Here is a 130236-nt window from a genome sequence, read left to right as displayed (position 1 = left end):
CTGCTTTTGGTTGGCCAGAACAGGTATTTACTAACACTTGATGCTCTTCGCTTTGTGCTATTCCAGGTTTTACCAAAGGTCCCATAGGAACATTATTTTCAAATAGTGAGCGAAACCTGTGTGTGGAAATGCAGCACTTCTAAAAGAGAAAAATCAAAACCAGAATCATTGACTGTTTAGAAACTAATATCAAAAAGAATATATCTAAAGTATCTGAAATGTGGCCAAAGGTATATTGAGAAGGAAATTCATGAGAAGAATGCTTAGACAAAAATATATAGAATGGGAGTAATAGATTTTTTTAATTCTAAGAAAATACGTACTTTGTACCATAAATTAGAAAAGTAAAACATGACTTTCCAGAAAGATTTCTAAAACATGCAAGAAATGGTGAATAGCTCATAAAGACAAATGGTTTGCCAAAGGTTTGCCCCCAGGTGGGCGCTGGGACTAGACGGCCTACAGTGAGAGCAGGCTCCCACAATCCCTGTGAAGCGATAAGCGGCCTCGGAAACCAGGCAACCAGGCTGCAGGCACCGCGGGACCCGGCCGCGGGCGTTTATTCACCACCGTGCCCCGCCCGACACAGCACCTGGCCGTGGTGGAAGCTAGGTCTGTTCAGTGACAGGAAGGGTACGTTTCATTATTTTGTGTGTCTAATTTTCAAAGAAGGTAAGGTATTTTAATTATATAGGCATACATATATAATTATTTTTGGTGGAGTATTCATGTTTACAGAATACAGAAGTGAAATTTACTTAAGGCTTTTATTTTATAAAACTATTTCCAAAATGGGAATTACCCCTTATTAAACAACTAATAAAATATGTAATAACATAATCATGCATTTAAAACATAGGAAGACAACCAAAATTTCATGTGCAAGAGGACATACTTCAGGACACAAACTGAAATGTTCAACATAACTAAAAGGAGCTGGACTTCACTTACAATCACTGAATTGGAAAAGGAATTAGTGTTGAAGAACGTTTTCACTGATGAAAAAATAAATCTAAGAAAACCAGTGGATAAAAACATGATTTACGAAGCAAAAATATTTCTTAGTTTCAATTTTTACATCTACTAAATGAGGTTCATATTAATCAAAATAAAATAAACATCACAGTATATAAAAAAGGGATTCAACTGCTCAAGTACTAGATAACAACTTCATATTCTTTAAATCTATTCCCAGAATCGTGAATTGACTTTTTAAAAAAATAATTTATCAACTACTACCGAAGGTTCTCAACAGAAAAAAGTAGTGTTACTGGACATAGTATGTCTTTATTTCTCCTATTGCTTTTATCACTATAGTACAATATAAAACTTCCAGTATTTTATGGCCCTATATTCAAGCTAATTAGTACATTAGAAATATAAAGTTCTAGATAAGAATGTGGTTTAAGGATCGTAAACAGCAACCAAATGTCTTACAACAAGTCTTCCTCATAAACAGAAAAAGATAGCCAAAGGTTTTTTTCTTTTGTGAGCTTGCTTCATACTATTCTGTTTTGTCCCATTTTTTTCCCAATAAAAAACACTCCAAAGAGACACAAGGATGGTAAATGGCCTCCACCCATTATGGGTTTGTTTCTGTTTAAGCCAAAAATCTTTGAAAGTAGTTCTTTAGTTCTGGCAGAATAAATTCTCAAAAATTCACATTTTCTTCAAAAAATTTCAACTGGCGAGCTTTCACACTGTAAGTCGTATACTTTTCACCCATATGCTCACGCAAACGTACCTATTTGGGAAACAAAAAGAATATCTGTATGTAGTAGAAACAATACTTTTGTAATCTTAAAAGAAGGGCTTTTCTAAGCAAGGTCCTAGAGGTGGAAACCATATGGAAAATATGAATCATTCTATTTACATAAAATGAAAAACTTTAACACCAAAAAATAAAGTTATAAGAAAGAGCAAACAATAGGGAAAATATTTGCATCATACATGCCTAAGAATACATATCACTAACAAGGAGTTCTTAGAATCAATAAAACATTAGAATATTAGAATTGATCAAATCAAGCCAATAGATAATTCAGGAAAGGCATTTACAAAAAATAAATGACCAATTATATGGAAAATTAAATCTGACTAGGAATCAAACAAATGTACTATGTGACACTCAATGTATGTCTGTTGAAAGAAATGTTTGAAATTAAAAATAACACCTAATAAGGTGTTAACAGGTGTCATGCACCTCCTGGTACAATGCAGTGAGAAGGACACACACACATAATCTGCCAAATGCATAATCTGAATCTATTCATGAGGAAATACCACACAAATCCAAACCAAGGGGCGTTCTAAAAACAGATGGCCTACAACACTTCAAAAATGTCAAGGCCATGAAAAACAGGCTGAGTAGCAGTTCCAGATTAAGGGAGACAGAACAAATATGAAATGTAACCCTAACTGAGGAGCTTTGCAGGCCCCTCAGTGAAACTAGTGAAAACCACCCTAAAAACCAACCATTTCAAGTCTCTGGAAATGGTCCTAATGGCATGGAGCAAATAAAGACACTTTTTTTTCCCAAGAAAATCTACTAAAACTCAGAAGAGTGTCTGTCAGTCAGTGGTATTTGAACTAAGACCAACTGCCTCCCTCCTCATGCCCAGTTCAGTGAGACAAAAACTCTACACCAGGCTGGCGAAACCAACAGCACGGGGCCCCCTGTTGCCCAGTTCCTAGTCCAAAGGTATCCGTTACCTCATCCTGCCCCGCAACCTGGTGTCAAGGATACGTTTTGGGAGAGTGCAGCCAAGAGGCAGAGGCTTCCTTCCTCAGACTCAGCTTGGCCTCAGGACGGAGGCGTTACCTTGGGTGCAGGGCCACTGAAAATCCCGGAGCCCCAGTCACCTTTGCCCAGACAATAAATGAAGATTCCATCCTGAGCAAAATATGCTGAGAAGACCAGAGGCTACCGCCCCTCCCCCTCACTGAGCTTCTGCGGGGAGGCGGGTATCACTCAGAGACAAGCAAGCTATTGTCCTCATTCCCAGTTCCAGAGCTGGGCCCAGAAATTTTGCCTGGGGGGAGAAGCAAGACATAAAATAACAGCAAATGTCCTCAATGAACGGACTTCATGTGTCTGCAACTTTCTCACAAGTAGATTTTTAAAAATTGTACATATGGAGAAAGAATGATAAAGCAAAAGTGGCAGAACGAGAAACATTAGGGAATATAGGTGAGGAATATTCAGGGATTCTTTGTACTACTTTTGCAACTTTGTTAGTCTGAAAGTATTTCAAAATTAAAAATCAAAACAGCATTTAGAAATCATTATTAAATTGGTAGAGAATCAACTATGTTTTGAGGAATTTAAGGCTTTATTTTTGGTTTTATTATTATTCCTACCAAAGCACTTGAACCACAAATATACAAAAAGAGCAACTACTCCAAAAATGTTTGTTCAGCCACTTCTTCTCTGAAAATTTTCATAAGGCAGGTGTGCTATAATGCAGCTGACTCACTGGAGAATAATGTGCAGGCCCTGAACTGTGATGGTCATCATAACCAGGAGTGAGCCCTCCGAGAGGAGCAGCGGCCCCGCCGCACAGGAGCGCTCTGGTCAGGGGTGCTTGTTACTACGAGGGGCTGGCTGCTTTTTAAGCTCGGTTGTACTGTTAAGTGAAAAATACAAAACTGTATGTAGTATAATCTGTTTTTGCTAAAAAAATAATAAAGGCTGTGATATATATATGGATGGATGTGATGGATGTGTGTACATACACAGTAAACTACAGACGTATATGCAGGAGAATGAAAGGCAGTATAGAACAGTGGTTAGAAGCATAGATTCTGAAATCAGACTATACTGAAAGCCAATTGTCCGGGCAACTGTTAGCGGTGTGACCTTGTGCAACTCTCTCTCTCTGTGCTTCAGAGTCCTTGTCTGTAAAATGGGGATACTAGTACCAACTTCACTGGATTGCTGCAGATTTTAATGAGTTAATACATGTAAAATGCTTAGAACACTGTGTGGTACTTTTTAACTACTGCTACTGCTATGATTGTTTACAGAATGGTAGACAACAAAATGTGCAATCACGGAATGCTAAGATTACACTGATTTTTTAAGAATTTATGTAGATCTAAATGTTCTCTGGCAACCATGTATTTACTACCTTTGTATTCAGCCAAGGAAAGACAACATAGCTTTTAAAAATTAGTATAGAATTATTTGTTATAGAATATAAGTATGCCTTATTTTTTACTTTCAAGTCTGTGAACAGTATAATAAATTTCTCAAGAAAAAGATATAAGTATAATAACAGTGACTTTAAGCAGAAAAGTCAGGTGAGTCAAACTAAAATGTATTTAAAGCAAAATTCTATAGAATCCTAATCAAAATCTCAGCTGGTATCATACAGAAATTAACAAGCTGACCCTAAAATTCACATGGAAATGCAAATAAAAGCCAAAATAGTCTAGAAAAAGAAGAACAAAGTTGGAGGATGCACACTGCTTGATTTCAAAACTTCTCTAAGACTATAGTAATCAAGACATAAGCAGAGACATAAATGAATGGCACATAACTGAGAGTCTAAAAGAAACCCGTACGTTGTGGTCAACTGATTTTCAACAAGGGCGCCAAGACAATTCAGTAGGAAAAGAACAGTCTTGTCAACAAATGGTGCTAAGACAACTGGATAGGTACACGCAAAAGAATGAAGTGGGAGTCCTTCCTTACACAACACAAAAAATGAACTCAAAATGGATTAGAGACCGAATTGTAAGAGATGATATGATCAAACTCTTAGAAGAGAACAGAGGAATTAATCTTCAGGATCTGAGGTAAGGCAAAGCTTTCTTAGGTGTGACATCAAAAGCACAGATGACAAAAAACAAAATGATGAATTTTCAACAGAATGAAAACCTTTTGTGCTGAAAACAACGCCATCAAGAAAATGAACTAACAACCATAGGAAAGGAAAAACTTTGGCACAGCATGCATCTGATGAAGGACTTGTATATTCCAGAATATACAGCAACTCTTCCTATAATGCAACAGTAAAAAGATAAACAATTTTAAGATGTGTAAAAGAACAGCAATAGGCATGTCTCCAAAAAAGACATATGAATGGTCAGTGGACACACAAGAGATGTTCACCATCCTTACCCATTAGGGAAAAGAGAGTCAGAGCCATGAGCTAGTACTTCCCACCCACTGGGATGGCTGCCATCAAAAGGCTGGCATGAACAAGTGCTAGCAAAGACAGGGAGGAATCAGAACCTCTGTACAGTACTGGGGGGATGTAAAATGGGGCAGCCCCTTTGGGAGAGACTCTGGCGGTGCTTCACAGCGTTCAACGTGGACTCTGTATGATTTAGCACTTTCCACTCCTAGGAATATACCCAAGAAAAATGAAAACATGTCCACACTAAAACTTGTGCATGAATGTTCACAGCAGCATTATTCATAATAGCCAAAAAGTAGAAACAACCTAAATGACCATAGTTGATGAAAACATAAACAAAAACATGGTATAGCCATACAATATATATTATTTGGCCACATAAAGGAATGAAGTACATGGTATGTGCTACAATATGGATGAATCTTGACAACATTACATTAAGTAAAAGAAGCCAGTCACAAAAGACCACAGATTTCATCTGATCCCATTTAAATGAAATGTCCAGAACAGAAGAATCTACAGACAGAAACATCAGTGGTTGCTTAGGGGTGGGGGCGTATGGGGGACAATGAGGAGTAACTGCCGACGGGTACAGGTTTCTGTTAGTGTAATTAAATGTCCTAATATCAATTGTGGTGATGGTTGTACAACTCTGTGAACATACTAAAAACCGCTGAGTTGTACACTTTAAGTAGATAAAATGTACAGTATGTTAGTTATATTTCAAAAAGTTGTTTACAAAGATTCCATGACATAAGCAGCTGACACAGCTAATGGGACACCCACCTCTCTCTCCAACTCATCCTCCTCTTCCAAAAGATCATACACCTGCTCTAAAAGTTGGATCCCCAGGCCTTGGATTACATCCGCTCTCAAGACTTCAACTATTCTTCTGATCTTCTCAGAACCTGGCACGATAGCTAAAAAGCAGTAACACAGGCATGGGGAGAAAAATACTTTCACCAAACAAGAAGAATGCAATGTTTTTTTAAAAATCTTGTCAGGTTAAGATTCTTTTCACTTTGACAATAGTTTGGTTTAATGACTTCACATATTTTTAATGACTAACAGTATATATATAAACTTCACATCTCATTGTCATCTCCTAAACCTAAAAACCACAACTATCCAATCTGAAGAAAATCCACTTGAAAATCCAAACATGTATTTATTTACATGTATTGTTCAAAACAGATTTTCATGTAACTTTTCAGGAACACAACTGTTGCATAAGAGAAGATATACTTTTCATGGAGATATCCAAATGAAGTAGCAGAAAAGCAGAGAGAAAAAAAAATTCCAAGCACTCCTTGGTTTGACACATTTCTCCAATAAACACATGCTCTCCAGTTTTCCGTAGAAGAATAAACTCATCACCTGAAGGTAGCTCTCTAAAATGGAGTTCCCCTGCCTCCTCTGCAACCTTCCCATGAAGTATCAGCGTGTCCCGGTACTTCCGATGAAGTTTAAATTCTGACACCGAACCTGGTACTGGGAGATCGTCACAGCTCTCTTTAGAGTCCAGTTTTAGGGTCTGAGTCATCAATTGCACCAAGTCACTCATTTCATTTGAATGACCTTTCCTAGAAAAAAAAAATTCTCCTTGTTACTTAGTTGGATTCATGGAAATTTTTTGTTAAAAAAGTAGATACCAAACAACCTTTAGGAAGTTCTGCTTCTAAATAGCCAAGCAAATTCCTACAGACAGACCCTTCCATAAGTAACAAGCATGAACTCTGAACAAAATACTAAAATCAACTATGTGAAGGCAATGGAGAATGTACAAAATCTGCAGGCAGATTCCGGAGGGCAGTCAACAACTTTTACCCCAAGGGCAGGCCACAGGGAGCTAAAGTACAACAGAAAACCCACAGTCTTTCTGGCCTGCAGAACCAGAGGACAGAGTTCAAGACAACCACTGCCACCAGAAACTGAGAGAGGAATCTAAAGAAATGAGAAAGCCAGAGAGAGGAAGCCCCTGATTCTGTGTATAAATTCTGCCCAGCAATTTTTAAGTGGTTTAACTACATCCAAACACAAACCTCAAGAGTATTTACAGAAATATAAAAATACCAGCCCTAATTAGATAAAATTGATAATGCCTGGCATTCACTCAAGAATACCAGACATGCAAAGAAGCAGGAAAACATCACACAGTTGTGACAAGAAAAAAATCAGTTAATAGCAACAGACTCAGAAGTGACACGTGATCAAATTAATAGGTAAAGACATTAAAGTGGTTATTACAAATACATTCCACATGTCCTAGGTAAAGGAATTAACATAATAAGGAGAGGCATGGAAGATGTAAAAAGACCCAAACTAAATTCAAATAAATGAAAATACAGTATATTAAATGCCTGGGATGAGATTAACAGATTAGATACTAAAGGAGAAAAGACTAGGGAACTTAAAGATATAGCAATAGAATCTATGAAAAATGAAACAGAGAACAAAAGCCTAAAAAGAAAACACCAACAGTGAGCTATGGAACAACTTTAAAACAATCTAGTATGTATGTAAGTAGAATCTTCAAGAGGGCAAGAAGGGGTCTAAAAAATATTTGAAGGAATAAGCCAAAATTTTTCCAAATCTGATGAAAACTATAAACGCACAGAACTAAGAGGACATTCTAGAATTATTATGAATGAAAATCAGATGTGTTCAATAGAACATATTTTTAGCTCTAGCAGAAACCAAAATACCACTTACAATGTTATCAATGACAGCACTAAAAGTCTGAATACAACTATAAATGTACATTTAGGAGTAATTCAAACAGAAATAGTTTATGAAGGAAGACAGAAAAGTAAGAACTTACCCTTCCCTGGAATCCCCATCTGATTTATCAGTTGAACTTGTAGAAGAAGTTAACTCATCTTCAGAGAGACAGTGGGTGAGTTTCCTTTCCTATTAATGTTTGGAAAACAAAATTCCACATGACAACACAACCAGAATGTACTATGTGAGAATCTTAGATGCAATGTCCAGTTGCAATATACACTGAGGTCCAATTTAATAGGAGAAATAGATATAAAAGTTGAAGTTACTTTACCCCAGTGATGTCCCAGTTCACCCATTGAGTTCACAAGTGAAGCCGAGGAACATCAAAGTGAAGTTTTACAAGGCCCTAAAAGTCTCAGCTAGGAAGAAATTTCCTTTCCAGAGGAATGAACAGTTCTAGTGTTCCAACTACTAAGCAGAGACCTGGTGCGCTAAGGACTATTGGCACTTTCAACTAGATACAATGTCACCTATAAAAGCAACCTCAGTTTGTTCATATGTGAGAGTCTTCGTTAAAATGCTTTACACACACAAACTTTAAAACTTTGGAAAATGGAGAGGATCATCTTAATACTAAAGCCAACTAAATCACAGAAAGAAATTCAAAGAAAGAAATCTTCACTACTTTCAAGGGCAAGATATTTCTATGTTTTTTTAAAATAATATGCTTCTAGGAATGATGTCAGGAACTGGAATATAGAAAATGGATATTATTACACAGGAAAGTAAACGTGTTGGAAACCTTGCAATTACCCATGTAGCCACTAGATGCTGCCACTGTATCATCCCTGGGCGAGAAGGAAGTTATTTTTTTCTTCACACAAACACAGTAACAGGAAAGATTAGCAAGTGAGACTAACATCTGGCAGGAAGGTGGGTATATATTGGTTATACAGCAGAATTTGCAGAGTGTTGTCCAGTGGAAGCCCTTTGAAGTCTTGTTTTAAAGAAAACTTAAGAAAGATATTAACTAGACTACTATTGCTTACGAAGAATGCCTGAAAAATTCATTCCATTAATGAAGCAAACAATCCTTTTAATTATTATTGACCAGTTCTCTTCCTTATCAAGACCAAAAAGGGGTGGTTGAAGCCAGTGCTGTCCCAGAAAAAAGTGGAGCTGGATTTATGAGGTTTTCCTTACTGGGCTTGCCAGAGGTAGCCGTGCCCACCTTTTCCCCAGGACTATGTGATGTACCTGAGCAGCACAGCAGTCCGAAGACAACCTTCGGGCAGGGGCGGGCTGGCCTTCCTCTTGGGGTTTTCCTGGCGCTCCTGCACTCAGAGAAGCTCTCCTCGCTGAAGGGCCTGAAAAAGTGACCAGCTCCAGTGGCTGTTTGTGATGGACCCGCCTCAACGGAAGAGGGCTCTGCGCCAGGTACAGAAGGTCCCCCAGCACATGCCGGCCCAGAGCTAACTCGGCACACTCATCCTCACTCTGGTATGTGACACCTCAGCTCAGCCTCAGCTCTGCGTCTACCAGCTCTGTGGCCTTGCATAGGTTACTTAACCCCTCTGAACCTCAGTTTCCTCAGCTGCAAAATAGGAATAATGCACCCTACTTGTGACAGTTCCTGTAAATATGGAACTAAATAATTCCCTTAAAGTGCTTACCATAATGCTCTGAGACACAGTCAGCATTCAGTAAATGGAAAGCGCTAGTCTTATCTCTATATACTAGTATAGGGATGATTGGAGCTCCCAGCTCAGGGCAGCACCATTCACCGGGCTTCCTCTCTTTTCCTGAGAAGAGAACATTTCTTGGACCCACAGACTCTGAACATGGAAAGAAACTGCACTGTTCAGTCTCCCAGGAATACTGCCACTCAGACTCCTCCTGCTCTTCTGAATACCCTCTTCCCCTGATAATACAAGTTCCAGATCCAACAGCCTGTGCTCAAGTTTTAGAAAGTTGACAAAGAAACTAAAAATTCTTCCAATCAGTTTCCCAAATGGACTACTAATGCTGAAAATTCTTAGCACCTCACAATCAAAACCAACTCTATGTTCATGAGCCACATGACACCTCCACCAGATGAAGGCAAGCGGACAGGTGTACCTGAGGGGCGCGTCTCTTCCTGCGACTGCTTTAGTCGCCTCCTCTCTCTTGCCGATAATGGTCGATCCTTTTAAAGAGAGTCAGAGTTACTTACATTCCACTCACCATTCCTCTAACACCAACACATAGCATATTATCCAGCACCATGGGCAAAGGCCTTGCACCCCTAAGGGCTTTAGGGGAGTGTCTGTTTGAACCTGGCCCTGTCAGGGCCTCGAAGGCACTAGCCAGGAATGAAAACAGCCCTCGTTTCTGAAGGACTCATTTTTGGAAGGACAAATGGGGAATTCTGCATTTCCTACATTCGGGATCTACTTGGTCTCCTTAATTAACTGTTAGTGACCGTCCCTGGAACTATGGAATCTGTTCAGTTCAATCAAAGCTTCTAATGAAAACTCACAAATTTGTCTTTTCCATTGTTTGGCAAAAAGCAGGGCTAAGATGTTTTAATACAAAACTTCACAATATCTGCAGGATTTTACAACCAAAAAGCTTTATAAGAAGATTTTTAAAAATCCAACTCATACTCCCACAAACCTTTGATGATGACATCTCACTGCTCCTTGAACTGCTCACGGACCCAGTGGCTACTCTGCTTTGGTTTCCAGCATCCTTTTGTGTTGATGTGACATCCATTCTTCCAACAGTGGGAAGAGAAGGCAAAAGGCAAGGAGAGGCCTCTTGGAACTTAAATAATTACAAAAGAGGGGACATTATCACTTTCACATACAGCCACCTCTGAAGCTGCCCACCTTTGGTAAGTCTCCTGTGTATTGTCAGTGATTTGCTTCTCAAAAACTTCAAGACATGGCATTTGGGGGCAAAGAAACTCTATCAAGAGTGAAGGACCATCTAAGAATCCTACAGAGTGGGTGCACGGGCAAGATGCAAGTTACGTCCAGAAATAAGCATCACCGTGACTGTGCGGAAGACGAGGGAGATGGTGTCCACGGTGTGAGACAGCAGGGCCAGGGGGCCCTCGTCCGCCTGCTCCTTTGACTCTCCAAACGGTCTGCCCTGCCTCTCCAGGGAAAGCAAGAGCCTTACCCTGCTTCCCACCCACTAACGTTTGAAAATGAATCTCAGCAATGCGCCATTGCCAGCCTTCTCCAGAGGCGCCCTGCACTTCTTACGGGCCCCTCTGGCCAATGTTCACCACTCTAAACAGAATTCCTGAAGTCGGCTTCCCAAGCAGCGGCACTGCGACTTCCTCCAGCGCCCCCGCAGCCCGCTGACCTGTCTCTGCTCCCCGCTGCACTCAGTCTGTTCTCTTTTCTTGTGTCGCCGCTGCCGGGACAGGGAGGGTTCAGACCCAGAGCTGTGTGGCTGGAAACCTGGGTGGATTCCGTCCTGTCTGTCTGTAACACATTCACCAGCAACTTCATCCTACAAAATAACGGAATGAAACGGAAAATAAAACAGAATAATGAAATAGTCTTTTGAACTTCTAAGTGGCCAAACCCTCCACACCTCCTTTTAAAATCACAAATGAAAATGAGAAGGAAGAGTTTCTCTCTCAAAATGAATGCTGATTTGCTGTGTTGACAGGCTGAGAGAAACTGCTACCATCAGTCATTCACATCTTCTGGCTTTTTTTCCTCTTTAATCAAATAAAAATTATTATTTTGATTAAACTACTCAGCTGATTATTAATCTGAAATTATTCGTGTTCAAATTGGCTTTTTTAAAAACATCTTTTCGTAACTTTCAATAGGTTTTCTATTCAGAAAATTAACAAATGTTGTAAGTAAACTCCACTTTAACACACACTCCCTAGCAAACGGTTATTCGGATGCACCCTGAAGAGAGCACTGAGTCTGGGTCACATGGGTCATATCCGAGAAACTTCAGCTCCCTGACCCTCAGTTTCCTCATCTATAAATGGGCATAATGCCTCACACACACTGCGGGATGCTGCAGGACCAGAGCGGGGGGCGCGCGAAGTACTCAGGACTATGCCTAGCACATAGTCTAGCATATAGTCTAGCACATAGTCTAACATATGCCTAGCACATGTTAGACGCTCAACGACAGGAGCTAATACTACAGTAGTAATGATAAATTACCTTTTAAGTTAGAAAGATCACCAAGGACTTAGTATTTTATTTGGATACCTGATTTTAGAAACTAATGCATATCAAACATTAAAATAAAACAGATGTTCACCTTTATTTTTTTAAACAATTTTTAAATATCAGAATATCTAGGTTTTCAAGTAGATGGACATTGTTAATTGAACATCAATCAATCAAGACTTCTTATCAAGAGCCTACTATGTGGTACATTTTAGAAAAGCAATGTGATATGAATAAAAGGTGAAACTGCTTTCTAAGAGTCATTATCATTAAAACATTATTATCTATCATTTAAATCCTCTAGCAAACACAAAATAATGACTCCTATAGGTAAAATAATTTGTAAATTTATTCTTCAAGAGTACACCTAACATTATGAATAAAATATAATAAACGATTAAATTTTACAATATTATTACAAGGAGACCAGAATAATAAACAATGATTGATAACAATTCTGAAGAGTGAAATAAATGTTTCTCTGCTGATAAGTTTATACATGTACAGAGTGACAGAAAAAATGACTTAAGTAGTTTCTCCATAAAATCCAATTGGTCCTGAAATGGAAGCAACCTAAGTGTCCATCAGTAGATGAATGGATAAAGAAGATGTGGTACATATACACAGTGGAATATTATTCAGCCACAGGAAGAAAACAAATCCTACCATTTGCAACAACATGGATGGAGTTGGAGGGTATTATGCTCAGTGAAATAAGCCAGGCAGAGAAAGACAAGTACTAATGATTTCACTCATCTGTGGAGCATAAGAACAAAGCAAAAACTGAAGGAACAAAACAGCAGCAGACTCACAGAACCCAAGAATGGACTAACAGTTACCAAAGGGAAAGGGACTGGGGAGGATGGGTGGGAAGGGAGGGATAAGGAGCATTACGATTAGCACACATAATGTACAACACAGGCAGTACAACACAGGGAAGACAAGTAGTGACTCTATAGCATCTTCCTACGCTGATGGACAATTACTGTAATGGGGTATGTGGTGGGGACTTGATAATGGGGGGATCCTAGTAACCACAATTTTGCTCATGTGATTGTATATTAATGATACCAAAATAAAATAAAATAAAAAATAAAAAGTAGCAAAAGGAATAAAATACTTAGAAATAAATTTAACAAAAGAAGTGCAAAACTTGGACACTAAGAACAACAAAACATCATTGTAAGAAATTACAGACCTAATAGAGAAAGACTTCTCTATGTTCATGGGTCAGAAGACATGTATAGAGACAGCCATGATCCAGAAATGACCTGCAGAGGCCACGCAATCTCTATCATAATCTCAGCCCTTTCTGAACAATTTGACAAGCTGATCTTACATCATATGAAAATGCAAGGGACCCCAAATGGCCAAAACAATATTGAAAAATAAGAATAAAGTTTGGGAAACTCAAAATTCCCAATTTCAAAAACACTACAAAGCTCCAGTAATTAAGACAGTATGTTACTGACATATAGATCAGTGTAACAGAATTGAGAGTTTAGAAATAAACTATTACATTTATGGTCTGTTGATTTTCAATGAAAGTACCAAGAAAATTCAATAAGGAAAGAAAAATCTCTTAATGAATGGTGCTGAGACAACTGGATATTCACATACAAAGAATGAAGTTGGACCTCTTCTTTACACTGTACACAAAATTTAACTCAGAACAAATCAGAGGCCTAAATATAAGAGCTAAACTATAAACTCTTAGAAGAAAACATAAGAGTAAATCTTCATGACACCAAAACACAAGTGACAAAAGAAAAAAATTGACAAAACTGGATTTCATAAAAATTAAAACCTTTTGTGCTTCAAAGGACACCATTGTGAAAATAAAAAGACAGCCCACAGAATGAGTGACCATATTGTCAGATTTTACCTCGGATAAGGGACTGACATAGACTAAAGAATTCTTACAGCTCAGCAGTAAATAAATAAACCAATTAAAAAATGGGCAAAGGATCTTAATAGGTATTTCTCCAAAGAAGATAAACAAAAGGCCAATAAGCACGTGGGAAGATGCTCAGCACTAGCTGACACTAGGGAAATGCCAATCAAAATCACTATGACTTACCAGTTAATACCCACTACAATAGCTAGAACCAAAAAAATAGGAAATAGCAAGTGTTGGTGAGGATGTGGAGAAACTGAGACTCTCAGATATTGCTGGTGGGAAGTAAAATGATGTAGTTGCTTTGGAAAAGTTTTACAGTTCCCCCAAAAAGTTAAACACAGAGTTACCATATGACTCAGCAATTCCATTCCTAGGTATATACAACAAGAGAACTGAAAATATGTGTCCATACAAAAACTTACACAAGAATGTTCCTATTATCCATAGTAGACAAAAAGTGGAAACAATCCAGATGACTCATCAACTGATGAATGGAAAAATAAAACACGGTATATACACACAGGTGGAATTTGTCAATAAAAAGGAATGAAATACTGATATGTGCTACAACGTGGGTAAACCTTGGAGACACTATGCTAAGTAGAAGAAGCCAGACACAAAAGGCCTTACAGTGTACGACTCTATTCATATCAGTGCTCAGAACAGGCGACCCATGAAAACAGCAGGTGCCAGGGGCAAGGCAGAACGGAGAGCTACTGTCGCTGAGCGAAGGGTCTCTGAGGTGATGAGAATGTTCTGACATTAGACAGTAGTGATGACTGCACGACTTTGTGAATATACTAAAAACCACTGAATTGGTACTTTAAAAATTAGAAAAATAAATAGAAAAAAAAAAGTGAACTTAAATGTAATTTGACAGCCAAGTAGGACACATACAATTTTATCTATAAAGTCCTAAGTATCCAGTGTCCAGAGAAAGCTTAAGACTATACAGCCAAACCTTGAACAATGGGGGGCTACGGGCGCCAACTCCCCCCACCTTCAAAAACCTGCATGTAACTTTGAGTTCCCAAAAACTCACCTACTAATGGCCTACTGCTGGCCAGAAACCTTACTGATAACATAGTTCATTAACACATATGGTGTATGTTATATGTATATTGTACACTGTTTACAATAAAGTAACCTAGAGAAATGTTTTTTCAAATTGTCCAAAATCTCCAAAAAATTTTCCAACATATTTATTGAAAAAAAATCAATATAAGTGAACTCATATGGCTCAAACCCGTGTTGTTCAAGAGCCGACTGTACTTGGGTTTTAAGCCAATGACCTTAAATGACAAGGGCATCATACTTGTACTTTTCCATAAAAACAAAACTTTATTAAAAACATTTAAAATGTGTAAAAGTTTTATATATAAATATGTATAAAAGATGTCAAATATAAAAATATATCAAATTTAAATATATTTAGCATGAATTATAAAAATATAGCAAACACATACATTAAATATATTTTTTAAGAACCTTACATATGAAAACATAAAGTTAATCAAATGTTCTGGCTTTCTCCCTAATCCTCAGCTATTACTGTGCTTCACCTAACTTAGGTTTCTTTCCAAGTTCAAGGAGATCATAAACTTTAAATTTACTCAAAATAGTCTCAGTATCAAAATCCTTTTGTTCTTTCCCTTTTCTTCCTTCCCATTTAGTCCAACACATAAGATGTTTTTTTATTCCTTACAAAATCAGATCAATCACCATCTTTTCAAAAGCAAGAAGGAATGTGATATTATCTAATTGTTAGAACTACTCATCCACTTGGAGGGGTAAGGGAGGGATGCAGAAAAGGGGAAAACATATGCAGAAAAAAAAAGCATGCTTCCACCAAGCACCCTGTGCCAGAGTGCAGGGGCATCTACCATCCCTCAGTCCTATCCTTTGGTGCCTGTAATGTTCAAATGGGTAGAATAACTAATTTTCCTAAAATGACAGACCGAACAGCACAGCCATGCCTGTGAAACCGCACCCTCCAGCCTATTCTCTGAAACAGCACCTCAGGCATCTCACTCACCCGGTCCTTCGGCTTCTGGTCTTTGTTTAGGGGCTGCAGAGGTTTCACTGCGTCAGTCCTTTCTCTGGTGATATCATCAGAGGACCACGTGGGAATTAGGTTTCCAGGCTGAGTGCTGGACTTAGACTTATCCTGCAGGTTCTCCTTCTCTTGAGAAATAGTGCATGTACCTTCTAGCTCAGTAGAGGCAACTAAGTGTCTTGGCTGACTCTCCCGAACTCGGCCACCATGGATGGAGTCCCTCCCTTCTGCAGGTAAGATGTCGATATTCACTCTACTAACTGTGGCCAGTGATTCTGCGGGATTGCTTGTGTCTGGTCCATGGGTGTGGCCTTCCAGACTTGTAGGTGTCTTCAAGGGGCCAAGGACTACGGGTTCCTCCTGGGACAAACATTTGTCTTCATCCTGAGTGAAAACAAGCTTCTAAATATCACAGCACCCTTTGCAATATTAAAAAATTAACTCAAAATGGAACAACAGGTTCCTTAGAAAGTTAAACACAGAATTACATTGACCCAGCTATCCTACTTCTAGGTTCAAACCCCAAAGAACTTAGTAGGAACTCAAACTGTTCACCAATGTTCACAGCAGCATTATTCACAATAGCCAAAAGATGGAAACAGCCCAAATGTCCATTAGCAGATGAATGGATAAACAAAATATGGTATATACAAACAAGGAATATTATAAAGCCATAGAATGGAAGTTCTGATACATGCTACAACATGGATAAACCCTGAAAACATGCTAAGTGAAATAAGCCAGACACAAAAAGGCAGATATTGTATGATTCCACTCACATGATGTTAAGCAGACTCATACAGATGGAAAGTAGATTAGAGGTTGCCAGGGGGTGAGAGGAACGAGAGTCATTGCTCAGTGAGCACAGAGTTTCTGTTTGGAATGATGAAAGAGTTTTAGAACATAGTGGTGATGGTTGCACAACACCGTGAGTGTAATTAAGGTCACTAAATTGTACACTTAAAAATGGTTCAAAATGGCAAATTTTATGTTATATATATTTAACACAATAAAAAAATTTTGTAATGGGTCAATAACCTAAATAGAAGAGCTAAAATTATAAAACTAGAAAAAAACATAAGCATACAACTTCATGACCTTGGATTTGGCAAGAGATTCTTAGCTAAGCCACCAAAAGCACAACCAACAAAAGAAGAAACAGCTAAACTGGGCTTCACCAAAATTATAAACATTTGTGCATAAAAGGACATTATAAAGAAAGTGAAAAGACAACCTACAGAATGGGTGGGAATACTTATAAATCATGTATCTGATAAGCATCTAGTGTCCAGAATATATAAGGAACTCTTGAGACTTCAACTAAAAAAATAAAAATAAAAATAAAATGGGCAAAGACAAAAGTCACAGGATCATCTCCATAAATGCCAAAAAAGGATTTGGCAAAATTCAACATCCATTCATGATAAAAACTCTCAACAAAGTGGGCATAGAGGGCAAGTACCACAGCATAATAAAGGCCATATATGACAAACCCACAGCCAACATCATACTTAACAGTCAGAAGCTGAAAGCCTTTCCTTTAAGATCAGGAAAAGACAAGGATGCCCACTCTCTCCACTGCTATTCAACATAGTTCTGGAGGTTCTTGCCAGAGCAATTAGACAACACAAAGAAATAAATGGCATCCAGATTGGTAAGGAAGAAGTCAAACTGTCACTGCTTGCAGATGACATGATACTGTACATTAAAAACCCTAAAGAATCCACTCCAAAACTACTAGAATATCTGAATTCATCAAAGTTGCAGGATACAAAATTAATACACAGAAATCTGTTTCATTCCTATAAGCTAATGATGAACTAGCAGAAAGAGAAATCAGAAAAACAATTCCATTCACAATTGCATCAAAAAGAAAAAATATGTAGCAATAAGAAGACAAGTAGTGACTCTATAGCATCTTACTATGCTGATGGACAGAGACTGTAATGGGGTATGTGGGGGGGACTTGGTGATGGGGGGAGTCTAGTAAACATAATGTTCCTCATGTAATTGTAGATTAATGATACCAAAAAAAAAAAAATACCTAGGAATAAACCTAACCAAGGAAGTGAAAGACCTATACTTTGAAAACTACAAGACACTCATGAGAGAAATTAAAGAAGATACCAATAAATGGAAACACATCCCGAGCTCATGGATAGGAAGAATTAATATTGTTAAAATGGCCATCCTGCCTAAAGCAATCTACAGATTCAGTGCAATCCCTATCAAAATACCAACAGCATTCTTCAACGAACTAGAGCAAATCATTCTAAAATTCATATGGAACCCCAAAGACCCTGAATAGCCAGAGCAATCCTGAGAAGGAAGAATAAAGCTGGGGGGATTACGCTTCCTAACTTCAAGCTCTACTACAAAGCCACAGTAATCAAGACAATTTGGTACTGGCACAAGAACAGAACAATAGACCAATGGAACAGACTAGAGAGCCCAGATATAAACCCAACCATATATGGTCAATTAATATATGATAAAGGAGCCAGGGACATACAATGGGGAAATGACAGCCTCTTCAACAACTGGTGTTGGCAAAACTGGACAGCTACATGTAAGAGAATGAAACTGGATTATTGTTTAACCCCATACACAAAAGTAAACTCGAAATGGATCAAAGACCTGAATGTAAGTCATGAAACCATGAAACTCTAAGAAGAAAACATAGGCAAAAATCTCCTGAACATGAGCAACTTCTTCCTGAACGCATCTCCTCGAGTAAGGGAAACAAAAGCAAAAATGAACACATGAGACTACATCAAACTGAAAAGCTTCTGTACGACAAAAGACACCATCAATAGAACAAAAAAGCATCCTACAGTATGGGAGAATATATTTGTAAATGACATATCCAACAAGGGGTTAACAGCCAAAATATATAAAGAATTCACACGCCTCAACACCCAAAAAGCAAATAACCCAATTTAAAAAATGGGTGGAGGATATGAACAGACACTTCTCCAAAGAAGAAATTCAGATGGCCAACAGGCACATGAAAAGATGCTCCACATCACTAATCATCAGGGAAATGCAAATTAAAACCACAATGAGATATCACCTCACATCAGTTAGGATGGCCAGCGTTGAAAAGACTAGGAACAACAAATGCTGGCAAGGATGCAGAGAAAGGGGAACCCTCCTACACTGCTGGTGGGAATGTCAGCTAGTTCAACCATTATGGAAAGTGGTATGGAGGTTCCTCAAAAAAATAAACGTAGAAATACTATTTGACCCGGGAATCCCACTCCTTAGAATTTACCCAAAGAATACAAGTTCTCAGATTCAAAAAGACATATACACCCCTATGTTTATCGCAGCACTATTTACAATAGCCAAGGTATAGAAGCAACCTAAGTGTCCATCAGTAGATGAATGGATAAAGAAGATGTGGCACATATACACAATGGCATACTATTCAGTCATAATAAATAAATAAATCCTACCATTTGCAACAACATGGATGGAGCTGGAGGATATTATACTCAGTGAAATAAGCCAAGCGGAGAAAGACAAGTGCCAAATGATTTCCCTCATTTGTGGAGTATAACAACAAAGCAAAACTGAAATAACAAAACAGCAGCAGACTCACAGACTCCAAGAAGGGACTAGCGGTTACCAAAGGGGAGGGGTGAGGGAGGGTGGGTGGGGAGGGAGGGAGAAGGGGATTGAGGCATACTATGTTTAGTACACATGGTGTGAGGGGTCACGGGGAAGACAGTGTAGCACAGAGAAGGCAAATAATGGATCTGTGGCATCTTACTACACTGATGGACAGTGACTGCATTGGGGTATGTGGGGGGACTTGATAATATGGGTAAATGTAGTAACCACATTGTTTTTTCATGTGAAACCTTCATAAGAGTGTATATCAATAACACCTTAATAAAAAAAAAATGGGCAAAGGACTTAAAGCATTTCTCCAAAGAAGCTAAACAAATAGCTAACAAGTTTGTGAAAAAATGCTCTATATCATTACTCACTAGGGAAATGCAAATCAAAACTGCAATGAGGTGCCACTTCACATCCACTAAGATGGCTAAAATCAGAAAAAAAGAAAATAACGAGTTGACAAGGTTGTGGAGATACTGGAACTCTCGCGGATGGCTCATAGGAAAGTAACATGGGTGCAACCACTATGGAAAACAGCATGATAGTTCCTCAAAAAGTTAAATATAGAATCACCATATGACTCAGCAATTCTACCACTAGATATATACCCAAAATAACTGAAAACAGATACTCAAATACTTGTACACAGAGGTTCATAGCAACAATCAAAAGGGCAAAACAACCCAATATCCACCAGTGAATGAATGGATAAACAAACTGTGGTGAGTAAAAGAAGCCAGACACAAAAGGTGACATATTATATGACTCCATTTATATGAAATATCCAGAATAGGCAAATCCCAAGAGGCAGAAAACACATTGGTGGTTTGGATGGAGGATAGAGTGAGGAGGACTACTTACTGGGTATGGGATTTCCTTCTGGGGTGCTATGAAAACGTTTTGGAACTAGATAGAAGTGATGGTTGCAGAACATTGTGAATGTACTGAATGCAATTAACTGTTCATTTTTAAATGGTTACCCCTATGATATGCAAATCTCACCTCAAAAAATAGATTATTAAAGTTATTACGGCATTGACCCCATGAACAGTTTGGCAGGCCACTGTGGATAAAGGTGGCTAAATGAGTCACATTCACCAGTATTCCTTCTTTACAATGCAGAACTAAGTACCCAACAGAATCTCTAGTAAAGCCTAATCATCTCACATAAAGTAATTGCTTGGATAACTTATCATTTTAATACACTTTCTAAAACACATGGCCTTTAAAAAGAAACATACCGTCACATACGTCTTGGAGCCCTGAGAAGAGTGTGGCTGCGGAGAGACTATTTTATGATTTGATTCAGCCTTTCCAGAAACCACTGTAGCGACACATTTGGATTTAGAGTCACCATTTTTAATATTATTTTTGGAGGTTTTTCTTTATGAGGAAGAAAAGAAGAAAAAGTTATTACCAATAGAGTGAAGATCAAAGGTTTTTATGTCTATCAGGAAATGTGTGTATACATTATACTCCCTACTGGAACTCCTCCATTTACAGAGAGCAGTCTTCTAAAATCCAGGGAGACTTCTATAAAACACTTGACCAGCACTCTTCAAAAAGTCAAGGTCGGGAAAAACAAAGAAAATGAGAAACTGCCAGAGACCCAAGCTGACTAAGGGGACCTGAGGACTAAATGTAACATGGGGTCTGGCAACAGGAAAATCACATTAGTGGGTAAATGCTGAGAGCCAAATGGAGCCTGGGGTTTGGTCAACAGCAAGCTTCTGGCAAAGGCACCACGGGAAGGTAAAATTTTAATGACAGAAACTATGAGGTGGACACAGAAACCTCTGTACTCTCTCCGCAGTTTTTCTCAAAATTTAAAATTATTCTAAAATTTAAAATCTGAGAAATTACTTCACATACAGAACTACCAGGATAACTTTCACCTTGAACTTTCACTTGTTTGTAATAATACCACAACTGCTTTGAGACAAAAATGATTGGTATATATAGGAATAGTCCCCAACTGTTAGACTATGACGTTTCTACAACTAGGCTTCCTCGCTGGAGAATTCAAAGGGAGCACAAACACCAGCACCACGGATGCCAAAGGTCTTTTTCGTGGGACATTATAGGTGATATAAACAAAGAGATGGCCCCTCTCTGTCCTCTGGGGCCTGACACTCCTTCCCAAATTTACCATGTCACAACGCATTAATCATGAAGGTCTTGTCCAATCCTGTTTTAGATCCTAGAACAGCTATTTAATGAAGACAAGACCTATAAGTCAAAGAAAGGAGTTCTGTTTCCCTGGAGAAGTTATCTGAAGAGGGAACCTTATGAAGCCTCTCAGAAATTTGAACACTATTTTTTAAATGTCTATTACCTTACATAGTTTATAATAGGTGAAAGGTTTCTCAGATAACCCCTCATCTTACTATGGTTTCTAAAACACAGATTGTGCTCAGTACCTCTTGGAATCCTCTGAGGAATGTAAAGGGATCCTCGAAATGGTTCTCTAGATTTCTGATTTTAGCAAGTGTGCAAATCTCAATATGTGCTCTAATCATGCAATTTTACTTGGTATTTTTTAAAACCTCACCATAAATTCTTGCATATGAAAATTACAGAAGCTACTCTCCGATGCCACCTATCGAGCCTGCCTATACGCAAGGGAAGTTTCTTACGCTTTCGTGGCCTCCAGAAACAAGGCGATTTGGCTCTTAATGTACGGCTGCCGCAGGATGCTCCTCACAGACGGCCGCTCTTCGGGCCTCTTGCTCAGCATGGTTCTCATCAGTTCTGCCAGCTCCGGGCTATAATCTTTCGGCATTGGTGGGAGCTACAGCGAAAAACACAACAATTACAACTAGTGGCCTTGTGAAGTAGAAGAGGGTAGAGGTCTCCCAATATTCATTTCAAGTCATTATCCACGTAAGGTTATCTGCATGCAGTCGTCCACAGGAAGCTGGCTGGTGTCCTGGTTCTAACAGCAAGTTGTAAGATTGTAAAAGCATATCCTTCAAACTGGCAGTCCCGTTCGAGGCCTCTCGCTTTTGGAACTAAAGCCTGACTTCCTGAAGATGTGTGTACCAGGTTATTCACTACAGTATTGTTTCTGAAGTACAGGTTTCGCAACTGGAAACAACCTCGCATCCACACAGGATTTGGGCAATAGATTATGGTATATCCTTTTAATGAAATGCCAGGCAGCCTTCTAAAAAATAAAAGACTTACAGGTACCAACCTGGAAAAGATGTCCCTCATTGATTAAGTGCACAGCCTGATTTCACTTCAGTTATTTTTTAAAGTATCTGTGTATATATGTGCATACAGACACCCAGAGTTATGTCTGTGTAAAGACAAGAAGAAACTGGGAAGCCTGTGACTAAATTGTTAGCAATGGTAATCTCCAGGGGATGGAAATGGATAGAAAGAGGGGGGATTTCACTCCCTTCTTGTTTGACCCTTTAAGTAGTAGAATTATGGGCAAATTTTACCTTTTCTTGTGTCTTTCAATATTTTCAAATTAAAAAATTAAATGAGTGTTGGTATGATATTAAAATCGGTAGGTGATTGACAGCCTTAAAACTTAATGGTGCGCGATGCCTACAAGGCCAAGAGCAGTAGCCCCAGGGAACTGACATGTACAGGTGGCCACTCTGGAGCCTCTATCACACGTGTTCGGCAATTCTCAACCGGTCACGAGTGATTGTGAGGACTGTCAAAGGAGCAACACGTTCAAACAGAGTGGGCTCATTCCAGCGGGGTTCACTGCACCCTAAGCCCCTTAGGAGAGACTCCCAACAGCCTCGCAGGGCTGTGGCTACAAGGTAGTGGTTTTCAAAGAGCCAATGCTTCGGAGCCGTTAAGCCACCTTTACAAGTCAATGCTGAGAAATAAAAAATCCCTTCTCCAGTTCAACCTTCCTCACAGAAGGGACCCAACCATCAACTATCCACCCAACATCAATGATTACTCACTTTTGCCAGGAGATACTTAGAAAGCTGCAATAAATTCACCTTGCTCCAATCATTAAAAACAGCTAGTTCCAGAATATCCTTTACCTTTCCTTCAATTATCCGATAAACTAAAGAATTCATGTCTTTTGCATTGAAAGCATGCTTCAGGGTGGCCATTTCGTAAACACAGCATCCCAGAGCCCAGACATCAGACTAGAAAAGAAAAATAGCCAATGGTTAATGTTGGCATGCCTGACATTTTCCTCTTAAAAAAAAAAAAAGACATTCTCTTAAGCCAGTTCATAGAGAATTCTTCTGACTTACTATTCTGATGGATTCTGAAATTATGAGAACAACGCAGACAGCAGGTGAGCTGGTATGCACAGACCAGTCCTACCTTATAGTTGTAGGGCTTGTTCGAGAACAGTTCGGGGCTCATGTAGTAGGGGGTGCCGATGAGGGTGCTGGCCATGTCGCAGTGGCTCTCCAGCACTCGGGCAATCCCCAGGTCACCCACTTTGATGATATTTGTTCTTGTTAGGAAAACATTTTGAGTTTTCAGATCTCGGTGAAGGATGTGCTTTTCATGTAAATACTGAGGATAGAAATAAAACTTCATTAGATGTAAACAGGCTTGTCTACTTATTCCTGACTCCTTATTCACCATTCATGATTGCATGAGTTAAACAGCCTTACTTACCCACATATCAAGACACTACTGTTTTATAACCTCTAAATAAAAAGTCTAATTTACAACTTTCTGAAGTAGGAAATTAAGTTTCATGCATTAATTTGCCCAAGATCCTTCCCAATTGTTCCCTGGTGCCTTGACAATTATACTATTTAGTGTTATGCAGATCCAGTTAGAAACATGCTTACAAACTCCCACTGACGGTACAAGGACAACTTATACAAGGTCAGATGCACATCCCCCTCAGACTCATGAAACCTTCAGCTTAATGATATTTTCAACTATAACAAGATCACTTTTACTTAGAGAGGGTACCTTAGAATTTAAACATAGTCAATTAATTCTGGATAAATCTGCCCAGTTCCAGAATGGTATTTCATAGTCTCACTTTTGAATACATGTATATTAAAACACAAACATGTTTTGCCTTTCCACTCACTGCCACGGCAGGTTAAAGTGCAAAGCCCTACAGTTCAGGCATGTTAATTAGCCCAACCACCTTTCAGTACAACACAGCTGACCAGCTGATAACAAACATGGTCATTCTTTGCCCTTAGTGGACTCGGGGTCCTTAAAATTGCCTGCTATAACATTAAATGAATAAGAGAATTGTCATCCCCTGCCACGAGACATGAAATCCATGTCTACTTCAATACAGACATCCGTCATTCAGAAACACTCCAATGCGACATTCAGCAAGAAGTCCTGGGTCCACTTCCTAAGTGGATTTTTAAAAAAATACATTTTGTCCATGTAAGCATCTGAGAAAGCATTTTCCTACGCTCCACCTGCCATCCCGTCACCTTGAAGCGCGTGGGATGCTGTGAGTCTGGGCAGTACCTGCAGAGCCATGGCGATCTGAACAAACCACTCCACCACCCGACTCTCAGGCAGAAGCCGCCCCTGTTGCTCTTTGAGCTTTCGGTACAGATCACCTCCTTCGCAGAAGCCCATGACGATGTACAGCAGACCGTCCCCTCCCTCCCAGGACTCCTTGTAGGTGACAATATTAGGGTGCTTCAGCTGAGACAACAGCTGAGCTTCCTGTTCAGCGGCCCGCCGCTCTCGGCTGGAGGCGTTTCGGAGGTTCAGCTTTTTGATGACATACTACAAAGGAAACATACGTTTTTACCAAGCGCAAATAAGTACACAGTTTTATAGGTTCAGAATGTATTTGAGGGTTCTCCTGAACGTCCTCTAAACCAGCCCCCTGGAACTTCTCAGATAACCTATTCATTTTGTTATTCACAAAGCACAAAATTGGGAAAAAGATTTGCTACCATGAATTATACAGGTTAGACTTACAGTGGGGCATGGTATGGGGAGGTCACACACACACAAAAACCTGTACCTTCCGTTTGCATTTTATAATTTCATTAATGGCTAAAAAATGAGTCCATATTAATATATCACTGGATCAATCATAAAATCTGCTAGAAATTCCTTAACCTAGAAGTTGCCCCTAAAAAGGTGCATTAAATACGGCTTGAATATACATCTGCAGCCATGAGTCCATAGCTTACATTAGAATGCTCAGAGGGATCAGGTTAAAAATCACTGATCCTGAACATACAAAATTATTCCCACTTAAAAAAAAATCAATATCCTCTAACACCTGATGCATTGCCCTCAATCAACTGAAAGACCATACAATTTATAATTCAACAAACACATACATAAACGTACTTTGTAAAATGTCAACTGCTGCTCAAATGTGAGGTGCTATTATTATTGCCAGTTCCCCTATTCTCCGCTCAAAATATCCAATGACACCCCAACCACTGCCTACTGAATAAATCTCTGATGCTTGACCTTATGTTCCAGGCAGAGAGCCACCAGCACTTGACACAAGGTGGAAAAGGGTAGGTAAGAGGGCCTTATACTTAGGGGGATGTCTTCTCTCAGCTTGTCTGGGGCAGTCCCATTGTCCTGGTGTAATTATTAGTAGCGCCGCCTTTCAGTTTCAAAATTATCCCATTTGGTACATTATATGGTTACCCTACTTACAAACCCTATTAAAGAGCTGTCTCATAACCTGAGGGTAATGGGATAAAGTGCTTTAACAAAGTTTTGATAACATTAAGTATGCTTCAAACCACAGCAGACCGATTGGAGAAGAGCAAGTCAGGTGGCAGGGAGGCCCAGCGGGAGGCCTGGGCCGTCGCCCCGGAAAGGTGTCCCGGGTCGGGTGGCACCAGTGAGTTGGGGCAGAAGCCTGCTGGCCAGCGGACAGATGAATATGGGTGTGGCAGGAGTCAGGAATGACCCCCAGGGGTGTCCAGCTTGGGCGGCTGGCTGGTTGGTAGCGGTGGTCACTGAAATGCGGACTGTGAGGGACGCTTTGGCGGGAAGGTGATGCATTTCAAGTGAGTCCAGGCCAGACGTATGGGGCCTTTCATCAAGGGGCGACACTTGCCCGGCGCTGTTAGGTACGGGGAAAGCCCGCTCTCGCGGAAGCGTCAGGCGGAGGGTAGACCGAGCAAGCAAGTAGCGCTACTAGGCCTACCGGCAGTTGGGGCCAATCGCAGCAAGGCCTGGCCTACGCGGGGGTCTGCGACGGCTTCCCTGATTAAGTGCCCTCCAGGCGGGTCCTTTCGGACCCCCCGGGCCTGGCCTCTGGACGGCGGCCTCGGCCTGCCCCCGCCCCTGCGGCGCCCCAACCCCGCCGACCTGCCTGCCGTCCCGCCGGTGCCTCACGAGCGTCACCTCCCCGTAGCTGCCCCTGCCCACGACCCGCAGGTAGCAGTAGGCGGCCAGGGGCATGTTCCCGGCGAGGGGCCGGCAGTCGGGATGCGGCGGCAGCGGCGGGAGGCCCCGCTCATGCCCGAGAGGCTGAGGCGCCAACCACTGCTGCGACAGCCGGGCCCCGGCGCGAGCGCGGGGGCCTGACCCACGGCGACGCCGCTGCCATAGCAATCCGGGCCCGAGCAGCCCCGCGCATGCGCCGGCGGCCCGGGAGGACCGGCCACCGAGCCAGGCGGCCAGAGAGACTCCCCCGGGCCCTGCGCGCGCGCGGTCTCGGCTCGCGGGACTTCCGGGGTGCTGGCCGCGGCAACGTGGTGCAAGCTTACCCTCTTTGGGCGTTTATTTACTCGTTGTAAGTCCCTTGCAAATGTTATTCACTCATCCAACTAATATTGATTGGCCACCTACCATGTGCCGGGCCGACAAAGTCCCTCCCCTCCTGAAGTTCGCACTTAATAGGGGTGACAGACTAGATTCTACAAGTAACATTTGTCGTATTTGCTTTATCACGCGATGATTAGCGTATGTATCCAGCGATCCATCTTATTTATGATGCTTTTCAAAATAAATTGAAGCTATCAGTACACTTTGGTGAACCCTGAATGCTTGAGCTTGCCTACTGAGAACTGCCAAAAAGCCTCATCAGAACTCCACCAAACCCCCTGCACTGAGTGACCACATTCTGGCATGGTTTCTGACAGCTGGCAGTGTCCTTGGGAGAAGCCCCGCACCCCTTAAAAGGCCTGCCTATGAAAGCACAAGCTGCCAAAAGAATTTACCATTTGTTCCAGCCAGTCCCTTGGCTCCTACCTGACCCCAAGACAGCTTTTCCAAAAATGACTCATCCCCCTGGTGCTTTTCTTAGTCTTCATCCACCCCTCTTTCCCTCAGCCACCTTTGCCCTTCTAGTGAATCCCCTCCTTTCTTGGTCTCTAGAAGTTTCCTAGTTCTCCTGCCCCCTTGTCTACTCCTGTTCTCTTGACTTCCCTGCTTCCCTCGGGTTTGAGGTTTCCCAGGGTTCTGGGTTCTGCCCTCTGCTTTTCGCCATCTCCAGATTGCTCTTCACCAACTCTACAATTCCCTCTACAGACCTAGGGTGGGCCTGCATGGTGCAGGCACAAAGTGAACAAGTCAGACAAAGTCTTGCCCCTGTGGGCGTCCACTTGAAGAGGGAGATGGCCATTTGCCAATGAAGTGTACTAACAAGTTATCCTTGCCAATTGGGCTCAGTGTTGGGCAGAACGGTATTCAGGCCCAGCCTGAGCTCCCAGAGTGTTGCCCCGAGCAAGCATTGCTTGAGTGGAAGTCTGAAAGAAAACTTTTTCAGCAGAGGGAGCACCCACCGTGTGCTAAGACCCAGTAGAATTGTTTTGTCCTGCCCGCTTCACAGCGCAGTGTGAACTCCCTGAGGACTGGGCCAGGCCTGCCTGCTTTGGCACCCAGACCCAGCACTTGGCATGGGGCTGGCACTCAGCAGGCGTGAATGGATGAACTGGGGGCTGACGACTGAATGGATGAGAAAGCACCCACCTACACAATTGGGAAAAAGTCTCTTATGGTGGATGCTGGGAGAACCTGAGGAGCCATGGGCTTGGTGACATGGGTGTCCAGGGCCAGATCACTCAGGACCTGGAAGTGGGTCAGACAGGGAAAGGCCTAGAGCAAATCAACCTTCTTAAGTGATGACTTCGGCTGCTGCCACAGAGTGGACTGTAGGAGCATAACGAAGCAAGGGGAGCAGCCATTGGGTGGGAGATGAGGGTGACGTGGACATGATAGTGATGGGAATTTGGAAAAAAAAGATAGCTGGGCATAGGGAGGCTGGGGAGGGGGTCCAGGATGCCGCCCAGCTTTCTGGCTTGGGTGCCTGGGTGGATGCTGGGGGCCTTCACTGGGGGGAACAACTAGGAGGAAACGAGGCCTGGTGGTGGGCACAGGAGTGGGAGAGAAAGGCCATGAGTGCCATTTGGACATAACAGGTGGAGGGGCTCCGAGCAAATGAAGCAGGCAGTTGGCGGTGTGGGCACAGCTCAGAGAGGTCTGGGCCTGTGTGCTGCCCCCTCCCCCAGCAGCACAAACAGCCTCTCAGGCCTCCAGGCTCAATCCTCAGTGGCCTCAGCTGCTTTCTCTGCACCCCACCCCCCACCCCCCACCTCCTCAGGTGAGTCCTCTGCAACACGGGGACAGTGACAGTATCTGTCTCTTGGGGGTACCCGTGAGCCATACGAGGATGAGGACACAAAAGGCACGGAGAAGCAGGGCAGGCATGAGTCGCTGGTAGCTCACCCCGTACGCTCCCTCCTCCTCTGAGGCATCACATGCATTTCTAGCATCTTGTATGGACCAGGCTAAGGGTAGCCATCTCCCCACAGCCCAGGATTGATCTTGCCACAAGCCTGCTCAAAGTATCTTCAGGGTTCCCCACCCAAAAGCCTGGCCACTTTCACAGTGCTGTGCCAGCCGGTCCCACACAACTTGCCAGTCTCCTTCCCCACCCTCCTCATCATGTTCTGCTGCCACCAGACAGACACCTCCCTCGCCCACTGCACACCGACTTCTCTGCTTTCCTCCCCTCCCCCACCCACCTCCCCTCGCAAGCCCTGCTCCAGCTCCCAGGCACCGGTCCAGGTGACGGCTCCTGCGTCCTGTGGAGACGAGCCCCACCTCCCAGGTCAGTCAGCAACTCCAAGCTCCTCTCTAGCTTCTGACCACTCCTGGGGCTCTCTGGAACGTGTCTGACACCTCTTCCCAAGGCATCGGCTCACTAAAGGCAAAGAGACACTCAAGGTTCAGCACTGTGGTGTCCCCTTGCCCGGCACTGTACCCAACCCACCACCAGGCTGGGCTGATACTGGGGCAGGAAATCACAGAACCTCATGTACAGGTTCCTGCTGATGCATCTCATCTGCCACAAAGGCCAGAAGGTCACTCAGGCCTGGGGACAATCAACTCTTTCCTGGAAGCTGCTCTGTGAGACAAAGTCCAGGACCAGCAAACAGAGATCAAAAGAAGCCTGTGGGCCCCTCTCCCCTGTCAGGGTCACAGAGTGGGCTGACCCGGGCTCTGTCTGCCCCATGTGCTGTGGCTGTGGGGGACAGAGAGGTCTTGGGCATAACAATTAAGAAACTGCTTCTACAAGAGGGATCTCTGGGGTCTTTGACTCCACTTCTCCCGTGTTCCTAGTAATGTAGGGCACACTCAGCCATGACATAATAGGCCTGGGCTTTGGGGTCTACAAGATCTGGGTTTGAATACCTGTTCTGTCACTTGCCATGGGACCTGTGTCCCAGGAACACCGTGAGGATAAAATGAGACCATAACAGGGCTTAGAGCAATGGCGACACAGCCAGCTCTCCATTAGGAAGACATGGTGTCCATCTTTGTCTCACCTTCACCTGCCAGGCATTCCTGCCCAGGTGGAGGAGCAGGAGGCCAGCTTCTGATCCTCTTTCCAAATGTGGGCGAGATGGTCCCGAGAGACGAGGCTACGGGGATCACCCATTGCGCATCCCCGGACCATGCAGACCACACTGGTGCAACCCCTCCAGCGCTGTTCCATCAGAGACATGGCTGTCTTTCCAGCACGCAGTGTCAGCCTCCCTGGCTGAAGGGTCACTGCCAGAAACATGTGTTTATATCTGAAGAATTTTGAAACTAGAACCTAATGAGGTTTAGAAATCCATTTTAAGTGTGGCTTCTTGGCACACGTCACCATATCAGGGTGTTGCCCTGTGCCTGGCCCAGGATGGGTGAGCTGTCAGGGTCTGCACAATTCACACTGGCCGGTGCAGGTCTGTGCAGTGAGGCACAACCAGTGTCTCGTCGGGAGTTTACACAGCCGGGCATCCCCCCAAGGAGAAAGTTTTCACGGCCAATTTTTGATCCTCCAAACTGTAATATTTGCCTTCACCTTGTCTAATGTTTAATCCATGTTTATCCAGCACTTTACTGATTAATGATCTGAATGGGGTGACAAGGCAGCAGGAGCCTTGAGCCCACGGACGGCACCATGGGGCCACGGGTGCTGCTGTTCGTGCACCTGGCATCCCTCCTGGCCCTGCAGGCTATGCCTGCCCAGGGTTCACCCACAGACAGACCCAAAAGCAACAAGGTATGTGGGTAAACCCTCAGACCTGGAACAGGCAGCTAGGTGCGGGGGGGGCCCCCGAGGGATACAGACCCTCAGCCCAGGGGTCTGGGCCGGGGCCTCCCCTCACCCCCCCGACCATGTCTGAGTGGAGAGGCGACCTCCAGCATCACCGGGAGGTGAGGCCAAGGGTGAAGGACACAGGCTCCATCCCGCGCCCATCCCTTGACAATAGGCTGTGGTCCCCTGAGCATTCCCATGCTCACTGGCCCTGCTTTTGTTTTACAGAAGCGACAGACTGTGGACACAGTGAGTGAGACTCTCAGCAAAGGGGCCTGGGAGGGGCCATCACTGCAGCCTGCTTCCCCCTGGCTTCGGGGGTGTGCCCGCCATCAGTGCCCTGGGCAGAAGCACCCCCGTCCTCCAGAAGTGGGCTGCTCTCCCATGCATGTCAGGCCCCGATGCACGGTCTCAGGCAGAGAGAGAGGGGTGGGCCCTCCTTCCCAGGAGCTCTGCTATGCTCTCTGAGGACCCGGCACCCGAGCTGGGTGTGGAGCCCCAGCACCTCGCTGTAGGACACCCCCATCCCAGACTCAATTCCTTCACATCTCGCTTTAGACTGTCGATGGCGTGGTCATCCGGAGTTTGAAAGTCAACTGCAAAGTCACCTCTCGCTTCGCCCACTATGTCATCACCAGCCAAGTGGTCAACAGCGCCGATGAAGCCAAGGAAGTGGCCTTTGACGTGGAAATCCCCAAGACGGCCTTCATCAGCGACTTCGCCATGTACGTGCCCGCCTGACTCCCACACGCAGAGCTGCCCGCTTGCCAGGCCCAGCCTGAAACCACGGCCCGGAGTGGCCAGGCAGTGGGGACCAGCTCACTGCCCAAAGGGCCATGAGTCTGCTCCAGCACTGAGGGGATGAGCAAGCCTTGTAGTCGTCCTGGGCTCCCATCTGGGAGAGTAGCTGGGGACTCTGATAGTACGTTTCCAGCCTGGGGCCCAAGGCTTCTCGCTGGGCTCTGTGGCATGGCTGCCCACCTCACTGCCACAGGGCCCCTGAGCAACTCTGCAGGTGGTGGTGGGCAGTCAGGAATGGCTTGCCACGAGCCACCTGGACAGGGCCTCCTCGGGGTCTGGGCTGGGCGCACCTCCAGGGAAGGTCCCGGGTGCCCGAGCAGGGGCGCCTCCTCGAGACCTTCTCCTCCCTGCAGCACAGCAGACGGAAGCGCCTTCATCGGAGACATAAAGGACAAAGCCACTGCGTGGAAGCAGTACCGGAAAGCAGCCATCTCAGGAGAGAATGCTGGCCTTGTCCGGTGAGCCCTGGACCCTGAGGCCCGGTCTCTGGTGCTCCCGAGTAAGGACAGCTCTGAGGGCTGCAAGGTGGCCGTGTGGAGAGCAGCCTCAGGCTAATGGGAAGCGAGCAAACTGCCCACACCCACATGCTGGCACTGGTGTGCTGGACGGGGCTGGTGTTGACCTGCCTGTCCCCAAACCAGCCTCCAGGGGAAGTGGGCCCTGACCCTTACCAGCCAGCTAAGGCGCGGTGGGTGGGGGAGGGTCAAGGAAACCTGGTAGCACTAAAATACAAGACACTGATTCTGAGGTCCATGCTTTAGGTGACAGGGACCCACAGGTCACTTGCCATTTGCTTGATTTTGCCCCTGGTGGCATGTCCAGGGCATCAGGGAGAACGATGGAGCGGTTCACCATCCATATCACCGTGGGGCCCCGCAGCAAGGCCACCTTCCGGCTGACCTATGAGGAGGTGCTGAAGCGCAAACTTGCCCAGTACACCATCGACGTCAAGGTCAAGCCCAAGCAGCTCGTGCATCACTTTGAGGTAGCTTGCAGGGGACCCCACGCCAGGGAGCAATCTCGGGACAGGGCTCCTGCCCCTCACTGTGGCTCTGAGCGCCAGCCCAGCTCCCAGCGTGGGCCCTCCTGGGCCTGCCCACACAGGGAGGGGACTGCCTCTGATGAGGAGCTCCCGGAACCAGCCAGCCTCCTCCTCTCCGAGCCTCAGCTTGTTCATCTGTGGGCTGGGGATTCCTGCGGATCAGGAACAGCCGCAAGGATCATGAGCACTGCTGAACGTCTAGCAGTTCGTAAATCAGCAAGTCCTGGGCAGCCTGAGGGGCTGTGCTGGTCGCTGGCCTCGCGGCGGCCGCTGAGCTGAGGCATGCGGGCATGCACTTTCATCTGGCCAATATGTTTGAGTGCCTATGCCAGACAGGCCAGGCCCTGTGCAGAGGGCTGGGTGGGGGCTGACACAGTAGGCGGCCAGGACACGTGCTGACTCTCGGCTGAGCCTTGGCGAGGGCCCCCATGGGAGCCTCAGTGCAGGCACTGCCTCACCGATGCAGATCGACGTGGACATCTTTGAGCCCCAGGGGATCAGCAAGCTGGATGCCCATGCCTCCTTCCTCCCTAAGGAACTGGAGGCCCAACTCATCAAGAAGTCCTTCTCAGGGAAGAAGGTGCGTGGGTGGCTGTGGGTGACACTCCGGACGTCTCAGCCTGGCCTGACCCCTTGTGGAGTGTCCAGGCTTGGCCAGGAAGCAGGCAGGGGCTGCAGGTCGCCTGGCACAGGGGTGAGAGGTTTTGTGGTGGGCATCCCAGGGGAACTCAGCACTCCTGATTCTCAGAGCAACTTAGAAAAGCGTCCAAGCTGAGGCTGGGGAGGTGCCCACACAGCTGGTCTGGGCCAGCTGCTGGCTTGCTTGAGCCTCAGTTTCTTCTCTGCCTGTCTCACATCCACGGGGAGGCATTCAGGGAAATAGAGAGCACACAGGCAAACCCCAGATGCTCTTGTGGTTGGAATTCCAAGCTCCACTGTTCTTGGAAACATAATTAGGTTTGGAAAGGCCTTTGGCTCATGCAGCCGCTTGCCACCCATTTGCAGGAGCCCCTTCCCCAGATCTTGGAGGATTGTGGCCTGTGGGTGGGTGACACTCAGCTATGACCCTACTTCTAACTTGCCCTCAGCTGGAGCCAGGAGCAAACCGTTTACTTCCGTCTCCCTTTGGTTGGGACTCCATAACAATTCACCAAAAAGAAATGTGTCTTAGAGCTCAGGAGGGGTTCTGTTTAAACAAAACATGATACCTGGAGTGTTAGCAAATATGCTTGCTTTCAGATGGGGGCCAAGGGAATGGGTCTTTGTCTTCCTAACAATTATTTTCAAGTTTTTTTTATGAGCATATCTTGCTTTTATAACAAACAAAAAGTAAAAATAAGTCTTTCAAGAAAATGTGGGATGTACAGAGGTTTAGAAAGTGTCAGGCGCAAACCATCCCTAGCATCCCCCAGCACCAGCACCAAGTCACAGCAGACCTCAGCTCCCACGCTGGGTCCTTCCTTCCAGCCTCTGCCCTATGTCTGTCCAGGCAGGTTCTATTTTCCAGCACACCGTTTGCTTTTTTTATGGGCCAGTTTTGAGTTGGCTGATGTCTCTCGTGCTCTCACACTGCTATTATTTTTTTGTTTTGTACCCGAAGTGTGAGGCTTGTTGTAGAAAATCCCAGTGCTTCAGAAACATATAAGCAAAGAAACAGGTCTTCTCTCCTGTCACTAATAGGTGTATACTCTCAGCAGCTCGGTGAGGGGCCCACCACACTCATGTCCATGCCCATGCAACACACACACACACACACACACACACCCCTACCTTATGTTGTCTTTGCAAACATCTGGATTGTGGCTGCAAACCAGTAAACGTCTCACACCCTCGCTGGTTCCAGGGTCATGTGCTTTTCCGCCCCACTGTGGGCCAGCAGCAATCCTGCCCCACGTGCTCCACATCCTTGCTGAATGGGGACTTCAAGGTGACCTATGATGTCAATCGAGACAAGCCCTGTGACCTCCTGGTAAGCCTGAAGTTTCTGGTCCAAGACTCTGAGGGCAGGCAGGGTGCTGGTGAGCAACGCCTCACCCCTTCCTCTCTGTTTCAGGTCGCCAGCAATCACTTTGCTCACTTCTTTGCCCCCCAAAACCTGACAAACCTGAACAAGAACGTGGTTTTTGTGATTGATATCAGCACCTCCATGGAAGGCCAGAAATTGAAGCAGGTAAACTGTGGCTTTAAACAGGTCACCAGCAGAAACCGCCTCGGCCCATCACCCACCCCACCCCACCCTGGTTTTGTTGCCAGAGTCTGGGTGTGGGATTTCTGCTCCCGGTCAGAGGCAGGGTGACTCAGCAGGACATCCAGTGGTTAGGGCTCTGGAATCAGCCTCTTCCTCACTGGGCACCGGTGGGCAAAGGCATTCACTTCTGTTCAATGGCAAAGCAGGAACGATACCAGCGCCCACAGGGTGGTGGCTTTTCCCTGGGGGAGTGCTTGGGTGACAGAGCCTGCACACTGCAGGTGCCAGGGATAACTGTGGCCGTCCAGGGGAGGTGACTTGAAGCAGGCACAGCCCACTGCCCAGCGAGCACTGGGCGCCTGTCCAGGGTGCAGGGCAGCCACAGCCAGACAAGCAGAGGTTTAGGAACTCAGCCCACTGTGGTCTCCTGCCCGAATGCTGCCCACTCCAGCTCCTAGTCATTTCTTCTCCCCAGGCTGGGCGCCTCTGCCTTCTCCGTCCCCTCGCTCACCCTCAGGGTGCTGCAGGATGCTCCTCGCCTGGCACCACGTGGCTGCCCTGTCCCTCCCCTCCTGCCTGTCCACCGTGTACCCGTGGATCTCTGAACTGGGTATCTGGAGCTGATGGGAGGCACTGACTGGGGGCCTGTCCCTCCAGTGGCTGTCCTGTTCTTACAGACCAAGGAGGCGCTCCTTAAAATCCTGGGGGACATGCGGCCAGGCGACTACTTCAACCTGGTCCTCTTTGGGTCTGACGTGCAATCGTGGCGGGACTCGCTGGTGCCGGCCTCTGCCGCCAACATGCAAGCAGCCCAGGACTTTGTGCGGCGCTTTGATCTGGCTGGGGGTAAGGGCAGGGCTCTCAGGCCACCTGACGTTGCTTCTGTCCCCATGGAATGAGGGCACGCACGGGTCTGCTTTCTTTCCTGTGCAGCCACAAACCTGAATGGAGGTTTGCTCCGGGGAATTGAGATCTTGAACCAAGCTCAGGGGAGCCTCCCGGGACTCAAGGACCACGCCTCAGTGCTCATCATGCTGACAGATGGCGAGCCCACAGAGGGTGAGTGAAGGGGAGGCAAGCAGGCTGGCCTTGGAGACCCAACCCCTGGGGCTAGGGGCCCGGGGTGGGGGTGGGGCGCCACAGAGGCTTAGGGCAAAGTTAAGCACTGGGGTCAAAGCAGAGTAAACACCGTAAGTCTGAGGAGCTCCAAGGTATATTTCTGTCCTGAGTCGGGAAACTGGGGAGGTTTCTGCATGACACAGGCTGCACGGGGCCTGGGAGAATGGGCAGGATCCCGGGGTTGAGTTTAATGAACTATGTATTCAGCACTACCTATGGGCTAAGAAGTGATACAGAAAACAAGGCACGTCTGCCCTTGAGGAGCCCAGGCCCACTGGGAGAGGCGGGCCCAGGAGCAGATGCTCTGTTGAGGGTCCAGAAAGAACAGGGTGCCAGGAGACAAGGGACTGGCCCAGGAAGAGTCCCAGAAGGCCTCCTGGAAGAGGTGACCTTGAGCTCAGTCTGGAAGAGGTGCCTGGGCACTACAGGCATGTGCAGAATAGGTGAAGCCAGGGTGGAAAGGGCATGGGGGCCTCTCAGGCCATGGCAAGGCTCCATGGGAGGGTTCAGAGCTGCTTGTGCTGGAGCCATGTAGATGGCCGGGGCCTGCCAGGAGCCGCGAGCCGCTGTTACAGTTGCCCGGGTAAGCCAGCAGAAGGCATGGCCCCAGGATGCTGGTGGGGACTGGAGATGTTCTGAGCCAGGAGGCAGGCCCCACTGCTGAGAGCCGGTGTCCTGTCACTGCCCTGGTGTGTGGCTGCAGGGGTGACGGACCGTCCCCAAATCCTCAAGAATGCCCGCGACACCATCCGGGGCAGGTTCCCGCTCTACAACTTGGGCTTTGGCCACAACCTGGACTTCAACTTCCTGGAGGTCATGTCCATGGAGAACAACGGACGGGCCCAGAGGATCTACGAGGACCATGATGCCACCCAGCAGCTGCAGGTCCCCCCAAACTGCACCACCAACAGCATGCCATGGGGAGCCCAGCCTTGGTAGCCATTTGCCCCTCAGCCTAGAGGAGCAGAGAGAGCTCTGGCATGGAGTATGAACTAGCTGCATGAGCCTGCGATTCCTTCTGTAACGTGGGGATCTTGACACACCACGCTGTGAATAGGTTTCCTCACTGGGTGTCCAAGGGAACCCATCAGTTCTGAGGCTGTGCCTCCCACCCCTGCAGGGTTTCTATAACCAGGTAGCCAACCCCCTGCTGGTGGATGTGGAGTTGCACTACCCCCGGGATAGCGTCTCAGCCGTGACCCAGAACCGCCATAAACAGTACTATGAAGGCTCGGAGATCATGGTGGCTGGGCGCATCGCTGACCATAAACTGAGCAGTTTCAAGGCTGACGTGCAGGCCCGTGGAGTAAGTGGTGGGCTGCGAAGGGTGGCGAGGCTGGGCAGCACCCAGAGGCTCCTGACTGGACCACACTGTTCCCCACCCCTTTCCGGGGCCAGTCTGAACCCGGAGTGGTGCCCCCTCCCCTGCAGCATGCCATACCCCCCCCAGGCCCAAACATCCCTCCAAGCAGGCATCCCAGGGACAGGCTGGGATGGGGCTGCGTGGCCCTGATTAGTTGTAGCCCCTTGGTCCGAATGGACCGCCTGCTGCTCCTCACATCATTCCCCCCAAGGCCTGAGAGCAAGAGCCCAGCCTCTGCCTCCACACTTGACACCTGCCATGCATCCAGCCTGGTGCCTCGGTGCGGGGTGTGTGTGCCTGAGACCTGGACCTTGCCCTGGGCCCTGAGTGTGTTTGAGGGTTCAGAACTTGGGCTTTGAGAAAGGCTGAAGTTGGGGCTGCATCCACACTGACCAGAGGGGTGACCTTGAGCAAACGGGTCCAGCTCTCAAGGTCTGTCTCCTCTGAACCACGGGAGGGAGATGGACGGAGGTCCTATGGGGTACATGGAGCGCCCCTGTGGTGCATGCACACACGCAGTGCCTGGGGCAGGACGCCCTGGGGAAGCGATGCCCCTGATTACAGCTGCCGAGAGAAGCACGCCCATGTGCTGCGGTGGGTGGACGGACAAAGCCCTTGCCTGGTGAAAGCAGCTCCGGGAGAGGGCAGGGCCTGGTCCTCCCACCCCTGGGATCCCTAGGCCTAGGCCGGTGGGGCTCACGGAGGGTGCTCAGCAAGCTTTTGTGGATGCCTGGGGATGAGAGGCGCAGTGCCAGGAAGCGGGGAGGCCGAGTGTGATGCCACAGAGACCAGATACAGTGGCCCTCGGAGCCTCTAGTTCCAGCCAGCCTCTGTGCTCCTCATGGAACCCAGCCCCTGTCCCTGTCGCAACCCTCAGGAGGGCCAAGAGTTCAAGACCAGCTGCCTGGTGGATGAGGAAGAGATGAAGAAGCTGCTTCAGGAGCGGGGCCACATGCTGGAGAACCACGTGGAGCGCCTCTGGGCCTACCTCACCATCCAGGAGCTGCTGGCCAAGCGGTAGGAGCCCGACGCTGCCCCACGCAGACACTGTCCACCCCAGGCCTCTAGACTGACGAGGTGAACAGAAAGGGGTGGTTCTGGGCCTTCAAGGTTGCGAGCAGGTCAAACTCCCTGTCTTTCAGCTTTGCTCGCAGAGTTAATATCAACCAGCCCATCAACAGAGCTGGCAGGGCCCAGTGCTGGCACAGGGCAGCCCACTATTTGCCCTCACTGTGGGGCTGCTGCGTCCAGACGCCCGGTGCATCCTCCCAACGTGCAGGGGAGCCTCCTCATTATCCCCATTTAACAGCAAACTGAGGCTCAGAGAGGTCAGACCACTTGCCCCAAGTCTCCTAGAGGCAAATCCTTTGTGTATTTCGGAGGCACACCCAGGAGCTGCCTCCTAAAATCACCAGGTTTTCTCTGCGGGAAGTCTCTATATCATGAGGTCCCTTGCGCCCCATTCGCTGGGGGGCTTGGAGCCGTGTCTGTGTCACAGGATGAAGTCCATGGGGGACGAGAAGGCCGACCTGTCAGCCAGGGCCCTGCAGATGTCGCTGGCGTATCAGTTCGTGACCCCACTGACCTCCATGACCATCAGGGGCATGGCAGACCAGGATGGCCTGGAGCCCCTCATTGACAAGCCCCCAGAAGGTATGTGCTCTGCAGAGGGGGCTTCTGAGGGCCAAAAACCTCCTGGGCTTCAATTCTCTTCCATTTCTCTCCCTTCCAGATTCTCTGCCTTCAGGTGAGTTTTTGAATCATTGTTTTTTGCGGTGGGGGGGCTTCCAGCGGCTGGTCAGGCCACACACGCTGCAGCTCCCAGACCCAGACCCTACACACACGCCCCCCAACCTCCGCGTCCAGCCTCTCCTGGTCCTTGCTTCCCTGAGATGCCTCTCCCCACTTCGCCACAGCCCTGCGCAGGCCGCAGCTCCTTCCGGCCCTCCGTGGGAGCGTGTGACTGTGAAGAGGCCAGCCCCGGGGGTGGGCCGGGACCCCCAGGAGGAGGGCCTCACCAGCCATGGTGCACCTCTGGGCCTGGGGGGCCTCTGGGGAATGAGGCCATGCCTTTCATGCTGGTGGCAAAGGTGACACTGTCCTCTGTTGTCCTCTACAGAGATGCTGGGAAATAGGAGGAGTAAGTGGTGGCCCTGTGACTACGCCCACTCTGCCGCTCTGTCCTGCATGCTGCCGTCCCTCAGGCTGCACACTGAGGCCTGAGCGAAGCCTCTAGCTTATCATCCACTTGCCTGATGAGGAAATGACAGCCCAAGGCTTCCTTCCTCCTCCTGCCCCTGGGAACCCTCAGAATAGCCGCCCTGACGTGGGCCAGGCTCCCCCACCCCAGGCCACCAGCCCCACCAGGTCCCCGAGGAAGGAGACAGACAGGGAGCCAGCCCACGCACTGGGCCAACTGCTGCTTGCACACCCCACGGGCATCGAGGGCTCTGGGTCCCAGCCCCCTTCCCTCTAAATGCCGATCCTTCTCGCCGGCCAGCTTTTGTGCTCTCGGCCTTGCAGCCCTCTCCGACTCAGCCCAGCTCCAGCGTCCAGCAGTTGCCCAACCAAGTGACTGGGGGTGAGTCCTCAGGGGGACCCTTGGCCCCGGCCGGCCCCATCTGATCTGCCCCGTGCCCCATCTAATGCACTCCATTCTATGCCCCCAGTGGATACTGACCCCCACTTCATCATCCACGTGCCCCAGAAAGAGGACACCCTGTGCTTCAATATCAATGGGGAGCCTGGTGTGGTCCTCAGCCTGGTGCAGGACCCTGACACAGGTACGGGTGATGGCACGCCTTCTGCCACACAGAAGGCCTGGGCTCCTCCGCCCTCGGCAGTCAGCCACGGACAGGATGGTGGTGGCCCCCACTGCCCACCCCATGTCCCCCGTTTTCATTCTGCGCCAAGTCCTGTGAATCATGCAGCAGTCCCGCCTCCCCGCAGCATGGCCGCATGCGCCTGAGCCCGTCTCCCCAGGAGCGTGGGTGATGGCTGCTCCTCCCGCCCTCCCTGTCCTGTCAGGCCATCTGCGTGTATTTGCTGAGCACCTGCTAGGGGCTGGGGTGCAGTGCAACCCAGACAAAGCCCCTCCTCCCCTGGGATTTGGGGAGGACAGACCCTCGGATGACAATTTCAGAGCACGAGACGTGCTGTGCTGGGATGGTGACATGTGAGGGGCTTTGTGGCTGTGCTGGTCAGAGGAGGCCTCACAAACATGTCCACAGCACCTACGGTGACCCGCCCCCGCATCAGGACCAGGCCACAGAGAAGGTGCAGGCCAAGTCCTGTCCTCAGGGAGGCAAGGCCTCCTTCAGCGCCCAGAACAGGGCTGGGTAGCGGACAGTGAGTGGGGTCGGGGAGGGAGGGAAGCAGTGCCCTGTGTGGCCTGCACGAGTCTGAGGCTCCCCGTGGGAGGTGAGACCCTCAGAGACAGCCCAGCCTGGGTAGGTGTGGGGGATCTCCCAGGATGGGGGCAGGGCCTGGGAAAGGGCAGGCTGGGAGGCACCGGGGGGGGGGGGGTGGCTCCTCCCTGACCCCATGGCCCTTTGCCCCACATCAGGCTTTTCAATAAATGGGCAGCTCATCGGCAGCAAGGCCAGGAGGCCTGGGCAGCAGGAGGGCACTTACTTCGGGCGTCTGGGGATCGCAAACCCCACAACAGGCTTCCAGCTGGAAGTGACTCCTCAGAACATTACACTGAACCCTGGCTCGGGCGGGCCCGTGTTCTCCTGGAGGGACCAGGCTTCGCTGCGGCAGGACGAGTAACGGGCTGGTGCCAGGGCCTGGGGGGAGGCGGGGATGGGTGCGGTGAGGCCAAGGCGCAGAGCCCCAGAGCCAGCTCTGCCACCAGAGCCTGCCGGGCCCTCGCCCCCAAAGCCATGTGAGTAATGTCCGTGCGGCCTCTGTGGGGACTGCAGATGTGTCGGACCCCATGGACCACCCCACCCATTTCCCCCAGTTCCCACCACCTGCTCCGGGCCTGGCTGCCTGGAGGCCTGTGCTTCCGGGGCATCCTCGCCCTGCAGTCCACCCCCATCTCCACCAACAAAGCTAACTCATCCTCCCAGCACAAAGGCCACCTCCTCCTTGAAGCCTTCCTCCTCCCTTACTCTGCTGAACTCCAGAGTTCTCTGGGCTTCGTAGTATGGCACCAGTCTTAATAAGGCTTGTCTCCTCTTTGTTCCTTCATTCCCTCATTCATTCATTCAACAAACTCTCCCAAGTACCAGAGCCTGATGCCAAGCAGCAGAGCTATAGGAAGAGGTGGGCAAAGACATTAGACAGGCTAGAGTCCAAGTCCTGGCTCAGCCACTTACCAGCTGTGTGCCCTGGGGCAAGTTACTCAGCCTCTCTGAGCCTCAGACCTCCCCGGATGAGTGAGAACTGAATGAGGCTGTCTGCGTGGAGGGCTCGGGACAGGCCTGTCCAGCACACTGGAAGGGCCCCTCACATGACAGCAGCATGTGGGAAGGAGCAGTGACACCTGACCTTCAGGGGGTGAGGGGGCAGGCAGAGCAGCTAGGCCCCAGCGGACAAGGGCAGCTGACTGGAGAGGGGGCAGTGCAGCCACATCTGCCCTCACGGCCCCGGCCCTGCAGGGTGGTGGTGACCATCAACAGGAAGAGGAACCTGGTAGTGTCCCTGGAGGATGGGGGCACCTTCGAGGTGGTCCTGCACCGGGTGTGGAAGGGGAATGCCGCTCAGCAGGACTTCCTGGGCTTCTACGTGCTGGACAGTCACCGGATGTCGCCACGGACGCACGGGCTGCTGGGTACGGCTGGCTGGGAGGGCAGAGCTGTGGAGCTGGGTGTGGAAGCTGGGCACCAGACCCACTGGTCCCGACAGGGCCTCTGAGGCTCAGAGCTCCAAAGAGGGCTTGTTCCGGTGAGGGTGTCAAAAAGGCTGTGATCAAACACAGCGAAACTAAAGCTCAAGTGAGCCTGGGAGTGAACGGGCAAAGGTCCAGTTATCAAACAGAAAGGCCCAGTGGGCTCCCAGAGATCTCCTGGGTGGGGCGGGGCATGGGCCACCCTGGCCCTCCTCATAGCCTTCCGGAGACCCTGCTCTCTAGGGGCACCTGCCCTCCAAACCTTCATGCCAAAGGTTATCAGAAATAGTCAAGCCCTTGCAAGGGATTTTTCAAGCAACTTGAAACCTCCAGTGAGCGCCTCCTGAACCTGACGCAGGAGCAGGGCCCTGCCAGTAACTGCCGCCTCCGATGTGCCTTTATAGGACAGTTCTTCCACCCCTTGGATTACAAAGTGTCTGACCTGCATCCCAGCTCTGACCCCACAAAGACAGACGCCACAGTGGTGGTGAAGAGCCGCCGGCTGACAGTCACCAGGTGGGCAGGCCGCTCTCCCCGTGCCTCTGCCCTCAGCCTTCCCCCAGGTGTCACATGGGTTGGGGGCCCCTGCAGGATCCAAAAGGTGACCCAGATGACTTGTCTCCCCAGGGGCTTACAAAAAGACTACAGCAAGGACCCCAGGCACGGGGCTGAAGTGACCTGCTGGTTCGTCCACAACAACGGGGCCGGGCTGATCGACGGGGTTCACACGGACTACATCGTCCCTGACATCTTCTGAGCCCCTAGCCAGCACACCTGGCAACGGAGGGCAGCATGCAGCCCTGCAGCCCAGGCCCCGGGACTTCCATTAAAGAGGCCATGTCCAGCCCTGCTGACCGCTTTTTGGGAGGGAGGTCGGCAGGGGCTCAACCCAAGGGCTCCGGGCTCCCAGCTGACCTGGAGGCTGGCCCACACCAACGCTGGCCCCCGCCCCCCGCCCCTGAAGCTGCCCAGCCCCGTGCTCTCTGGGTGCCTTGAGTGTCCCCGGCACACAGCCTTCCCACCGGCAGGTCCAGGGGCCAAAGGCCACTCTGACCAGCAGCAGCTGTAGCCGACTCAGAGCTCCTGTAGCCAGGCCCGGTACTGAGCGCCTTAGTTGGATTAACTAAATGTGTGCCCCAAGCAGCCCTGGGGGTACTTGTATTGTGCCCATTGACAGCTGAGGAAATGGGGTTAGGAAATTGTACATCACTCATCTTCTAAGTGGTGGAGCTGGGATTTGAACTCATGCTGTCTGATGTCAGCAACTGTGCGCTTGATCACCCCCATGTCAGTATTCCCATCAGGCTGGGCAGCTGGTGGCCAAGGGCTGCTGGGATCTGATTGTAGATCTCCCAAACCATCCCTTAAAATGAACATGTGAAAGCATCATGACACATATACCACCTGGGGTCCTGAAGAAGCCCTACCAGGACCTGAGGCTGCACCTGGGTCAGGGGTCAGGTGTCCAGGGGCACTTCCCGGCCTCCACCCTCAGCTCAGCTGCCCAGCTGCGGGTCCGCACCCTCTGAGAGCCGGCAGGGTGTTTCCCGAAGGCAGAGAGAGCCACCTCCCAGAAGCTGTGGTCTCGGGGCGCCTGGCTCCTGGAGTCCTTTTGGGGTCTTCCTCCCCTGGTCCCGCCTTGGGGCCCAAGCATGACATTCCAGGGGGTAGGAGTGAACCTACAGGAGCCTCGGGCCCTCTAGGTGCAGGTTGAGGGGCCTCCGCCACACCTTTCCAGGAGATTCCCCAATTCTCTGCTGGCTTCTGTCCAGCTCCCACTTGGGGCCCAGAGCAGTAACACAATTGCCAAGCTCCAGGCTGCCCCAGGCCCGGGGAACACAGGGACCTCAGGGGCAGGCTGGGGGCAGCCAACGGAGTTTCAGAGACCAGCCTGCCACTGGCGTGTCCTGGGCTTCTCAAGGGGGAGCCATGGCTGCTGGCTGGCTGGTCAGCCTGAACACCGCCCTGCCCAGCCGGGCCTCTTTTTCCCGCCTACAAAGCCAAAATGCGGTGAACTTGAAGATCTTAGATTCCATCTAATTCTAAATCCAGCAGATGCCTCTGGGTCCCTCCACGCCCCCAGCTGCCCCCCAGGGGCCTCTTCACCAGCCTCAGAAATCCTATTTTGAGTTGCTCCTCCCATACTCCAAGACCTTGGGGATTTGGTGGAGGCCTAGAGGAAAGGGGTGGGGTGGGGCTCCCCAGGCAGCAGGGCGGTGATGAGGGGCCACTGGGCACCAACGGCAGGGCAACGGCTCTGGCACAGCTGCAAGCTGCCCGGGGGTCAGCACCCACAGGTGCTGAGAATGGCCACACGAACAAGGTGGGCTGGGAGCCAGGAAGCTCAAGAGGGGCCTGCACTCTGCTCAGAGCGTCAGTCAGCGCCTGCTGGGCGGTCTGCTCAGCCCCGAGGGGGCGGTGTGAGTCTGCAGGAGGCCCCCAGGCCAGGCACCCCACCAGGCCTCAAGCACAGGCAGAGCCCCCGGCAGCTGCCTCGCAGGCCCAGCATCTTTCTGCTGACGTGGCGACTCTGCGTCAGGCCTTCCAGGGCGCCTTCCGTGGCTCCTGCCGCTCCCTGCTCCTCTCCCTCCTCCTCTCCCTCCTCGTGCCCTCTCGCCGGCTCCCAGGATGTCCAAGTCAGCCGCAGTGCTCTCAGGAAGGCCTGCGGCCCATGCCCGGCATCCTCCCAGCTCCATTCTGGGGTGGCCAAATTGGGAGGTCAGTGGGTCCCCATGCCCAGAAGAGCATGGGAGAGGCAGGCACACTGCAGCCACTCCGGAAGGTCTGGGGGCTGGCAGGGCCCTGGGGTAGGGAGCCCTGGCCCCCACTAGGAGGGGAACAGACCCTGCCTCTGAAGTTCCCATTATCCTAGAGGCCAGAGCCCTAGCCTCACTGGAGACTTTTGGGGGAATGACTTTCCAAGAGACTGAGGACAACAGAGTCCCTGGCCAGGCCCTGAGGCCACACGGGCCTGGATGGATAGACGGCCTGGCCCTCCAGGAGCTCGGAGCTTAGGGCGGGGTGGTCAGGCCCAAGCATGCAGACCTCAGCAGACAGTGACAGAGCAGCCCTCAGGGAGCTCGGGCCGGGGCAGGGCTGTCTGCGATCAGCTAGGGGACGAAGAGGAAGACTTCTGGGGATGGACACGGGGACTGGCAGCGATGAGAAGTGGTGCGCAGAGATGGGAGGGCGTGCTAGTGGAAGAGGGGTTCAGGAAAGAGAGCTGGAGGCAGGCCTCAGAGCGCTGGGCCACAGGACTGGGGGCTGTCCTTGCCCTGAGGCCACGGGAGCCAGGGAAGGGCTGTGAGCCATGGCCATCTGAGCCTTAGGGGAGGGGTCCGCTTCCTTGACAAGGGGTGCTGTGATCCAGACCATGCCAGTGGTGTGCATGAGAGGCCGCAATCTGAGATGCCGTTTGCTTTAAATGTGACTCCGCGCCGTCACCATCACCCCTGCCTGGGGAGTCCTGGGGTCCACCTGCCGACACACAGCTCCCGCTTTTCCCTCTGTGTCCCCCAGCCGCCAGGGGTGAAGTCCCAACACTGTTGACAATACCCAGAGGGCCCCCTGGCTCAGAGAGACCCAAGGCCAGCTGCTCCACCCACCCCCGCACTGCAGGTCACTGACCGGACTTGGAAAACACCAGGCTCACTCATATACGGCGTGCGGGCCAGGGCTGTGTGCTCGCGATGGCATCTGCTCAGTGGCCCTGCCTCCTTTTGGTCCTGTCCTCTGGCTTGGTGGCTTCTGGCTTCCAAAAAAGCCCCTCCCGGTCGCTTGGGGTAAGTCTGCTCCCTCTTCCCCATCTGCGCCTGTCACACGGGCAGAGGCCCAAGGGTGCGCAGTCCTCTCCGTGGGGTGAAGAGGAGGCAGACGGCTGGGCGCGGAGCTGCAGCGGAAGGGCCGGGTGCTGGGAGAGGCAGGCTCCGGGACCAGGCAAGCCCTCAGATCTCCCTGGGCCCTGGTTTCCCCACCTGCCATTTGGGGGATGCACCACAAACTGTGCACCCACTGAGAGGCTGTGAAGGTCCGAGTCTGAGCAAGGGCAGAGCCTCTAAGAAGGTCAAGCCCTGGGGGACCCTGGTGGGGAGTGCTGGGAGGAGGCTCAGGGGCCGGAGGCCCAGGAAAAGGCAGTGAATTGGGGGGTGGGGGGCAGGGAGAGAGCTCCAGCTGCTGATGCCTGCCCTGCTCCCCCGGCTGCCTGGAGACCTGGCCCCTCTGGCGTCAGTTTCCCCATGTATCCCGAGTCCCTCCTACTCTGACATGTGACTCTGGGTGGGTCCTATGCCCGAAGCCCATCAAGGTGTGTGTGTGGGGTCATTGCTGAGCCCTGGCCTCAGCCCAGAGCCTGCTCCCGGACAGTGGTGGCCTTGGCCTCAGCCTGAACCTTGTGTTTGTCTTTGTTTTTGCAGAAACGGAGCCTCCCGGATGGGGTGAGAACTTTCACCAGGGACGGGGCAGGGCAGGGCGGGGCGGGCAGGATGGAGATGGGTGCCCAACAGCTGAAGGGGTGGGCCATCGCGGCAGGTCCCTCAGAGCTGGCGAGCAGTTCACAGCCCCCTGCCCTGGCAGACGCCACGTGGCTCAAGAGGCCGGGGAAGAGCACCGCAGACCGCTCCGGCTAGGCTTTCCTTCCACACACTTACCAAGCCTTGCCGGTACCAGGCCCTGCGCCCAGCGCTGGGGTGCAGCGTAGAGTGGTCCTGTCACACCCTCAGAAGCCTCTCAATGTTCTGGTTTCCCTGGGCTGTCTCCTGGGGCCCTCCCTCTGCCCACCGCCCCCACTGGAAGGGGAATGGGGACATGAAGCCCCGCCCACACACTCCCCTAGGCCCAGGGGAATTGGGCCGGGGCATGAAGCATGTGATTTCCGTCCAAGCAAAGTTGTGAAGGAGCAGAAAGAGCCGGGCCAGGCGCCCCTACTGCAGAGACCTGGTGTGGCCGGAGCCCAGACGAGCAGAGGCAGCGGTAGCTGTGTGGGGGGCATCAGAGCCATAGGGGCGGCCGCCTTCAGGGTGATGGGGGCACAGGGGATGCGGTGGGGGGCGTTATGGGGGAGGGGCAGCATCAGATCTGGGCTTTTTACAAGGTCTTACTGGCTACAGCTGCCTGTAAACAGGCTATGGGGTTACAGAGGCAGAGCAGGGCCCGCGGCCTGCACTCCCCGCCTCCCTTTCCTCCGGGCACCAACACGCTGAAATATGGAGCTCCTTTTCCTGGTGCAAAGCTCCCCTTCCTGAGTGGCTTCTGGGTGCCGAGCTCTAAGGTGGGCTGAGTGAAGGAACCCGGGGGCCCAGGGAACGGGGAGAGGAGAAGACCGGATCAGGCCAGGCCCCCTGAAAGGGAGAGGCTTGGAAAGGCCTGAGCATGCCAGAACGAAGTCGCCTCGGAGGAGGCCACCCAGGCTCCCAACATGGGTGAGGAAGGATGGAGGGCTGCTCACCAGGCAGGGGCTCTGGAGTCTGCAGAGCACGCCGGGAAGGACAACAGCCGGGTGGAAGGCCTGGTTTCCTAGGCCGTCTGGTCACTAGTGTGACACCTGCCCTTCTCCCACAGGTGGTCAGAGGCATTGAGGTCTACAGTACCAAGATCAGCTGCAAGGTGACCTCCCGCTTTGCTCACAATGTTGTCACCACGAGGGCTGTCAATCGTGCAGACACCGCCAAGGAGGTGTCTTTTGATGTGGAGCTGCCCAAGACAGCCTTCATCACCAACTTCACCTTGTGAGTGTCCCCGTGGCTGCTGGCTCTGGGCTCGGGACGGAGCCTGGCCAGCACAAACCTCTGGCTCTTCCCCTGCAGGACCATTGACGGCGTCACCTACCCTGGGAACGTCAAGGAGAAGGAGGTCGCCAAGAAGCAGTATGAGAAGGCTGTGTCCCAGGGCAAGACAGCTGGCTTGGTCAAGTAAGCGTGGACCCCCAGGCTGTGGGGAGGACATCTGGGCTGCAGGGACCCTCAGAGATGCAAACAGGAGCAGCAGCGGCTGCCATTAGTGTTGCTATTATTCCTATTATAGCAACATGTGCTATACACGTTTATCACTGCAACATTATTCCATGTGGCCGTGGAGGCATCCCAGGTTCAGGGTGGGGATGGAAACCTGAGGCCCAGGAAGGGTGGGCTCGTGCAGTCTGTGAGGCAGGCACTGTCTTGCCCCCCAACTCAGGGCCTCCGGGAGGAAGCTGGAAAAATTCACCGTGTCAGTCAACGTGGCTGCGGGCAGCAAGGTCACCTTCGAGCTGACCTACGAGGAGCTGCTCAAGAGGCACAAGGGCAAGTACGAGATGTTCCTCAAGGTCCAGCCCAAGCAACTGGTCAAGCACTTTGAGGTAATCGACCCTCCTGCAGCCTCAAGGAGACCGCGGGGTGCAGCAAGGGCCGGGCAGAGCCCAGACCTCAGCTGGGTGTCCGGCTGTGCAGAGCAGACTGAGGGGGCGGGAGGTGCAGGGCCCCCAGGCTGGTAGGAGACACGGAGCTGGCAGGCTCGGAGGCCTTCCCCAGGGGCTGTCCCCTCTTCCCACCACCACGGGGTGGGGTGCTCTGCAGGGAGGTGGGCCTCTGGGGAAGGAGGTTTCCCACAACTGGTGGACGGGACTGCTCGGGGCCAAAAGCCTCATGGCCATTCTTTGGGACTGAGAAAGAACTGCTGGGGTGTTTCTCTGGAGGGGAAATGTCCACCCAGCACTCGGCTCAGGAGCCTCGAGGCAGTTCCAGTGGTTCTGGCCACAGCAACAGGGCCCTGGGGAAGAGGCTGGGCTGGACCTGGCAGATGTAGGGTGGGTGCTGGGCCCTCGGGGGCACCCCACATAGTGTCTCCGTAATACTTATAACTGGGTCTTGTACCTCTATCAGAGCCGGACCAAAGCAAATGCTTTCATGGCAGAATCTGGGGGGCCGCATGGCAGGTGGCTGGGAGAGCCTTGGGGTCAGAGTCCCCTCTCTTGTGGCCATGTTCTTGGTGGGGGACACCAGGCTGGAGGCCAGTTGTCCTGGAGGCTGTGCCCGCACCACCCTGACCTGCCGCATTCCCCCGGGCCTTGCCCTGGAGGCTCGCCTGTGTGCTGTCACTGAGTGACACCTCCGTACCTCGACTGTTTCAGATCGAGGCAGACATCTTCGAACCCCAGGGCATCAGCTCGCTGGACGCAGAGGCCTCATTCATCACCAATGACCTCCTGGGAAGCGCCCTCACCAAGTCCTTCTCAGGAAAAAAGGTGGCGTAGATACCTCTGGGCCGGGGGCGGGGACAGGAACGGCAGCCCCAGCAGGCCGAGGGTGAAGCCTGGGGCTTGGCTGGTGTATGTGCGGGTGCGTGTGATGGGGAGGGACCTCTGCCATGACCACCTTTCTCCCTGGCCAGGTGTGAGGATGCTAGACGCAGAGGGCTGCTTGCTGACAAGGGCCTGCCAGAGAGCTGGGGTCCCAGAGGCACTGAGGGGGTGGGGACCATGCATAAAGCTCAGTCCCATTCTGCCTTGGGAAGTGGGCCAGGCAGGTCACTGTCCCTGTTTCACAAAAAGGACACTGAGGCCAGAGGGAGTCATGTAGACGCACTGACTCCACACGAGGGGGTAAGGACAAGAGGGAACTGCGGTCCTGGTGCTGGTGGTCGGCCCTGTCCCTGAGGTCTCTGGTATTCCGGGGGCCTGCTGGTCGTGTAGGGAATGAACAGATGTTCATGTGAACAGCAAACCTCAGTCACTCAGGACTTCCGCCGGGGCCTGAGGAGCACAGACTCGGGGCTGCTGGCCTCTATAGGGCAGCCCCCTGCCCTGAGGCCTCTCCCCACTCCCTCTTCCCGGCACCGCCCCGTGCAGTACCATCCAATGTGAAGCTCCCTTTCCTAGTGCAAACCTCCCCTAAGTGGCTTCTCCGTGCTGAGCTCCGAGGTGGGCTGAGCTAAGGGACCTGGGGGCCCAGTGGAGGGGGGAGAGGTGAAAGCTGGGTCAGACCAGGCCCTGCCCCTGCTGAGGTCTGCAGAGGGCAGGCCCGGCCAAGCTGAGCAAGGCCCTCCACCACCCTCCCTCAGGGCCACGTGTCCTTCAAGCCCAGCTTGGACCAGCAGCGGTCCTGCCCTACCTGTACAGACTCCCTCCTCAACGGCGACTTCACCATCACCTACGACGTGAACAGGGAGTCTCCAGCCAACGTGCAGGTAGCCGCCGGTGGGCTCTGACTCCGCCGGGCCTGGCGATCCCCTTCATGATGGGGTGGGTGGTGCGGCTGAGTGTCCTGCAGGGCGTGGGGACCGCAGGCAGTCCAGAGCATCTGCATGGCACCTCCCTGAGGCTGGTCAATGTCTTCCACTCACAAGAGTAGCCAATGTGAGGTTGCTAAAGGGACACTGGCCTCCAACCTCTCTCTCCGCTTTCCAGATAGTCAACGGCTACTTTGTGCACTTCTTTGCACCCCAAGGCCTTCCAGTGGTGCCTAAGAATGTGGTCTTTGTGATTGATGTCAGCGGCTCCATGTACGGTCGGAAAATGGAGCAGGTAACCCCACGGCACAAGTGGGGGTGACGGGTGGGAGGGAGCAGCATTTTAAACGGACAGAGCCGGGATTTCCAGCGCAAGAGAATGAGAAAGGCACAAAGCACCCGCCAGCCCTCTCCCAGCTCCTTGCGCTTCTCTCTCCCAGACAAAGGACGCCCTGCTCAGAATCCTGGAGGACGTGAACGAGGAGGACCACCTGAATTTCATCCTGTTCAGTGGCCAGGTCACCACGTGGAAGGACAGCTTAGTCCGAGCCACTCCGGAGAACACCCAGGAAGCCAGGGCGTTTGTGAAGAGTATCAAAGACCAAGGAAGTGAGAGCAAAGGGCTGCAGCGGGCAACCCCCACCTCGGGGTGGGGACCCTGCTGGCCCGGGCCCTGCAGACCCTACTGGGCAGAGGTGGGAGCTGGGGATCCAGGCTGATAGGGGGGTATCTTCTCTGCGGTCTAGGGAAACCCATTCTTTCTGTTACTAACCCACGATCCCAGTGCTCCCCAGGTCCCAGAGGACAAGGCCACAGAGAACCCTTATCTTCGGACATTTCTTAAGGAAAATCACCAGGATATCTATCCTGCTTCCCTCTCTTCCCAGTGAGGGGGCTGGGGGTCCACGTGACCTTGCCCACATCGCTTTCACCATGCCCTTGTGCTTCCACCCTTCTGGGAGCCCCAGCACGACAGTCCTTTTGTCCCCATTTGCACGAGTAAGTCGTTCGTTCGTCACTCGCTGACTCGTCCGGCTGACGCTTCCTGAGCTCCACCGTGTGCTGGCGGACTTGGCGGGCTGCCCCCGCCTCCTCCGTCTGGCACCCCAGGCACCCCCACGGTGCTTATCTGTCTGTCTGTGTGCTAGTGACCAACATCAACGACGGGCTGCTGAGGGGCATCAGCATGCTGAACAAGGCCCGGGAGGAGCACAGAGTCCCAGAGAGGAGCACCTCCATTGTCATCATGCTGACCGACGGGGATGCCAATGTTGGTGAGGCAGGCGGGTATGGCTCTGAACCGCAGCCATGCTTGGCTCTGTGGCCAGCTCCCTGCAAGGCCTGGGGTAGCTCTTCCCAGGGGCCCCCCGAGTCTGCGAGTCCCTCAAGGGCAAGGCCCAACTCCCCGTGCCGGGGTCCCCCCACCCTGACCTGACAAGGGCCGTGGCTGTGACCCTGGCAGCTCTGCAGGTGCAGAGGTCAGCTAGCTTCAGATGGGGCTGGTCCAGAGAGCCTCCAGGGCGGGGCTGCAGCGTGAGCACCCTCTTCCCCTGCAGGGGAGAGCAGACCGGAGAAAATCCAAGAGAACGTGCGAAACGCCATTGGGGGCAAATTCCCCTTGTATAACCTGGGCTTTGGCAACAATCTGAATTATAACTTCCTGGAGAGCATGGCCCTGGAGAACCACGGGCTTGCCCGGCGCATTTACGAGGATTCTGATGCCAACTTACAGCTGCAGGTAGGCCTGGTCTTGCACACCTCCAGGCATAAGGAACTCATGACTTCCCCAGGTGGCCGTTCCGCTGTGTGACAGTTTCAGTTGTCAGGACCGCAGCGTCTCACACTGAAGTCTACCTCTCACCCGTCAGTAGTGGCTCTGATTTTGTCCTTGGACTCCGCAGAGCGGACTCACCTCCTCTGTAGGAGGGCGAGGTCCAGTAGAGGACGTTGGGTTGAATATGAATTTCTGATAAACAACGAATAATTTTTGTACGGTAAGCATGCCCCAAATATTGCTCAGGACACTGTACCAGTTTGCTGGGGCCGCTGTAACAAAGTACCACAGACTGAGAGGCTAAAACCACAGAAACTGACTGCTTCCCAGCGGCGGAGGCTGGAAGTCCGCCATCAGGGCACCGCCGCCCTGGGAGGGCCCCGAGGGACGGTTCTGCTCCAGGCTCCTCGCCGGGGCGTGTAGGGGGCCGTCTTCTCCCTTGTCTCTTCACATGGTCTCCCTCTGTGCGTGTCTATCTCTGGGTCCAAATTTCCCCCTTCCATAAGGACACCAGTCCTGCCAGATGGGGGCCTCTGCTAAAGACCCCCTTTTCACATGATTACCTCCGTAAAGACCCTCTCTCTAAACAAGGTCATGTCTTGAGGTTCTGGGGTCAGGAATTTAATGTGTACTTTGGGGGTACATGATTCACCCCACAGCAGACATGCTTCTATTAGAAACTGATTCGTTTACCTGACGTTCCAGTCTGACCGCATGTCCTGAATTCTCATTTGCCAAGCCTGGCAACGCCCGTTCCTCCCCAGGGCAGGTGACTGTGGACACCCCAGGCCTTTACTCTGCCTGCCCTTGGTCCCTGTGCCCCACCCCGTATCTCCTCCTGCCCTTTTCTCCTCTGTATTTTACCCCAGCAAACATTTCTGGAGTAACCTTCCCTGTGCCAAGAAGTCTGCCCCTACCTTTCTTCTCCTCGAGTCTCTCCTTGGGGTGGACAGGGAGGGTCCCACCACCTGGAGGGCACAGTCTGGGCCACAGAGGTGGAGAGGAGGAGCCAGCGCTGGCCCAGCCCGGGGACTCAGTGACACACAGTGGTGTCAGCGGGCGCCCGCCCACCCGCCCTCTCTGAGCCTGCGCTGGGGGCCTCAGGTGACCAGCTCTCTGACCTGGGCTCCAGGGTTTCTACGACGAGGTGGCCAACCCGCTCCTGACGGGTGTGGAGGTGGAGTACCCCGAGAACGCCATCCTGGACCTCACCCAGAACGCGTACCAGCACCTCTATGACGGCTCTGAGATCGTGGTGGCTGGGCGCCTGGTGGACCAGGACGTGAACAGCTTTAAGGCGGATGTGAAGGGCCATGGGGTGAGCTGGGCTGGGGCCTGGGTGTGGGCAGGGATGGGGGGTCGGCACCGTTGGGGCTCCGTTCCCCAGCTGATGGCCCAGCAGCGGTAGCCCCAAACTGGGCCCTCCGGCCTCTCGCCTCCTCCCCCCTGCACCACAGGCCATCAATGACCTGACCTTCACAGAGGAGGTGGACATGAACGAGATGGAGAAGGCTCGGCGGGAGCAGGACTACATTTTTGGGAACTACATTGAGCGGCTCTGGGCCTACCTCACCATTGAGCAGCTGCTGGAGAAACGGTGACCTGGCCCATCCCTCACGGCAGGCCCCACGCATTGCCCCATGCCCGGCACCACGCTCGGCCCCAGCAGCTCTCTGTGCCTATCCCTGTGCTGGCTGTGCTCCGGGGGGCCCCAGAGTGGGAGGCCTCAGCCACATCCGGGAGCTCCCCACGTGCACCCTGGGTGCCTGCCTTCCTTGTGGCTCAGCCCCCCGGAATGCTTTCCCAGGGGCCGAGGCCGGCCCGGCTTCAGGGCTCAGCCAGCAGCCTGGGAGCAACTTGAGGGCAGGGGCGGGCCTCAGCGCCCTGCACCCCACACCCTGCATGGGCCGTGATGGTGAGGCTGAGCACAGCCGAGCCTTCTGGGGGAAAAGCCTGGCAGCTGCTGGCACAGGGTCTGGCGTGTGCTCAGTATATGGACACTATCAAGGGTGATTGCTGTAGTAGCCATTTCAGGTCCCTTGTGTGTTATAGGTGGGGAAACTGAGGCCCAGAGAGGAAACACGGCCTGTCCACCTGTTCCGGGGGGGCTGGTCAACCAGTCTTTTCTGAACGCTAGTGGGCTCCCCCTGGGGTGAGGGACCCTGGCTGCCTCTGGGGCTCCTGGCCTGGTTCCGGGAGTCAGAGCAGGGGCAGGCAGGCAGGCAGCATTCTCGGGGCTGAGCGTCCCGCTCTGCGCCTCCCCACAGCAAGAAAGCCCGTGGTGAGGAGAAGGAGAACCTCACGGCCCAGGCCCTGGACCTGTCCCTCAAATACCACTTTGTGACCCCACTGACCTCCATGGTGGTGACCAAGCCCGAGGACAGTGAGGACCAGACGGCCATCGCTGACAAGCCCGGGGAAGGTGGGCAGAGTGCAGGCTGGAGCTCAGAGGCCTTCCTTTGGGGCCTGGAGCGCCTAGAAGAGGAAAGCGCCAGGCTGGGGAGGCCAGACGTACTGGAGAGGGGCAGGCCCAGGGGGCATCAAAGGAAAACTGGCCAAGGGCTGGGGAGGGCGTTGTGCAGGGGGGAAGACATCAGCGTGGACAGTGGGGCATAGGGGTGAATGGGAGCCTCTGAGTCTCTAAGGGGATGAGTAAATGGGCCCCCTGCTCAGGGTCGTTTCAAGGAAAGGGGTGTGGGCTGCAGCATGGAAGGGCTCAGTTAGAGAAGCGGCAGCCCTTTCAGCCTGAACATTAGGCCTGGCGCTTGCACCTGGGGAGTGTCAGAGGAAATGGCCCGGAGAGCTGGAGGCTGGCACCAGGTCTTCTCCACCAGATCCCAAGAGCAGGGCCTGGTGTCCCTGAAGCCGGTGTGGGTGTGGGGCTTGGCACTGGGAGGCATAGGAGGCAAGGTCCAGGACCTCCTGGTTCCAGGGGACACACAGTGGGGGCACAGCTGGCTGGCTGGCTGCCGAACAGGCAGCAAGGTGGTCACACTGGCCCCGACAGTGGGCGTCTGTGGCTTGACACAGGTCTCCTCTCCCTCCCTCACAGGGCCTGTGGACGCAGGTAAGCTTCAGCCTGGCTGGGAGCTGTCCCGGGGGAAGACAGGAGGCCTTCCCAAGCACACTGGGCATGCCCAGCCCACAGAGGGCCCTCAGGACCCCAGGCTCAGGACCCAGCTCTGCGGCCAATGTATGAGCAACCCCGCGTGGGGCTCTGCCTTCTCTGGGCCTTACCGGGTCCTCATCGGTTGACTGGGGTGGCTTCTCCTGAGCAAGGAGAGACGATCCATCTGAGAGCATTCAGTGACCTGAAAAAAAAGCAAGCCATTTCCTGCATGGGGCACTGACACTCCATTAATCCCACAGCAAGCCTTTAAGGGTTTTTACAGTGAAGAAACTGAGTCACAGAGAGGTTGCCTATTTGCACAAGGACTCTATCAGCAGGTGGCCAAGCTGAGACTTTGGCCCAGGCAGCCTGGTTTCAGCACTGGGCTGGGATTCATGGCATTCTGAGCCTCTCTCAACATAAATTGGCACCTCACCCCCTACAAGGCCACCGCCCCCGGCAGGGCTTCCCTGCCCCAACAGCCTGCCCGTCTCTAGCAACACGGGCAGACGGTGCCAGTGCAAGCAGCACGTTTGGGCTGGGCCATCGCTTTCCCTCAGAAGAGCCCTCGAATGTACAGTTCCTGGTGTGTGTGCGTGTGTGTGTACGGGTGGGTGTGTTACTCCCAAGGATGGCAGACGGCTGTGAGCCTCACCCAACCCCAAAGTGGGGGTGTGAGTTCCCGGGCCGGGGACAGTGTCTGCTGTGAGCATTACTCATGACGGTCTGTGATCGAATGGCTTGCATTTTAGCTGTGCCAAAATGCCATGCCCCTGGCATTAAAATCACACCCATCTTTCCAACAGCCCTAGAAAGGGGCTCCCTGGGTATACCTCCAATTCCCAAGCCTGAACTTAGGGGTCACATCTCCACCCTGGATCTGTCAGTGTTGGGGCCCCACTGGGGGCTTGGAGCCCTTAGACAGGTAGAAGGCTGGGGTTGGGGTGTGCATGGGGGACTGAGTGAGCCCAGGACACACGGCTCACGGCTGCCCTTTGCTTTATTTCAGTGACCCCCTCCTCCGCTTACCTGAGTGAGTACCTGCCGGCCGCTGCCGCCCCTCACCCCACCTGCAGCGAGGCCTGGCCCCAGTCAGCTCTGGAGTCTGTCCTGAACTGGCTCTTGAGACAGACAGCTGGTTGGGGTCCTGAGGAGATGGGGTGGGAAGCAGAAATGGGAGGGGCATGGGCCAAACTCTGGGGGGAGTCCTGGTGCCCCTCCAGGCCCGCCCGCCGAGCTGAGGCCTCTCTGCGCCCACAGCCAGCTACCAGCCCCCTCAGACACCCTACTACTACGGTGAGTAGGCCCGGGCCCCAGTGCCTCCTGCCTGTATGGAAGTCTGCCCCACGGGGGCCAGGGTTTGGGGGAAGGCCCCTGGATGGTAAGAGGCCTCCAGAGCGAGCCCCCACCTGATGTGCCCTCAGTGGACGGGGACCCCCACTTCATCATCCAAGTCCCAGAGAAAGACGATGCCATCTGCTTCAACATCGATGAAGCCCCGGGCACGGTGCTGCGCCTCATTCAGGACCCTGTCACAGGTGAGGCCTGGGGGTTGGGGCTTTTCCTGGGGAGGCCTGGAGCCCCAGTAGGCACAAGGGCAGGTCCTCATTCTGCCCATGGGCATCCACCTCTCAGTGCAGATTACATCCTGGAGGGGGCTGTTCAGAGGCACATGCTCACCCAGCCTCCCAGGGGCTGTGGTGTGGAGATAGTCAGATTAAGGCTGACCTGTGTGCAGAGAACAACTTTTCTTGGAACAGCACTGCCTGGCCCAGGAGGGGACAGGTCCATGTGGCCGACCCAAGCGTGTCAAGGACAGACGGGGGTGGCTCTGGAGTCCTGGTCTCTCCATGGGCCTCTGCCCTGCGGCCCCTCAGTGAGTCCTGCTGAAGGGGAGCTGTGTCCCTGAAGGCCAGCCTGGACTCAGAAGCCTCGCTGGTCTCTCCGGACCCGTCCCTCTGGCAGGCCTCACGGTCAATGGGCAGATCATCGGTGAGAAGAGAGACAGCCCTGATTCCAAGGCCACAAAGACGTACTTCGGTAAAGTGGGCATTGCCAGGGCCCCCATGGACCTCCGGATCGAGGTGACCCCGGAGAAGGTCGCCATATGGAACGGGGCTGCACAGAGCATCTTCAGCTGGCTGGACACAGTCACCGTCACACAGGATGGGTAACGCCCCGCTCCTGGGTCCCTGGGGGGCGATCCGGTCGGCAGGTCTGAGGGATTTGGACAAACCCAGGACGGAAGATCCACAGGGCTCACAGGAGAGTTGGTGGCCCAGGGGGTTCAGGCCCTGCCCTCCTGAGCTGGTGGCTGGACAGCCCCAGGACCGGCCTCCAGGAAGTGCCGTGTGGACACAGGCGTCAGATGACCTGGCGACCTGACAACGGCCATCATCCCCACTTGCATTTTCTCTGGATGAACTTGTTAGCTCTCAGCTCCTCGGCCTCTCCCATGTCTTCAAATCGCCCAGTGCGGGGCGGGCAGGGCAGGAGTTATTCCCACTGAGGCTCGGAGGAGGTCACACGGGAAGCCGGCAGCAGAGCTGGGGCTCAATCCTGTCCCCAGACTCCCAGGACAGCCCCTCCCCTGTGCCCAGAGAAGCAAGGAGCCATGCAGGGGACGGCACGGTGGACCCACACGAGCATCCCCCCGAAACAGTTTCCAGAGTCTGTGGTCTTAGGCGCACATGCAGGAAGGCGCTGCCGGGACGCCCTTGTTCAGCTGCCCAGGGTGATGGCCGCTGGGCCCCACCTCCTGACCTCGTCTCTCCTAGGCTATCCGTGAGGATCAACAGGAAGAAGAACATGGTGGTCTCCTTTGGCGATGGGGTTACCTTTGTGGTTGTCCTGCACCAGGTGTGGAAGAAACATCCTGTCCACCAGGACTTTCTGGGCTTCTATGTGGCAGACAGTCGCCGGATGTCGGCACAGACACATGGGCTGCTGGGTATGGAATGTTCCAGCTTCAGGTGGTTCAGGGCACGTGGCAGAGGGAGAGCCATGAACCAGCGCACAGCACCCCAGCCAGCCTGTGCACCAGCCCTGGCCGAGGCCGCGTCACCTGTGGTGACGGCAGGGGCTGATGGTGTGAATGTTTTCATTCCCAGGACAATTCCTCCACCCCTTTGACTTTAAAGTGTCTGATGTCCACCCGGGCTCTGATCCCACGAAGCCAGATGCCACAATGGTGGTGAAGAACCACCGGCTGACAGTCACCAGGTGAGGGAACCCCTCAGACATCCTGACCCTGCCCGGTACTGAGACAGGAGAAAAGAGCCCCCTGTGCCTACGCATCGGCCTGCCAGCCTCGCCTTCTGAGGGGAACTCTCGTTTCCCTCTGGGGTCCTGGCCCCCCAAGGCCCCTCCCAATCAGGGAAACAGAAAAGTGGGCCTCCTAAGAGGAGTAATCACGGGACCCTATTCGTGACCAAAGAGTTCAGGGTGCCCAGAATTGGTGCCTTCACATCCTTGCCAACCTCGGGTCCGGAATGCAGCCTTGCCCACCTGGGTACCATGGCCCTTCTCTCGCTCCCTCCAGGGGCTCCCAGAAAGACTACAGGAAGGATGTCAGCACCGGCACGAAGGTTGCCTGCTGGTTCGTCCACAACAATGGGCAAGGGCTGATTGATGGTGTCCACACCGACTACATTGTCCCGGATCTGTTCTGAGCAGACACGCCAGCTCCTGCTGAGATGGCTGCCTCGGCTCACCTGGCGTGTGGACAGGGACACAGAGGGGGACCGAGGGAGGGCTCGGACAATAAAGGCCGAGGGCAAGACTGCCAGGAGCCTCCGTGTGCCTCTCTGCGCCCCTGCGCCAGGGAACAGGCAGCTGGGGCCCGAGGCAGCGCAAAGGAGGGGCCGGCCGCTAGAACACAACTTCCTGGCCCCTCCGCCGGTGTGGCTGGGACAGGCTGGTTGGGGTGGCACTCCGGGATCCAGTGTATGACGGTTTGGGGAGAAAACAATGGAGATCTGACTGAACAAAGGGGCCCCGAGAAGCTGGCAAGGACTGAGTGCATTGGATTCTAGGAGGATCGTAGGAAAGTCCGGGGTCATGGCTAAGGGGCTCCTATCAGGACTTTCAGGCCTTCAGGTCCTTCTACGGCTCCGGAGCAGGGTCCCCGGCAGCCAACTGTGCATGTCATTCAGCCCTCCATCCCCAGCCTCTCACCCTCCAGCCAACAGCACATCCGTTCACCCACCCACCCACCTATGCACTAGGCATCCATCCATCCACTCAGCAGATAAGCCCAACATTCTGGGCCAGGATCTGGGGGCACACAGCTTCGTGACCCAGTTTCTATTTGCATGCGTGCTCCGTGTTTGCCTCCAGCTGGCCTAGGAACCCCTGGGCCCCTCCAGCACACCTCACGATGATCACCTGCTCCGCCCCCATGATAAGTCTTGGGAGGGGCGGGAGGTCAGCGGGTCCCCGAGAAGGGGCTCCGAGAGCTCTGAGCCTGGTCGGCCCTCTCCCACCCGGGCAACTGCAGCTGCCCCTTCCTGGGTGCCCCTGCTCCAGAGAGAGCTTCTGCAGGGCAGAGCCGTCACCGCCTGCCTGAAACCCTACACGAGGTACTCCCACCTGTTGCTCTTGAGACAAACACCCAGGTCTACCCACGGCCCCTCCAGCTTCATCGGCCCCACACCTCAGGTGCTCCCCGCCGCTCAGGTCCAGACACACCGGCCGCTTCCAGTTCTGCCCGGGGAAGCTTCCTGCCCCGGCTCCTCCCTCTGCCTGAGGGGCTAGGACGAGCTGGGCAGAGGGCAGCCACCCCGTTGAAGGAAGCAGTGGGCGCCTTGCTTGATGGCAGAGCAGGGGCCACAGCAAGGCCGGAGGGTCGCGAGTGCTGGTGGGGCTGGGGGAGACTTGGAGTGGGTTCTGAGGAACTGCCCCTGCTTCTCACCCTGGGGCCCCACCCAAGCCAGAACCGTGCTTCCCGGGCCACTCAGAGGGCCCGGAGAGGGCTCTGGGGAGGGCAGTCCAGGGGAAACGGTCATCAGAGGCGGCCCAGGCGGCTGGGAGAGGCCCCTGCGGACCGGTGGCTGTCCGTGCCCCAGGGAGGGCCCCATGAGACACGGCTTGAGTGGCTGCGGCAGAGGCCCGGTGGGGCTGGCAAGAAGGGCCAGGCCTGGGGAGGGGCCCTAAGGCGGGCAGACCCTGCCCGCGACTCGGTTCTGGGCTGCTGAGCGGCAGCGCAGCTTCAGACCAGCCACGCTGGGGGCGGGTTCCACATCTGAGGAATGGTGCCAAAGCTCCGGCCAGGTGGGGGTGTGCCGAGGCAGCACCATTCGGGTCCCCCCTCGGGCCCCCCACGCTCCCCGGGCGCCTGCCTTCCGGCTCCCAGCCAGGCCCAGTGGGTGGGGAGAGGGGTGGGAGGTCCCCAGCCAACGGGCAAAGCCAGGTGGGCTCTCTCCTCCCCCAGGCCCACACGGCCCTGCTTGTGGCCTCTGGAGGCCCCTGGCTTTCCGGAGAGAAGCTGTGCGCTGTGGCCAGGGGCACACGGCCGGCGCTGGCACCACACTGCTTGCCTTCACCTTCCCTCGACTGGGTTCAGCGTCCTGGCTGCAGACCTGGTGTCGTCTTCCTTTTCCATTGGAAACTTTTCCTTATTCTTCAGAACTGAACCCCAAGCATGCCACTTCTAGGAAGCCTTCCCAGATAGTCCCCAGGGGGATGTCTCCTTTGGCTCCCTGTGGCACTTGGTCATTCTCTGGGTGGTGGCCGTCACAACAGGCAGTGTCTATCCTGGGGCCCAGTGTACCTGCAGCCCTCAGCCCAGTGCCTCACACAAGCAGGTGCTGGGCAGCACTGGGTGAACAGAGCAGCGAAGGGCATGGCCTGCCTCCCTGCCCTGTAGCCGCTGGCCGGGACAGTCACCCAGGACCCCTCGGCTACTGTGCGAATCCCACAGCCCTGCCCAGGGTTGGTGTGCAGAGGGGCGAGTGTGGAGTGGGCCCTGTCTCACCCGGTATATCTGAGCTGACCCCACAGTAAGGGCGACGGGGACCCCGGGACTGCCCTCTTGTCTCGCAAAGCTCAGGTCTGAGCCCCTCTGAGCCAACCTCAGCAGGCGAGCCAGCCAGCCAGCCAGCGGTTCCTGTGTGCTTGCAAACCTGCTGCTGACACCCTTCCCACCAGCCTCTTCTCTGACCCTTCGAGAAGACCCATTCAGCCAACACCCTACAGAGCTCGAGCTGGGAAAAAAATGTTTTCCCAGGTAATCTGGTTTGCTTCTGCTTTACCCTGGCTGCCAGGAAGCTCAGAAGCAAAGCACTGTGCCGTGCAGCTTCCTTACCCTGGTGGCTCAGCCTGAACGCAGCTCCTTCTCGGCTCTTTTCTCTTATTCTTGTTCTCGTGGTTCAGGTTTTATTCCTTATGCTTTTTATTTGTAAGGCAAAGACTTGTGTCATTTGTTAAGAAGTCGGTGGAGTAATTGTAAGTGTCTTTTTAAGTATTCCTTGCCTGTGCAGGGACTGGCTGGGATCTTTGGGGTGCCTGACCCTGGGGTGTGTACATGAGGAGGGACCCTCAGCAGTCCAGGATTCAGAGTTGGGGGCCTGGGTCTGGCTCTGGGAATCGCCTGCTTCCCTCCTGGGACCAGGGCCTGGGCTCTGCGCCCTCTGCCTCCCCGTGCTGGCTTCTTTCCAAGGCGGTGAGCAGGCAGGCCTACTCCTGAGTGCACACGTGAAAAGGAAATCATGTCCTGCAAATACCCTTGCAAGGGGCCTGAAGGCTTTTGGGGAATCAGCCTACAAAGTCCTCCTTCCCAGTTTGCTCAGTTTTTTGAGTCAAAGCTGTTCCATGGACCAAGCAACCATACATCCTCCTCTACCTCTGCTCCCATGTTCTCGTGCCCCAAGCCCCCGGCTGGGTGGCTGGGACATTTTAAATGGGGGTTTTAACCTCTTTAAATCGGTTCCCCTGCTTATAAAGCGAAGGGACAGGACTGAGGGCTCTAAATGGGCCTTACTGACCGTGGGCCTCTGAGGGGCTGCCAAGATTCTGATGTGACAACATGCTAGGTGTCCCGGATGCAATTCTGAGGAACTAGGATTTGGCTGATGCAACCAGAGATGTCCACCTGACACACACCACCTTTCTTTATTTGTAATGGGCAGCAACACCCCTCCCCTCACAGTCCAGGCCCCACGGGGGCAGCCGCCTGTGCAGTGGGGTGGTGTCGGGGGAGCCGTGACGCCTCCCATCAGAACTACAGCTTCACAGACCAGCAGGAAATCCGTGTGCCCGGGAGCCCCTCTTGGTAATCCAGCTTGAGCTCTCTGGGATGGAGGAAGGACAGACAGACAGACAGGAGGTCAGCAAACTTGAGTGCGGTGGGCACAGAGACGGCTGGGGACAGGAACGTGGAGGTGGGGAGTCTCGGGGCCCGCAGGGTGCCCTCCAGCACAGCTGCCAAGGCCCATCACCCCAGCGACCCTGGTACGTGTGGTCTCCAGGGTCTAGGGCTCTGGGAGTTCAGGGGTCATATCCAACTGCCCCGACGCCGTTAGCCCTACTGAACACTGGGCTGGTGTGTTTTCTGTGGGTCTGAGCGGACCATCCTTTGTGGGGTCGCTGTCATGTCTAGGACATCAGCCTTCCACCTGACTGTCTCTAGCAGGGACAGAGGAGCGGGGTCCCTCAGGGTCCGGCTCCCAGCCGCCACCCCGGCTTGCGCTGATCACCTGGTGGCGGAATGGTCATGCCCCTGAACTCTCAGTGTTCGCTTGCTGTCATCTGCTGCTACTGGGGGCACCCAGAGCACGTCCTGGTAAAACTGGCCTGAGAAGCAAAGGGTGGGTCAGTGAGCGATAATGGCAGAAGGAGGCTGGGAGATTGGGACACGACGGGCACTGCCTGCTCGGAGGCAGAGGGCGCTCCCGGGGATGCCCTGAGCCACGGGCAGCGTACCGAGGGTCCCGCCGACGTGGCTGGAGAAGCGATCAGTGTCCCGCAGCAGGAGCCGGAGCCCCGCCCCAGGGCCATCCCAGAGCATCAGGCCAATGGTCACTTTGTCTGGGCTGCTGAGCAGCAGGAGTCCCGACTTGTCCATGGTCATCTTTAGGCTGTGGAGAAACACAGAGTCCTGGGCAGGAAGCGGGGCGTGGGGACGCCTGCGGGGGTCTCACGGGAGTCGCAGGGGCTGCCCGTGGCTTCCAGGAATTCCCACTGTGGCCGTGGATGGGCAGTCTCTTCAACGGTCTGGGCTTCAGCCTCCTGACTGGTGAACAAAGACTGACGCTGACCTAACGATTCCTGGCGGACCCAGTATTACTCAGCAATGAAGTAATGGTTCCTGTCTCTTCTTCTGGATTCTCAGGTTTGTGTTCTCACGGGTTAGAGTGACGTGACCGGTGGCTCTCCGTACATCCGCCTGCGTCTTCTGTGCTCACGGCGAGCGCCGCTTCCTCCCGGTGTCAGCGTGACGCTGCGCGGTGACGTCCTGGAGGCCAGTCCCTGCTCATCCCATCCCTCCTTTTCCACTTCATCTTTCACATTCTTACTGTTCTGGTTTTCTTAGGAGTATCAGGCTCCTTGCAGCATGTTGAGTAGGACTCTGCTGTAATTCTAAGGTTATTTTAAATGGAACTGCCCTAAATGGACCCCGCCCTTGAGTCAGTGTAAGACGCATGGGCTGTTTTCTTTATGAATCCAAGTATTGGGATTTTTTTTCCCTACAACTGATAGAAATCTTTATTTCATCGTCTAGCATGTGTGGCTAAGGCGCAGACATGCTGTCGATCTTTGTGTATTTGTCAGGTACCAGGACACCTGAAGATCTTTCATGAGGTGGGAGGCTTTCGGGCTTGGAGAACCTTAATGTCGGGGAAGCCTGCCTCTGTGGTGGAGGGCAGGGGGCTCGGCTCCCCACAGGCCAGGCCTCGGCCCCTGCCCTGGCCCCCAGGGACTTCCGGGACTTCTGGGGCTGGAGGGCTGCTTCTGGAAGGCTCCGCAGTGGGGGAGCCCCACTCAGAGGAGGCCACTACCCACCTCCATTCCCACCAGCTGCCCAGTGTTTGACCCCAGGAGGACGTGCCTCTGCTCATGATGCCCCAAAAGAGTGCCCAGAACAACACCCATGACCTCCCTGGCAGGCAGCGCCCCCAGGTTCCCATCACTGTCAGCACAGCCTCACTGCACAGAGAGTGCTGTCTGCCATGTCCGCTGGGCCCCAGGTCTTCCCCCTCACCCTTGGGCCCAGGGCTGGGATGCTGTCCCTAGTTATGAGTGAGGGAGCAGAGGGGCTAGGTGGCCCGCCCAGGGTCCCACAGGATTGGCAGCAGAGGTCGCCCCAAACCACACTGTCTCTTGCGTGAGAGCGTGACCTGGGCTAGGTGTGAGGGCAGCCGGGTCTCCGGGACAACCCTGGGGTGCCCTCCAGAGCTGGGGCTGTGTGGTGCAGGGCTCTGCCCGCTTGCCCTCCTGTGGGTACAGCCCACTGCAGAGCATGCACGCATGACCCGGGGCCCTGGGCTCGCCGCCGTCACCAGCTAACCCCGCCTGAGCGGTTACTGCTGGGACTCAGCCTGGGGCTTACCCGGGCATCACCAAGAACAGCGTTTCCTTCCACTTGTATGCAGAGTTTCTTTTGTCCTGGGTCACCACCACGTGCTCAGGGGTTGCGCGGACCTGTAGCTGGGGGTTCTTGAAGGTCACCTCGATCCACGCAAACTGGGCCTTGCTCATCTCATACTGGCCGGTCACCTTGACCCCTGAGAGGGCAGAGAGGTCAAAGCTGTGGCTGCAGCTGGGCACAGGCCCGAAGGGGTCCTCCCTCATCACACGCCCCAGAGCCACTCTTCACCAACTCACCTCCTCGCCCCTCTCCCCAGCACCCCTTCACCCCGCAGGCTGTGTCCCACCAGCTCTCCACTCATCCTTGGCTTCCTGTGGCTTTGGAAGGCTCCCCAGCCCTCAGTGACGGCCCCCTCGAGAGGAGCCCTCTGAGAGGGGAGATCTCGTCTGAAGTCAGTAAACGTCCATAAAGCCCTGCAGCGGTCTGGCCCTGAGCTAGGGGTCATGGGGCAGAGTGGGATGGAAAGCTGGGGTCACCCCCTCGGGAGCAGACTCCAGGCCTGGCCTGCAGTGGGAGGCCGTGTGCGTTGGGGAGGCACGAAGGAGCCGCGATGGCTGCTGACTCTGAGGTGCTCTGCAGGCGCCGTACACCTCGCGTGCTGGGCATCCCCACCTCTGAGCTGACACCTCAGTTCAACCAGCAAGGCCTTCTGGGACTGGGGGCAGGCTGGGCCAGCACCCCACCCGCTCCATCGTCCCGTGGCGATTCTGGGGCCCTTTCTTGCCTGGTGGACCCCACTTGCCTGCCAAGGCCCAGCCACTCCATGACCCTGTCAACCTCCCCTGGCCCTCAGACAGCTCTCGTCTCCTCCTCTGTCTCCACATCGCTCTGGGCACTGACCACAGGCCACTGTGCTTATCTGTGCTCTGTCTGTCTCTGCACGGCAGTGCCTGGGCAACCCCACAACCGGTCACCCTGGAGGGCCCAGTGCAAGGTCTGGGGGCTGTAGGGTGCAAATGTCGGTGCTCGTGACCATGCCACAGTCTGCAGCGGGCCCGCACAGGGTGTGGCCTCTCCCTGCATCTTTGGGGGCAGGGGTCCCGTCGTCGTTTCCGGGCAGTAAGTCGTGAATGAGTGGCGCCTGAGTCTCCCTGGAGGGGTGGCAGGGGTGCGCCCCTCACCTTGGTCGGGGTCTGAGAGCAGGCTCAGCGGCTGCTGGGAGTGCCTGAGGTCCACGCACAGCCGGTCCAGGATCCATCCCGGCAGCAGCAGGATGACAGGGGGAGACTCGATGACTGGGGCAGTAGACACAGTTCCTGGATGCGGGACAGGCTCTGGGCAGGGGCGGGGGGCTGTGGGGGCGTGCTGGAGACTTACCTGGGGGCAGGGGTGTCATTGCTGTTTCTGAAAGAAGACAATTTGGGGTTAGGCAGCCCCTCCCTGGGGGCCAGGAGTACTGAGGGATGGAGTGGCAGGAAATGTGGCCGGGGCTCCCCTCTCCCCTTCATCACGGTGAAACCCATGTGACAGGTTTGCAGAGACCCCCAGGGCATCCCTCCCCCAAATCTCCCTGCTAGAGGGCCAGATCCACTTCAGGGGCTCTGGCCTGGCGGGCACCTTTGGTTTTTAAATCCGCTTCAAGAAACAGTTCAGGAACCACGGGGACTGATGGCACCGAAACTGGTGTTCGTTTAGGAAGAGCAAGAAACAGAAGAGGAAGAGGCAGTCAGGGCTCAGGGCAGTCGGCACACCCTCCACTCATCACCACCACCTGCTACCCACCAAGTCCCAGTCCCACAACCCCTCCCACACACTCCCAACCTAAAAGAGCTTTTGCACAGATTTGCAAACAGAGAAGCATGCTATTAGGGAAAATGCTGTAGAGACAGGGTCCAGCCTGGCTTTGTGGCTGCTTCTGAGTCCAGACTTGGAGACTGGAAACAGCTCAAGGGACCCTATTAGCTTTGGGAGTGGAGGAAACCTCTTTCTAGAAGGTTCCACCCTGAGCCAGCATTCAGAGTGTAATGAATCCTCTGGTTCAGTGACAATAAAGGACACACTGCTCAGTGCCGGGCCCTTGAGCGGCTCTCCTGGGCCTGGGTCCTGCCCTGGGCTTGGTGCTTTATCTCATCCAGCAAGATGGGCAGGTTTAATGGCCATCCTGGGGACACTACCCCTGGGGGGCCAGAAGGTGACCTACCTAACAGCCTCTCTGGTAGCTGCGGTGTCCCGGTCTTGGGGTGGTATAGATAAGGAGGACGAGGAGGAGGATGGAGAGGTCCTGGTACGAATCTCGCTGGGAAGCTGGGCAGACTCCTGGAGGCCCCAGCTTTGGGGAAGTTGGCACATGCAGCTCTCCCTCAAGCAGCGTCAGGCTCCTCCCAGCTGGGGCTCTAGGACCGCCCCCCGCCAGGATTGGGGCGCAGAGAGGGCGGAGGGCTCCCTGACGCCGGCCCTCCGGGAGCCTCTCCCCCAAGCCGGAATTTGACCTCCACCCTGCTGGGATATCAGCACCCCCGCCCCTCCCAGTGCCCCTCAAGTACCTTGTCCTCTGAAGAGACTTCTTCCAGGCATGAGAGGGTCTGGATAGCCACCTCCTAATCAGACATACTTGAACTTGAGTGCCAGCCCTGCCACCAGCCAGGAAAATCACTTCCCCACAGCCGGGGCAGAGCTCGATCTGTGGTCAGGGCCAAGGTCTGTTGAGCCCCGCACCCCGGCCCCTCTCCCCCTTCACTACCTATTAGTCTCGAAATTCTGTCTCCCGTGACAGGTGTTCTAAAGAGGGGGTGACCTGGAAATCAGAGACCTTAGTTTGCCTCTTAGACACACCTTTCTGGGACCCCCAACTGGATGGGGACCATGTCCCTCGTGCCCAGGACAGGGCTGGAGTGGCAGCCAGTAAGGGAACTGGTGACTGAACGCACCAGAGTGCCCGGGCAGAGGACGCCCCCTCCCGGCAGCAGGGCTGAGTGAGCTCGGCCCTGGCCAGCGACTGTGTCCCGGAATGGCGCCCTAGGCCTGCGTCAGCCAACGCCACCCAGGCCAGACCTTGAGGCTATCAGTCCCTTACCTGAGTGGACATTCCTGTGTTTGTTTTCTGGATAAAACAAAAAGACAGAGAAAGAAAGAGAGACGCTGTCAGGGTGGTCTGGATGCCCAGGAAGTGCCTCTGTCTGGCCTCGCCCCCCAGCCCCTGCAGGGAGCTCAGGGCTCGGCATCCTCCCCAGTGAACGGGGACCAGCTGCCAGGCTGGGGTGGCAGGGCTGGGGTCCCGGGGGGCACGTGGGGGAGAGGCTGGGGAGAATGCTGGGTCGAAGCTCAGCTGTCAAGGCGGCTGAGAGCTTTCACACCCACCTGCTTCCACGGGCTTCTCAGCAACCTGAGACTGTTCTTGGCCTTCAGGTTTGGTGACCACCATGGACGTGAGGGGAGTGACAAAGCTGTAGTTGAGCGACAAGCTCAGAGCTCGGGTCTCGAGGGCCGGCTTCTCGGCATCTGACGCAGAAACCCTGCGGACGGACGGAGGACATCAGAGGCTCCGCGGGTCCCCAGACGCCCAGTCGGACTCCCCCTCCCTCCCCGAGCCTCTGGGGGGTTCCCGCAGGAAGTCTGTGGTTCAGACACGGTACCACAGCCCCCGTCTCTAGGCCCAGGAGCTGCCTTGTGCCAGCGGCGCCCGCCCCACCACGGCGGGCTCGAGGCGGTCCCGAGGCTGCGCGGCCGCGCCAGTGGGCCCTTGAGGGTGTGGGCGACCCACATTTGCTCCAGCAGCTGCTGGATGGTCAGGTACGCCCAGAGTCTCTCCATGAAGCCGTGGAAGATGTACTTGGGGCTCTGGAACTCCGCCGCCGCCGCCGCGCTGGACTCCGTCTGGAAGGTGATGTTCTGCATGTGCTGGAAAGAGAGGCCGGCAGGGCAGGAGCAGTGAGGGCCTGGCGTCCACACACGGCCTCGCGCTTCTGGGCACTCACACCGGAAACCTGCTTGGAGCTGGGTCAGGCCCCAGGCGCCTGCTGCGAGGCCCGCGTGCCCTCGGCACAGAGGTGGGGGTGGGGGGCAGGCTCAGCCCCAGAGCCTCCCAGGATGAGGAGGTAAAGGAGATACGAGACGTGACGCAGCACGCGTGGAGCCAGGAGCCCAGGCCAGAAGGCCCTCTGGGAGAGAGGGCTGGACCCCAGGCCAGGGCAGAGAGGTCTGCACCTGCAGATGGAGCAGAGACGGTCCCCCAAGATGGAGGCCTGGGGGCCTGAGAGGGAAGGGCCTTGCCCTGCAGTCACCGGCAGAGTTGAGACGAGAACTCGGGGGTCATGGCCCTGGGCAGGTCTGGGGCTCTACCTACCCTGCCCGAGTGGAGCCCTCTGTGGGCGATGGGCACCGTGGCCTGTGTCCAAGCCCCAGTGGACGGTGGCTTCCTTCCCAGGGAGGGGCCTTCTGTCTCAGGCTGACCTGGCCTGCAGCCTGCGAAGCACCCCCGGCGCGGAGGAACCCCAGCCCTCTCCCAGCCCCGCTCCCGTGGCAGCCAGACACCATGGCAGCCGTGTGGACGGGGCCCAGCCAGCACTGCTGGGGCTGCCCTCCTGCCTCTCACCCGGAGCCGGGCTTCCCTGGGCTGGGTCACACGCTGGCCACCTGTACGGACTTTGCCCTGTCCACATGTACAGCTATTTGTTTGATGCTTTTCCTTAAATGAACTTCAAATGGAGTAAAACACTCTTTACTTAGTCTTGTCCCCAGCAATGACTGAAATCTTAGGTCTGGGGTTCACACTGTATCTTTCAGAAGACACATAAAAATAACTATGACATGTTTGTGAACTACCCCAAATCACCGTAGGTTCCTCACTTTGGGAACCCCCGTCCTAGAGGGTACTACGAGCAGCTAACATGTTTGGGGTGTTTACACGGGGCCAGATGTTAAGCCCCACAGCGGCCTTATTAGGCGGGTAAGGTGACCTATTGTCACTTTACAAAGGAGGAAATCGAAGCATGGGGGGTGAAGAGACCCACCCCGGGTCTCACCTCGGGGAGGTGGCAGAGCTGGGTTTGAAACCAGGCAGGCTGGCCACAGGGTAGGCTGTCCCTCATGCCATGTGGCTGCGCCTGAACGAGGGCCTGGGTACCCCCTGCCCGCCCGCCTTGCCAGCTTGGAACATCCCTCCATCGCTTCCCCACACGGCCTCTGCTGCCTCTACTCATCCCTCATCTCAGCTGAGACTCCTCCGGGCAGCACTGCCTGATCGCCAGGCCAGGCTGGAGCTCCCCGGGCTGCCCCCGGGCCTCCGAGATTTCCTGTCAGGGACACCCCAGCCCCTACCCCCTTGCCTGGGTGATGATTTACCCCGTGTCCCCTGTGAGGGCACAGAGAAGGACCTGACGCAGGGCAGGTGCTGTTTCTCTTTGTGGAACGACAGGGCCTCCCGTGGCACAGAGGCAGGGAAGGCTGGGCAAGGATGGGGCACCGTGGGGCAAATGGGCTCCTGACTCTGCTGCAGTGGGGCCCCGGTCCTGCCCTGCCTGGACCTCGGTCTGCTCACCTGTGAAATGGGAACAGCCCTCCCTGCCCAGCTGCAACCCCCGAGGGCAGAATGAGGATGGGGATGCCAGGAACATCAGGAAGGGCAGGGCGGCAGCCCAGACCGGCTGCTGAGCGTCGTCCGTAAGTGGCAGAGGGCACTTTGTGACCTGCCCAAGGTCAACCAGCTGGAACCCAGCAGGGCTGGGGTTTGAACCAGGCCTCTGCCCGTGCCCTGCAGGATGGCCGCCCACACTCACAAGCTGCCCGCTGACTGTGGCTGCGAGCACATCAGGGCTCTGCTCCCCCAGCTTCCCAGCCACCACCATCTCGGAGCCCTTGAAGAGCAGCCGGAAGTTGTTCTGTGTGACTTCCTCCACTGTGTTTTTTGGGTACTCGAAGGTCACTGAGGTCAGCAGCGGGTTGGCCACCTCCTGGTAGAAGTCCTGCAGGGTGGGGGTTGTCATTAGGGCCAGGCGGAGTGTGCCCACCCTCTGTACTGACCCTCACCCACGCAACCCGCCGGGGGCACATGGGCACCTGCAGCTGCAGGGCGGAGTCCGAGTCCTCGTAGATGCGACGAGCCAGGCCGCCGTTTTCCAAGGCCAGCTTCTCCAGGAAGGCATAGCTGACATCAAAGCCGAAGCCCAGGCAAAAGAGGCTGTACTGACCACTTATAGCTTCCTGCACGTTCTTCTGGATCTTCTTGGGGTTGGTCTCCCCTGGGACCGGGGGTTGGGAAGTGGGTGAGAAAACAGTGACACGTGATGGAAACTTCTGCAACCTCGGAGGGGGAGCGACCTCCCAGCCACCCTCCCTGCCCCGGGTCCCGCAGCGAGCCGGGCAGGGTCCCAGCTGCTCCCAAAGGCGGCAGGCCCCGGAGCCGCGGGCGCGCCCTCACCAGCCGTGGGGTCGCCGTCAGTGAGCAGGATGATGAGGGACACGCTCCCCGAGGACAGCAGCTCCGCCCGGGTGGCGCTCTCCAGCAGCTGCACGGCCATCAGCATCGCATCGTTGATGTTTGTCCCTGACGGGCACACGCTGTCAGGGCGGCCCCCAGTCAGTGCCCGAGGGCTGCACGAGGGCCGCAGAGGCACTCACCTCCCTGGGCCTCGATGCTGGCCGCGTAGCTCCTGGCCTGCTTCACGTTCTCAGCCGAGGCTGGCACCAGCAAGGGCCTCCACTGGGTGGCTTCCCAGCTGAAGCTCACAAGGTTGAACTGGTCGTTGGGGCTGAGGTCGTCCAGGATCTTGATGAGGGCTTCCCGGGTCTGGTCAAGGGAAGGGGACACCACGTAGGTGTTTCGGGGGGGCCTCCCTGGGGGCTAGCATGCCCTTGGCTAGCACCCCTCAGCTTGCATCTGGAGTGGGGACAGGGTGAGGGCTCTGGGGTGGTACTTGCCCCAGACTCTGACCAGTCCTCACCACGTCGTGGGAAGATGGAGAAGGGAGGGTCTGCCTCTGGGGTGGACCTATGGTGGGCGGCGTCTGGGAGTTTTCAGGGTCGTGCTTGGCCCATGTCACCCACCTGCTGGATCTTCCTTCCCCTCATGGAGCCGCTCTTGTCAATGACAAAGATCACGTTCTTGGGTATTGCTGGCAGGCCCTCGGGGGCAAAGTAGTGCACGAAGTAGCCATTCTCAATCTGTGACCCAGACAGATGGAAGCAGGTGAGGAGAGCCACAGGCCTGCCCGCCCCCGGCCGGCTGCCCCACCTGAAGCCCTAGGCTCTGATGCTCTCCTCATTCCAGCCTGTCCACTTCTGCCCGCATCAACCTCCCCAAATCCTCACCATCTTTTAGGGCTCAGACCAGCCCCTGTCTTGCCTTCCCCGTTCATGCATCACCCACTAAACCTCTACCCCCACTCTACCTCCTGTTTGTTTTAGAATTTGAGGCAACTTGTGCTAAAAGATGCAGAACATAATAAACTTGAGATCCATTGAAAGAGTGAAGACTCTAAAAACAAGGTCCATCAAAAGAGTAAAGGGGAAGCACAGTGATGCTGGAAACTTGTGTGAAAGAAGCAACTGAGCAGAAAACTGAGCTGTGAGCCTCCTAGCAGCCACGGCAATGAGGGAAACCCTACAGGGCAGCTCCTCAGCAGAGACAAGCCTTTCTTGCCTGTGAAAGAGCTGTTTCAAGGACAACACAACTGAACTGCCTCCCTCCCACCTGTGCTGCCCCTGGCACACACTGGTAAGTAAAGGCAGTTGATTTTGTCTTTCCTTCTAGAACACCAAGCTCAGGTCCTTGAGCATGGGTGGATTTCCTGGTTGCCCTACTCTCGTCTGGAGCTCACACCTGGATGGAGCCCCCCGAGTGAGTCCGGTTCACATCATAGTGGACTGTGAAGTCGCCATTCAGGACTGTCTCTTGCTGCTCTGGCGACCTCTGCTGCTGCGAGAGCGTAGGCTTGAATCGGATGTGAGCCTGGAGAAACAACGGGAGGGTTGAGGCCCGGAGGGGCAGTGAGGCCCTACCAACAATGCCCCCATCCCCTCTGAAGTAAGACTTCCAAGGTGCAGCTTTGGCTCAAATTCCAGGGAACTTCCTCTCACACAGAGCTGTCAGAGAGACGGCCCCCACACAGCGAAGTGGGTGTGGGTGTGCACCCCCAGCTCCTGCAGCCACGCAGGCAGAGGCTGGGCTCAGGATGTGAACGATCCAGCTCTCTCTGCCTCTCAGGACCCTCATGTCAGTCTCCTGTTCAAGTCCTTCTCCCCTGATCTCAAGGTCCTTCTCTAGGCCTTGCCCCTCCATCTGCCAAATGACATCATGGACACAGAGACCGCCGAGGTCCCTCCAGCTCAGTGATTCTGCCCAGTTGTCCTGCTCTGGAAGTACAGGGCTGACCTGCAGACAGGCGCCTTGGCAGCGTCCCCCGACCGCCATGGTAGGCTTACCTTGGTCTCATTCTGCACGATGGTGAGGGCTTCTGCCAGTTCGTTGGTCATGAACGTGCTCTTTGCCTCCAAAAAGCTGATGCCCTGAGGCTCAAAGATGTGAATGTCCATCTGGAGGCAAGAAGTGGGTCACTGGGTCAGCCAGGAGCTGGGGCTGGGCCTCATGTGGGAAGGAGGGGCAGCCCTCAACAGAGAAGATCGTCCCAGGAGGCCTCCAGGGAGGAGGCAGCGCCACACACCTGCAGGTGCTTGACCAGCTGCTGAGGCTGGATTTTAAGCAGCAGCTCATACACTCCCAGCTGCCGCCTGAGCAGCTCCTCATACACCAGCTCGAAGGTGACCTTGGCAGCAGGAGCCACACTGACCGACACGTGGAACTCCTCCATCTTCCTCCCAGAGGTCCTGCGGGAGGTGAGCGTCAGGTCTGCCCCTCGAGGTGGGAGCCGGCTAAAGGGCTGAAGACAGGGGGCCCGGCCCCGCCCCCCAGGGGCCCCCCGCCGTCTCTGGCTCACTTGACAAGGCCCGCACTCTCCCCCCTGGCCACGGCCGCGCTGTACTGCTCCTGGGCTACAGCCTTCTCCTTGATGTGCCCTGGGTAGGTCACACCTTCGACGATCCTGGGGCAGAAGGGTGGGAGTTGTGCAGAGCCCAGTGGGGGTGGCCCACTCAATTCCACCTCCTCCAGAGAGCCTCTCTGGACTTGGTGGGCCTCTTGAAAGAGTGACTCCTGTCTTTGCCTGACCAAATTATGTTGTACCTACTGTGTACACCAGACAGTACACCAGATGAGGCTGGGAGGCCTCTGCCAAGCATGCCAGGCCTCCACCTACCCAAGGCGTGCAGGGTGTTGGTGAGCACGTGCTTTTCGGAGCAGACAGGGATGGAAGGTGCAGAGCAGGTGAGGCTGAGCTCAGTGCGGGCCTCCCTCCCCCTTCTACCCCACAGACCATTCCGAAGGACACAGGGGGTCCCTAGCGAGAGCTTTTGGAGGCTTGCTATGCTCAGCTGGGTGTCCGGCTGTGTAGAGCAGACTGAGGGGGCAGGAGGTGCAGGGCCCCCAGGCTGGTGGGAGACACGGAGCTGGCAGGCTCTGAGGCCTCCTCCTGGGGCTGTCGCCTCTTCCCACCACCACGGGGCAGGGCGCTCTGCAGAGAGGTGGGCCTCTGGGGAAGAAGATTTCTGACACCTGGTGAATGGGATGCCTAGGGGTGTGAACACAAGCCCTGTGGCCATTTTTGGGACTGAGAAAGAACTGCTGGGGTGTTTCTCTGGAGGGGAAACGCCTACTCCAGAACCCATGGGTCACTAGGGATGTATCAGGCAAACACTGACTCCATCCAGGGCAGGTGTGCAAGGGCAGGAGCATGCAGGGGTGGGCGGGGAGGGGGCAGCTAGGCCGCCAGGACGGGGTGCCCCTCCTCCACACCTCCCTGACCTTTCTGGTCATAGTTTAACTTTGGGCAGGGGAGGGAGCTGGTGCGTGGGCACAGGGCTCCACCTCCCAGATGTCCAGCTGGGGCTCCCAGCCAACTCAGAGAGTGGGGCACCCTGCCCCCTGCATCCCTATCTCATGAGCAACAAGATCTGGGCCCAGAGAGGGGTGCCAGTCCTGGGCTCTGCAGATGCAATGGGTGTACTGGCCTTGGCATCCATGTGGATATACCCACTGTAAGTTGGGCAGTTCAGGCCCTGGCCCAGCCCAGAGGGGCAGGCAGAGGGGACAGTACTGTAGAGGCCCCAGAGTACTCTGGGGACCCTGCCTGAGATACACTTGCTCCCTGCCCCTCCCCTCCCCCTCCCTCTGGCCTGTCCTCAATCACGGCCTCTCCTGCCAGGCCAGGGGGCAGAGAGCTCTTGGGCTCAGCAAACATTGCAAAACCAAGTCGGGAAGGTGGGGGAGGACAGCAGAGGACAGGATGGGGACTGTCACAGCTCACACAGTCCCCAGAGTCCCCAGGGGCCTCAGACCCAGGGCAGGAGAGCCCTCTGCGGTATCCTGGTTCGGGGCTGGGAGACAGCCTGGCTGAGAACTTCCCGTGACAAGGAGGTCCCCTCCTCGAGGCATGGCTCCACTGTGGGGAAGCCCAGGGGTATGGTGTCCGCATTCTGCGCTGTAATCTGCCTTTTGGTGATCCCTTCCTGCCTCGGCCTGGCCTCAGGATGTCCCAAGTCTGTACTCCTTGTGGGCAGATAAAAATGTTGTAGTTCCCACATGTCACCCAGGCAGCACTAGGGATGCTGGAGGGATGGATGGATGACAGGAAGAACAGATGTATGGAAAGAGGGATGGATGGATGGAGGCACGGAGGGAGGGATGGAAACGTCTCTGAGAAGCACAGAGGTTCTGGGTAGAGCCTCTGGCTCCCTGTATTGCCTACAGGTAGAGCGCACACCTTAGGCACACATCCTGGCACCTCTCCCATCAGTAAGAGGGCACTGGGGAGATGGTGGCACAGTGCTGGGTTGTGGAGGGGCCTGAGGAGGAGGGCAGGGGGCACCTACATGGAGAAGTTGGTGATGAAGGCTCTCTGGGGCAGCTCCATCTGGAACGTGGCCTCCTGCACAGTGTCGGCCCTGTTGACGACTCTGCTGGTGACCACTGTGTGGGCAAATCTGGACGAGACCTTGGAGTCCACTGTGAGGCTGTAGATGTCGATGTCATTCTACAGCGGAGGAGGAGGAGGTGGGGTTGTTTCAATGCCACCCCTTCTAGGGGCCACACTCTTCAAGAGCAGGCCCTGACTTGGTCCGATCCTTAGGTGAACGCCTCGAGCTAGAGGCAGCTGCGTGCTTCATTCCCCACCCTATGCTGTGGGGAGCAGGGGGCACATTCGTCTTGCTCCTTGGGGGCCCCACCCAAGACAGCCAGCATGCAGGGAGGGCGTGGTGGAGCCTGAGCTCCATGTGTCTCAGAGGGGCTGTCGCTCATCCTCAGGCAGAGGGCCCTGGTGGGTCGAGCAGCTTCAAACGCTGTCTTAGTTCTGCCGGGTGAAAGGGCAGGATGAAGTCCTTTGATTTCTGGTGACCTCAGCCTTTGTGGGAACAGGGAACAGCTCCCAGTCTCCCACCAGGGGCCTATGGGTCGGCGAGAGTTTGGAGGTACAGAGGGCCCAGTCTCTATGGGCTGGGAAGCTTCCTATTTGCTACCTTTTCCCTGCATGTGGATCCCCCCAGGTGCCCCCCACATCCCCACAGCGGGGGGTCCCTCGGGCAGATGCTCTGTGGTCCTCACCAGCTCTGCGCAGCTGCACACGCAGTTCAGCACAGACCTGCGTGTCTGCTGCACGGCAGGCACCACGCTAAGCTCTTTACAGGTCTTACAGGTCTGATCTTCAGAAACCCCAGGACCTCTCTATAGCTTTTATTTTTACCCTGCTTTACAGATGAGGAAACTGATACATAGAAAGTATAACTGACTTGCTAACCTGCTTTTCCTCATCTGTAAAACCCGATGAACCCTTCTATTAAATGGGAGAATATCCCTAAAGCCCTCGGGGTGGTGCCTGGTGGCTGGTCAGCACCATTTCTTTGCACACACTGATGCACGGCCACTTATACCTTCTACACCCGCACACAGAGGCTCTCCTCCTTGGCGGTTCACACCACTTGCGCTCAGGTGCACACACAGTGAGGGACACCCACTACCTTTCTGGCCATGGTGGTCTGGAAGAGCGTGAGCAGGGACAGCAGGGTCAGCACGGTGCCACAGGTGCAGACAGGGCTTGGGATCTTCATTTTGGCTCCGGTGCCTGGCGGGCTGCGTCTGAACGTGGGAGGAGGTGGGGAATGAATTAATAGTTTGCTCGCCGCCCCGCCCCTGTGGGGGCAGGTTCTGGGAAATGGGGATCTACAAGCCAAAACCTGTAGTGGCCTCAGAGAAGCAGGCAGACCGAATGCCCTGTGGACCTTGGCTGGGGACAGGGACGTGACTGAGGAAAGGCAGGCTCGGGTGGCAGCTGGGTGCTGGGGCCCTCCTCCAAGGCCCAGAATCTTCCCAGGCCACCAGCCCTCAGCCCAGTCTTCCACCAGGCTCCCAAGGGTGGAGGTCCTGGCAGCGACCAGCAGGCTCTCCATAAGCCCAGCCTGGGGGAAACGGGGAGGGCCTGGAGGCTTCTGGGAGGAAGCGGGCCTGGAGGCCAGGTTGGAGTGACTGGGCAGTGGGGGCCCTTAAGGCCCTGCACAGCCTTGGGGTGTCTGAGTGGGCGAACAAAGGGTGGATGTGCCTTAATGCTGGTGTGAAAGAGGCTGTGCCCAGGTCCCCTCTTCTCTCTCCTGGCGTCCCAGCTGCTGTTCGGGCCCCCTTAATCTAGCTAGGGTTCTTGATTCCACCCCAGCAAGGCCCCCTAAGACCTGCACTTCAGCAATACAAACCGACGGCCATGCAGATGCCCACCCCTGGGCCCAGATGTCTTGCTGGGGAGTTACTGGAACACATGGGACAGAAGAGCGGGGCTCCTGAAGGGGTGGCCGCGTGGAGGCCAAGGGGCCCCACACATCATGGCTAGAGAAAGGCACACACCGATCACCAGCGCCGAGGCAGTGTGGCCGCCACGAGCCCAGGACATGGGGGCATTACCAGTGACTTTGTTCCGTATTCTTTTAATCAAGTAGAAATACAGTGAACAAATATCAGGGTATCCAGACACATCTGGTGCTTTTGTCCCCAGCGGCCCTGGGACAGCCTGCCTCCTGGGTCTGTGCTCGTAAGTGGGGTAACGATGCTTCAGCCAAGGGTGGCTGGGGGCCAAGTCCCTGGGTCAGGGAAGAAGGACCTCGTGGCAACAATAGCCCTTGGCTGGGGGACACAAGTGACCCACCAGGCTCTCCGTAAGCCCAGCCGGAGGGAAATAGGGAGGGCCTGGAAGAGGAGGCTGGGGGCAGCTTCTGGGAGAAAGGGGGCCTGGAGGCCAGGGTGGAGTGAATGGGCAGTGTGGGCCCTAGAGGCACACTGATCAGGGGAGGGGAGGCAGCCATCCAGGCTGGGGCCGGGGTGGTGACCGGCTTCCCGTGGCTGGGAACTGGCTGTCTATCAGCCCTGCATCCGCCAGTGCCTGCCAGGAGCACTGGGCCCCAGGGGGGCGTCACAGACCCTGGAGCTGCGCCTCTGGCTGCAAGTAAACATCCCTCTTCCCTAGTATGATGACAGCCAGAAGCCTCATCTGTGCCCGTCTACACTGCACACCCTTTGGCTCTGGATATGACTGGATTACATGGGGGTTCCCAGCCGCTCAGCAATCTGGGGAAGAGCCTCCCCTAGGAGCCCAGGCCCAGTCCCCACAGGACGGCTGAACCCTTAGGGCAGGGAGCCTGGCCGGGCTGGAATCGGCCATATAAGGAGGCTGGGCTGGGCGAGACTGTGGGAAAGCCTTGGAGCAGCCAGCTCCACCTGGCCAGGGGACAGGCAGGGTCCCCTGCGGGCATCGTCCGGGAGCCAGGCACAGCGCGCCCAGGCCTGCCAGTCCAGCCCTGCACTGCCTGTGTTCTGGCTGTCATAGCTGGCAGGAGGGCATCTGCGGTCCCCTGAATCTTGAGCCCGATGCACATAGGGAACACAGGCCTGCAGAGGGGAGACCTGCATGCCAGCCAGGAGCCCAGCGTCCCATGAGCCATGGGAGCGGCAAGGGGAGTGGGGCAGAGAGAGGTCAGGCAGTGGGCTGCCCCTGGCCAGAGAGGAGCCTCCAGCAGGCTTTGCCCTTGAAAGATGCAGGCTGGCAAGGAGGCAGCAGGAGCAAGGGCGCTGGGGAGGCAGCTTTGAGGTCCCTGGGTCCCACAGAGCCTTGGGGTTCCCAGAGCATCTCCATCGATGGCTTCGTGAAGGCAGGGGGCGGGCTGGACCCCAGGCTCCCACCTTCTCGCCTCTGAGCAGTGTCACTGTGGCCTGTTTTAGGCTACAGGCTCACCTCCCTGGTCATACAGAAGGGGAAACCGACTTGGAAGAGGAGACCGGTCTGAAGTCACACAGGCCCGCACCAGGTCTCCATGTCCAAGGCTGCTCCCAGTGTGTGGTGGTGGCCAACACGGTACCTGCATTGTCTTCGGGGACCCTTCCGACAGCCCGAGTAGGGTATAAAACACCCCCCACCGCTTCCCTGCACTCAGTGGCCATGGCCCATAACCAGACAACACCCTCCAAATGCCAGGGCCACCTGGGCCTCCTCTTTATTGGTGCTGTGCACAGGCTCCTGCAGAGGCCCTGGGGGAAAAGCAGCAGTCCCAGCAGGTGCGAGGTGGCAGCCGAGGTGCCTGTGCCATTAGGAGCCGGTGGGAAGGCTTCTGCGTCTAGGAGTCGCCATGGGAGGGGAGTGGTGGGCACATCTCAGCCAAAGACGCTCTTGGCAGGCCTGGCTTTCGGCTTCTCAAACACCGTCTCAGTGCCGGTCCGGCTGCCACTGAACACTGACGGGGCGGTGCCACCAGCTTGCTCTGTGGGGAGGCAGAAGCATGGTCAGGGGCCTGCCAGGAAGGCCCCGTGGGGGTCACCCCGAGCCCCGGAGCTCTGGACTCGGAAAGGCCCTGGGGGTCCCTCACCTTCCCCTCGGACCCACGTTGGTATGCCCACCGCCCCAGGGACACTCACCGCATTCCCGCATGACCTGGTAGGTCTTGGACTTGATCTCCTGTTGTCTGGCCAGGTTCCCACGGGCCCCCTTCAGGTCCTCCTCCTTCACGGGTGGGCGCTGCTTCCTCATGGGAGCTTCCGGGGCATCAGCCTTGGGGAGCCCAGGGCCTCATCTTAGCACCTGAGGTCCTGAGGCTGAGTCCCCTTTCCACCTCTGTGCCCTGGCCCTGAGACCCCTCTTCCCTGTTCACTGAACTCAGCCAAGTCAAGGCCCCACCCCTCCTCCAGGAAGCCTTCCTGACAACACTTCACCCCCGAGCCCATGTCTGTCTGTCCTCCCAGACTGGGAGCTCTGGGGCTGGAGCTGCAGTAGCCTCACGCCCTGTCTGCCTGGCCAAGCTCAGGCCTGGGCACCATGGGCAAAGAAGAAAGGAACCAGCTTTGAGGCTGAATTCCTAGGCTTTGAGTGAAATCCAAGACTGCTCACTGGGTGGTGGGGTCCTTCAGGAACTGCCTCTGTCCCTGAAGACGGCCAGAATGTACTTTGGGTGCTTTGCGGTGGGAACAGGGAAGAGGCACCAGATGCCCGTGAAGTCACAGTCCATGCTGGAGCCCAGCCACGGAGCAGGGAGCAGAGACAGTGCTCCCCTTGGCAGCTGGGGTCTGCCCCTGCAGTGCTGGGACCCCCAGGCTCGGTGCTCGCCCCACCCCTCTCCCCGGGTTCCCACAAGTCTGAGGCCTTATCTCCAAGCCTGGCAGGCAAGGGCGGGGTTCCCTGGTCCCTGAGCCTGGGTTGGGCACCCAGGGCAGCTCACTACGCAGTTGCAGATGGCAGTGCTGAGTGGGCACCTGGGCATAGCTGTACGCCTACAGATCCAGCCTCACACGAGTGCACACACCCCAAACTCCACAACTCCACACATGTAATCTGTCCCTCACACAGACACACGCAGAGATCTGGGAGCTGAAGTACCACACACGTTCCCCTGCCCAACCCCAGATAACAGAGCCATCAGCAGGCTGGGGCCTGGGGCTGTCCTCCCCGAGCCCAGCCTCCTAGGCCCTCCACCCCACCCCAGGCACCAACACGGTCGGTGCCTGGCCCTCCTACCTGGGACATGGTGGGTGCTGAGAACCACTCTGAACGAGCTGCGGGCAGGCAGTAGCTGGTGGATGGGAGCTGAGCAGCGCCCAGCCCTCTGGGGCTTATATAGTCCACTTGGCTGCCCGGGCAGTCACTCCCCCGCCTCCAGCAGGCTCCCTGGTGATTCAGGTCCACACAGCCAGTAGCTTCAGAGTTTATTCTTGGAGATGACAGGGGCTGACTGAGCACTGCCGCCTGGGGGGCTTTAGCCCTGGTCAAAGCCGGCAGCTGGGGAGACCCTGCTCTCCCGGGGACAGCTGCTCTGATGGGAGGTGCCGGGACGGCCAGTGACTTCGGTGTTGATGGCGTGGGTCCTGGAATGTGCGTGCAGCAGTCTGAGCTGTCCGCTGTGCTAGTCCAGTCCCACGTGGGGGTGTCCCTGAGCCAGGCCGGACTGCTCTGAGCTTGTTTTTCTCCTCTACCCCTTCCCTAGAGTTCAGATTTCTATGCTTGCACTGCGGCACAGCAGAGGCGTCCCGTGTCTGATGCCGGATGCTTGGGAGCCTCTGCTCCTGGCGAGTTCACTGGCGCCCCCCCATGGCCCCAGAGCACAGAGGCTGCCCCCCGTTGGAGAAAACGAGCCCAGGGGAAGCCTCGGAAGCACTTCTAGCATGTTTTCCCGGGGGTTCCACCTCCATCCAGCTCCCAGGGCGCATTCAGCACAGGGATGAAGCAGCAGGGGGCGAGCGCCCAGGAGGACCAGGGGAAGCCATGCCTCTGGGATGAGGATGCTGGGGGGCACCTAGCTGAGGACACTTGGGGGGTGTGGTGAGACCAAAGCCACTCCAGGCATTGAGCTGTGAAGACAGGGACAGGTGCAGGGCTCCCTTGAAGGCCACTCTGTTCTCTGCTATCTCCCAATACCCCATCCTTGCAGGAAAGAGCCGAGGGGCACCCGGCAGAGCAGGCCTGGGCTGGGTGCGGGGCGGGGATGTGGGTAGGTCAGCACCCGCCCACTGGGTCAGACATGCCCAAGCTCCCTGCCAGTCTGTGGTGATTATTTTTACCCGTGAAGGCTCCAGGCAGACGGAACCCAGGCAGGCACTGGCATCTGGTTGTCCTGAACGCCACTGCACTGGTGTCACACACATACCCCAGCCCAATCCCCCCTGGCCAGCTGGCCCCAGAGGCCAACGTGAGCACTGCCAGGCTCCATCGGAGACAAGTGCTGACATGAGGAATGCCCGCGGACAGCTGCGGGCGCAGACCCAGGACTCCGAGGCTGAGGGGCCCTGAGGGCAGGCCCAGCCTCCGAGGGCCCAGCCGCCTGCTCCTAAACTGCATGCAAAGCAGAATCAAACCAAACCAAACCAAACCAAACCAAACCAAACCAAACCAAACGCTGGCTTGGCCTGGGGTCACCTGCCCTCCAGCTCTGTGGCCACAGGGACAAAGATGTTCACTCTAGCGCCCCACCTCCCCAGCACCGCTGGCCCCAGGCAGAGGCAGAGCCGCTTTCTACTCACGTCAGCAGGGACGCAGTGTGCGCTTGGTGTTTCCCCGGCAGACCTGGGCCCCCAAGGCCACCATGAGGCCGTACTAGGTTCACTCTCTCTCTGTTTCCAGGGGGACCTTCTGACTCACTGGGGGAGTGCTATGCTCCGCTAGGCTGTTTCAACTCCACCGAACACACAACCAACAACCACAGAAGCGATGGCTTCTTTTTTACAAAACTGTGATGTCTAACTTTATTATGAGGTACTTTACAGTGCTGGCACACCATATTCCCTTTCATTTCAAAAATGGGTTTCTGTGAACCACACCACACCCGGGACGGCCGTGGAAGGCCACGGTCTGCTCACATGAGCACGACTGCTCCTAAACTTCACACAAAGCGGAATCAAATCAAACCAAATCAGCCCGGGCACTCCGGGTGCCAATGGCGGTCAGACTGGAGTCCCACACCAGAGCAGAGCCCTTCGGAGCTGCCCGTGTTTCAGAAGATAAGACCAAGAGCTCTCCACTCCCTGCTGAAGTGTGGAGACTTTCCCCACAGGCTGGCTACTGGCAGAGGCAGGTTCCCAGAGCCACCCGTGCTGGTCTGGCTGCAGAAAGGCCTAGGAGTTGCCATTGGGAGGGCAGAGGGGCTGCCAGCTGCTGCCACTCCCTGCAGGCTTCTGGGTGGGCAGCCCAGAGATGGGGACCCCAGGCCTACCCTGAAGTAGGGCCTTCGGAGGCAGGACAGGCGGGCAGTGACACATGACCCCCTGCTGCTGGGAGGGGACACAAGGGAAAGCCCCAGGCACGGGGCCACCAGCACACCTGCAGGGTCAGTCAGACCCGCCATGCCAGTCCCTGGGCTGAGTGGACCAAGAAGCCACTGCCACCTGGGATCTCCCGACATCCTTCCAGGCCACTGACATCCCACTGGCAGCAAAAGGAAATGAGGACAACGAGGATCTCCTCCATTCAGATGACGTTTCTGTCTCATCGGGTCATTTCCGTGGTTATGGGAAACTGCCCGTGACCTGAACACAAGGCTGCATCGTGGGCGCCTGGCCAAGGGGCAGGCAGACTTGGGCCATCACGTGGGTGGCGCCCAGTATCTGGTGTCCCATGGTTTCTCAAGCATGGTGACACCTGCCATGTGACCAGGTGAAAGGCTGCACCTTGCAAGGCCCCGTGGAGCAGGTGGTGGCGGGAGGACAGCTCAGGGACAGCCCTGGCCATGGCCCACCTGCTCTGGGGCAGCACACCACGGAGCAGCCCCCAGGGCCTGCAGGAGGCACTCCCGCGGACACAGACCCTGAGCATGTGTGTACCCACATGCGCACCCACAGGGGAAGGGAGAGGCCTCGCTGTGCAGGCCCCCACCCCCCGCAGGCCCTCTGTGCTCAGACACCCTGTAGACATCCATCTGCTAGTCAGCCGTACAACTATGCTCAGAGGCTGAAGCCCTGACTGAAAATCAGGGCACAGGGAGAGGCCACCACCCGCTGCCCAGGAGGTGGCGGGACAGGCCCTGAGACAAGCAGGTCCTCTGAGGTTTGCATAACTCAGCCTCTGTCTGTCATAGTCTGTGGCCCACACTGTCCCCAGCTCGAAACATCAAGAGCTCAAGGCTCAAGAGCTCCAACCTCGCGCGCAGGGAGGTCGGGAGGCAGCTGCAGGCACGGTGCACTTGAACTGACCCCAGAGGAGGAGGAGGGGGGTGTCAGCGAGGCCGCAAGGGCTGGTATCTCCGAGGAGCAATGCCAGTCCCTGGTCCTCCCAAACACCACCCCTTGGCAGGGACACCCGCTAACACAGCTGGGACGGGGGGTGGGAGCGGTGGAGAGCATGCAATCCCATTAACCGTCGCGCACACCGCCCGGGCCACAGTCACAGCCCGGCTCCCCTCCGCCTTCTGAACTCCCGGAGACCGAGAGGCGGGGCTGTGAGAGGCAGGGGACAGGCCCCGGATGTCTGGCTTCACAGCTGGGCTCAGACCCAGTCTGCTAAGTGAGGCACACTTTCAGGTGGGTCTAAGAAGGTTCTGGGCAGCGTGGTCTCCCCACACCCACCCCACTTGCAGCCCACACCCGGGAGGGGTGCCTCCCTGCTCCTCCATGTCCACAGCTGCCCCTGGGCTACTCCGCCTTGCTGCTCACAGCAGCACAGGTGCCACGCTAGCCCATCCCCATGGTACCGAGGAGGGGGCAGAAGACCCTCGTGCTGCCCATGGATGGGAGGAGCGCCCACCCTCCGCCTGCCTCCTGCCCGGCCGCCCACAGCTCCAGAGCCTGGGGAAGCAGGGTCATGGTCTGCAGGCCCTTCTCCAGACTGTGTGCACAAGCGCGCACCACCAGGACGGCACGCGGGGGTGGCCATGGGTCCTGAAGCCCGTCCACAGGCTGGGTGAAGGCCATACTGGGGGCGAGGAGTCGGAGGCGGCGTTGTAAACTTCAGATGGAGGCTCTGAAGAAAGGCAGGGACACCCAGGAGTGGCCCACAGCCTCAGTTTCTCCGACTTTACAAAGACCTTCTAGGATCTTTCCTTGGTCGCCTCTAACTAAGACCTCAAGTCTGCCAGCAGGAACGCCACGGAGCTGGGCCTGGAGCAGAGCCTTCCTGCTCCACGCGCCCGGGGCGCCTGTGCAGGCCAGCGACCCCCTGCTCCGGCCAGGGACACCGGGCGTGCCGACTTGGGTAACAGCCCACCTCCCTCCACCGGGACCATTCACCTCATCTCCTCGCGGATTACCTAGCAATGGTACAAGTAGGAAACCCCAAATTTCTTCTCCCACCAGCCCACATCCCATGAAAGGCAAACAAACCCATTTCTTTGGGGATTAAAAAGAGTTTTAAATACAATAGTATGAAAATATAACTTAAAAATATAAAAGTCAACAGCATATGGAAGACTTAAAAATCTATGTTTTGCCCATTAGTCCCATAGGAAATAAACACATACTCAAAAAACATTAACACTGCGACAGCTCATAAAACCGGCTTCAGAAATCAAGTTACAAAAGCCATTTGGAATAAGAAAGCATTGCAGTTCCAACTTGGTCAACGAGTGACTTTTAGCCCCAAACGTTACATCTTCCCGGCCCCTGAGCCTCGTGGAAAGGCCCCACCCACCGTCTGTGTGGGGTTTTCTTCCTTAGCGCCACCCAGCCAGACACGGGGTGGCTTCTGGGTCCCTCCCTCACCACACCATTCAGGACGGCCGCAAACAGACGCCTCGCTTGCGTATTTGGTCAGTGTTCGTAGTGCAACGGGCGGGTAGGGACCTCCAGGTGCCCTGGCCGCTGCTGGCTCGTGCCCCCCTCGAGTCACAGTAGCCGGGGAGTGAGCAGACAGAGAGAGGACGGAGGTAGAAGAGGAGGGGCAGACGGAGGAGGGAGGGAGGGGGCGGCAGAGCGGCCAGCTGCTGGGCCCCCAAACCCGACCCCGGAGGAATGTCACACAGGCAGCCCAAAGAGGTGCTTCTTCTTCTTGGCAGGCCTCGGCGGGGGCGGCCTGCGGAGGTCATCCTCCGCGTCTGACTCCTCCATCTCGTCGTCAGCTGAGATCAGGATCTGAGGCAGGGGACAGGCGTGGCCTGAGTCACGGCCAGCAGGCCTTCCTCTGCCCCCAACCCTCGCACAGGGTGCCAGCCCCTCCGGGCGGCCTCAGGTCTTTACAAGAGAATGGGGAGGCCCCTCTGCAGAATGAGGCCGCTGGCCCACCCCAGACCTCACTCCCTCCCAGCACATTCAGGGTCTACTGGAACCAGCACCGAGTCCACACCCTTGCCCTCTGCGTGTGCCCCACTCCTCCATCCACCCACTAGCCGGGGCTGAACCCGCATTAAGGCAACTCAGCAAGGGCCGGCAGCCTCAGGTCAGCCTGGCAAAAAAAGCCCAGTCCTGACACGGGGCAACCCAAGGCAGGGGCATTTCAGAGCAGCTGCTTTGAGCCAACTTTGTAACTTAGCCCTTTGCTTTTCCGAGCCCCTCAAAACAACGGAGCCGTGTGCCCCGGAAGTCCAGGCGAATACTCTGGGTCACTGGGCACCTGCCACACCCCCGGCCTGGCCCCTCAGGCCTCTGAGCAGCTGTGCAGGGGGCCCGAGCTCGTCCTGCCCCCCCACCTCAGGGACCACCCCTCTGTGGGGCTTCCCGCCCAGTCCCGTCCCCCGTCAAGGGCTCTCTGGCTCCCTGCCTCAGCCCGGGTCACAGAGCACCCCGTCCACCCGGCTCGGACCTGCGCCCGTACCTCACTTGTCATTCTGTCCCACCCTCTGGAACTTATGCTGCTCTGGCCACCGTGAATTTCACATTAGCCAGATGTCAGACCACGTGACCATGACTGCTCACGAGCAGCTGCCTCTGCCGGTGATGCTGTCATTCACCCAGCGGGCACCGAGCTCCAACACGACAGGCCCTGTGCCGACTCCAGGGGCCCCTACAGCAGATGCAGGCTCCCCTTCTGTCCCTTCATCTGCTCAGGGTCAACCGCCCTCCAGGCGGCCCCCAAGAGCCCAACAGGCTGCCCTAGGGTCTGCACAGGGCCTGCTAGCACCTGCCGCAGAGCTGGTTGGCATGCGGTGACAAGGTCTCCGGCATTCGCCCCACCTCACCCACACGGCTGGCGGTGTCTCTGGGGAAGAGCATCAGCCTTTTCTGCGGCCTCACCCCGCGGCACACAGAGGTGCAGAGGGAGTGCTGAGGGCTGCCTCCATGCCCCTAGTAATAGCCACCAGTCCCATTCAGGTCCAAACCTCTGAACTAGGAAACTTGAAAATAAGGAACGAGGTCTGGGAGGTCTGGCTACCCGGACCTCCTGCCAGCTGGCTAAGCCAACACCTCCTTGCTCTTCAGGAGTGGGCAGGGATTCAAACACCTTAATGCTCAAAGGTCAATGGCCAGTCCTTGCCGGCTGCTGGAGGCCAGCACCCGCCGGGTGTTCCATGCCCTCCCACGGGGCCACAGGACCCATCCGGCTGGACCGGGCTATTGGCCTCTTCTCCCTCCCCTGGCAGGTGCTGAGAGCACAGGTGCCAACCGGAGGGCAGGGGCCTCAGCAGAGCCCACCTCAGACTCCGACTCCTCGTGGGACGCGGCCCTCCGGTAGCGGACCTTGCTCCCACTCCTCGCGTCCTGGTTGGCTCCCCTTTCTTCCAGCTTGGCTTTCGTCCTCCCCTTTCTCATGAGGAAATTGTCCACAACCCAAAACATCAGAGCCTGGGGGGCGGGAGAGCGCAGGTCACTCTGGGGGAGGCCAGAGCAGCCCCCCACCCCCTCCAGATTGCAGCACCCAGAGCGGCAGGAAGGAAAACCTCCCCCAGCGCCTGCTCTCCAGGAATCCTAGACACACACTCCCAAACCCCATTTCCTTTGCTTCCCTTTTCTTATCAGAGGAGGAGCCAGGAAATCCCTGCCCTGCCCGCCCCAGGGCTTCGGGCGGGGCTGTGCTGCGGCTGTGCTGCGGGAGCAGGGCCTGGGCCCCAGGTCTCCAGACTCAGGGCCGGTTCCTCGCAGCTGCCAGCACCGCTGGCCCACCCGAGGCCGGGCCTCCCCGCTGTGCCTCCCTCCTAGCCCGCATGCTCGGGAGCTTCCAGGCTCTGTGCTCAGGAGTGCTGATGGGAAGCGCACTCCTTGGTGGGAGCCCTGGTGGAGAGGGCGGACAGAGTCCCCCGACCCTCCACCTTGACCCTCCACCTTGCACGGAGGCCCCGGAGCAGGGCTGCCCGGGAGGAAGCAATCCTGCCATCTTCAGGCCCAGGGTGGGGACGGGAGGTGGCGAATGCCCACACAGAAGGACCCGGGGACAGTGAGTGCTGTCACACTCAGGACTTGGGGCATCAGGGGCAGGGAGCAGACTGGGCTGAGGGGCAGCAGGGCACTGACATTGACAAAGAAGGGGACGATCAGCATGACGATGGCCAGTTTCAGGTCTGGGTTCTCGATGGGGTTCAGGAGGGCCACCTGAAAGGGAAGCAGGCGTGGTGAGGCGGGGAGGGCCGCCTGGGGAGCGCTGGGGGTGGGGGCGGCCATGAGCCACCCAAAGGTCCTGGGGGCTTAGCTTAGACACTCCCAGCCTCCGGTCCCCGGGAGCGCTCAGTTGGGCAGCATCCCCCACGGTGTGGATTTGGGGAGCTCAGGAGGCTTACAGCCACTGAGCCACGCAGAGTCTGAGGAAAGCAGGGCCCACCCGTCCGGAGGCACGGGGCAGTGTGGGCCTCAGGGACTGGGAGGGAGGGAGGTGGGTGCCCACAACAGACCCTTGCAATGAGGTACCAGACCGCTCCCAAAAGCCTTCGTTTACTTTCTTAAAATATAAAAACTCAGCCACAAATAAAAGCAAAGGCAGGCCAAGATCTGAGCTCCTTGACCCCAGAGTGCAGGGCCAAGGGAACACGGGAACCGGGGACCAGCTGTGCCTGCAGCACCAAACGGCTCCTTTACCCCTGCCAAGACAGGTGCATGAGGACATCGCAGAGGCAGAGAAGCCTCCTGTGTTCACAGTGCGGCCTGAAGGCTCTCAGACAGCAAGCCTGGAGAGCAGGGACTCATTTCCATCAGCTTACATGCCCGAGGCTTAGTCCAGAGTGACATTTATGTAACTGAAGTAGGTGGATGCTACGTAAACAGACAAGTTACTCCTCTTGACAAAGCAGCCAGCAGCTCCTCGGCCGACCAAATCCAGGGTGCAGTCATGGGGTTAAAAAAATTATGGAAACAACATATTTGGTTTTCCAAGCAGGCTGGGGAGGTAGGGAGGTCGGGGGCAGGGAGGACCACCTTGCTCAGTGTCGCGAGCTGCTGAAGAAGGGACAAGAGGCAAACCTTTTTCCACTGCAGTATGAGGAGGACGAGGAAGACGACGGACTTTTCAAAGACCATGATGACGATGTAGAGCGCGCACTGCCCGGCCCAGGCTCCGCAGCGCAGCGGGTCCCCTGCGGGGACAACGGGCGCTCAGCCGCTCGGCCCAGACATCAGCCCCCCCAGGGACTGGGGACCCCCCACCCTGCTGTCCCCCTTGGCGCCCTGGCTCTAAAGCCCCCCAATGAGCCCCAAAGCCACGCACTTTGCCCAAACAGACGAGGGCATTCTAAACAAAAAGGAGAATTCCTAATTTGGAGGTACCAGAGTGGCTTTGCTTCCAAGAGGATCTAAGACATAATTAAAGTGCACTAAAGTTAGCGAGAGGCTTCTGCTGGTAGCTCAGAAAAGCTGGCTGTCTCCACCCACTGGCAGAAGCTGTCTGTGTTAGGCAACACTGCTATTATTACCCACTGTTGATTTTTCCAGGACTGTGCTGCTGTCGGTCCTTCCCTCCGTCCCTGAGCGGCTGACGCTGACTGTGGAGCAGCAAACGGCCTCCTGGCCGCCTCCCACCCCCTCTTCCACCCCCAGCTGTTCCTGCTGCCCTCGGCCCTGAAAGCAGAAACCTGAGGCTAGAGGAATTCAGATTCTGTCTAGTTTGGGGCACCCCAGAACACCTGTGCCTGGGGACAAGGAAGAAAAGGGCCACTCGGCAAGGCAGGGAGGCAGGAGCACAGGCAGTGCCTTGCGGACGACAAGGTCCACCTGTGATCCCACGGGTCACTGTGCTTGGACACTGGAGGAGCCCAACAGTCCATGCTGGCGGGCGAGGGCCTGGAGTGCCTCCAGCGTGTTCCACAAGGGACGTGACAAAGGGCAGAGGGCCAGCCCCTCCCAGAAATGAGCTACACCCTCGGCAGCAGGCAGGACCCACAGGATGGGCCTCTGGGGAGCAACACACACCTCCCCACAGTGGGAGACTCAGGCAGAGTAGGGTGGGGGAGGCTCCCAGGGGCCTGCTTGGGAGCTCTTGACACGGCTGTCCCAAAGAGGCACGGAGAGTAACACATCAGAGGCCAAGGCCCCCATCCAGGCGGGAAGAAGTGGATTTGGCCCAGGGGGGCATCTCGAGCCCGTCGTTTGACCCTACAGTTTCCACAGCGATCCCCGTCCGGGCATCGGTGCTGGAGGCCCCCCGCCCCGCCCCGCCCAAATGCCTTCATGCAGCTGTAATGGACACTCCAGGCCATTCCCTTTTCTGGAAAACCTCGGGAGGAGCACACAGAAAGCCACTGGTGCCTCCTCTGAGCTCACCCTGCGTACTTTCACTTCTGGGATAAGACATGTTTGAGCCAAAAAAACATTTCCTAAGCACACAGTCTCCCCGAGCTGGAATTTTAATGGACTTTTGTAATCCTTTCAGTAAACTACCTGTCCTTATTGAGAAAAATTCTCAAACACAACAGATTCAAATATTTGTTAAAAACTGTTAAGTAAGACTGGGGACAGTCAGACAGAAAGTGCTACCTCTGAACTGGGACCGGTGTGTTTAAAGTCACAGAGCGCTGATCTGCCGCTCAGAGTGACCAACACCAGGGGACAGGGGCTCCCGCCGTCTTCACACAGCTCTGCGTTCCAGCGCCAGAGCCTAGCGGCAGCTGCCTCTTTTTCTTTTTGATGTTTTATAGAGAAAGTTAAAAACCACGGCAAAGAAAGGAAAAGCTCATGGGTGAGACCACGTGCACACGCCGGTCCTGCCGTGCACCCAGGCCGCGTGCAGCCTCGGCTGGAATGAGCAAACATGTGGTTTGTTTCTGTTTTATTTGAGCATCTCCCAAACTTCCCCCAGGGTCTCACTTTTCAGGAACACAGATGGCGGGTACTCCCGCCATGTCCCACCCTTTACCACCCTAAACAACCTCAGGTACACGGGTGCTGTCTTGCTGAACTATTTCCTCAGGATAAATCATAGGGATTGGGGACAGGAGAAGGGAACATGTCTGCGCCTACAGAGGCTTCTGGAAAGGAGCATAGCCAGCAAAGCCCACTGGCGCCCGTGAGACACAGACCCCGCTCTGGGCTTGCACCGGGGGAAGGGTCACCTGGCCATCGCACTGCACACACACTCGTGTCCTGGGTCCTGCCTCGGCTGTGGCTTATTCAAGTCCCATTCTTGTTAGCAAGTTCACCCTCTCCTGTAGGGACAAGGGAAGCACCTAGAAAGCAAGCCCCTCTTCTTCATTTATGGGACAAGACAGCCACGGGGCCTATGTGGGATTACTGTCCGGGGCAGACAGTCTGGTCAACAGGTCCGGCAGGCAGAATACTGGCCCCACAGACGCAGCCAGTGCATGCAGGGAGCTCCCAGGAGCCCGAGAAGCCAGGACCGGCCCTCCCGCAGACGCCAAGGAAGCGGTCCTGCCGAGTACCCTGGTTTTAGTCCAGGGAGACCCATGCTGGCCTTTGGAGCTACAGGGCTGCTGGGTAATAAATCTGTGCTGTTCTAAGCCACTGATGTGTGGTATGGTAATTTGTTATAGGAACAGCAGAGAAACAATAGAAATGAACATAAATAGAAATCAGGTAACTGAGAACATGCGTTATTCTTCCTCTGCCTGGGGAGGGGGGCTCGGATGGTCCTTGACAAAGAGCAGGGGGAAGACTGCTTCCCAAACGCAGAGGTGGGACAGCCCACGGGGAGCGCCGGGCAGGCCAAGGCTGGAGGAGGCACCACCACCACGCCTCCTCCCAGCCTGCCCCTGGGGAGGCGGAACTACATGCTGAGAATGTGTCTCCACTGCCAGGGCACCAAGTGGCATGGAACTGGCTGTGTGTGCGTCTCCGTGCACTGGTCGGCTACAGCTGAGCCGAGGGCCCTGCCTTCCAAGCAAGGTTCTTAACAGCAGAGAAGGGGTGTGAGCACTGTTCCCGGAGGTGCCGGGGGAACTGGGTACCCAGTGTGGCAGCCTCGGCCCCCTGTCTCGGCTGTGCCCTGGCTAGGGGAGCCTCGTGTGTCACTAGTCCCTCTGGGTGCCTACCCGGTAAGTGAGGATGCGGCTGCTTTGGGCCACTTCTGTCCGATGACCTGGAGCTTCTCCGAAGCTCTCCTCGAGCCACAGGGGCACATGCCGTGTGTCAGACACTATCTTAAGTCAGCGCCTCACCCAGGATCAAGTGACAGGGCTAAGAACAGCCCTCCTCTGAGTTCATCTCCCCTCGGTGGAGACAGACACTTACTTAAGGTTTCTAGAAATACCCAAGGCGCTTACAGCCAGCCCCACAGATGGACTCCCTTTTAAATGTGGGTCCCTTGGGGCTCTTGAGCCAGGCAGAAGTGAGCCTTCGGGAGGCGTGGCCAGGAAAGGAGAGCGGGGTCCAGAATCCCGCCTGCATTCCCTCCCTCTTGTCCCGTGTGTCTCTTTCACACCAAGGCTCCGCTGATGCTGTTCCCACTGAGGACAGGAGCTGTGAAGGCGGAACAGGTGCCCTTACTCCTTAAACCAGGGCCCCAAATCCCCGGGGGGCAGCAGGGCCTGAAGAGGGTGCCCTCACCAGAGGCCCCTTGAGGCCACACGAAGCCACGTCTCTGGGCGTACGAAGTGGCATAGCGTCCAGCAGCCCTGTAGCTCCAAAGGCACCACGCCTGTGCCTGAAGCTGGCAGGAAGGCAGCCTCCTGCCCAAGCTGTCCCGTGGGGTCTGATCAGATGGAGTGCTCAGAGCTGGGCCAGCATCCACCGGTCACCTGTTTAAACCTGCGTCTGCAAGTAGCATGGACCTGGTGTCCCTGGTGAATGTGTATGCCAGATGCTGGGTGGCAGGCCAGCCCAGGGCCGTGAGACGGCGAGGCAAGCTGGCTCCAGGCGATGGACCCTCCAGTGCTGACCCTGTGGGCCCGGCAGGGACAAGCGCAGACACGCAGCAGGAAGGGGGCCTTGAGGCCTGCCGGTGGGCCTACCCATACCCTCTGGCGGAAGAGGAACACGCCGTGGACCCTCCCTGGTCGAGGGTGTCTCCTGCCTCCTGCCACCCAGTGGGAGCCTGGGCAGTGAAGCGGGCACCCCCACGCCTCGGACCCGGGTGAAGGGCTGAGTGGGGACCGCGCAGAGCCCCCTCCAGGAAGCCCCGCCCGCCAGGGTCTGGAGTACCTCACCATACTCGCCAAAGCGCAGGGACTCCCACTGCTGCCACTCCACCAGGACGCTGACGGTGCGCACACCTGCGTAGATGAGCAACATGCCCAAGGTGGCGTCCAGGAGGAAGTTGATGAGGTACCTGTGGGCAGAGGGCATGACGGCCCGTCAGGAAGCACCGCCGGGGCGCAGGAGCCCAAGCCACGGGGTGCCGGCCAGGGCCAAGGTCAAGGCCTCCGACCCAGCATTCTGGCTGTGTTCTTTGGGACTGTGGGGGGCGGCAAAGCCTCTGACAGCGGCCCACACTCATCAGGGGTCCGACAGCATAGGGGAGGGTGGGGAGTGACCAAGAAGCCTGGAAGACCTCAGGTACCCACGAGAGGGACACTCGCCAGAGGCGGCGGCCCGGGAGGGCGGCAGGCACACGAGCCTCCTGACAGACCCCCAGTGGCCCTGCTCACTCAGGCGGCCAGACCGCCCACGCCCAGGCAGCGCTGCAGCACCCCAACCAGGACGCCGCCCATGGGCAGGGCCACATGGCCCTCACCCGTCCTGAGCCTCAGGGCCTGCTGGGGAGACAAGTACATGTAAATATTTCTGAAGAGAGCGCTCCACTCCCCAGGGAAAAGGAGGAGGCACAGCAGAGCCCGCACACCTGGACCGCGTGGTCCCACACGGCTGTCTCCATCTGTCCGACACACACCTCTCCCCTCTCCAGTGAAAGACCCCTTGCCCACTGGTCTGCCGAGGGCCCTGTACCCATACCCAGGCCTCACAGGGCACCGACCACAGGCCCCAGACACAGGAGACACACAGTCATGAGGTCAGGTCCTTGCCCTTCGGGGTGCCCCAAGACTCAGAAACCCCCCAGAGAACCTCTGATACTATATACTAACCTCCTCGCTTGAGGTCCTGAGGCTTGAGACATTTTATTCAGACCCACAACCCCCACCCCAAGGCCCAGGCCTTGGCGATGTGCGCAGCACTCTGACACTGGAGGGAGCAGGCCCTGCCAGCACCCTGGAGTGACCAGACCAGAGGTGGGGCGGCGCTGTCTCCTGCCTGCCTTTCCTCTCTCAAATCACAAGGGGTCACTCTCAGACTGGAGCTGGAAGGAACAGCGACTCCAGGTCCACAGCCCAGCTTGGCCGTCCCTACTCTCTGTGGTTCTCAGAGGCGTACATCTAATTGGTTTCAAGAGGTTCTGAGATCTGAGACCCCTCCTGAAAGCGACACACAGACCTGGTACCCATGCCCATGTTAGCTCACGCGTCCCCTCACCGGGCCTTCCTGGGAGCTCAGCTGGCCCTGGGAATAAAGGCAGAAAGCTCTATCTGTCCCCAGCCCAGAAGAGCCTGCCAGACAGCACAGTATCAAAGGGCCCCAGGGCCAAACTGGCTGGGCTCCAATCCCCTCTGTCACTCCTGGGCTGGGGGAACACGGTCAGCTGAGTAGTCGCTCTGTGCCTCACGCAGTTCCCCAACCGCGTCTGTCCTGCAGGGCTGTTTTAAGGATAGAAAGAATCTGTGCACGCTGGCGACACCTGCCACCTAGTGGCTCTGTATATACGTGCCGTGAGAACCCTAGCGCCTCGCCATCACGGACCCTGGACGCCGGAGACCAGCCACCCCAGCACAGGGGATGCCAGCAGCACGCCGAGCCGCTTGTCCCCACTTCTGAGTGCCTCCTTCTTGGGCTGCCACGGGTTTCCCGTCTAGGTCTGGGACTCCCAAGATGCCCAGGTCCAGCCCCACCCTCCACGATTGGTAAAGTCGGGCAGAGATGACGGTGGGGCCCAGGTTGGGTCCCAGGGCAGCACTGGCCCTCCTGCGGGCCCAGGGCCTTGCCGCACCTGCAGCGTTGCCCGCTCTGCTTTCCCAGTCTCCCTGCGGCAGCTCCTGGCTGCTGGGGCTCCCAGCACGTTCTCACAACCATATCCTCCAACTCGACGGTGAGCAGCTAGAGTGACAAGCCTGTGGTTTCCTGGGGTGCTTCTACTCATCACCTCGAGGAACCTCCGTGGTGACCACGGGACCTAGCAGGACCCACAGGGCAGACGAGGAAACTGCGGCTCTGGGACATCAGGCTGCCTCCCAGTCTGGCCTTTCCATCAAGGGCTCTTTCCACCAACACCAATTCTGTCCCCGGCCTTTCCTCCTCCAGGCTGAGCCCTGGAGATGTGCCAACAGCCCATGCGTCCTGGCTGTGATCAGCGTGCCAATGTGCCCTAATGCTGCGGCACCTTTGTGCAGATGGGCGACAGAGGAGCAGCACAGGAGGGCCGTGTGGCCACAGCCACACCAGGAGTTAGGGTTCCTCAGCCCAGGGTCCCTGGGTGAGCAGCAGGCCGAGCCTACCTCAGCCAATGATATCAAGACCATTCACCAGAGGACATGAACCCGCTGCTGAGCCAAGGGTTGAAAGGACAAGGCCCTTTTCTAACCATTTCCCCTAAAGGAGGATCACCCTTCCAGGCCCCTCCCTGCTTTGGGGCACCCAAACATCCAAACAGATCACGACCAATCCAGGTCTGAAGGCAAGGCTCCGGAGAGGGAGAATTCACAACTGCCTCTGGCAATCTGGGCCTGGACTAAGTCTCAAACTGCACACTGTCGCCAAAAAAGAGAAGCTTGTAAGAATGCTCCAACCCACACGATCTTAACTACACCTCAAACCTCTGGGCGAAGCACTCATCAGCCCTCTGCCCCCCTCTCCCTCACAGACAGGGCAGGGAGGGCCTTCCAGGCGGAGGGCAGTGGGAGCCGGGCACAGAGGCAGGAGACAGCTGGAGGGCTGAGGGCCCCTGGCACCAGCCGAGCATGGCAGGAGATGGCGCCGGCGTGAGGCAGGCAGCCTCCTTTTCCACTGCAGCGGCGAAGGGAGGCTAGGTTGGGGGCTGTCAGCAAGGAGGACGGTGTATCACGGACTGACTGGGGGGTCTCACACAGGCTGCTCTGGGGACTGTGTGGAAGGCAGACCACGTTATGGGAAGACACCACCCAGGGTCTTCAGGTCACAGCGGTCAATGGTGACAACAACGGCTTTGACTCTGAGTGGCCGACACCACAGAGAAGCCCCGTGTCCTGTCCCAGCACAGACACACTCCTTCAGGGCACTAGGCTGCGCTGCCAGAAGCTGCTTGGAAACCGGGGGACATAAGTGTCCTCAAAAAAGAAGGCAGAGAACTTAGTTCGGTTAGGAGAAAGCCGTGCACAGAGCAGCTGTCACCAGGCAAAGCCGCATGGCCGGCAGCGGCGTCTGGGCTTAGGGCGGCACGCGCAGTCCGCCCAGAGGACAACGGGGAGCTGCACCCTTCTCTAGCTACAGGGAGATCGAGGCCAGCCTACGTTTTTAATGGCGGGGCGGGTGGGGCTTGTACTCAGATATGGGCCACTTACAGTGAACAAGGGTCCTCTTCGGTGAGGTCTGCTAGGTACACATTTGCAAAGTGGATGAACAGCATTCCTATGGCTTGTTTGGAAGTGTCTAAAAACCTGTACAAAATAGGATCAGCACTTGTTACCACCCCATCCGGAGGGTGAGGTCCGACAGGGGAAAACGGTAAGTCTGAGCAGGAAAAAGCCACGAGGGAAACCCCAACCTAACACCTCCCAGCCACCACCCCCTGCGGCAGGAGTGGTTGGTAGCTACCCTCCCAAACCTTCAGTAACACTTGAAATTCCTAAAAGGCTACTGATCAGCTAACACCAAACACATTAACCATGTATTTAAAATAAGTGTTCTTACTTTTTCACTTTTTGTTATTTCAAAGTGAAATAAAATGGTCACAGCTCTGTGACGGTGTCCAAGGGGCCCCTACTTAAAGAATTCCCACTGGACTGCGCTCACGGAGAGCTGGGTGCTGAGCGAGATTAACCGGACTTGCACAAATCCAGGACTGCCACCGAGACCCCAAGCAACTGCCTGCTGCTGCCACCCAGTGGGCTAGGTCAGGGGGCAAACTTCTGCCAAGGGCCAGAGAGGATTTTAGTCTTTGCGGGCCATCATTCGCTGGACCAAGTCCTCAGCTGTGCCGCCGACAGGCATTCCGCAGCGCACTCTCCCATTCCAGTGACCCTGTGGCCCAGACCGGGCCTGTGGGCTATAGTTTGCCAACCCTGGGCTAGAGGACAGGAAGTTCAATAAAAAAAAAACCACGGCTGTTAGTCTCTGGGACACTCTGTCCCCTGCCCGGTCCACATGGGAGGAGTATGCTGGAGATGACATGTGGCCTTCACTGTCTAGTCACTTGTGGCTTGTGGCTGAGGTACCTTTGGACTGTGGCTGTTTCTCCTGGCCTCTCAGGCTGTGCATCCCGAGACGGGCTGGGCTACCGAGGGGGTGAAGAGACACCCGGGCATGCGACCCCAGCCGTGGAGTCTCTGTACTGGAGGGGACCCAGTTCTGTGACCAAGGCTTGAAAACGATTTGCTAAAGTCAGGTAAGGTAGGGCATGGGGATGAAATACAGCGGGCCCCACCTCCCTCAGCCCCTAGCCCAAGTGAGGTGCCCAGATTTGAGAGAAACCAAATGGGGGAGAATAAAAATAAGAATAACCAATATTCAGAAATTACACGTTGAACATCAATCAAGTGCATGCTTAAAATTTTAGAAAGGGGCCTTTATCACGGTATTGATCGGACGTTTTCTCTGGAGGGGACAATGGCTGTTCGGGCAGGTGCAAGCCTCGGGCGGCTCAGGAAAGATGGTTTCTCATGGACATCACGTCATCCTGAAGAGCTGGCTCCTGCCTTCCAAATGACCTATTTTTTTGTAGTCTCGCCTTTGGAATCTACGTCTGAACTTTACCACCATTTTTATGATGGAAAAATCACCACCACTGGGTCATCCTGGGACCAAGAGAGACTGTTCTGGGGGCGAGGAGCATTCCCACGGGACAGCTGAGTGACCTCCGATCCAGATACTCTCTGCTCACACAAACAGGCTACGCGATCCCAGGACTGAACACGATCCAACAACAGGGGACGTCATTACAGGAGCCCGCACACGGCTGACGCCTCTGTATGACCTGCCGTCTAACACGGGGCAGCACCGGGGCAGACAGGGCTCCCGTGGGCTGGGGGACGGACGTGCTGTCCCACTGTACGTAGCTCCTGGTCACGGACTCAATGAGGGGACTCCAACACTTTGTCACTGTGACTGCCCACATTCTATCCCGCACCCCCAGGAGCCCCCCAGATAGTCAAAGGCATCCTAGGAGCGCGCGAGCGTGTGAATACGCACCATATCCTCCACGGGCGTCTTTCGTGCTTTGGTTCTCTGAAGCGTTTGACTGAAAGAAAAGACAGGCATTCAGCTTTCCTTGGAGCTAACGAGGCGAAGTGCACAGAGCACGCCGGGCGTCAGGACACCCGGGGGACGTGCTGCCGAGTCACGGCACCTGCTCTATCGTCTGACCGTGCAGTGAGCCAGGAGCGTCCGAGTGGCCCCGCACTGCTGCCGACCTGTACGTGCTGCAGAACGGACACCCGGGAAGGGTGGTCCCTCGCAGTACGTGGACAATTGCATTTTCTTCTTTGTGACAAAGCTCTCAGGTAGGGACTGGAAACCACGAAGCAGACGGCAGCGACTGCTTACTTCAGGAGATGCTCTGCCCGATGAGAAACCCAGCCATCCACCCGAGTGTTCCCTTGGTGCTACTCCAAGCCAGGCACGTGCCTGAGGAGAGGCGGGTCTGAGGCAGAGGGGAGGCACGGGGGGGCGGGCGGCCTGCCTGGAATCGGGCTGGTGAGGAGAGGCGGCCAAGCCAGGTCCTGAAGAGCTCGGCAGTGGCCGGGGAGGGAGGCCACACAGCACAAGCTTGCTCCGGCGGGCCGACCACGGCACCGAGTCTGCCGAACCCGGATCTGGCTTGAACACGGCAGGTGACAAGGGAGCCAAACCGAACGAGAGCTCCCTGGGGGGCTCCGAGGTGCCAGGGCCGAAGGTCTGCGCGCCCCGCAGGGAAGCAAGCAGGGGTGGTGCTGAGCCAGCGGCAGAGGAGGTCGGGATGGTTTCGGAGGAGCAGCTCTGAGCCCCACAGACGGCGGGTGTCTGGGGGTGGAGGGGATGGGAAGGACACCGGCTGCAGGGGAGTCGGCGGGGGTGGGGCGCTCACGCAGCTGCAGGCCGCACTTGGGTGGCAAAGGCCTCCCCAGGCTGACCCAGATTCCAGCGCGGGTCTCCAGATACAACTGTCTGAGCAGAAGGAGACGAGCTTTCTAGGTGTCTTGTCTTCCACTGAAGCCCCAACAGATGATTTCCACGGATTTAGAAACCTACTAAAACCTACTGAAAACAGATTTAGAAACCCACTAAAACACTGAAAGTGACGCATGTGTGACCTTTTCCTGCGAAGTACTGAGGGAAAGTCAGCAGGATGCGAGCCCACGGAGGGTGCCTGACCCCCCGCAGCAAGAAACGGCCTCTGCCGGTGAGCAGGAGGAGGGGCCCGTGGGGCGGCAGACCCGCTTCTCTACGTCAGCACTGGCGGCCGCGGTCGGCAGGCAAGGACTGTCTGTACGCCAGACGGACGGAGTCTGGTGCTCAGACTTTGATGGAGAGCGACCGAAAGGCAGGTGGGGCTGCAAGGAGGCCTGACATTCCGCTGACACATCACAGACCCCAAACCCCGCCGCAGGGAAGAATGTGGGGCTGAGGCCAGGAGGCTCTGCTCAGCCCAACCGCTCTCCAGGCACGAGGCCCCCTTCCCACGGGCGTCCAAGTCTCGCCGAGGGGCTGGAGGCTCAGGGAGGAGATGTGGGGAACTGGCCCTGGCCAAACACTGCAGGGGAAGCCCTGTCAGGGCAGGGCAACGTCAGGCGTTCTTCTGCCTCAGGGGAATCTGCCCCCTTGTGGAAAATAAAGGACATCAAAACACACCCAAAGGAGAACGTCCCTATTCTTAGGACACTTTCTGAAGTACCAAAATGGCTGCAATTACCATGGTTTAGGGGAAAAATTATACATTGTAGGTCGTAATTATATGTAATAAACATAAATGGTGTCATTATAATACATTATAGTTATAAATAATAAATATAACAATTATGTTGAATGTCTATTATTTATGATTATATTAATATGGCATATCATATATAAAAGGGAAGCAAATGTGTTATGGGCCAAATTGTGCCCCCGACCCCAGTATGTTGATGCCCAACCCCCCAGTCCTCAGAATGTGACTGCATGGGGAGATGGGCCTTAAAAGAGGTGGTTAAGGTAAAATGCAGTCACGGTGGGGCAGTGTGGGGGAGGGGGTGCGGCTCTCACCCAACAAAACTGCTATTCTTATAAAAAGGAGGAGATTAGGACACAGGAGAAGGCATCGCCTGCCAGCCGTGGAGCGAGGCCTCCCCCTGACACCCCAACCCGGGCCTTCAAGCCCCCAGACTGGGAGAGAACCGTCTATGTGGGCCCCCATCTGTGCTACCTCGTTATGGGAGCCCTGGCAGGCCGATACAGGGGGGAACACAACAGCTGGGAACCCCATAAAAGGCTGTCTGGGCACCCGCAGGTATTCAGACTTTTCTGGAGGTTTACCATGTTTTGAAATGAAAGGTTGGGAGGGAAACACACTGCAGAAAAGGCCTGCATGTGGCAGCTCAGAGGTCGGGGCGCCATCCATCAGTGACGGACACCCACACCCCTTTCACTGCGATGCCCTGTTGGACAGGCGTCACCTGAACACGTGCAGGATGCGCAGTGCAGTTCTTAGTCCAGGAGATACGTGCTCCTCAGCCTGTGTCATAACAAAACCCCAGGACGAACCTGCCTGTGGGCGTGGGGTCGGTATGTACACCACAGAACCGGGCGACGCTGGGCAGTTACTGACGAGGAAATCTTGCCAATGCAGCAAAGCAGGATGGGGGAGAAGTGGTGTGACTCAGTGGGACAAGAAAGGGAGAGATCCGGGGGAGGAAGAGGCCTGGTGAGGACAGACAAGGATGGGGTCACGGGGCCACCTGCCAGGGAATCCTGCATGGGCAAACCCGTTGTGGTGGACCTGCGGCTTCAAAGGTTGTTCTGTCCCGCTGACTGGCAGCCCTGCCTCCCCAGAGGCAGACGTGATGGCCTGAGTGCCACTCCGCATCCCTGTAGTGCGCAGCACCAGCAAACCTTCCCGCCTGGACAGTCGGATCACTGGAAAGGCTGCCGCATTCCTGGGCACATGCAGGACTCAACACCACCCTCCTCACGTGGGGACGGCACCCCTCCTGCCCTCCTCTCTGGGGGAGCCCTGGGCTCCCACCCTCCTGAGGTACAAGGGCACGGTGTCACCCTGCTATGGGCTTTGTGCTGTTGGTGTCTCGGAACAGGAAGGCAACCAGGGATTATCCGGCTCTCCCTGCCCATTTCACACCAGCAGCCACGGCTGACTGCTCGCACAATGCCGCTGCGTGGTGAGCACCACCTCTCCAATCAGTGTCGGGGATGGGCAGGCACCCCACTGCTCCTCCTGACGGCCTCGCCCGCTGGTGCTCCCCTGGACCTGCTGAGTGGAGGAAGAGCTGGGATTTTACATACGGGCGGTTCCTCATGTCACAAGGAGGAAGACAGGAGAAGTAGCGTTAAAAGTCAAATCACAGGAGTTGGAAAGGGAACAATTTCCAGGTAGCAGCTGGTCCTGTTTAGAAAAGGAGTCATGAAAAGCACAACTGTTTTGAAATTAAACCACACGATTTAAAAGAGCCTGTAGGCGCATAAGGGGTGCAGCCTGACAGGTAGAGTACGAGGCATGTAGGAGATGGTAAGAGGCTCACAGCTGAATAAAGACAAGGTGGACTGGGGTCCTGCAAGCCTGATTACCAGGCGGCCGCAGCCCCTTGCGCCTTTCCTGTCTGACTGCAGTTCCCAAACCAGCACTTCGTGGGCAGAAAATTGCCCCCTGCTGCAGACTCAGAACAGGAAGAGACGTGGGACCCATCAGGGCTCTTGGCAGAGAACTGCCTTTGCCTGAAAATCCACCGAGATAATTCAGTTACGATCAAAACGTGTGGAATGCTTGTATTCTTATGCCTGAACTGCAATTCTGAAGCAGGAAGGTGATCACAGGCCACACGGTGCCGTCAGCTCCTGGCATTCCAGAAGGAGGGCCAGCAGAAGACACCCTGGTGGTCCCACCTCGCAGGCTCCTCCCTGGGACGACGGAACCACTGGTCCCTTGTGAGATGCTCTTGGGATGCGGGAGCTCTGGGGGCCATGAGATCACGCCCGCTGTCTGTATGCTTTCCTGCTCGTCCCTGGGGAAGAATACTCCTGTCAAATCCCAGAGCCAGGAAAAACCCTATAGTTTTGGGGCCTTCTGGCCAGTGACACACTGCTGACCTGGTGGCCTCCTTTCTCAAACTGCCCAGGGCCAGGCTGCCACCAAGGGTAACAGACTTCACCAGGGCAAAGGGCAAGCAGCCCCATCGCGGCCCCGCCATCTGTGCCAGTGGGGACAGTTCATAAGCTGGGGCGTCTGGACCAGAGCCAGAGGACCTTCGGTGGTCCAAGCCCCACCAAGTGGAAGGTGGGGGCAAGGGGTGACTCGCCCAGGATCTGCAGGCGGTCAGCAGTGGAGCCAGGCCTCCCTCTCTGACTGGGCCAGGGACCCCGGGCCGCCCTGCTGGCTCCGTGTGCCCAGGACCCCAGTGCTCGCGACTGACAGAAGCCGCCCTGGGGGGCGAGCAAATCATCCTCACTGACAGAACCAGCAGTCAAGGAAAAACCAGATGCGTTTCTGTACTTTCCCAAAATTGAGAATGTCACCCCAACAACTGAGCCCCATCCCAAACCTCCATGATGCCCCCTAGTGGTGCAAAAGCCCCAGGGTGCCAGGGCCTTCAGGGCAGGGCAAGGGCTCCCCACAGCCACCCTTCCCTGCTCCCCAGGGCCCTTCCTCAGCTGCCAGCCCAGACTACACCCAGCCTCCCTTGCAGCTGGGGTGGCTGTGGGACTAAGTTCTAGCCTATGGGTGGTTTTTTTTTGGTTTAGTTCTTAGCCTACGAGTGGTTTAAATCCAGACTGGGCCATCTTTCAAGGATAAATGCAGAGCCAGGGATTCTTACAGCAAGGAATGAGAGGCAGTCACACTGCAGTGGCTTGAAATCTAGTCCCACGTTATCAAAGATTCTATTATATTAAGTGAGTCACTTAAGTCTTTGGGGTCTGCATTGCCTCCGCGGTCTGCTTCCTGGGTCAGTGTGGGGGAGGCAGCTGTGGCTGCCAGCACCACCCCCAGGTGCCACCCTCAGCTGGAGATGAGGTCATGGGGCCTGCCCAAGCCAAACTGGCACCACGAGACCCGTGTCCTGCCTGATCCAAAGCCGGCATTTCCCAGCTGACCTGAGGAAGCCCAGCAGGAGGCAAGGGCGGCTCTGGATGGACACGCCATGAGGGCAGAAGGGAGCCGTCTCCGTGGCCCACACTCCCGCTGGAGCCTCGTGGCCTGAGCATGCCTGGCCTCCTCAAACCTTCCAGTGCTCACCCCACCCCCCTTCCTCAGGGAGCACACTTTGGACCTTTTAAATTGGCAACAAGGTCCCTTTCAAGACGTGGCACCTTCCAGCTCCGTGCTGTCACTCCCACTGTTCCCGTGGCGTGGGGGGACCCACATCTCTCCTCCTGGATAACCCACAGGCTCCTCTCCAGATCTGCTAAGACAGCTCGGAAGCCCACTCCCGCTGCAACGGGGCAAGTGCCCCTCCACCCAGCTCCCCTGCAGATTAACACTTCACATGCAGTGCTAAGGGTGCGTCTGTCTCCCGCCAGACACTTAGGGAACGAGGCGGACAGGGACCTCGCTGTACTCAGCACCCAGCCCAGCACCTGGAACACAGGCCCTCGGCTACTAACTGAACAAACAGAGCAGGACACACTGGAAGAACGCGTGAACCACAGGAGGTGACAACTTAGTGCTCAGAGCACGAGCTCCGGGTTCAAAACCTTGCCTCAGCACTCACTGTGGGCCAGGGAAAGCTGCTGGACCTCTCTGGGCCTCCCTCGGCCCCTCTATAAAATGGAAGGAATTCAGCACCCACCTCACAGGTGCATTAACAGGACAATGTGTGCTGAGGATACTCAGCGAGTACTGTATACATCGTAGCGAGAAGTAACCTCAGGCACAAGGCCGGCTACAGGGCAAGAAGGCACCTCTGATGACCATCTGTGCTCCAGGGCCTCCCTAAAGTCTTCCTCTTTTCGTTTAGACTACCAATCACTGCATAGGTCTGGAAACTAGAGAACAAGAAATGAACACAACCAAGACTGCTGGCTGTTGTATCACTGTAGTTCTGGCTCCAAATCTCCTGGCTACACTCCCCATGTGGGCCCAGGACAGTGCCACACTGTGCTGTTCTCTGACCCGTGAGGCCCTATCTGCCTCGAAGGTGGGCCCTGCAGGTGAGCACATGGGAGAGGAGACGGCCCACTCCACCACCGACACGGCCCACAGGCAGGCAGGCCTACGCCTGTCTCAGCGCCAGCGGGGGCCCTCAGGGAAGGCGGGAGGACAGGAAAGGGCCCAAGACTCACTCCGAGGGCTCAAGATCATGTGCAGAAGGCCGGTTCTAGTCAAGGTACAACTGCTGCTCGCAGCTGACGACAGGAGACGCACTACAAGTCAGGCTGGGGGCGCTGCAGGATTTCTTTAACCAGAGTGAGGGAAAAATTAGAAGTGACACATCACCAATCCAAGCAACACCACAAAACGCAACACCGAGTCACCCTGCTCTGATCCAGCAGGGAAGGCGGGCAGCGCTGCACCCAGCATGCAGCTCAGGGGGCTCCTGCGGGGGTGCCACAGAGCTCGGGTGGCGGACTCCTCTCGCCCAGGGGACTGGTGAATTCCTGGGGGTAAGACTTCAGCCCCTCGCAGTGTCCCTGGGTGTGGCTCCCTCCCTCCCACCAGCTCCAGAACTGTCCACTCAGGGCCTGGATCTGCCTGGATCCCCCTCAATCTCCAAGCAACATCTGCCCCACACCCTGATCCCTCTGGGGCTGCTGGGGAGCAATTCAACTGGCTGCTGCCATCTCCCGTCTCAGGGCACAGAGATTCACCAAGCTCCAAACACTCAAAACCAAGACATTTCAATGGTGGAATCTCAGGCACCAAGAAAGGTTGATGGAAAAGCTGCCTTTGAATAGAGATCTTGTTAACCCCTCAAAATCCCACCCCGTGAGTGAATGCCGTTAGAACCTCCAGTGCGGGACTCACATTACGCTGGGCAGAGACACCGAGTCAGCGGCGTCAGGACGGAGAGCAGAAGCCACGCCGCACTTGCTCACTGCTGTCAGCAGAAACACCTGCAAATGCCACCAGGAGGGGCAGACCCTGTGGGCCTGAGCCAAGTGACCCTGCAGGGCTACGGATTCCACACTTCCTCCTGAGCCCCACCTCTCAGCTTTCCCCAGGGTCCAGAGGAGCAGGTTCAAAGGCCACCTGCAATGGCCCTTTTCCAGAAACACTCAGAATCACATTATATTTTACATAGTAAGACAAGACTATTGCCAGTTAGTGTGATTGTCCCTCCATCCTCCGCACAGATGCTGGTGGAGGTCTCAAAGTATAAGTAAAATTGTCACCCTCCACTCCACTTAACATTCCCATGACACAGACGTTTGTCAAAAGCCAAACTTCACATTTAAGATGTGTGCATTTTATGTGAATGATACCCTCATAAAAAATTTAAGAACAACAGAAACAACCCCACCCCCCACCCCCGCCAGCCCCTGATGTCCTTCTGCAGAGCAAAATGCAGGCCCCTCCTCGAGGCCCAGGAACCACCCGCCTGCTCTGGCCTCCTTCCTCCCTGCGCACACACGCACCCTGGGCCCAGCCCAGATCCGCCCAAGTCCTTCAAGTTCATTTGTTTTATTTTCTTCACAGCACTAAACCCTCTCTTCTCAGATGCTTTTATGCGTTTTCCAACTAATGTCCTTTCTCTCCACTAGAAAGCAAGCTCTATAAGACCAGGGGCTTTTGTTCCCTTACCCCCATATTCCTAGAACCTAGAGGGTGCCTGACTCTCACCTGGCTAAACACTGTAGAACAAAGGACTTAAGTCTGTCACTGAGGACAGATTTATTATGTACCATCCAGGAATGTATTTTTAATTCAGTAAGTTCCATGATTTGTGTGATGGGTTTTCCCAGTAGCTTAGGTCACAAGCTGTTAGTCCTGTAACTTTTGGACAAAGCTACCTCTATTTTTGGACAAAGTCGTCTGCCAGCAAGACTGCCGGAGGACAGCTACGGAAAACCTTTCTTCCTCCTAACTAACCACAAGGCAGGGTGAACCAGACCCGGAGGGCCCCCAGCTGCCCAGGACACTGGCTCACAGGACAGCCCGTGTGGACGTGGGGCTTCCGTCAGTGCTCACACTAACACCAACAGTAACTCATGAGCAGTACTTGTACAGGTCCCCAGCTTCTCGTTTTCAAGTCACTCTGCACCCTACAGGCCTCATTCGGCCACAGCGGCTCTAACTTCTCTGCTCCCAGCGTCCCTGGGCCCCAGGAGGCTCTGCACCATGACCACCCTGACACCCCCAGTGTCCTGTTCCCATTCATCTGGGTGGACCTGGGGACCAGGGTCATGTGTCTACTTCCCCACATCCCCCAGAGGTTGTACCATTCACTTTTCCACCTCAGTTTAAGAGTGCCTACTTCCTATTTCCCTTGCCAGATGTTTTAATCATTGCTAATCTGATTATTAGTTTGCATTTTCAAGACTGACAGTATACGGTTGCATGTCTTCCTATGTGTTCATCAGCCATTTGTCTTTCTTCCCATCAAATGGGTCCCCTGGAACCCAGTGACAATGCCCCTCGCCCCGTGGAGACTGTCACTGTTAGCAGATGGTACTGCTTCTCTGCTCTCGGGGAAGCTGTGCTTCTGAGGAGTCCTGTGCAGAGAGAGCTAAGCGTACTTATTTGTATGGCATCTAAGTTATACCTCAATAAAGCTGTTTAAAGTGTGCGTAAATCATCTGAGCTGACAGGGAAAGCGGCCCGTGTTAAATGGGAAGAAGAGTGAGTCACCAAAACAGTAGTAACATGTCACGTGAACCCTATCTTAATTTTTAAAAAAATATGTGCATACAGAAATTCAGAGGCACAATCAACTGTTAAATAAACATGGCTCGCTCTGTAGAGGATGGAATTACAGGGGACATTCACTTTTTTGCTATGTATCTCCATGTTTTTGGCTGTTTACAAAAAACTTACTTTTGTAGTAAGAAAAATAAAAAGGGTTAAAAAAGATAATTTGCATAAAAAGCTTCTGCTGCCTAAAACAGTAATTAAGAAATGACAAAATTTTGCCCATTAGGTGATTAATACTCTTCCTCAAACCTAACTCATTTAGAACTTTGCTTTCTAAGAGAAAAGCTTCCGACAGGCAGAACTCTAGTACTAGAGATGCGGCACATGTCATCCCCTGCCACCTCGTGGCTGATCACAGAGGAGCATGTGCTTCCAGAGGGGACGCGTGCAGCCCCGGGCCTGGCCCGGCCCCGCCACGGAAGCCAGCTCCGCTCAGGCAGCACGTGTCACCACTGCCTCCTTCTGCCGGGGAGACACATCCCTCATGAGCCCCACTGTGCAGCCATCCATCACCCAACGCTCTGAAATGATTACGGAGGCTGAGGGCAACCCACACGCAGCAGAAAACTGACGTGGCACAGGGCGGGCTCGTGCAGCATCTTCACACCTTGACCCTGGAGGGGAGGGGTGGACACCCAGCTGTATGTCCACCCACCAGGAGTTAAACGCAGAAGCCAAAGGACTGAACGCAGAGTCCCACCGGGCTGGGCACCTCATCCCGTTAAACCCCTCTGACAGGGTAATCACCTCCCTCACTGGGGGGACAAGAAACCAATCTCAGGGGAATAAAGTTACCTGGGATGAGTACACAGCACGGAAAACTACCATCACGTGGCTCGGTGGTCACGAGGGGCACTACAAGCTTTCTGCAACCCATCCCATTCTGCGGAACGCAGAGTGCATGGCCTTGGGCACGAAGGCTGTGCCGACAGCCCGGTGGACGGGAAGCTGACGGGGGCCTCTCCACCTCTCTCCTGAGGGCTACAGACCACAGCGACAGGCGGTGGGGGGAAGCCGCTCAGCATCCTGGCTCTGCAGACAGGCTTGCTGTGTGAGGCTTTAGGACCATCTCCCAACTGCAACCTCCTTGGCTCCAGCCTCCTTAGGAGTCTAGAAGGAACATAAATCCCCACCAGAGAAACAGCAGGCCCCGCCCTACTTCTCACGTGAAACAGGCCTGCCTGTGCCAGCTCCTGAGTAGAAAGGCCAGACACAACTCACGAGACCTTGAGAAAAAAGGACGCATAGGGTCGGCTGCCTCCCCTCAGACTCCGCGACCCCGCCACGGGGCCAGAGCGTGCTTCCTCTGGCCACGTCTGCTGACCAAGTCACCTGGGGAGACCTACGCACTCCTACCAGGCCTGGATCTGCAAGGAGCTGGATGCTGTGCCACTCTGGGGGGCAGGCTCGGCACCCAAAGGAAGCAGAGTGAGAACAGGGGCAGGAGATGGCCCAACCACATCACAACCAGGAGAGCGGGGTCCGTGACTAAGCACGTTCAGGGGCGAGAGGCTGGGGAGACACTCATGGGGTGCCCAGGGCCGTGAGCTGACTACACAAGCAAACGGCCTGACAAAGCGCCACACTGTGTCCAAGCCAGACTCCAGCACTTCTCCCTCAGCCCCAACCTGAGCTCCTTGGCTGCTGGGGCCTTTGGAAGAGCGGGAACAAGGCTCTATCAGCTAGCTGCCTTCTTGCAAGAAAAGGTACTGAGAAGACTGAAAACGTGCGAATGTCACGGTGCACAGAATGAGCAGGTTCCACTTCCGCTATCAGCCCGTCTGACTCCCACTCACACAGCAAACGTTCATCATACAACAAATTAGTCTGAGATGTATCCTGTTCAACAATGCAGTGTGGATTGTAGAAACTCTTGTATTCCCACCAGTTAAAATACAAATGGTGAGCAGCTGGGCAAGGCAAACCTAAGAATATGACAAACTGCCGGCTGCTCCGGCCACTTAGCACACAAACTGTCGGTGCTCAACAGTCTGCAGCCCTTAAGACTGAAGAAGCAGGTGACTCCCATCTTGGATGAGACGTCCGCTGGCATCTCTGAGCCTGTTTCAACCGCCCCCGAGAGCTCAGGGGAAAGGGATACTGCAGCTTACTCTGTGGGGTTCTGGCGGCCCTACCCAACCGGATGAAATCCAAGCTATAAAGTCTCCCCAGTCTGTGGGTACACCTGAGCTGAGCTGCTCCGGCCACTTAGCACACAAACCTGGAATCGCTAGTTACTGGCTCAAGGGCTTTGTCTTCCTAAAGAGACTGCGCTCTTGGAGAACAAGCATCATCTCCTAACTTTTCTCATACTCACCTTCCCTTATGTGTGGCTGTGTAACAAACCACTCCACAACTCAGCGGCTTAAAACAATACCCATTTCTTGTCGGCTCTGCTGAGCAGCTCTGGCTCAAGGTCTCTTAAGGCTGCAAGCTTACAAACCTCCTGAAGCCCCGGCTGGGGCTGAAGACCCCTTTCTGAGTGAGGGTAATGAAGTTCACATACAAGGGCCACAGGGACCCAATGATGCCACGGAGGGGCAGCAGGGGTCCAGGACCTGCCTGCCAGCAGAGGCGGATAGGGAGCGGCACCGACAGGCGCGGGGTGCCTCTAGGGGCCCAAAGCCACACTGTTGCCCTTTTTGCTAGTGTGGTGGCAGTCGTTTTTAAAGTTAGCAAAGGAACTCAGTTTTTCCCTGATTTATGTAATTTGCTACCATGAGACTTAACTCGAGCTTATAACTAAAGTCTGTAAAACTGTAAACGGGCCCAGTAACTGAGTCTGTATGGCAATATATAAGGACTAGAGTGCCTTCATCCATTTTTGTCCTGCCATCATTTGTGAAAGCTATTTCCAGTGGATATGAATGCTAGGGCATCAGGTTTATACTTTCAGCATTTAAAGATGCTGCTCCACTGTCTTTAGGCCTAAAAATTTCATGAAGAGTCAGTCTGTAGTAGTTCTCATGTTCATTTCCATTTGCAATGTCTTTCTTCCTCTCGTTGCTTTTACAATTTGCTTTTTATCATTGTTTTTCAGCAATTTGATTATGACATGGCTCAGTGTGATTTACTGTGTCCATCCTGCTTGGGGCTTATTAAGCTTCTCGGATCTGTGTTTACAGTTTCCATCAATTTTGAAGAATGTTCAAGCATTAGTCTTCATATTTTTTCTGCCCTTTTTGCTCTCACTTCTCCTAGAAATCCAATTACACATGGGACCTTTGTTTTCTCCCCTTGGCTCACTGAGGTGCTCTTCTTTTTCTGGGGGTCTTTCTTCTGCGGGTCAATTTGTGAAGCTCCTGTTGCTATATTTTCAAGTTCACTGATCTATTCTTCCACAGAGTCTAAATTTTCTGGTAAATCCATCTGGTAAATTTTTCAGAAACTGTAGTTTCAGTTCTGGACATTCATTGGGTTCACTTTTTTATCTTCCACTATACTCATTATGATTCAGTTTTTCTTTAAAACCTTCAGCCTATTTACTGTAACCATCATAAAGTCCTTTTCTGGTGATTCTATCATTTCTAACTTCTCAGTTTGTTTATACTGCCTGACTTTTCTCCTAACCACAGTCCACAATTTCCTGCTCTTCACACATGTAGCAATTTTTTATTAGAACCTGCACATAATGATTGCTACATTGTTAAGTATTTGGGCTTTGTTGTTCTTTCAGTGAGCAGGTAGTTTGATCATTTCAAGGCTTTCCCCCCCTTTCTCTTCTAAATCAATTTTGAGGTACACTTTATATACCAAAAATGTGCCCATATTACACACAACTGAATGAGTTTTGGGAAATGTGCCCACTGATGTAACTCAGTCAAGATATAATTCCCATCACCCCAAAAGTCTTTCATGTCCCTTTGTAGCTGGTCCAGGCAACCACTAACCAAACTGCTCTCTGTCACTGTGGATTTCCCGTTTCTAGAATTTCATATACACGTGGAATTGTACAGGACATCCTCTATCTGGATCTTTCCTTGGCATAGTCAACACTGTTGTATGTGTCAGCTCTTCGTTCCTTTTTGTTGCTGACATGTATCCCACTGTATGGACAGACCACAGTTTATGCATTCATGGGCTGAGGGACATCAGGCAATGATGGGTAGAGCTGCTATGAATATCCATGTACAAGCCCTTTGGTGGACTTGTTTTATTTTCTCTTAGGTAAATATCCAGGGGGGAAATAGTATGGTAGGTGTAATTTTCTTTATAAGAAATTTTCAAACGGTCTTCCAAAGTGGCTATGCCATGTTACACACCTGCCAGCGATGGGTAAGGGCTCCCAGTTCACATTCTTGCCAACTCACGGCACTGTCAATCGTGTTAATTTTAGCCGTTCTCGTTGGTGTACAGTGTATCTCATCACTGTTTAATTTGTATTTCCCTGATGACTAATGACACCAAACATCTTTCATGTGATTACTGGCCATTTGTACATCTTTAAAGAAAAGTCTATTCAGATACTTTACGTATTTTTAAATTATGTTGTTTGTGACAGGTGGCAACTACACTCTTTGTGGTGAGCATTTAGTAATGTATGTAATTGCTGAATCACTACACTGTACACCTGAAATCAATATATCAGTCATACATTTTTTAAAAGGGACAAGAACAAAAACTTACGTTGCTTGTCTTTTTACTGAGTTGCAAGAATTCTTTACATATTCTGGAATCAAGTGCTTTCTCACTCATACTGCAAACATTTTCCCCAGTCTGTGGCTTACCTTTTCATTTTCTTTATACAGTATGTTTTGAAGGCCAGAAATGCTTAATTTAGATGAAGCCGAGTTTATCTTTTTTTTGTTTTTAAAGTTCAAGGTTTTGGAGTCCTTAAAGAAATCTTTACCTAAGGTCACAAAGATTTTCTCCTAGAAGAGTTACAGTTCTCACCTCTCCTACTTGATTTGTGATATATTTCTACTCATTTTTGCGTATGGTGTCAAGGCTCTTTAATCTATGTACTCTCTCCAGGACTAGATGAGCCAGGGGGTCTTGTGATGTGTCCACGGAGAGCTCCTGGTGCTCAACAGAGTCTCTTCCTCTAACTGGAAAGAAAAGCATCTCCCGGCCATAGAAACAGTTCCGTTTACAGCTCCCCAGAAGCTGCTCTTCACTTGACTCATGGTCCATGTGCAGTACCTATGCACATAGACCCATGTTCAGGAAAAGGCTCAAGGAGACCCCTAAGCCAGTGTCTGGAACCTTTCCTTCATGGAGCTCTTTTCCTCCTATTGCCTCTGAAAATTCCACTTGCCTTCCCAGCTTTGCCTTCTCAACTCAGCAAGGCTGCTGGGCTCTGCGCGGATTCCTCCTCATCGCTTGGAGAGCCTAGCACTGCAGCCAGCAGAAAGCTGGCGGAAAGGCATTAGGGCTCACTTCATTCTTTCCTTTTCCTCAGAGATCATTATGTTGAGCTGCCTGTAGCCCAATGTCTGCAAACAGCTGGGGCATGTAATTTGGTATTTTTTGATTGCCTATAGAAGGACAAGTTCCATGCCAGCGATTCCCTCATGGACAAAAGCCTCGTCATCATTGTTTGCACAGGCTCACATGTTAAATTTATCCACATAGCTTCTGCTGACTTTGACAAGTCTTCCTGGATTCCAATCTCAACATGAAAAGCCTTTGGCTTTTTCCTGGTCCACCTATTATGACTAGAAAAATGATTGCAATGATGTTCTCCAAGCAGATGAGGGACAATGGGAACCAAGTGGTGTTGAAGAACTCCCTAGGCAGGGGAGATGAGAAGGCACAGGAGGGTGGCAAAGCAGTGCCCAAGTCATGAGCTGCACAGACACGTACGCGGAACACGCAGAACGGTGGAAAGCCGCAGCACTGGAGTGAGACCCACCGGGTCTGAGTTCCAATTTTCCACTCAGTGGCTGCCACAACCTTGGACAATTCCCTTAACTGCTCTGTGCCTCAGTTCCCCCAGCTACAAAATAGGATACTGTGGGTACTCATGGGAGAAATAAGGTAACATATGTAAGGCATTTACAGGGTTCGGCCCATCATCAGCACTGGAGAAATGTGACTCGGGACTGTCACCAGATCAAACTGGCCAAAGCACCTTCACAGCCTGTGGCTCTGACCTCCCAACCTGGGGAGGCTTTGCAAGGAAGACTGAGAACAGTCCAACGTTTATATGGTCTCCAAATACATTCCCACAACCTTCTTGTTAATTACACAGGGAAAACCCTCCCACCACAGTGGAGAGATCTGGAGGAACCACTTCCCCAGGTCGTCAGGAAACCTCACCAACACCGTGACAAACCGGAACCAGGAGCACCGAGGTGGTCCCAACATCACTCGCGCCAGTGTCCCACCAAATCACTCAACCTGAAAGTGACCGTGAGAAAACGTCAGGTAAATCCACCCTGGGACCTTCTACAAACTCACTGTCCTCTTGAGAAGTGTGGAGGCTAAGAAAGGCAAAAAAAGGCCGAGGGCTGTCCAGACTAAAGAGATTCAGTGACCGAGTGCAACCAGGACCCAGGACCCGGAAAAGACAGCCGTGAAGACAGGGCTGAGGCAACGGATGACGTCCGATACAGACTGTGGCGGGTAACACACACTGACGTTACATTTCCTGGTCTTGATGACTGTGCTGAGGTCATTACCAAGTGTGTGCTGAGCTGTTTAGTGATGAGGAGAGAGAGAGATCTCAGCCTGTCGTGTCCTCGGTCTCACTGACCGTTCTGACCAGTTCCCAGGAGGGAGCAAACTGCCACCTCAGGTTTGAGCACTCAACCAAATCAGCAGTGTGTGCCAGCACCAGCCTGCCAGGCAAGCCAGACCAGGCCCGTGAGAGGCAGAGACCACACAGCACAGACTGTCTGTCTCACAGCTTTCCAGGAGAACAGTGTGGGCCATGGTCACTAGGGAACGTTTCCTGGAGGATGGGGTGGGAAGGAGGGGAAAAGCATTTAAGGGAAGAGGAACGTCGGCAGGGGAGGAGGCAGGAACAGGTTGGGCAGGAGCAGGGCTGAGACAGGAACAGCTCCGCGGCATCTCGCTCCAACTCCATGTCTGGTTGCACTGCTGTCCTCCTTGGCCCAGGCTGCAGGCAGACCGTGCAGCTGCAAGTCCGCGGCACACGGGGGCGCTATGCTCAGGAGCCTGGCTGTCCTGCAAGAGGCCAGGACGCTGCCTTAGTCCCAGGTGAAGAAGGACCCGCCACGTGGCAGTACCGGCAGCTCTGGCCAGTGGGAGCGAGCACCAAGGGGCTCCCTTCCAAGGGCCAGTGGCTCCCCCGCTGTGCACACCTTGGACAGCAACCCCCTTCCCACCCCACAGCCTTCATGCTGCACAGCACTGTAGACCAAACGCACCGGAGCCATGTCCCCAGGGGCCTGGCCCAAGAACTCTGTTTCTGGGAGAATAAGATCACTATGAGATGGCCACGCCCAAATACTGGCCCCCTGCGGCAGCTGCCCCGGGAGTCAGGCCCACGGCAAGACCAGTGCATCTGCTGGACGTGTCGCTGAGACTCTGACCTATTTGGGGTATGACTAAATTATTTACTTAAACACATGTTGAAAGAAACAAATCAATATGTAATCTGCTATGCGGGCTGACAGGCAATTGAACATGCCTGTTGAATTTCCTATAACAGAATTGGATTTTTGTGCCAGCCACTGATGGGATTTCTCACAGAGAAATTTGGGCATAGAACTGTAAAACCAGGTGAGAAATCTGGGCATAGAATTGTAAAACCAGGGCTCTTGACAGAAAAAACACATTTTCCTAAGTGCCCCTGCAGTGCCCTGCATGGCCCCGGTCACCAGCTCCTGGGTCCCCACTTGCCGGGGGGCTCCGAGGGGCCAGCAGTGGGAGAGGCAGGCCTCCAGGGCTGCGGCTGCGGAACCATCTGCAGAGACTTCAGCCCCAAACTCACTGCCCACACAGAGAACCTGCTCTGGTGCCCCTGGGCCAAGACGGTCGCCCTGTGCGGGTCTGGGCACAAGATGGGTGTGCACTCTCCTGGTTCTACTGTCCCCGCAAGACGGTGCCTTGGGCCCGTCACTCATCTAAGATGGCCTTACCTCCTCACCTCTACCTCTTTTTTCATGTTAAGGGACAATGTCTTCTAAGAAAATGAAAAAGCCTGTGAAGAACACCGATGAGCCTGAGAGGCTAGAAGAGCCTGCGGACTAGAACGAGAGCTGCAGGAGGCTCAGGCTGGTCCCGCGTGCGTAAACCAAATCTGTGGAAGGGGCCAGTAAAGAAAAACGTGGGAACACAAGACGCCCATCACTGGTTGGTGGAAGGAAAAGCCACAAATACTCGACACCGATTCTTTGAAAGAAATTTTCGAGCCAGAGAAACACTGGGTGATGCCCCAGTCAGCTGAGCGCCCCTTCCTGGAAGCTGCCTGCATGAAAGCTTGTCCCGCCTCCTCCCACGAGGCTCCAGTGGACCCCCGCCTCGGCCTTTGGGATGAAGAGGACACTCTCAAAGGACACAGGGAGGCCACGTCAGATGGTAAGACAATGGCAGCAACTCAGCTGAGTCTTTTTCTCATCGGCACAACAGCGGCTCAGTGGTTGCCAATCCTGTGGAAGGTAAAGGATCTAGAATGTGTGTTCGCATAAGAGACCTTCTTTGGCAAAGCCACCCGACCCCCGGAACTGCGCTCAGAGTGGGCTGGAGGTCCCAGGATCCGCCCACGCTGCGCTAGACCCTGACCACACCGATAGCTGTCCAGGTACGAGCTGGCCTAGCATTCTGGGGTGGAGGCACCTCTGTGCTCTCTACACCTGTGTGCAATGTGGTAGACAGTCAATACAGGCTCAGCTCGGCTTCACTTTTTACTAGAAGCCACATCTTCAGAGCCAGACAGCCTGCGCGACCTCAGGCAGGTTAACCCCCCTGTGACTCAGATTACTCACCTATGAAACGGAGAGAATTCCTGCACCTGCCCCTCAGCGTGGCTGGGAGGACCCAGGGGTGAGCTCACAAAGCCCAGCGCTGGGCAAGTACGGGCACCCATGTCCCATCCTCCCTCTGCCAACAGGACGGGGGCTGGGAGAAGGCCTGTGGGGTCCCACTTCCTCTCCTGCAGCCCAAATCACACACACAATAATGTTCCTCAGGGGGCCCCATGAGATTTAAAGGGCCTTTCAAAGAAAGGCTCTCAGAAATATAGTCCAACTGGAGCACGAGGTAGACGCAGAAGCGGACCTGCCCCAGGAGCCGAATTGCTGTCCTTACCAAGCACAAGCAGTATGAGAGGGGCCTGACGGGAACAAGGCCTGCCTGCGGAGCCCCTGTGCTCTCCACACAGACCCGCGGCGCCTATGACCTCCAGCGGGCCTCTGCCCTCACTGCCCTCGCCCTCCAGGGCACCCCGAGGGCCTCCTGCAGACGCCGGTCCCCAAGTGGAACTCCTTGCGCTCCTCACTGTCAGCACCTGCAGCCCACTCCAGCTGGAGGCCCCCAAGGATGGGGACTGGTCCCAGCTCTTCTCCTGTCCCGGCAGCCTCCAGCATCCCCCTTGGCACCAGATGCTTAGCGGAGGCTGACCGTCCTCTGTGCTCACCCTTCAGGGCAACTTGCTGACCTAACCTGCTCTGATGAGAACATCGGAAGAGCCTGCCAAGCGATCCACAAACAGAACAAGCGTAGCTCTCAAGAGGGGCGACTGTGCCCCCAGGGACACCGGGCAATGTCCGGAGATACTCCTGGTTGTCACAAGAGGGTAAGGTACAGGGAGCTGGGCATCCAGCGGGCACCCCACAGTGCACAGGACAGCCCCGCAGCACAGACCGATTCAGGCCCAAGGTCAGCTGTGGCGGGTGAAAAACAGCAGGTTAGATGGCGGACTTCCTGGCAGGGAGTACCCTAAAGGCGCTCACACGGGGAGAAGGGAACTCCTCGGGGTTACCCTAGCTCTTAAGATGAACTACTCTCTCCCCTTACGGTCATACAAACTCTGAGGAGACAAATCCTGTGAAAACTAGCAGGTAACCCCTGGGAATCCCTCCTCACAGTCACTGAGGGGACTCATGCACTCCGTCCCCTGCAGTCCGGGGGGCTCTATCTCAGCCACCAGACTTCAATCCCAGGGCAGGGTCGCCACCCCCACACAGCCGAAGGGAACCTTCACAAAGGCTCAGGCCAGGAAAGTGCACCTACCATACAACTCCTACGTGCACAAAATCATCGGGAGGTCATTTCAAGCTTATATTTTTAATGTTCTCAATAGCTATAAGACAGCCTGAAGTTCCAGATGATGCTTTGGACATACAAAGGAATTATTAAGAAAGAAACTTAGAAGCTTCAAATAAGGAAAAATGAGGTGAAGGTGCCAGGGATACAGGAAATAGGAAGGGCAGCTGCGTGGACAAAGGAGACCAGGCGCTGGAACTCAGTACAGCACGAACCGCGCGAAGCAGCGAGCAGCTCCAGGGGCCAGTGCCTGAGCCGCCACCCGCTGTCACGGGATGTGGGGCCGACAACGCCAGGGGTCTGGATGCAGGTTCATCAGCATGTGTGGGCTGCCCCTGGTCACCCACTGCCCTCGCAGGCCCATGTGAGTCTCTGTAGGTGGAAACGCAAGACAGGGCGGGTGAAGGAAGGAGATTATTACTGCACTAAAGCCACCTGGTTGGGGTGCCTGTGAATCTGGAATTCACCACCACTGTGCTGGTCGGGTTGAAGTTTTGTACGACAGTGCAGTCTATGAAAAGACAGCTAAAGGTAAAGATGTTGTGCAAACAACATTAGGGAATATTGGCGTCTTTACCAAAACAAGCTGCCCAAGCACTGGTGACATGCGTTTCAGTGGGACTCGGAATGCAAACTCTGTAATGCTGACGACCACGTCGCCCCCACTGCGGAGCACCTAACATGTGCCTGGAGCTGGCCCAGCTTCCTTACATTCTTTCTAATCCCCACAGTCCCACAAAAATCATTATTCCCATGTTACTGGGGAGGAGACGGAACCTTTGAGAAGCACGCAGGTTGCTCAAGGGCACGAGGTGGCAGGAGCAGAAGGGGAAGCCGGGTCAGATTGGTTCCAGAGCCAGGGATCCTGCTATTTTTACCTACCTGTAAAACTCCTTCAATGCAACTTCACTTCCTGCAAATATTATACTAATTGCAACGGATTTTAAACAGATCATTAAAGCAGTAGAGGCTTGACAGGCCCCTCTAGGGCAACACTCAACAAGCAGGTATTTAAAAGGCTAAAAAATGCATCTCATTAAATTATTCTACAACCGAGACTGTGTGGTAATTCAATGTCCTCTTGCCCATATTTTATTCCAAATTAATGAACTTTTATTACAAATAAAGGAGTGGCTCACCATTATGGATAAATGCTACCAGTAAATCCTATTTACTGTAAATATGTAAATCAAATAAATAAAGACCCCTCACCAGCCACCAAGCTCATGTTGGCCATACTCCTTTCCCGAGCGCGCAGCACCAGCCTGGGACACAGGCGAAGAACGCAGTCCTTCCTCTGCCTCAGCAGGCACTCCGGAGGGAGGAAAGTAAACAGACGCTTACTGGGTATGTGATGGGGGCCAGGCCCCCAGACATGTGCCTTCGCTTATGAGCTCCAGGTCCAATGCAGCCATCTCCATTTCCTGATTTCGTCAGGAGGCGGCGATCACTGAGTGCCAAGTCCCAGGGGAAGTGGATATTCTCCAGGTGTCACCACAGGGAGGACTTACTCATGCAAAGAGGGAAATGCACCTTTACAGGGGAGAGCGCTACAGACCGCACACCTCCATCGAGGATCTACCACTCACAGGGCGACTGTGCGTCCTGAGCGTCCTGGTGGGGGCGTTCTTGCCGTTGAAAAGGGTGATGAAGCTAAGAGCTCCTCCAGATCAAACTCGGGAGCACATGGAACCGCCGGACCTCCACGAGAGGAAACACCCACACGGCTCCAGAACACAGGACACTGTGCAGGACAGCTGGCCAGGGCTTTTCAAAAAGGCAACGTCATTTAAAAAAAGGGAAAAGAAAGAGAGGGGCTGGGGAGAATGTGTGTGTGTGTGTAGGGGGAGAGTCTTCAAGAGAGAAAGTGACTTAAAAACATAACCAAATGCAACGTGTGGACTTTGGGTCATAGTTTTTAGGTGATTTTGTGGAATCTACATTTGCATAGGTATGATCATTAAACTGGTTATGCAGAAGACTGTCTTTATTCTTAGGAGACAAGCTGGTTTTTAGGGGTAAAGTGCAATACTGTCTGCAACTTACCTTCAAATGGCTGGGCCAAAAGAAAGAAAAAAAAACTATGAAGAAATAAAACAAATGTGGCAAAACGTGAACAATTTCTGAATCTAGGTGGAAGGCTGACAGGTTTTCACTGTATTATTTTTTATCTTTTCTGTATGTTTGACATTTTTAAAGATAAAAACTGGGGATAGCACGGGGTTTGGTGATCCCGGAAAGGATATTCCAAAGTGAGTGTGTCTGCAACACACCAGTGGCTCTTGCGATTAAGATCTCAAAGCTGGGTGGACTGGTTTGTAATGTTACCAGGAAAAAAGCTATCGTTTCTCAATGCCAGCAGTGTTTTATAAAACACTGACACCTTCTTCCATATCTCTAACATGAAAATAGGGAGGGAGATTTATCCATGCTCTCAAAATGCTTGTTTTGTTAGAAACCAGTTCTATCTGCACATAAGCCCAGAACTCTGTGGAAGATGAAGGAGGCTTGAGTTTGCTTTGCATTATCACGTCTTGAGGGTAAACACCCCTTAATGCCAACATATATACCGGCCAATATTGACCTTTGGCTGGCGGCTGGGCCAGGCCCTCAACTGGAGCACTTAGCTGAGCTCCAGGGCCACTCTGCTGAGGCTCTAGTCTGAGCGACCTCAGCAAGTCATAGACTACAGATAAAGCCATTAAAACAGAGGAACTGCTTGCCAGGTAGGTCACAAAGCCCCTCAGGTAAAGCATTTCTTTCTACTCAGACCCCCAATGCCTTTCAGTGACATCCCAGAGCACCCAGAGTGGGAAGCCCCTTCATAAGCTCTCCTTGTATAGAGGGTCCCTTAGGTGCAGCCTCTGGAAACCTCACATATAATGTGATGCTGACACAGAGATGCATGTCTGTGTGGCTTGCAGAACTGGCTACATAGGTCACCTGGCCACAAACTCTCACTGCCCAGACTGAGGCCGCCAGAAGACCCCACAAGTAGTGCGTCACGCAGGACTGGAAACCCCGTGAGAATCTAAGTCCTTCCCTGACCTGTTAAAATATATGAGAAGTCTTCCTCCAGGATAAAACCCTTCTGGTAAAGAGCAAAGCAGCTTGTAAATGGAGAAAAAAGTGGTTTTTCTAGGTAGAAAAAGAAACAAAGACTGAGGTCTGCGGAGTCACTGAAACTGGGGATGTGAAGTGATGAAAAATAGTGCACAGCCCTTCTGGCAGAGAAGTGGGTCTGCTGCATGCAGAGCTGGCCCCACAGGAAAGTGAGATGGTGCCTGCCCTTGCCCTGCGGGAGTGTCCTTGAAGAGTGGCCCAGGTCGCTGCCTTGGGGGAGAAAACACCCAGAAGGGAAAAGACTGTGACCCCAAGAGATAGGGCCTGTAAGCTCAACTGTTCAAGAGGACTGGCATTTAACACATGCTTGAAGAAGGTTAACAAAAGAATCCATGAAGATATAATGGCTTCCTCTAAACAAACCAGGACCTCCCTCCAGAGCTCCCTCGCTGACCCACCTGTCGTGGGAGCCCGGCACCCTGAGCAGCAGCTCTGCCAGACTGGGACAACGGTGCTGTGACCGGGAAGGAGAAAGGCCCAGACAAAGCCAACAGCTCACGGATGTACTCGACCACCTCCACCCAGCCAAGTCCAATCCAAAATGTAAAGAGACCCTTAAAGATTTCCTCCTCTTCCTAGGGTAAAAGTAGAAAAGCCCCAAAGTCCCATTCCAGCAAAACCCACAAGTGTGAGAGGTAAGAAAGGCACTCACTACCCTGACAGGTTCCCATCGGGGGGATTCTCCTCGGTCTGCTGCCTGCTTCCAGGCGGGGAATAAGGCTCTCCTCTCACCTCCACTTGCGTGTCCAGGGCAGACCCTGCCCTGGCCTTTCCAACTCCTCTCCCCATCACCCCTACTCATCATTGTCCCAAGACTCCTACCCAACAAGCTCCCTCCATGTCTAGGCCTGGGACTGCTTTCCAGTCTGGTCTCTGCATACAGAAAGTACCAACCACAGTGGGATTTGCACATGTGCTCACACTGAGGACGAAGTAAAGGAGGGCGTTGTGCCCCTGAGGACACACTCACCAGGCACACGTCTAGCTGCGAGCAGCTGTGTCCCGATGTAATCACATCCCTCTCTGAAACACGAGAATCAAACCCCGGGGAGTAGTCAGGCCATTGCCATCAATCAAACCCACCCAAACAGTCCGGGTAGACTAAGAGATCTCAAGGAACAAAACAAAAACTAAGCCTGCTGTTCCTTTAGAGAGAAAGGGAGGCCAGCTGGAGGGGAGTGGAGACCCACCCACAGAGTCTTGACAACACACACACACACAGAACATACACCCAAGTCAGCAGCTGATTTTAACGAAGTCATCACAAATTATTACTGTGGGAACAAGTGAGTACTTGTTCGGCAGGGAAAACAGCAAGGCGAGTAGACGCTACAAAGGAACGAAAACCCGGCATACATAGTTGGGCACTTGTTTTGAGACTTATCAAGGCCATGCAACCAAAAGACGTTCAAGAGAAAAAAAGAAAGTGGTGTCCAGAAAGACCTCTTCGGGGCTACTTAGAGCCTGAGAGAATTCACCCCAACAGGCTCCGTATTGCCGACCCACAGAGCCGCAGCCCCAGCAGGAGGAAGGACCCTGGGACACTCCCCCAGCTCTAGGTTCCCCCGTGACTGAGCAGCAGGCTTTCTGCAGGAGTTTCCCACTCAGCCCACGTGAGCAGCGGGGAAGTTTGAGAACAAGTCACTTTGGAATTAATGCCTTTGTACAGAAAGTTATAACCCTTCCTTCCCGCAAAATGCAATCACAGGGGCCGTCCTGGGCCTACAAGCCAACCAAAGCAACACGCTACTTCGATAAATCGTGTGCCCTAAGAAAACAGCACAGCCCCGCACCTCAGGGCACACAGGACAACAGCCTGCAACGTCTACTTTTCCAGAAGGGCCATCTCGGGCTTTACTCTCCTCCTGCAACTCCGGAGCATGCACCCTAGTGGCTTAGCACAGGGATTCCGAGACCTCCCCAGACCCTGAGCCTCCTCTCCGGTAAGCCACTAGGTTGCCCAAGTCTCACGCACAGGAAGGAAACCTGATATGTAAATGACAGGAGTGCGCTGGGAAGGTTAACGGGAGGCCGGAGAGGCAGCGTCATCGGGAAAGCTCGGGGCAGACGGAACAGGTGGGCCTGTTCGGGGAGAAAGGAGAGGGAAGCGAGTAGGCGAACGCGGCTACACCCAAACATTAATGAGCTGAGGGGCGCTACTGGGGACGGGGAGCCGGCCCGCAATCCAGCGGGAGTGAACGCGCGTGCGGGCTGAACCTCCGGGAAGCGCGGGTGCAGAGGAAAGCTCGGCGCGAGACGGGGGTTCGGGAGGCGGGTTCGAAGCGTGAAGGGGCCTGAAGAGCCTGGAGGGGCGGAGGGGTCAAGGCCCCGGGCTGAAGGAGGAGTCGCCTCCCGCGGGATGCGGGGGGAAGGAGCGGCCGCGGCGGGGGCCCCGGTGGCGCGGGGCGGACTCACGCATCAACGTGCTGAAGGCCACGACGCCGAGCAGCCCCTGCAGGAAGATGCCGAAGCTGTGCATGAGCGCGCCGCTCTCGCAGCGGCCCGCGCCGGCTGCGGCGGTGGACGGCGGCCCTCCCGGCAGCGCGCGGCTCGCGTTCCCGGCGGGGCCTTGCATGGCCCGGCCGGCCGGCCTGGCCGCTCGGGGGCCTCGCTGCCGCGGGGCCACGCCACCGACCGCGGGGCCGGAGACCGAACAGCAACCCGAGCTGGGAGCCGCGCCTCCGCCCCGCGGCCCGCTCGGCGCCGCCGTAACCCGACGTCTGAGACCGCGGCGCTGGATTGGCCCGGCCCGGCGCGGGGGCGGGGCTACGGCGCCTGCGTTTCCCCGTGGGCGGGGCTCGGCCGCCCTGAGCGTCGTCGAAAGGCTGGACTCCGGGCGGGGCCGTGGGTGCAGGGCGCAGGTGGGACGCACCAGGTGAGCCCGGTGGCGCGGACGCGAGTGAGAACCCTGGGACCTCGAGCTCCAGTAGGAAGCTGGGACGGTCTGTGACTAGAGTCTTCTTCTAAAATAAATCCCTCATACCCTGCAGATTTTATTTAAAAATGGGTTCCACCTTCGGAATCCCATTCAGTTCTAAGAATAACCCGCGTTTGCAGCGCGGCCTGGGTTATTCTGAAGCAGGTGGTTGAGGAAAACAGTTTAGGCCTGGACACACTGGCATTAGCCATATTCTTCAATCCAGACGTTTGGCGTCCTTCTACTTTGTTACCACCGATATCCTGGCCAGTCTTATTAGATTCATCAGTAAGGTCCGAATAGACGTTTTACTTCCCTAAACAAAATTTAAATGGTCATTTCAATCCTAGTCGCTTTCATTTAGAAATGTACAAGGTCTTTACTGAAAATGTGCACATATCCCCATCTTGTCAATTTCCAGGGGGATTCATAATAGCCAAATTGTTGGGATTTGCCAGTCTCCCAAGTGCTCACTGACTGGGGCGCCCACTGGCCCAGGCCCTCTAGTCCCCCCGTCTTTCCCCTTCGCTCCCAGCGCCTCCTCTGGCTTCTCCCCAGACATTGTTGGTGTTCTAGAGCCCTCGATCTTCCTACTGTATCCACTTAATGTCAGTGTACACAGGGCGTTACTCCAGTAGACAATGGGCTACATTTGTGAAACAATAAAATACCCACATCTAGGTGAATTTTCCCTAAAGGTTAGCTATCAAGAAATTCCAATTACATAGGGCTTAATGGTATACAAAGTTTTCTTGGTTAACTGGAATATTAACCTGATTATCCAAGAATGCCATTAACTATGTAGAGCCAGTTTTCCAGCCTCTTAAAATCGCTTTTCTACCTCTGTGCCTTTACACGGCCTCCTAGCCATGTGGAACACAGCTCCCTTTCCCCAGCTCTGTGAACTACTGTGGATAAAATCAAAGTTCCTGTGGCCAGGATTCTCACATGGCCCTGATTGATTAGCTCACTGCACACGTGTGGGCAATACACTGACTCTATATATGAAGAGCTACTGACTCTATATAAAGAGCTCCGCCCAGTGTTCTGGGTGTGATATGGTGGCACGGCTGCAAGGCTGCAGGAGAGCAGAGCAGAGGCTGGAGTGTGGCAGCACCGAGGACAGAGGCCCAGAGGCAGAGACTGGCTTGCTGCATGCAGACTCGCTCTGAGTGAACGGGATTTTAGTGATTGACCTGCCACCGAGGAAATAAAGTTGGGTATAACTCTTTCACCCCAAGAACGTTTTACTGTCATTTTCTTTGGTCACACTGAATCCATAGCGAACTTGCCCGGGGCTGAAACCCGTTGGCAAGACAACTTACTCATGCTTCAAGGCCTGCCTGACCTCCCTCTCCCACTTTGCTTCCACATTACCCTGTGTGTGCTGCTCCACTAAAACACCAGACTGCTAAATTGGACAGCTGTACAAGTCTGTCACAGCTGGGTGTGAGCCCCCTGAGGGCACAACTAGTTTTTACTCACCTTCCTATCCAACACAGTGCCTGGCACAGAGAACATGCAACACTTTTTAAATTAAATTGAATTTTAATTTATAAAATTTAGAACTCTCCAAACATATTGACCATGGGAAAATACAGAAAATCAAGTTAAGAAAATAAATAGGTTCAGGGAAATTGTACTACTACTGCCTTTAAGTCTAAGAAGGACTCTTACGGGGATGCTCAACAGCACAGTCCATGTCCAGAGAGAACCAAACAAGAGGATGTGTACTTAAAACAGGAGATTGCACGTTGGGCCTAAGGAGACTATTAATTGTTGAGGACACAGCTTAAGGAGGGTTGCACAGCTGAAAAATGCAGTTTTTGAACTATCACTGCTCTGCACATCCACAGGTGAGGAGTTATTAATGCCCGTTGCTGCTGTACCAAAGCAAACGTAGAGAAACAAGAAGCAGTCTTCAGAAATCAGGGGTAAAACCCCCAATGTGGAAATTCTGCTCCTCCTACCTTTCCTGAACTGCAATAAAAAAAAGTACCTAAATCCAGAGGGGAAAGGATCAGACAGCAGGAGAGTGGGAGAATCACGGAAAGATTTGTTTTATTTAAGTAGGAAGGAACTTTCTCCTTTCAGAGATGATTCTCTCACGCCCCACTGTAGTTTTGAAGGTTTACTGGCCAAGATACCGTCTTTGCTGTTGAATGAAGTTAAACATAGCTTAAGACCTGTTTTAATTTTCTTACTACCACTCAAAAATGTCATTATATACACTCTTATTTACAAAAAAAAAAAAAACCCACGCAAAATATTCATCCAAAATAGTTATTTTTTAATCCCTTGAAGTTGTATCATCAAACTTGATGGGAGTTATTACGTATTCTTGTGCATATTTCTCCTTAATTATACTTTATCCTCAATGCATAACTTTTAAAATTAAGAGAAAAACAGCAAGCATGAAAGATACAATGCAATATGCATTTCATTTTGTTCCAAACAAGCAGCTTAAAAAAAAAAGACAACATACATTTAAACAAAGTGCATCAATTCCAACAAGTTAGTATTAGAAAGAGGCCTAAGGACAGTGCTGGAACCAGCCCAGAGTCCTACCCTGGCAGGCCTGATTGTCTTCCGAGAATATTCAACCAAAAAAAGGAAGAATGGAAAAGACATGAGCACTTTAAAAATCTCAAGAGAAACAGTCAAACCACACTTCCCAAGAGACTTCTTCAAAAGGAACTAAGGAACTGCCCAGTTTTAAGTTTGACTGTTTTGTAATTGCCTCAATTCTGCTGTGTGACTTGATATGCCCCCAAAGCGTAACTTCATCCTTTTACATGATTTATCCGCCTCGGTTCTGCCAGACAAGGCCGGCAGTTACAGAGGTTAAACCTTGCAGAAACCCTGACTGCTGTTTCCACCCACCCTGAGAACAGGGCCCCCGTCAGCAATGGTGGCATCATCTCTAGTCAGCATCATCCTTTGCCTCCAGAAATAGTCCGAGACCCTGGCTGCCCCCAGCTCAGGGTCCCAACTTTACTGCTGGTGTTGAAGACTTGCCTGGCAAGGCTGTGGATTGATCCTTTTTTCAAACAGTCCTTTGTGATAGGCCATAGCACCAGGATAGACCCAAATAATGTGTTAAGTCAGCAAAGAAGTAAGGGAAGGGAGTTTCAGGCCCACTCCTCCATTCCCCTAACCTCCACTCCTGGTTTGCTGGTGGTTTGACAACCTAAGACTTCGGAAACAAGAAAATCAATCTCCAGTGCATTTACTACCCACCACCTCCTACACTTCAAACCCAAGGCTGCCCGCAGAAACAAGGCTACCTGTGTGTCTGGAACAAATAGAAAACTCCAAGTGAGCAGGCTTGGAACCTGATCCACTGGGACTGGGCTTTGCATTTAGAATTCTTCTACCGAACTCCAAGTCCATAGGTGATTTATGTGGATAAATTCAAATTTCCAAAGTACACACATTCTCACACAATGGGTGAGAATCATCAAAATTCACTAGCAAAACATTGTAAAGTGAATAAATTCAATGAAGAATTATAATTGCATGAAAGTGACTGATTTCTTTTTGGTTTTGCTGGAGTCTTTCCCCTCCAGTTTCTGAACCAACACCATGACATGACACCTGGTTACTCACAGTAGACCCAGGGCCAAAGACATTCAAATTTTCAAAGGGGGGTACCTGGTTCCCACCAAGATTTACACCTTGTTAGTAATGTCTTCTCCTACCTCTCCATAATGCCAACTGATAACAGAACACTTCTAAGCTTGCACTCACACACAACATCCCCAATATACAGTATGGTTTCCGCTGCCAAAGCTAAGCTCCTAACTCTGTCAGAGCTTCTGTGGGCATGCTAAATGGCGTCTTACATATAACAGTTGTCTTTGGTGATAGATGCCAAGTAAATATAAGTGCCTGTGACACCTTTCCCAAAGTCCCCACCTAGATAAAATCTTACCCACTGTTAACAATCTCCTGATGTTGTGTGTGTCCCCAGGAATGCTTTTTGGCTTGAGAAAGGGGAATGGTTCTGAGTCCTACCCTACCTAAGGCCTCCTAAAGCTTTTCATCTGTATTCAGGTACCACACTGGTGACTGATTTGGTACAAGAGAGCAGGTAAAATGTATTCAAGTCCTCAGGAAGCTTTGGTCCAGCGCCCTCTCTCACTCTGAGTATAATTCTACCTCCAGGAGCAGAGGCATATAAAGGCCAAGTTCTGAGCTGGCTTCTAAGTCTGCCTCTACCACAATTCAATAAATATTTACCAATAAGCCCACCACTTGAAGAGGTTGCTAAGTGTCCTTCCCTGACCTCATACATCTATAGCCTAGATGCTGGGGGCCAGGCACCTGTGTTGCTACAGAAAGGCAACAGGGAAGAGCCCCCTTGATGCATTCCCACATCAGCCACTCTGGCCCCTTCAACTGAGAAGGATGCAGGTAGTTCACAGAGGGAGAGCAGAGTTCCCAGAAGCCCACAAAAGCTAGTAAAAACATCACAGCAAATCTTCACATGTAGCAGGCTGCCGCAGCACACTAACAGGGCAGTAATGGGCTGACGTCGATCAGTCATCTTCCAGGCCCAGGAGGAAGGTACAGTCCATTCACCTGTTTCCAAGCCTGTCAAATCAGGATCAAAAACGGATCATGGAAAACTTTCTGACCTCAGGCAGCTCTGGGGTCAGCTGAAAGTGAAAATCAGACAAAAGCAATCCATCACAATGTACAGCTCCTAAACTGAAGAGGTTGGACCTTTAAAAACAAAGTTCAGTACCTATGTGCAATGTTAAAATATTTTATACTAACATGCTGAGCTATTATCAGGCTTAAAATCGGTTTCAGAATCACAGGAATCAGACTCTGCCACCACTGCCCAGCCCGGCCCTCATAGCTTTGGAGTCTAAATTTTATACTTAAAAAAAAAAAAACAAAAAAAGAACCCTGTGCCAAATTTCTAAACAATTATCCCTTCTTATTTAATATCTGGGAGTGGGGGCTGGGGATATGTAATTCTTCTTTAATGCAGTTACCTGATAAAATATATCTCAGTGTGAGAATGCTAGAAATATTAAGGGAAACCCTGTTTACTCATCCAATTTAATGTCAGCCTCTCTCTAGGAAAAAGCTGGGCTTGAATAACCATGGTAGGACTAGATAAGCTGGTTGGGCCCCAGCCATGTCCAGATCAGGGGCTACTCAGGGCTGTGTTCCACCTGTCAGGGCTTTGCCCCCTTTACCTGTAATTCTATGGTTTCAGGAGAAGTCAAAAGAGACAGTATAACGCAATCATTGCTGCATTTGGTAAATTCTCTCTTACAGGAAGTGAATCCCATTTTCCTATATAAGACAATTAATTAATTAATCCCAGAGATTTTTCTGTTCCATTGATCTTCAAAGAACCCCATTTGTTTTAATGCCATGACTGCTGAGTCCTCAGGAGATTTTATTATGCAAGATAACCCCTCCCCAAAGGTCTATTTACTTAATGCTAGTAGTTCCCAAGCATCTTATATATGCTCTTCCATGGGCAGAGAATTAATCAGATTTTTAAAAATTGGATCTCTAAGTTCAAACACATTAACTTTGATTTAAATGAAGCTTCTTTCCAGGCATATCTGGTAGTAACCTAAGCAAAGAGTTGATGCCTTAACATGTGGTTTGGTTGGAGGACTTGAGCTAAGGTGATTCATGAGGTGGTTCATGCATCCTATGCAGAGAGGACCCAGATTATAGAGTGTTCACCAGTGTCCATAAAGACAGGTGGGGTGGGACAGAAGAAAAGGAAAAAGAATCACAAACAGTTTAAATGGTAATAATCTTAACTTATATTTGTGTAGCTCTTTAGAATCTACCCAGTTTGTAGCTTTAAAACATTTTCAACTCCTGAAGAGGAATGATTAGGTTATAAATTGGCAGGTGACTACGATGCTTAAAATCCTCAGCAAAAAAGCAAACCCCTCAAAGGAAGCAACCTCTGCGTGTGCGTTCCCTCCCTCCTCATGGCTGGAGCACTGCAGCAGATGCTATTGTTCTGTAATAGGCGTGCAACCGTAAGGGAAAATCCACTTGCGGTTTGATGCCAGCTTGAGCTGGGTCAGGAGAAACACCAAAAAGAAAGCCAAGTTGTTGAGGGGCGATCCTCAGGCTGTAGATGGTTTAAAGATCTAACGGGAGAAAAGTATAAATGTCACTAGGCAAAGAGGTTTCCAGCATCCTTAACCCCCTCTCAAATCTTTACCCAGTCCTGTCCTCTGTATCGCGCCCAAAACACATTTCTCTGTGGCGCTTCTGTGCTCTCTGCCTGGACACACCCAGAAAGGAGGGGAAGTGCACTTCCCTGTGCATCCAGGCAGCACCTACTGATCTTTACCAAATGAGGACT

At 54.1% G+C, this 130236-nt stretch overlaps 6 protein-coding genes across 18 annotated transcripts; 2 read left to right on the top strand and 4 right to left on the bottom strand.

The window, feature by feature from the left end:
- Nucleotides 1-748: 748 nt before the first annotated feature.
- NEK4 (NIMA related kinase 4) lies at nt 749-29822 on the bottom strand. Of its 5 annotated transcripts, none has more exons than XM_036878201.2 (15): nt 29653-29822; nt 25084-25350; nt 23950-24147; nt 23658-23765; nt 22278-22432; nt 20883-21024; nt 15997-16401; nt 11223-11372; nt 10524-10673; nt 9987-10053; nt 9126-9235; nt 7966-8054; nt 6522-6727; nt 5931-6064; nt 749-1744 (listed from the first exon to the last, which is right to left on the bottom strand). In XM_036878201.2, the coding sequence occupies exons 2-15, from the start codon at nt 25195-25197 to the stop codon at nt 1652-1654; spliced, it is 2121 nt and encodes a 706-aa protein (XP_036734096.1). In that variant the 5' UTR covers nt 25198-25350; nt 29653-29822; the 3' UTR covers nt 749-1651. The 5 variants fall into 5 exon arrangements, with proteins under 5 accessions (XP_036734096.1, XP_036734093.1, XP_036734097.1 ...); XM_036878198.2 differs by lacking the exon at nt 29653-29822 and adding an exon at nt 26914-27206; XM_036878202.2 differs by lacking the exon at nt 29653-29822 and adding an exon at nt 26918-27205.
- A 1114-nt stretch (nt 29823-30936) lies between these two features.
- On the top strand, nt 30937-43326 carry ITIH1 (inter-alpha-trypsin inhibitor heavy chain 1). Of its 2 annotated transcripts, XM_036878191.2 has the most exons (22): nt 30937-31099; nt 31364-31384; nt 31694-31860; nt 32290-32394; nt 32759-32921; nt 33445-33558; nt 34822-34947; nt 35032-35148; nt 35844-36012; nt 36100-36225; nt 36989-37170; nt 37406-37591; nt 38526-38665; nt 39147-39301; nt 39381-39395; nt 39768-39788; nt 40149-40229; nt 40318-40431; nt 41214-41415; nt 42253-42425; nt 42887-42998; nt 43110-43326. In XM_036878191.2, the coding sequence occupies exons 1-22, from the start codon at nt 30998-31000 to the stop codon at nt 43237-43239; spliced, it is 2721 nt and encodes a 906-aa protein (XP_036734086.2). In that variant the 5' UTR covers nt 30937-30997; the 3' UTR covers nt 43240-43326. The 2 variants fall into 2 exon arrangements, with proteins under 2 accessions (XP_036734086.2, XP_036734085.2); XM_036878190.2 differs by lacking the exons at nt 30937-31099; nt 31364-31384 and having other exon boundaries at nt 31718-32394.
- Nucleotides 43327-46122: 2796 nt separating this feature from the next.
- ITIH3 (inter-alpha-trypsin inhibitor heavy chain 3) lies at nt 46123-59351 on the top strand. 4 transcript variants are annotated; one of them, XM_036878195.2, is made up of 22 exons: nt 46125-46264; nt 46895-46915; nt 48039-48205; nt 48284-48388; nt 48651-48813; nt 49585-49698; nt 50514-50639; nt 50860-50976; nt 51122-51290; nt 51830-51955; nt 52238-52419; nt 53588-53773; nt 53913-54052; nt 54723-54877; nt 55508-55522; nt 56574-56597; nt 56825-56860; nt 56989-57102; nt 57530-57734; nt 58424-58514; nt 58675-58786; nt 59106-59239. In XM_036878195.2, the coding sequence occupies exons 1-21, from the start codon at nt 46172-46174 to the stop codon at nt 58759-58761; spliced, it is 2436 nt and encodes an 811-aa protein (XP_036734090.2). In that variant the 5' UTR covers nt 46125-46171; the 3' UTR covers nt 58762-58786; nt 59106-59239. The 4 variants fall into 4 exon arrangements, with proteins under 4 accessions (XP_036734091.2, XP_036734090.2, XP_036734087.2 ...); XM_036878192.2 differs by having other exon boundaries at nt 46126-46264; nt 58342-58514; nt 59106-59351; XM_036878193.2 differs by lacking the exon at nt 55508-55522 and having other exon boundaries at nt 46126-46264; nt 58342-58514; nt 59106-59351.
- A 3298-nt stretch (nt 59352-62649) lies between these two features.
- On the bottom strand, nt 62650-77309 carry ITIH4 (inter-alpha-trypsin inhibitor heavy chain 4). Its single transcript, XM_057486521.1, has 23 exons — nt 77154-77309; nt 76011-76171; nt 74021-74125; nt 73748-73910; nt 73509-73619; nt 72907-73035; nt 72132-72248; nt 71706-71874; nt 71506-71631; nt 71145-71326; nt 70865-71050; nt 68851-68987; nt 68448-68602; nt 68164-68190; nt 67634-67687; nt 67291-67419; nt 66708-66770; nt 66468-66494; nt 66272-66385; nt 65112-65286; nt 63485-63639; nt 63259-63355; nt 62650-62853 (listed from the first exon to the last, which is right to left on the bottom strand). Exons 1-23 carry the CDS (start codon nt 77241-77243, stop codon nt 62784-62786), a joined length of 2742 nt encoding a protein of 913 aa, XP_057342504.1. The 5' UTR covers nt 77244-77309; the 3' UTR covers nt 62650-62783.
- Nucleotides 77310-79636: 2327 nt separating this feature from the next.
- On the bottom strand, nt 79637-81424 carry MUSTN1 (musculoskeletal, embryonic nuclear protein 1). The gene is made up of 3 exons (XM_036878272.2): nt 81179-81424; nt 80086-80218; nt 79637-79931 (listed from the first exon to the last, which is right to left on the bottom strand). The coding sequence occupies exons 1-3, from the start codon at nt 81185-81187 to the stop codon at nt 79825-79827; spliced, it is 249 nt and encodes an 82-aa protein (XP_036734167.1). The 5' UTR covers nt 81188-81424; the 3' UTR covers nt 79637-79824.
- A 4125-nt stretch (nt 81425-85549) lies between these two features.
- Nucleotides 85550-123679, bottom strand: STIMATE (STIM activating enhancer). Of its 5 annotated transcripts, XM_036878268.2 has the most exons (10): nt 123377-123513; nt 107299-107466; nt 98824-98872; nt 96978-97073; nt 93600-93721; nt 89920-90060; nt 89467-89579; nt 88528-88605; nt 87712-87861; nt 85550-86214 (listed from the first exon to the last, which is right to left on the bottom strand). In XM_036878268.2, the coding sequence occupies exons 2-10, from the start codon at nt 107336-107338 to the stop codon at nt 86098-86100; spliced, it is 906 nt and encodes a 301-aa protein (XP_036734163.2). In that variant the 5' UTR covers nt 107339-107466; nt 123377-123513; the 3' UTR covers nt 85550-86097. The 5 variants fall into 5 exon arrangements, with proteins under 5 accessions (XP_036734163.2, XP_036734159.2, XP_036734166.2 ...); XM_036878264.2 differs by lacking the exon at nt 107299-107466 and having other exon boundaries at nt 123377-123671; XM_036878271.2 differs by lacking the exons at nt 87712-87861; nt 107299-107466 and having other exon boundaries at nt 123377-123679.
- Between the last annotated feature and the right edge of the window lie 6557 nt (nt 123680-130236).

This window comes from Manis pentadactyla, chromosome 1, assembly GCF_030020395.1.
Source record: "Manis pentadactyla isolate mManPen7 chromosome 1, mManPen7.hap1, whole genome shotgun sequence".
Lineage (NCBI taxonomy): Eukaryota > Metazoa > Chordata > Mammalia > Pholidota > Manidae > Manis > Manis pentadactyla.
This window is presented reverse-complemented; position numbering and strand designations above follow the sequence as displayed.

Bases quoted from the DNA above. Each gene is read 5' to 3' on its own strand.
- NEK4 (XM_036878198.2), bottom strand. From the start codon at position 27,006: ATGCCCCTGGCCGCCTACTGCTACCTGCGGGTCGTGGGCAGGGGCAGC. The intron at 25,351-26,913 runs GTCGGCGGGGTT...TTTCCTTTGTAG, and splicing joins ACCGGCGGGACGGCAGGCAG to TATGTCATCAAAAAGCTGAA. The intron at 22,433-23,657 runs GTAAAGGATATT...TTTTCGCTGTAG, and splicing joins ATCGGATAATTGAAGGAAAG to CTCCCACCAATGCCGAAAGA.
- ITIH1 (XM_036878190.2), top strand. From the start codon at position 31,997: ATGAGCAAGCCTTGTAGTCGTCCTGGGCTCCCATCTGGGAGAGTAGCT. The intron at 37,171-37,405 runs GTCCCCCCAAAC...CCACCCCTGCAG, and splicing joins ATGCCACCCAGCAGCTGCAG to GGTTTCTATAACCAGGTAGC. The intron at 41,416-42,252 runs GTAACGGGCTGG...CCGGCCCTGCAG, and splicing joins GCTTCGCTGCGGCAGGACGA to GGTGGTGGTGACCATCAACA.
- ITIH3 (XM_036878192.2), top strand. From the start codon at position 46,172: ATGGCATCTGCTCAGTGGCCCTGCCTCCTTTTGGTCCTGTCCTCTGGC. The intron at 54,053-54,722 runs GTGACCTGGCCC...GCCTCCCCACAG, and splicing joins GAGCAGCTGCTGGAGAAACG to CAAGAAAGCCCGTGGTGAGG. The intron at 57,735-58,341 runs GTAACGCCCCGC...CGTCTCTCCTAG, and splicing joins GTCACCGTCACACAGGATGG to GCTATCCGTGAGGATCAACA.
- ITIH4 (XM_057486521.1), bottom strand. From the start codon at position 77,243: ATGAAGATCCCAAGCCCTGTCTGCACCTGTGGCACCGTGCTGACCCTG. The intron at 73,036-73,508 runs GTAAGCCTACCA...TTGTTTCTCCAG, and splicing joins TCGTGCAGAATGAGACCAAG to GCTCACATCCGATTCAAGCC. The intron at 71,632-71,705 runs GTGAGTGCCTCT...TGTGCCCGTCAG, and splicing joins CAGCATCGAGGCCCAGGGAG to GGACAAACATCAACGATGCG.
- MUSTN1 (XM_036878272.2), bottom strand. The intron at 79,932-80,085 runs GTGAGTGTCCCT...GCCTCCCCACAG, and splicing joins CCAGGTCATGCGGGAATGCG to AGCAAGCTGGTGGCACCGCC.
- STIMATE (XM_036878264.2), bottom strand. From the start codon at position 123,536: ATGCAAGGCCCCGCCGGGAACGCGAGCCGCGCGCTGCCGGGAGGGCCG. The intron at 87,862-88,527 runs GTCAGTGCCCTG...CCCGCCCCCCAG, and splicing joins TCGTCCCCTTCTTTGTCAAT to GCTCTGATGTTTTGGGTTGT. The intron at 86,215-87,711 runs GTGGGCTCTGCT...CCCCTGCCTCAG, and splicing joins ACGAGGAGTCGGAGTCTGAG to ATCCTGATCTCAGCTGACGA.